The 144,179-nt window shown below is 38.4% G+C and overlaps 1 protein-coding gene and 1 pseudogene across 1 annotated transcript; both read left to right on the top strand.

The window, feature by feature from the left end:
• Positions 1-61,513: 61,513 nt before the first annotated feature.
• LOC124982763 (vomeronasal type-2 receptor 26-like) lies at positions 61,514-85,576 on the top strand. The gene is made up of 6 exons (XM_047549695.1): positions 61,514-61,728; positions 62,220-62,517; positions 66,041-66,853; positions 77,369-77,590; positions 78,201-78,324; positions 84,657-85,576. Exons 1-6 carry the CDS (start codon positions 61,514-61,516, stop codon positions 85,574-85,576), a joined length of 2,592 nt encoding a protein of 863 aa, XP_047405651.1.
• A 4,413-nt stretch (positions 85,577-89,989) lies between these two features.
• LOC124982762 (vomeronasal type-2 receptor 26-like) lies at positions 89,990-98,162 on the top strand (annotated as a pseudogene).
• Positions 98,163-144,179: the final 46,017 nt, after the last annotated feature.

The raw sequence follows: 144,179 nt of genomic DNA, 5'->3' as shown, positions 1-144,179 counted from the left end.
AAGTAACTCTGGTTGGCTGTTGTACATGAGGCGATCCTGGTATCTGCCTGGAGACTGTTCCTTGATAGGCTGACTTTCCTGGTAGTCTACTCTCTGATAGGCTGATGTTCTCAATATAAGTCGGAGACTTGTGGAATAAACCCCTTTTGGTTCCTGTGATCAAGAAGAGCGTATGCGTTGTGATTGTCCCCGCGGGCGGTGGGCGATCATACACCAGGCTCCCTGAACTGCCACCAGGGGTGCTCGCCACAACTGGCAATAGGCGACCCACAGCCTGGAGGCAGGTCTGAGCTGCCCGCGGAGAAGGGGCGGCTTGGGGTGACTGAGAGGGCGGTGGTCACCTTCAGGGAGGGTGAGACTTCTACCTTTGCCAGCGTCCTTTTGTGCAGCACAGAACTACAATGAGCAGGGAGGAAACAGTGCCGGCGGGCCGCAGCTCTGCTGCTTGAGCTGTTGACTGGAAACTTAACCTGGACTTTCGCTGGGGTCCAGAATCACTACCTCATTGAGCACCCTTCAAGCCTAGAGTCCCGTTATTACTTCTGGAGGGAAGTTCTTGTCCTGGTCCCCGAGGATCTGTCCAAAAGTTAGCACATGCCCACAAAACCATTTATGGCTCTCGCTTGGGTATCCTGCCACCGCAAGCAAAGAAGCTATCTCACTTGTTTGGAAATGGTTATTTACTGTTCTCCTTTCCATTTCTTTGTGATTGTTTCAAAGCAAAGGAATTTTTTTCTACGTGGGAAACAAAAGCCTCTAAAAATTCATTTTAAGATATGATGTTTTGGGTAGATGTTGTGAGCCTATAATACATCTCTGTAAGTTGTACTATTCTTAATCAACTAATAAATTTTTGCCAGACTAGTAATTGAGCCTGGAATCTATGCTAATTAAGGTTTCTTACACAGGTCTGTAGCCCTTCCTTTTTCTCTCTCAGTCTCACTCTCTCACTCTCTCTCCCTTTCTTTCTCTATTTTTCTCTCTCCTTGGCTAATCTCCTCTCTTTGTGTGGGTCTGGAATCCACGTGTGCTCTACCACTTGTTCCATTCCCTTTCCTACTGGTGTTTACATATGTATGTTTTCTTTTTAAACTTTGAAGTAGGTATCCCTTAATTTGCCCTGCTTGCCCTGAACTTTCTATTTTCTTCCCTCAGTGCCCCAGAGTCACAGTACAGCTGGATGCCACCTTACCCTAAGCACACACTCTAAAGCTGAGCCCAGCAACATGCAATTAGTTGTTTTTACAGTACTTACTGAGTGTCTGCATTGTGCATGCTGGTTATTGGATATTCAACCAAAGAGAATAGATATCATTTGTTTGCCTCACAGGGGGATACCTGTCCCTTATGCTCATGACCCAGTTACCTGTGGCAGAAGGATCAGAATAACCAAACCATCCTTTGCAAATAAACAGGCTGGGTGTCAATATAAAATGAAAAATTCTCAGGAATATAGACCATTGCTTACTTATCATATGTGACTGCTTGGGATCAATCATCAATAACATGAACAACAGAAATCAATGAAATAATATAAAATGAAATAAAATCAATAAAGTAAAAAGTGAGTCTTAAAGATACAACAGAGACACAGTACTGGAGTGATTTGTCGAATTTAGAAGACTATATGCTGTAGGAGTGTTGGCCAAATCATGAAAACATATACTAAGTGTGGAGGCAGACAAGCAAGGAGAGAACTGAGACACAAAAGAAAACTTGAGAAAGTCACCTTTCTGATGGGATGAGGGGCAGTGAAGAAGAAGAGCACCACACAGTGAGATCAGAGAGGCTGAAGAGGGAGGGTGAAGCTCAAGAAACCAGAGTCCCTCTCAGGAGGGTGTGGCATATCATATACAGCCTACTATGCTAGAGAATTCCAGTAGAGGTCTACTGAATAAAAGGGACAAGAGAGGAGGTAGGGGAGAATGTTTCTTGGCTAGAAAGTGAAAGAGTATTTACTCACACCTGTTGTCACTGCAGAGCCTGTTTTCAGAAGTTGCTAAGACTGACAAAGTTAGATGGTACAGGTGCTTCTTCACGTGGCAGCCATCAAGGATGCTGTCTGGTTCATTTCTTGGTGGCCCACAGTGAGACATGCCACAGCATGGCTGACCCTTTGGGGGGAAGCAGTGAAATCTGTGTGAAGGAGAGGGCTGCTCCTGGAGCCAACCTGCTACTCACTCAGGCCATTCATGGCCCCTACATGAGAGTTAGTCCCAAACTATTTGCACTAGGGCTACACATGAGTGGACCCAATACTCAAGGTCATTACCAAGGCATATTGCAATGACAGCAAGAGACCTTGTTCAAAAGAAAAATCCAATCTGGTTCCTAGGCCACACAGCAAGGGAATGAAGGTATCCAACCATGGCATTTTCTGATTCCACTTTGATTTTGATGCTGAATGTCATTGCTAAGTCCTCCACATCCTGCCAGGTATCTTGCCACCTCTGGGTTGGGATGAATTTCAGCATCTGGACAGGACTGGTCAAACACCTCTGATCACATTCCTGAGCACTCCCCTGTCTTTCACAAGAAAGGATTTAGGGAATACTCCTGGGTGAGCTGAGAAATGTGTCAACTTTTCCAAAGTTCATGGTCAATAGAACCAAGGTCAGCCCTGATCTCTCCTCTGACAGAAAACTGTGCCTTGAGATACCCCCATTCCTCACAACAGAATTGGTGATGGAGGCAGGAAATGGTTGTATCTCAGAGGAATTTGGATGAGATTAAGGAAACCAGAACCTGAACTCCAAGTTCACAGCTTAGGGATCAACGTGTTCAGATCATCATTTCTTTCAGAATCTGCAGAGTCTTTGTTCTGTTTTGGAGCACTATGTAAAGATCAGAGTGGAGCAATTAGGAGTCACTTGCCCAGGAGTGGCCCAAAGAGAGAAAATATGTTCAACTGTCCCTTTTAACTTCAGGTTTGAAATTAGTGATATGGATACTGACTGAACTTCTGCCTATTGCATGTTCCATGTGGTATGCAGAGGCTGCTCCAGGGCTCTCTCTCCTGATTGAAGAAAAGTAGTGGGATAGGGAATGTTATTACCTAAGGCTGTGAAATGTATGCCTGTCTGTAGGTGTAGGACATAAGAGGACAGAATTTTCCATTCCTTCGAGCTCTAGCAGCTTAGAACAGGAGGACCATTTCCCTTTTGCAAATGGAATGCAACATCAGGGTGCATAAGCCCATCACCATTCTGAGTTGCTGGTCTTCCTTCTGCTGATCCCTCCCTAGCTGCCATTCTCCTGCACATTCCAAAGAACCATCTTGCAGACAGCTTTGCCCTGTGCTGGCAGTCCTCCCACATGGGTCATTTTGCATGTGAGTATTGTTCTTCAAGTCTTTCCTGTCCACTGGCCTCTCATGTGCTTCTCACTTTTGCGGTAATGACACGAGCAGACACTTTGCTGTCTGTGCTCTGTGAGTCTCCTTGGAAGGTTAGCAAATTCTTGAAGTTGCACAGGAGGAAGGATAATCATCAGCTCCTTGTGTCCCATTAATCAGTGAGCACAGGGTATTCAGTAAACATGCTTTCGGTTCATGAGTACCTCTGCCAAGAGTGGCCTCCTGTTCCCACACCATTTCTCAAAATTGAATAGTCTCTTCTTCCTGCTCAGTTCCTCAGATATTAAATCAAGAAGGTCTTCTGAGATGATGCTTTGTTCATACTGCTGGAGTATGTTTCTTTGATTTGGAAGAATAAGAGGAAACTCTGCCTTAAACTGTACCCAAACTGTACCCAAAACAAATGGAAGTGACTTGCTTCCACTCTGAAAGAAGCAATGTTGCCTTCCCCTAAAGACATGGAGAATGGGAACTCCACCCACTAGGTGATGACCATGCTCTGGGACAGATGTTTGGCCAGTTCCCACACTCCTTGCATCTTGGTATGCTTTGTGCACCTGTGGATTTTAAAACCCTAATATTTTCACCTAAGTGAGGCACTTAGAACTGGAAGCAGAGAAATGTGGTATCTCTGAGAGTTCGTGGGGGACAGGAGCGCTGTCTGCTCCCACACCAACTTGTCCAACAAAGTTCTATAATCTCAGCAGTGATCCTGCTGGGGGGCTATGGAGCCAGACAGAAAGGAGACCTCTCATAACTGCAAGTTGTAAGTGATAAGCCATGACCTTGCTGCTTTCTGCTCCTTAGACACCAGATGCTGATGTGATACCACTCAGTGGGCAGGGAGCAACAGGTGTGGGGTTCAAGGCTGCTGTAGTGTTTGGGATCCCTTGTACTGTAGTCACATCCTACGATGGGAAGGGACATTGGAACCATTCAAAATGTCAAAAGAAGCCATTGGCAGGTCTAAGGCAAAGGGAGGCTCTCTCTGAAAATCAGACCCTACTCTCTTCCAGTGGAGCACATTGGGATTCAGTGCCAAGAGGGGTTGACTTACCCTCTCACACCGTGGAATTCAGATCATGGTAGAGTTGCATGTCATCCTTTGTCCCTCGCCTTCCTAAGTTGTGTCATCTGTACGAATGTGCATTACAAAATAAGGATTCCCGCATCAGCATTTCTCAGGCAGACATGTATGAATGCATGGCCACATACACCTGCTGACAACCTGAAAAGCAGATGGTGCAAGGATCTTAGGGAACATGTTGGGAAGCTCTGGGGGCCCTGTGACGCACCATGACTTCTTCAGGGTCACACATGTGCTAAAAAGAGGAGATGTGTCTGAAAAGGCTCTGTCTGCCCAAACCAGGACAGCTGGCTATGCCTGGGTCCTTCTGAGCCCAGATGCAAAGAGTTTTGGTAGAGCTGTGTCCACTTGGGCATAGTTCATGGAAGATGGGAGCAGCCAGAACCCCAGGGGGCCTTTGGAACCATGTTGTGTGAGAAAGAGACTCAGGGAAAAAGTCCCCCAGGAAGTGACCTCACTTCCTTGGCCATGGAATGTATGGAACTTGGAACCCTAGTAGCTAGGCACCAACAGTCCTCATACAGTCCCAGTCCACTCACTTCTGCTGAGACGGCAAGCACAGACTTCTCATTGAAAAGTCTCAGTGAGACATGGCTTCTCATTGTTTCCCCATTTTTCCATGCTCAGGCCTCAGGAAAGCCCTGAGTAGGGGCCTTTCAAGAGTCCGGAGGTGCTGGGTTAGTGCTAGGTCACCAAGACTCTGGCGATCATGTCCAAAGCGACCAGAGATGAGACAGGACAGACCATTGCAGGTGAGCAAAGGCAAGCCTGCCTCTGGGATTCCTCTGTGGAGAGTCCCTGACCCTCACTGTGTGTGTGTGTGTGTGTGTGTGTGTGTGTGTGTGTGTGTGTTTGATGTTGACTGAGAAGATGGAGTGAAAAACATTTGTTCTGTGTACACATGACTATCTGGCAGGGAGTCGTTTTGGTGATGACTACTGTTTTCATGTTGAAATGTTGCTCTTTCACCCGGAAAACTAGGGAGGACACAAAGCATCGAGAGTGGACGTGTCTGGTCTAGTGGACACCTTCGTAGGTCTTGTACAACAGCAGCTCAAGATTGAGCTGGAGACTTCCCGGCAGAGGGGGAACCCCTCCTGGCTCCTTGAGTTTTTGTGTACACACGAAAATGTGACCAGTTCCCAGAAAGTGCTGAAGTTGCTGAGTCAAAGGTGTGTGCCACCTCTAAGCCCTGGAACATGGCCATCGTGTGGCATGGTGTTGGCCATGCTGGGTATCTCTCTGAACCTCAGACAGGTCTGTGGAAAGTAGTGTTTTGAGAGGAGAACCCTGCTGGTCTATTTAGAAGTCCACGTAGGAGGAGCCTTTGGAGTGTTTGCCTCAGACCCAATTCTGTGGCACAGGCTGCCAAGGACTCTCGGCTTCTACTGTGGGCCTGTCCCTTCCTCTGTGAGGAAGTTTTCTGCCTTGGACCAAACAGCACTGAGGCCTCAGGGAAGCAGCTTTCACATTTGGGAAAGAGTAAGGGGATTGTATCTGGGTGGGCCCCTGACCAAATGGAACCCAAACAGGGATGGTTAGGGTGAAGTGGGGGGCCCTGACCTGGAGATAGATAGGAAGGGTGCATGGGTTCAATCAAGATTCGATGTATGTATATGAAGACCCTATATTGCAAGCATTAACCTATCATTGAGGATGCAGTGCAGAGAAACCTGCCAGACTTGAGAGCTTTCTATATTGTCAGGAAGTTAGTCAAGCCCACCAGGCATGTAGGTAGATGAGGGGCACAGGTTGTTACAGGTGAAACCCACTTTTCCCTTTATAGCTATGACAATTTCCAGCCAGACCTGGTGGAGGAGAACCTTGGAGGACAGCAGTGAGTGGATTTGGGTTTAGAGGGTGGCCTCCTGACTCCACAGGGATACACCTGGGTGACCTTTGTTGAGGAGGGCTGGGCCAAATCCAGGTCCCAACTTTGTGTGACTTCCAGCAGAAGGCTGAGGTCTGGTGCTTCCCTGTAGAAAGAAAGAAGAGAGCTGTGGTGGGATTCTGGGTATCCAAGGAATGGTGGAGGGACTGGGGACTCAAGCCGGGCCCTGTGTGGATCAATGCCCACATAGCCCACCCCAGCCATGATCGTCCATGCTTTTCCATATTGAGGTGAGACTGCAGGTGTGGGGAGCAGGTTACACACACGCAGGCCTCACAGGTTTCCTCTACTTGCCCTTCTGCATGTGACCTACTCAGTCACCCTTTGGGAATCCCATCATTCACGGGTCCTTGGCAGGTTCCAATTAAGAGAGAGGTCCAACCCCTCACGGCTCCCTGCCTCACTCTAAACTCCCCAGGGCCTTGTGTTCCATCATTGAGACATGGTTACACCTATACCCACAAGATTTTGTGGGGTCTCCGGACAACCTGAATATTCTCAGGAGCTTCCTGCATCTCATCAAGTGGAAGGCAGAGGTGACCTCCCATGTCCAAGGCCTGCACACACAGCTGGAGAACACAGAAGCCAGTGAGTCTGAGGCCTCCGATGAGGGGCCTGGGATGGATCACTGAATGTGTGCGCCAAGGAAACCATGCTTGTCGACTGGCAGCTGGCCTGTGGTCTCCGCCAGACAAGTGTGACCTCTTGGAGCTGGGGATGCCTACTCTGGGAAGACATTCTGCTGTGGGGATAGGGGTTAGGCTACTCTCAGAGAGAGGACTCATCTGGGAATTGGACCAGATTCAGGGAAAGGCAGCCACCTTGCGGGTGTTTTCTCCTTCAGCCGCCTCTGCTGGCAGCAAGATCAATCTCATGCAGCAGTATGCCAGAGACTCCAGGTAGAAAAGCACTCAGGACAGCACCACTCCACCTCTGCTGGAGGTTGGCACTACCCTGTGGCAACCACGCCCTGGCCCCTGTGGCACCCTCCCATTTTGAGCTCCTGAAGAGTTCACAGCACCACATCCCCCACCATGTCTCTTTCCCCTCCTCTCTCAATTTGCCCCATTTTGGTTTTAGCACTATTATGTTGTTTCATGATAGAGGATGGCACTGTAAGTTTGTAAGTAATAAAATTTGATGTTGAGTGATGTGAAGTTGCATGCTCCATCTGTTCACCTGACTGTTTCACCTCCAACACTGTGGGGCTGTTGATGGAGCTTCCAGTATTGCACATGGTTTCTCTGGGGGAGGATACAAACAGACCATCCTGGAGGAGGTAGAGAGAGGCCCCTCAGTATTGGGCAGAGGTGACTGCCAGAAGGAAGGAGAATTCCAAGTCACCGGAAGGTGCTGCCTTCCCTGGTGCAAGGCCCCTGATGACCATGGACTTGGAAACCAGAATCAGACACCACACTTTGATTAATAAATTGGGTCTCACGTAGGCCTCCTGTTCTCACATGTTCAGTAGGACTGCAGCCCCTATCTGGGTGGCATGAATCCCAAATGATTGCGATGGCATGTGGAATTCCCCAGCCAACACTGTCTCTAAGGCTCTGTGCACACATTATTGATACCATGAAAAGAAACGATATGCAAATTGAAGAGCTCACAAGGTCATGATGATTGGAGACACTACCTTCTCCTCTAGGCATTTACACCATCATGGTTACTTTTTCAAAAGTAAATTTTCCTTTTTCTTGCAGTCGTGTGGAAGGAACCCAGCGTGCAGTACCACAGCGCTCCTTCCACAACACGTTTTGTTTGTTTATTTTGAGAGGAACCTGCTACATTGCCAAAACTGACTTGCAAACATAGACCCTCCTGCCTGGATCATTCAGGATGCTGACATGAAGGGTGTGTGCCCCCAGTCCCAACTACATTGCTCTACTGACAGGACTGCAGCCGATTTCCACAGAGTTGGAGGGTAGAATCTCAGTGTTGAAGTCCGAATCTAAAGAATTTGCATGCATTTGATCTTGGTAATGTCCTGGACACAAACCCACAGAGGGCACCATGTGCAAGAGACCCTCTTAGGAGTAGGCCTTGGGTAGCCACCATTCAAAGACCCTGGAACTTCAGAAACCTAGGTTATGTGTACCTGAATCAGGGTGAGCTGCTGTCAGTAGAGCCCTCTCCTGCTATAGTGCAGTTCTGTTTACATGCTTAGGAAGGGAGGCGCCCCAGCAGAGCTCACCCTGACACGGGTTCTGCAAGAAGGTAACGTCCTTCATACTGCCCTAGAAACAGGTGCCAGCACTCAGGACACTGGATATCACAGGAATCAGGAGGGGGTTTTCAGATGGTTTGCAGTCACACAGGGAGGTGATCTGAATGTGGGACCTCAACTGAGGGAAATGAAAACCCACTCCTAAAACTCAGAGGATGTATTGGCTTTTGCTTTATCGCTAAGCACTGTCTTTTAAACAGACCGTCATTGATTTACTTGACATTGTGGAGGGTCAGCAATATAGAGTCAATGGCACTGGCTATTGTGCTTTGTGCTAGATTTGCTGCAACTCAGTAGGCCTCACCTGTGTGTGAGCAGTGAACTGGTGGGATGTCTGGGGCCCTCCAACCTCAAGGGCCTTGTAGAGGGTGACTGTGTTGAGGATGTTGTCTCATCACACAAGTTCACCGTCATCCACTAGTGAGATAGTCTGGACTCATTTACATGGTGCCACAAGGATTGCAGAGTAGCAAAGAGTCAAAACCCAGGGTTCCCGTGCTTTCCAAACACTATGATCAAGAAAACAGGTGTGGCAGTGCTCACCTGGAAGGCCCCCCACTGGAGAAACTGGGAGGTCAGGATTGCACACTGAAGGCCACGCTCTTCAGTTAGTGAGACCTGGTCCCACTAATTTCAACAACACATGAACTGTAGATGTAGCTCAGGGAGACAGCATCCTGGGTTCAATCATCAGTACTGGAAAAACAGAACACACCCCCTATGCTTCCAAAGGCCAAACTACTTGGGAACCTAAGGCTTCATGGAGCATCACCAGTTCCAGGCCAGTCTTGACAATTTTCATAACTCTTGCTAAAAAAGGTAAAGAAACAGTGTGGAAGATGAACCTCACCACTAGAGTAAACTTGGGTCAGAACATTTCCAGTTCTTCAAAACTAGAACATTAAAATACATTTCTTCTCCTTTAGTAAAATCTTCATATTCATGCCAAATTTAAGAAGTTGAGCAGTAAACACAGATACCTTTGATAAATAACACCTGATTCTTTACTTCTGAATATCCAATGTTGGAAAAGAGTCCATCTCATGATTTCTTGGCATTCCCTGTGCCCGCCTCCCCACCACCCCTGACTTGGGCCCACTCATCTGGAGAAATAATTTTCAGAAAGAAAGTTCAAATGACTAACACTGTGTAAGGCTCTCCCTAGGTTAGGTCTACCTTTATCCTCAGGTTCACGCCCTGGTCTTGATCCCGCTGATTTTAATTAATAAATAAAGGAAATACCACGAGATCCCTTGCACCTTCTGTCCTCCACAGGCAAAGATGCACGCTTGCCACTTCTTGTAGTTTTCCACCAGGTGATGGCTATGGTGCCTCCTTCACCAACTGGCCACACCCAGGCCTGGTCTTGCACACCAGCACCTGCCAGAAGGAAAACTATGCAGATGGAAGAGAGGAAGGCAGGCTGAGATTATCTATGTGCATTTGAACCTATTTACATATGGACTCACTTTACACCCTCAGCCTAGAGTTAATCCTGGTAGCTCTACCCTGCTTATCAGTCTCGAGAATAAGATTCTTTTTTTTTTTAAATATTTAAAGGACATATAAAAAATGCGTCCGGTATTGCAATCAAAAGAGAAACTGACAGTCGTGAGGCTGCTGCCCAGGCATGAGGAGAGATAGATCATCCTGCAGAGGTCACAGCGACTGCAGCATCCCCTGAGCAGTCCAGGCCAGGTCTAGCCACTGGTGGAGCCCAGGGTCAGGGGCCCTAAGCTTCAGGGCCTCGCCACAAGGCCCACTGAACCGCCGCCAGGGGCGCTCGCCGCAACCCGCAGTAGGCGGCCCACAGCCCAGAGGCGGGTCTGAGCTGCCAGCTGAGAAGACTCGGCTTGGGGTGACTGACAGGGCGGGGGCCGCCTCCGAGGAGGGCGAGACTCGCACCTTCCCCCGCGCCCTTTGGCGCAGCACAGGACTGCAGGCGGCCCCGAGGCCCCGGTGCCGGCCGCCAGCAGCACTGCAGCTCGAGCTGTTGATGGGCAACGGACTCGGACTCTGAGCTGGGGCCGAGCATCCTGCGTCACTGAGCACGCGCCCAGCCTGGACTCCTGGAGGGACCTCCTTCTCCTGCTCGCGGGGGTCTGTCCAGCACTGAGCACATGCCCACACCGCCAATCAGGGGTCCCGCTTGGGTTTCCGGCCACAGCACAAGAGGATGCTCTCTCACCTGCCTGAAAAGGCTTTCGTGCTCCTTTGCTCTTCATTTCCTTGCGATTGCTTCAAGGCAATGGGATAGTTTTCTGTGTGGAAACCAAGAGCCTGTGAAAGTTTATCTGAAAATATGATATTTGGGAGAGATGTTGTGAGCCTCTCCACTACCTCTGTAAGTTGTTCTCTTCTTATTTAATGAATTAATATATTTTTGCCATGCTAGTAATTGAACCGAGGGCCTGATGCTCCTATCCTGGTTAAGGTTTCTTACACTGACCTGTATCTCTTTCCTTCCCTCTCTCTCTCTGTGTCTCTGACTCTCTCTTTCTCTGTATGTTTTGCTGTCTCTCTGTCTGTACTCCTCTCTCTGTGTGGGTCTGGAATCCAAGTGTGCTCTACCACTTTGCTCCATTCCCCTTCTTAGTGATATCTACATATATATCATTTGTCTTAAATTTTGTAGTAGGTTTCTCTTAGTGTGGCTGCCTCGCCCTGAACTTTCCATTTCCTTCCCTCAGCTTCCCATAGTCACAGTAAGGTTTGATGCTACCTCACCCTGAACACACACTCTAAAGCTGAGCCCAGCAACATGAAGTTAGTTGTTTTTACAGTACTTAGTGTGTGTCTGCATTGTGCATGCTGGTTATTGGATATTGAATCAAAGAGATTGGCTATCATTCCTTTGCCCTGCAGGGTGATACCTGTCTCTCTCTTATGCTATGACCTTGTTAGCTGTGGCAGTAGGGCCATAAGACCCAGGCCATCCTTGACAAATGAACAGGCTGGCTATCAATATAAAAATGAAAAATCCTTGGGACTATAGACTGTGGCTGACCTATCTTATGTGACGACTTGGGATCAATCCTCAATAACATGAACAACAGAAATCAATGAAATCATAGAAAATAAAATGAAATGAAATAAAGTAAAAAAAAAAACAAGGAATAAAGATACAGCAGAGACACAGTATTGGAATGATTTTCCAATTTTAGAAGCCTGTATTCTGGGGGTGGGTCGGCCAAATCATGAAAACATATACTAAGTGTGGAGGCAGACAAGCAAGGAGAGAACTGAGACACAAAAGAAAACTTGAGAAAGTCACCTTTCTGACGGGATGAGTGGCACTGAAGAAGAAGAGCACCACACAGTGAGATCAGAGAGGCTGAAAAGGGAGGGTGAAGGGCAAGAAAGCAGAGTCCCTCTCAGCAGGATGTGCCCTATCACACAGCCTGCTATGTGCTAGAGAATTCCAGTAGAGGTCTACTGAATAAAAAGGACAAGAGAGGAGGAAGAGAAGGATTCTTTGTGGCTAGGAAGTGGCAGAGTATTTACTCATACCTGTTGTCACTGCAGAGCCTGTTTTCAGAAGTTGCTAAAATTGACAGAGTTAGATGGTACAGGGGCTTCTTCACATGGCAGCCATCAAGGATGCTGTCTGGTTCATTTCTCAGTGGCCCACAGTGAGACATGCCACAGCATGGCTGATCCTTTAGGTGGAAGCTATGCAATCTCTATGAAAGAGAGGGCTGCTTCTGAGCCAACCTGCTACTCACTCAGGCCATTCATGGCCCCTACGTGAGAGTTAGTCCCAAACTCTCTGCCCTAAACTGTACCCAAAACAAATGGGAGTGGCTAGCTGCCACCCTGAAAGAAGTAATGTTATCTTTCCCTGAAGACTTGGAGAATGGGACCTCCACTCATTAGGTGACGATCATGCTCTTGGAAAAACTCTTGGCCAGTTCCCATCCTTCTTGCATCTTGCTGTTTTGTGCATTGTGAATTTTAAAACCCAAATGTTTACACCTAAGTGAGGCACTTAGAAATGGAACCAGAGAAATGCATGGGTCCTGGCTCTCTGCCCACTACTACAACAAATTTTCCCACAAAACTCTAGAATCCAGTCATGCCACCCTGCTATGGGGCTATGGGGCCAGACAGAAAGGAGACTTCCCATGACTCCAAGTTGCAGGTGATAGGCCATGACCCTTGCTGATTTCTGTTTGTTAGAAACCAGGTACTGATGTGAAATCACTTAGTGGGCAGGGAGCAACAGGTGTGGGGATCAAGGCTGCTGTGGTGTTTGGGATCCCTTGTAGTGTAGCCACATTCTACAATGGGAATGGACATTGGGACAATTCAAAATGTCTCAGAAAGTCATTGGCAGGTGTAAGAAAAAAGAAGGCTCTCTCTGAAAATCAGCCCCTACACACTGAGAATCATGGCCAAGAGAGCAGTTGACTTACCCCCTCTCACTGTGGGACTCAGATCATGGCAGAGTTGCATGTCATCCTTTGTCCCTCACCTTCCTATGTTGTAGCTTGTGTATGTTTGTGCATTAGAAACACATGACTCCAGCATAAGTGTTTCCCAGGGAACCCATGTAGGTATATATGGGAACATACACCTGAAGACAACCTCAAAGGCAGATGGTACAAGGATTCCTAGGCAACATGTTGGGAAGCTCTGGAGAGCATGTGAGGCACCATCTTTTTTCAGAGTCAAACACATGTTCAGAGGAGGAGATGGGTCTGAACAGATTCTGCCTCTCCAAGCCAGGAGAGGTGGCTATACTGAGTCTTTCTGAGGACCAGATCCACCTTGTGTTGGTAGAACTGTGTCCACTTGTGCATGTGTCACAGGAAGAAGGGAGCAGCCAGAACCCCAGAGGATCTTTGGAACCATCTTGTATGAGAAAGGGACTCAGGGAAGGTGTCCCCCAGGAAGTGACCTCACTTCTTTGGCTATGAAACATTCAGAGCTTGGAACCCTAGTAGCTAGGCACCAACAGTCCTCATACAGTGCCAGTCTGCCCACTTGTGTTGAGCCAGCAAGGGCAAAGCCATGACTTCAAGATATCTACCCATCTGTGGATGCACAGACCTCAAGAAAGCCCTGAGTAACTACCTTTCAAGAGTCTGGAGGCACTGGGTCAGAGCTACGTCCACAAGACTCAGGTATTATTCCCAAGGAGACCAGAGGTGAGACAGAAAAGACCATTGCAAGTGAGCACAGCCTAGCCCACCTCTGGACTTTGCCATTGGAGAGCCCCAGACCCTCACCAGGGTGTGTGTTTATGTGTGTGTGTGTGTGTGTGTGTGTGTGTGTGTGTGTGTGTGTGTGACGGGGGGGAGTTGTGTGTTTCTGTGAGGTCGACTGAGAAGATGGAATGAGAGTCTTTTGTTTACATGTAACTTTCTGTCAGTTATCCGTTTTGCTGATGACTAGTGTTTTCATGTTGAACTGTCCCTCTTGTTCCTGGAACCTAGGGATGTAACAAAGAGTCAACTGTGAATGTGTCCAATGTAATGACCACCTTCTGTAGCACTTGTCCAAGAGCAGCTCAAATGACTTGGTGACTGCCCTGCAGAGGAGAGACACCTCCTGGCACCTTGAGATTTTGTGTATACACCAAATTGTGGCAAATTCCCAGAAGTTCCTGGAGCTGCTGAGTCAAAGGTGTGTACCACCTCCAAGCCCTGGGACATGGCCATCATGTGGCATTGTGTTGGGAATGCCAGGCATCTCTCTTAACATCAGACTGCTTGCACTGTGGAAAGTCATATTTTCAGGGGAGAACCCTGCTGATCTATTTAGAAATTTAAGTAAAAGAAGATATTAGAGTGTTTGCCTCAGGCCTGATCCTGGGGCACAGGCTGCCAAGGACACTGGACTTCCCCTTGGGCCTTTCCCATCTTCTGTGAGGAAGTTTTCTGCCTCAGGCCAAACTGCTGTGAGGCCTCAGGGAAGCATTTGTACATTTGGGAAGGAGTGCGTGTGTGGCATCTAGCTGGCACCTGACCTGAATGGAGCCAAAACAGGGATGACTGGGGTGAACTGAGGAGACTCTGGACCTGAAATAGCTAGGCAAGCGTGCACAGGCTCAATTATGATGTGATTATAAGTATATGAAGACCTTACATTGCAAGCATTAGGCCTATCATTTTGGACACAATGCAGCAAAAAAAAAAAAAACCCGCCACCCTTCAGAACTTTCTATATTGTCAGGAAGTTAGGCAAGCCCACCAGGCATCTAGGCAGATGAGGGGCACAGGATGTTAGAGGTGGCATGCTCTTTTTCTTTTCTAGGTATGAAAAACAGCATCCTGACCTTATGGAGGCATAATTTCCAGAACAGCAATGAGTGGATTCTGGACCAAGAGGGAGGCATCCTGACTCCACAGGGATTCATTTGGGCACTTGTGTGATTTCTAGTCAAGGACTGTAGTCTGGCGCTTCCCTGTAGAATGAACACAGAGAGCTGTGGTGGGATTCTAGGTATCCAAGGAATGGTGGAGTGACTGGGGCCTCAGAGCCGGGTCCTTTGGTGATCCCTCTTTAAGACAGTCAAACCCAGTCATCATTACCTACACTCTTCTGTATTGAGGTGAGACTGCTGGTTTAGGGAGATCCTTACCCACACATGTGTCTCACAGGATTCCTTGCTTGTCCTGCTGCTTGTGACCTACTCAGTCACATTTGGGGAATCTCATCATTCAGGGGGCCTTAGTAGGTTCCAGCTGAAGGAGAAGCCCAGCTCCCTCATGGCTCCCTGCCTCACTCCAATCTCTCCAGAGCCTTGTGTTCCATCCTTGAAATGTCTATACCTGTACCCACAAGATTTTCTGGGGTCCCTGGACAACCTGAATATTCTCAGGAACTTCTTGCATCTCACCATGTGGAAGGCAGAGGTGACCTCCCATGTCCAGGGCCTGCACACAGAGCTGCAGAACACAGAAGCCAGTGAGTCTGAGGCCTCTGATGAGGGGCCTGGGATGGATCACTGAATGTGTGCACCAAGGAAACCAGGTTTGTCCCACTGGCAACTGGCCTGTGGTGTCCGTCAGACAAGCCTGAGAACTCAGAGCTGATGATCTCTACTCTGGGAAGATATTCTGTTGTGGAGATAGGGGCTGGGCTACTCTCAGAGGGAAGACTTTTCTGCAAATTGAGAAAGATCCAGCGAAAGGCAGTCACCTTGCCGGTGTATTCAGTCACTTCTGGCAACAAGATCAGGTGCATGCAGCAATAAACCAGAGGCTCCAGGGACACAAGTGCTCAAGACAGCACCCACTCCACCTCTGCTGGGATGTTCCCAATGCCCTATGGCAACTCTGCCTTGTCCACTATGGCACCTCTTTCATTTTGAACTCCTAGGTTGGGGAGATAGCTCAGCTGGTAGAGTGCTGCACTCCTGAAGAATACACAGTGCCCGATCTCCCACCATAGCTCTTTCCCCTCCTCTGAATTTCTCCCATTTTGATTTTAGTAGTATTATGTCATTTTCTGGTGGAGAATGGCACTGTAAGTATGTCAGTAATAAAATTTTATGTTGACTGATGTAAAGATGCATGCTCAATCCATTTGCTAGGCTGTTCCACCATGAGTACTGTGAGGCTGTAGATGGAGCCCCCAGTAGAGCACATGGGTACTATGGGTGAGGACACCAACAGGCCATCCTGGAGAAGGCGAGAGAGATGCCCCTGTGTATGGGGCAGAGGTGACTGTCCAAACAGAGGGAGAATTCCAAGCCACTGGAAGGTGCTGCCTTCCCTAGTGCAAGGTCCCTGATGACCATGGATGTGGGACCTAATATCAGACACCACACTTTGGTTTGGAAGTTGGGTCTCACATATGCCGCCTCTTCTCACCTGTGGAGTGGAACTGCAGTCCCCTACCTGGGTGGCATGAATCCAAAAATATTGCATGTGGAACTCCCAGCCAACACTGGCCCATGAAAAGACACATTATGGAATTTGAAAAGCACAGAAAGTCATGATTTGGTTCTCTTCAAGGTATTTACACCATCATGGTTACTACATTTTCCTTTTGTTTCCCATCATGTTGAATGAACCCAGGGGACTTTACCACAGAGCTTCTTCCAAAACACATTTTGTTTGTTTATTTTGAGAGCATCTGGCTAAATTGCCAAAACTTCCTTTCAACTTGAGACCCTTTTGCCTCAATCATTCAGGATGCTAAAATGACAGGTGTGTGCCACCAATCCCAGTTATGTGGATCTACTTACAGGACTGCCACAGATTCCAACAGCATTTGAAGTTACACTGTAAATGTTGAAACCCGAGTCCACAGAAATTACCTGCATTTGATCTTGAAAAATGTCCTGGATACAGATTCACTGAAGTCACCATGTACAATGGAGTAGGTCTCTGAAGTCACAATTAAAATCCCCTGGAACTTCAGAGCCCAAGGTGCTCTGAAGTTTCTCAAGCCCAGGGAAAACTTCTCTCAGTGGAGCCCTCTCCAGGTAGAGTGCAGCTCTGTTTAGATGCTCAGGAAGGAGAGTAGCCTAGTGGAGACCACCCTGACATGTGGTCTGCAAGAAGGTAAAATACTTCATATTGCTCTAGAGACAGTTGCCAGCACTCAGGACACTGGATGTCACAGGAATACGGAGGTGGTTTTCAGATGGTGTGCACTCACGTAGGGAGGTGGTCTGAATGTGGAATCTCTTTTGAGGGAACTGAAAACACACCCCTAAAACTCAGAGTGTACATTGGCTTTTGATTCTCACTAAGTACTGTCTTTTAAACTGACCATCATTGATGTAGTGGACATTATGGAGAATCAGCTCTATGGAGTCAACAGCACTGGATGATTCTGATTGTGCTAGGTTTGCTGCAGGGCTCACTCATGTGTGAGCAGTGAGCTGGTGGGATGTCTGGGGCACACCTGTCTCAAGGGCCTTGTAGAGGTGACTGTGTTGATGAGGTTGTCTCATCACACAAGGTCACAGTCATCCTCTAGTGAGCTAACCTGGACTCATTTACATGGTGGCATGAGGGTTCCAGTAGGAGCAAGGGGTCAATACCCAGAGTTCACACACTTTCCAAATACTATGGGCCAGGATCCAGGTGAGGCAGTGCACACCTGGAAGGTCATGCACTGGAGAGTCTGGAAGGTCAGGATTGCAGATTGAAGGCCAAGCTGTGCAATTCATGAGACCTGGTGTCAAATGTCAACACCAAATGGGTTGTGGAAGTAGCTCAGAAGTATAGTATCCTGGGTTCTCAATCATCAGTACTGGAAAAACAGAGAACATCCTGTGCTTTAGAAGGCAAACTACTTGGGAACCTAAGGCTTCATGGAGCATCATGAGGTCCAGGCCAGCCTTGACCGTTTTAATGACTTGGGTTCAAAAAGGACAAGAAACAGTGTGGAGGATGTACCTCACTGCTACAGTAACCTTGGCTCAGAATATTTCCACTTCTTCAAAATTATAACCTTAAAATACATTTCTTCTCCTTTAGCAAAATCCTCATATGTATGCCAAATTTAAGAAATTGAGCTGTATATGAAGATACCTTTGATAACTTACAGCCTAATTCTTTAATTCAGAAAATCTGATGTTGGAAAAGACTCAATCTCATTATCTCCTGGAATTCCTGGTGCACCCCTATTGGGCCCACTTAACTGGAGAAATAATTTTCAGAAAGAAAGTGGGAAAGACTAACACTGTGTAAGGCTCTCCCTAGCTAAAGCCTACCCTTATACTTAGGTTTACACCCTGGTTTTGATCCTGCTGATTTGAAACAAAAGGTAGGGCAAAGAGAATACAAAGTTTCCTTTCACTTCTGTCCTCCACAGGGAAAGTTCAAGGCTTCCCACTGCTTGCAGGTTTTCACCAGGTGCTGGCTCTGCTGCCTCCTTCTCTCACTGTCTACACCCAGGCCTGGTCTTGCACACCAGCACGTGCAAAATTAAAAAGAACAATAGCCAGAAGGAAATGTATCTAGGTGGAAGACAGGAAGGCAGAGTGTTAGCTATTTGCATTTGAAATCATTTGCTTTACACTGCCAGCCTAGAGTTCATCCTGGAAGCTCTGCCCTGCATATCAGTTTTGACCCTCAGATTTTTTTTTTTTTTTTTTTTTTCATTTTTTAAGGCCATGTGAAAACATGTCACATGTGTGGAATCAAAAGAGTAAGGGGCAGTGGCGAAGCCGCAGCCCGAGTAGGAAGAGAGAGAATTTCTAAGAGTCCTCAGCGACTGCAGCATTCCCTGAGCAATCCTGGCCAAGGTCTAGCCACAGGTGGAGCTCATCCCTTTCAAAAAGGCCTGGGTTGACCCCGGCATCAGGGACCCTGAACCTCTGTGCTGAGCCACAATGCCCACCAGCCACCGCCAGGGACGCTGGCCGCAGCCTGCCTTAGGCAGACGCAGCTGGGAGGCGGGTCTGAGCTGGCGGTGAAGAGGCAACCTGGGGGTACGGACACGGAGGTGTCCGCCCTCGGGGAGGGCGCGACTTGCAACTTCCCCAGCTTTCTTTAGTGCAGCACAGGCCTCCAGGGAGCAGGGAGGCACCGATGCCGGCCCCAGCACTGGAGCTCGAGCTCCCGGCGGGAATGGACTCTGGGTTCGGGGTCCTGTCTTTGCTCCTAGAGGAGAGTTTTTCTCCTGGTCCCCCGGCATCTGTCCAGAAGATACCACATGCCCACACCACCACTCATGGCTCTCCCTTGGGTGTCCTGCCACACCCCGCAAGGATGCTGTCTCACCTGTTCGGAAATACTTTAGTACTGTTTGCCTTTTCCCATCCTTGCGGTTGCTTCAAGGCAAAGGGATTGTTTTCTATGTAGGAAACAAAAGTCTCTAAAAAGTCATTTTAAGTTATAATGTTCAGAAAGAAGTTGTGAGCCTTTCCACTACCTCTGTAAGTTGTTCTATTCTTAATTAATTAATTTTTGCCTACACCCCTTTCCCTTTCTCTCTCTCTTTCTCTCTCTCTCTGGGTCTGGAACCCACCTGGTGCTCTACCTCTTAGCTGCATTTCATTTCTTGCTCTGTTTTGGAGCGTCAAGTAAAGTTCAGAGCAGAGCAATTTGGAGTCATTTCCCCAGGAGTGAATCGTGCATTAATGATATAATAATGAAAATGAAAATATTAATACAAAATTAATCCTATAATAAAAACGATCACCCAGAAATGCTTGTATTATACTGTGTACAATTGAGAATATTCCGAGTGAAGTTTGCAAGTAATTCTGTTGATCTCTCACAAAGTATGTACTAGGAAATGTAGTAAACCTTAGAAAGTTTCATTGGACTTTGATGCAGAATATTATTATTCAGAGCTTTCATTCTGCCCCATAGGAAAATGGAATTATAAGGGAAACAAAGTGAGAAATGAGCAAAATGAACACAGAAAAATTGATGAGAAGTCAAAGAAAATGTAATTGTAAGTGAAAATTGGCAGTCCTGAACTGTTTGTGTATGTTTATAAATTGTTATCAAAATATGAATTAATATTTCTAGAGAGTCTGTTTTCATTTTTAAAACTAAATATATGTCACAGTTTCTACAAGAGTGTCACTATTTCTGCCATTACACAGATTTTTAATTGATGAAATGGCAAATATATAAAGTAGCTGAACCATTAATTGTTCTTATACAATAATTTAGAGTATTAGTAAAAATGACTACAACTTAACAATCTTTTATATTGCCAATGATAAATGCTTGTGTTATTTGGGTTTTCCATATCTATTTTTAATTTTATGTTTTTAATACAAACACAAACATGGATATATCTATCATATGTGAATACCAACTAATCTAAATTTTGATGTGCAATGAGGAAATTTATAATTCAAGTCTACATTTATTAAGAAGTGAAAATCTGAACAAAGGAAGTGGTTGTAAAAGAGAAAAGCCAAAAGTTAGAATTCCTTCAGATGTAGAAGAAAGAAAGCTTAATAATTGATTGGGTGTGATGGAAAGTGATTAGGGAAACTCGGGATTGACTTACAGGTTTTGAGTCTATGTTGTAGTGTTTCCATAGATAGAAGAAAAAGAATGGGTCTGGGGTGAAAAATTATGAGTTTACTTTTAGACAAACTGAGTTTGATATAGCTTTGAACATTTAAAATGAAGTAGTCTTCAGGGAGTTGGGAATGTGAATAGAATATCAGGGATATATTCTTTTATGAAGATGGATATTTGTGAGCTAAAACCGTATAAGAAACAATATGAATTGAGACTTTCTGTTTCATAGTACAGATGGGTTTTTTTAAGGCAAAAAAAAAAAAAAAAAAAAAAACAAGGACAAAATAACCACTAACATTTTTAATTAAAAAGAAGGAGAGAAAAATAAGCATAAAATACTACCCACAGGCATAAAAGGAGAGGTAGTATCGTAGAAAAGATTTAAGACAGGGGAGTTTCAAGATGGCGGACTAGGGGGCGGCTGCATTTCACGTTGCTCCAGGATGCAAGATTCAAAAGAGGAGATAGTGAGAGACTTGGGACCAACTCAAAGCCGCCGGGTGAGTCTCTCCCGTTGGGGAGGCGTCCCGGATGGGGAGGTAGCCCCGGAACGCAGGGAATTTGTGAAGTGGAGTTGCTCGGGGAGACACCCCTCCCCCCGCTGGAGCGGTAAACTCGGACAACTGGGATCATTGTAGAGGAGGCGGCTCAGCACACTGCTTGGACTCGGAGCAACCACTGGGGCTCCAGGCGACTGCCTGAGGAGGAGCTGCGTGGTGAGCTGTTTAGACTCAGAGTAATCGCTTCTGAACACCGGGGGGTTGCCCGGAGGAAGAGGAGAAGCGCGGTGGGTCGCTTGGTCTAGGAGTGACTGCATCAGAGCCACAGGCGATTGCCAGAGGAGGAGCTGCGTGGCGAGCTGTTTGAACTCAGAACGGCTGCTCCTGAACACCGGGGGTTGCCCGGAGGAAGAGGAGAAGTGCGGCGGGTCGCTTGGTCTAGGAGTGACTGCATCAGAGCTACAGGCGGTTGCCAGAGGAGGAGGCGAGTGGTGAGTTGATTGCACTCAAAGCGACCGCTCCTGAACACCGGTGGCCTGCCTGGAGGAGGAGCACAGTGGGTCACTAGGTCTCGGAGCCACCGCCCCTGAACACACGGGGGGCTACCCCGAGGGGGAGGAGGAGGAACAGGGCGGGTCACTTGGGCTTGGAGTGACTGCCTAGGGCTACGGGAGGTGGCGGGAGTAGGAGACACGAAGTGAGTTGCTTGGACTCCTAGTGACTGTGTCGGAAACCGGGTTGCTGTCTGGTGGAGGAGGTGTGTGGCGGGTCTCTGGGTATCGGAGCTATTGTACAGGGCTCCAGGTGGCGGTTCAGAGAAGGGGTCGCATAGCCAGGCGATTAGGTGCAGAGTAGGGTCCCAGGAGCTAGGTGGCTTCTTGTTGGAAGAGCCGCACAGAGACACACCTAGGAGCGGAGCGAAGTTTCCAGGACTACAGGCAGATTCTCTGGGAGAGGCAGCCTAAGGAGACTCGCCTGCAGAGGGTGAGGCTCCCAGGCCCAGGAGGTAGGTCTGGGCCCCTGGGAACGTTGCAGAGGAAGACAGCCCAGCCCAGGCAGTAGTTGTAGATTGAGGGGAACCTTTAGGAGGGGAACTGACTAGCGAGACGTTCCCACTGAGTGAGTCTTCCCTACCGGGAGAGGTTTTCCCACAGGGATGGTTAAACCAGAGACACAGGCACAAATAGGCCTTGCCTCAGCCCGCAGCCTAGTTCCCCGTTGGATGACCATTGGTCAACAAGTGGAGACACCTCTGACCACTAGCAGGGAATATATGCCACCTGAGGGTCACCACCCTAGAGAGGAAGCTTCCTTGTGGAGCACCGCATTATCAACTTCCTCCAAGACTGCAGGCTACTGAAGGATAAGAGGGGATATACTAGCAATCTTCAGGGACATCATAAGTCGATAGAGGAAATCTGCAATATCTTAATGACCGACTGATTCCTGAAAATATGAGAAAACAAGGGAAGAAAATGCCCCAAACAAATCTAGATGTTACATCAATAGAATCCAACGACAGCATGGCAGAAGAAATGACAGAAAGGGAGTTCAGAATGTACATAATTAAAATGATTAGGGAAGCAAACGATGAGATGAAAGAGCAAATGCAGGCATTGAATGATGAGATGAAAGACCAAATGCAGGCATTGAATGATCGCACCAATCGAGGGTTAACAGAGCAAATTCAGGAAGCAAAAGATCATTTCAATAAAGAGTTAGAGATATTGAAAAACAAACAAACAGAAATCCTTGAAATGAAGGAAACAATAAACCAAATTAAGAACTCCATAGAAAGTATAACCAATAGGATAGAACACCTGGAAGACAGAATCTCAGACATTGAAAACAAAATATTTAATCTTGAAAACAAAGTTGACCAAAAACAGAAGAGGGTAAGAAATCATGACCATAAACTACAAGAATTATGGGATATCATGAAAAGGCCAAATTTAAGAATTATTGGGATTGAGGAAGGCTTAGAGAAACAAACCAAAGGAATGAACAATCTATTCAATGAAATCATATCAGAAAATTTCCCAAATCTGAAGAATGAAATGGAAAATCAAGTTCAAGAGGCTTATAGGACTCCAAATACACAAAATTACAACAGACCCACACCAAGGCACATTATAATGAAAATACCTAACATACAAAATAAAGACAGAATTTTAAAGGCTGTGAGAGAAAAGAACCAAATTACATTCAGGGGGAAACCAATACGGATATCAGCAGATTTTTCAATCCAGACCCTAAAAGCTAGAAGGGCATGGAACAACTTTTTTCAAGCTCTGAAAGAAAATGGATGCCAACCAAGAATCTTATACCCAGCAAAGCTTACCTTCAAATTTGACGATGAAATAAAATCTTTCCATGATAAACAAAAGCTAAAAGAATTTACAAAAGGAAAGCCAGCATTACAGAACATTCTCGGCAAAATATTTCATGAGGAAAAAATAAAAAATAAAGAAGCAAATCAACAAAGGGAGGAATTATCCTAAAGGAACTGTCAAATAAAGGAGGAACCAAGATGTGTCAAGAAATAAATAAATAAATAAATAAAATTTTAAATATGAACCAAATGACCGGGAATACAAATCATATCTCAATAATAACCCTGAATGTTAATGGCCTGAATTCATCAATCAAAAGACATAGACTGGCGGATAGGATTAAAAAGAAAGATCCAACAATATGTTGCCTGCAAGAGACTCACCTCATAGAGAGAGATACCCATAGACTAAAGGTGAAAGGATGGGGAAAAACATACCATGCACATGGACTCAGCAAAAAAGCTGGAGTATCCATCCTCATTTCAGATAATGTGGACTTCAAGCCAATGTTAGTCAGAAGGGATAAAGAAGGACATTTCATACTGCTTAAGGGAAGCATAAATCAGCAAGATATAACAATCATAAACATCTATGCCCCAAACAGTGGCTCATCCATGTATATTAAACAAATCCTTCTCAATTTTAGAAACCAAATAGACCATAACACAATAATACTAGGTGATTTTAACACGCCTCTCTCACCACTGGACAGATCTTCCAAACCAAAATTGAACAAAGAAACCATAGATCTCAATAACACAATCAATAATTTAGACTTAACAGACATTTATAGAATATACCATCCAACCAAGAGCGAATACACTTTCTTCTCAGCAGCACATGGATCCTTCTCTAAAATAGACCATATATTATGCCACAAAGCTAATGTCAGCAAATACAAGAAGATAGAGACACTACCTTGTATTCTATCAGATCATAATGGATTGAAGTTACAAATTAATGAAAGAGTAAAAAACAGAAACTACTCCAACACCTGGAGATTAAACAATATGCTATTATATGATGAATGGATAACAGAAGAATTGGGAAGGAAATTAAAAAATTCTTAGAGGTAAATGAGAACAAAGAAACATCATATCAAAATCTCTGGGACACTATGAAAGCAGTACTTAGAGGAAGATTTATTTCATGGAGTGTATTTAATAAAAGAAGTAAAACTCAAAAAATAAACGACCTAACACTACAGCTCAAAGCCCTAGAAAAAGAAGCACAGACCAACACCAAAAGTAGTAGAAGACAGGAAATAGTTAAACTGAGAACTGAAATCAACGAAATTGAAACAAAAGAAACAATACAAAAAATTGACAAAATAAGTAGCTGGTACTTTGAAAAAATAAAAAAAATTGATAAACCTTTAGCCACACTAACAAAGAGAAGATGAGAGAAAACCCAAATCATTAAAATTCAGAATGAATAAGGAAATATCACAACAGACACGACTGAAATACAAAACATAATTAGAAGCTATTTTGAAAATCTATACTCCAACAAAATAGAAAATTTCGAAGACATCAACAGGTTTCTAGAGACATATGAATTGTCTAAACCAAACGAGGAGGACATACACTATTTAAATAGACCAATTTCAAGTAATGAAATAGATGAAGTCATCAAAAGCCTACCAACAAAGAAAAGTCCAGGACAAGATGGGTTCTCAGCCGAGTTCTACAAAACTTTTAACGAAGAGCTCATTCCAATACTTCTCAAAGTATTCCATAAAATAGAAGAGGAGTGAACCCTCCCAAACTCGTTCTATGAAGCCAATATTACCCTGATACCTAAACCAGACAGAGACACATCGAGGAAAGAAAATTTCAGACCAATATCCTAAATGAACTTCGACGCAAAAATTCTCAACAAAATTTTAGCAAATCGCATACAAACACATATTAAAAAGATAGTGCACCATGATCAAGTGAGTTTCATCCCAGGGATGCAAGGTTGGTTCAACATCAGGAAATCAATAAATGTAATTCACCATATCAATAGACTTAAAGTCAAGAATCACATGATTATTTCGATAGATGCAGAAAAAGCATTTGATAAAATACAGCATCCCTTCATGCTCAAAACACTAGAAAAAATAGGGATAGTGGGAACATTCCTTAACATTGTAAAGGCCATCTATGCTAAGCCCATGGCTAATATTTTTCTAAATGGTGAAAAACTGAAAGCATTCCCTCTAAAAACTGGAACAAAGCAGGGATGCCCTCTTTCACCACTTCTATTCAATATCGTCTTTGACTCTAGCCAGAGCAATTAGACAGACCAAAGAAATTAAAGGGGTATGAATAGGAAAAGAAGAACTCAAACTATCCCTATTTGCTGATGATATGATTGTATACTTAGAGGAACCAGGAAATTCCACCAGAAAACTTTTAGATCTCATAAGTGAATTCAGTAAAGTAGCGAGATATAAGATCAATGCACATAAATCTAAGGCATTTTTATACATAAGTGATGAATCTTCAGAAAGAGAAATTAGGAAAACTACCCCATTCACAATAGCATCGAAAAAAATAAAATACTTGGGAATCAATCTCACAAAAGAGGTGAAAGACCTCCACAATGAGAACTACAGAACACTAAAGAAAGAAATTAAAGAAAACCTTAGAAGATGGAAAGATCTCCCATGTTCTTGGATAGGAAGAATTAATATTGTCAAAATGGCCATACTACCAAAAGTGCTATACAGAATTAATGCAATTCCAATTAAAATCCCAATGATGTACCTTACAGAAATAGAGCAAGAAATTATGAAATTCATCTGGAAGAATAAAAAACCCAGAATAGCTAAAGCAATCCTTGGCAGATAGAGTGAAGCAGAGGGTATCGCAATACCAGATCTTCAACTCTACTACAAAGCAATAGTAACAAAAACGGCATGGTATTGGTACCAAAATAGAAAGGTGGATCAATGGTACAGAATAGAGGACACGGACACAAACTCAAATAAATACAATTTTCTCATACTAGACAAAGGAGCCAAAAATATGCAATGGAGAAAAGATAGCCTATTCAACAAATGGTGCTGGGAGAATTGGAAATCCATATGCAACAGAATGAAACTAAACCCATATCTCTCACCATGCACGAAACTAAACTCAAAATGGATTAAGGACCTCGGAATCAGACCAGAGACCTTTCATCTTATAGAAGTAAAAGTAGGTCCAGAGCTTCAACATGTCGGCTTAGGACCAGACTTCCTCTACAGAACTCCAATAGCACAAGAAATAAAAGCAAGAATTAATAACTGGGATAGATTCAAACTAAAAAGCTTTCTCTCAGCAAAGGAAACTATTAACAATGCGAAGAAAGAGCCTACAGAATGGGAGAAAATCTTTGCCAATCATACTTCAGATAGAGCGCTAATCTCTAGAATCTATAAAGAACTCAAAAAACTCTACACCAAGAATGCAAGTAATCCAGTCGACAAATGGGCTAAGGAAATGAATAGACACTTCACAGAAGAAGATCTACAAGCAATCAACAAACATATGGAAAAATGTTCAACATCTCTAGTAATAAGAGAAATGCAAATCAAAACCACCCTAAGATTCCATCTCACCCCAATTAGAATGGTGATTATCAAGAATACAAGCAACAACAGGTGTTGGTGAGGATGTGGGGAGAAAGGTACACTCATACATTGCTGTTGGGGCTGCAAATTAGTGCAGCCACTCTGGAAAGCAGTATGGAGAGTCCTTAGAAAACTTGGAATGGAACCACCATTTGACCCAGCTATCCCACTCCTTGGCCTATACCCAAAGGATTTAAAATCAGCATATTACAGAGATATAGCCACATCAATGTTCATAGCTGCTCAGTTCACAATAGCCAGATTGTGGAACCAACCTAGATGTCCTTCAATTGATGAATGGATAAAGAAAATGTGGTATATATATACAATGGAATATTACTCTGCCATAAAGAATGATAAAATTATGGCATTTGCAGGCAAATGGATGAAACTGGAGAATATCATGCTAAGTGAGATAAGCCAATGTCAAAAAAACAAAGGAAGAATGATATCACTAATAAGTGGATGAGGACACATAATGTGGGTTGGGAAGAGTTAGTATTAGGTTTAGAGTTAGGTTTAGGGAGGGGGGCAAGAATGGAGGAAGGAAGGACTCTATAGAGGGAAAAGAGGGGTGGGAGGGTTGGGGGTAAGGGAAAAAAATAACAGAATGAATCAAACATTACCCTATGTAAATTTATGATTACAAAAATGGTATGCCTTTACGCCATGTACAAATAGAGAAACAACATGTATCCCATTTGTGTACAATAATAAAAAAAATAAGTAAATAATAAAAAAAAAGATTTAACACAGGAAGGTCAATAGTCTCAAAAGATGTTCAAATTTAAGCAAGTCAGTTCTAAAATCATTGGGATTTTTAACATGTAATTCATTGTAGACTTTCAGGATATTATAAATAGAATTTTTAAGGACAAATTGTCAAGGTGAAATAAGTAATTGGATATTGGTTACATTTGGATGAGTTGAAAATATCAGCATAACAACTATTTTTAGATTTGCAGAAAGCATGTTGAAAATCTTCATAATGATATAAAGTAGGTAAAATATTAAATGTCCAAAAATGTATTAATGAAACCTAAGGACATTAGTCATTCAGAACTACAGTATAGTCACTTCCTACTTTACACACACAACATGACAGCATAACTGTCATATTGTCCAGGAACTTAAATGATTATCATATAATAGTTTTTAAAAAAACTACTCTGGCAAGTCATCCTTCATTAGTTTGTCTCTAATTTTACTGTTTGTCTTATACAATTACACAATATTTCCAATTTTAAATTTTCTGAAATATATAAATTAGTAAATCTATTACCTACTTCATAGGGAACTTCTGAGGATAAACGGAGATCCTCTTACTAAATAAATTAGTATAATTATTGGGCATACCATTACCTCAAAATTGATTTTCTTATTTTTTACACTAAAAACGTAAAAATAACAAGAGCACAATTTATATCTAAGAATTCTTACCAGAGGGGTGGGAGGGGTGGGAGGGGTGGGGGGAAGGGAAAAAAAATAACAGAATGAATCAAACAACATTGCCCTATGTAAATTTATGATTACACAAATGGTATACCTTGACTCCATGTACAAATAGAGAAAAAATACATGTATCCCATTTGTTTACAATAATAAAAAAAAATTGTAAGACAGATTCTTACTAAATTGCTTAGGGTCTCACTAAATTGCAGAGTTATTCATATGGGTTAATGGCAACTCCAACCTTCCAGTTGTTCAGATTAAAAGCTTAAGAGTCATTCATCTTTGATGCCTCATTTTCCTTTGCATTCTGTATCAAATCCATCATCAAGTCTTTCCAGCTCTATTTTCAAAATATATCCTAAATCTTAAAAAAAAAAAAAAGAATTCTTACCAATATTCACTTGAGATAAGGAAAAACAAAAAAAAAATAGTAAATTAGAATAGTATTACTTGACCTTAGAATACTGAACGTTTGTTTTTTTACTCATTCTATTTTCTTTGTCCCACTGTACTTTTAAAATTGGGATATCCCCTCCATGTTAATTTGTATTTCCCTGTTCTTGGTGATCTTTTTTTTTTTTTTTCCCTTTGCATTTGTCATGAATTCACTCTTCCTAGTTAGTTAAGCCCTGCCATTACTGCAAAACAAATCTCTAATATTCAATCTGTACCAAAATTTCAAACACAACTTTTATCTCCTCAAACATCTGCTTTCCCTCTCCTATGCATGTTTTGCACTCAAATATATCAAATATATAAGATTTACCCAGAATCTTTGGTGCCATAATGCTGAAGGGTTTTTCACATGGCATTTTACCATGCCATCTTGATTGTAGACTCACACTTACCTCCATATAGCTGACATGTTTTCCTGGATAACTGCTCTTCCACATTTTCGGAAAAACTATATAGTGTCAAGGCTTTTATAAATCAGACAAAGGGGTTATATATATCTTCTGTGATTTCCTTAACAGTTTTGCGGTTTTATTTCACAAAGGATTTATGCATATCACTCCTTCCTTGTTCACAGAATCCACAAGAATGCAGGCTTATGTTGGAGGAAAACAAACACAGAAGCATTGTTCATGGGGCTCTTAATAGTAGTGTCTCTGCTTCCTACATTCCAGTACAATAGAAACCATTGTCCTAGATGATATGAAATTATTTACATAATATTACAGTAAATTTTATAGGTGTGGGTGTATATGTATACTTATGTGTATATAAAGATGTACTGGTTATTTTAATTCTTTGTCATTTTTGCTTTGGGCACAAAACAGATAATCCTTGTTGTATAAGATTAGGTCCAATGCATGAAATATTCTGAAACATCAGATCTTAGGACAATGAGGGAGCCTCAGAGATATTATCTTTGTGATAGGATTAGGAAATATATGAAAATAAACAGAAGGCCTAATATGCAGTTCTGGAAATAGTTGGTAGACTGCAAATATAATGCCTCTGGTTATTGTCTTGGTGATGGGAAAGAGTTTGAGAATTAGATAGAACTCTTATTCTATCAGGAATCTGTAGCGATCAAGGCAAGATCTCAGTTTTGTATGCCAGACTGATTTGGATGGATAAAAAGAAAAGGTAATAAGTGCAACTGCTCAGAGTTCTCATATATACTCAATTCCATGAGTTATTTCCCAGCTGCCATGGGAATTCTATTGGTAAAAAAAAAAGTTCCCTAGAAGTTGTTCCTACTTTTGGCTAATGCATTGTTTATTAGAAATACTATCTGAGAAACATGCATGGCCAACCACATGCCTGAAATTAATCACATGTCAAGCAAATGAAAGAATGAAACCAAAATCTGTGTGTATATGGGTTTAACTACTAATGTTTTATAGTAAATAGTTCCATCTAACAAACATATTTTAGAATTAAAAGAATTGTGTCCATTAGTTTTGATTCAGTACTATGTTCAATTCTTTACAATTTACTTACTTATTCTGAGAGTTTCACATACATGATCCGAATTAACAATACAGACTTAGAAGTTTTTGAACACTAAATAGAATAATGAACAGAATGTGCCTAAAATAATGTCTGGTATACTGTATGTACTTGTGTTAAGGGTATGAAAGACCAACATGCACATTTGAGAATCACTATAAAGACTCATAGCACTCAGCACACATAGTTACACTCAGAGCTAAGATACATTTGGGGAAAATTATGGGTCAACTTCCAAGAGTCAGTATACACACACAGGACACATTCAAATCCTCTGGCAAAAAGTTGTGACAATTTGTAGGAGGTGTCTACCAGGGCAGCTCATTAGAGACTTACTTATAAGAATTTAATACTCTGCTTACCAAAATTCTATAGTCCCCAAAGAAAACCAGTGCTTGGCAAAAACCTTGTTTGTGTATATAATTTAGGCCTAGTGAACCACTGTTATCAAGGGTCTCAGAATGCCAGTCAAGGAAAACTCTTGCAAGCAGATAGCAATCTTAGGCCTCCTGTGTTTATAGTTTTTCTGCACTATGCTCAATATTGTCATTACTGTCCACAACGTTTTTACATTCTAAATAATGGAATATGTAAATATGTAAATAATTATATATTAAAGAAAAGCCTATCCTCCACTCAAAATAAGGAAAATTGAAGAAAATTTTCTGTGAAAGATTACTGGAAGCCAGTTATGGTGGCACATGCCTATAATCCCAGTGGCTTGGGAGTGTGAGGCAGGAGGATCACAAGTTTAAAGCTAGCCTCAGCAAAAGCGAGGCACTGAGCAACTCAGTGAGACCCTGTCTCTAATAAAATACAAGACAGGGCTGGGGTTGTGGCTCAGTAGTCAAGTGCCCCTGAGTTCAATCCCTAGTACATCTCCCCCTAAAAAACCATTACTGGATATTTGTGAAATTTATACTTGTTAAAAATATATAACTTCTTCTATTGCTGGTAGACCATTGAACAAAGATCTTCAACCATTGGATTAAAGATGACTATATACCTTTTATTTTCTTTTGCCAGTAATAATGGCAATACTCAAAGAATAAAATTACCTGATAATTGTTCTGCAGCTACAAAAGGAAACCAAGTCGTCTTATGGTTTAATATTTCATTTCCACTTGGTATACTATAACATACTGCATTACATTCACCACCTAAACAGAGGTGAGAGATTGTGTTCAGTCGTTTAGAGAATATTTGTCTCTCTTTAAGCATAAATAGCACATTGAATTTTAACAATTATTTTTATAAAACCCTCTCATGATGACATACAATAATATTTCATTTTAGATATACTCATTTCAAAATAGTTTTCATGTTTTATGAGAAAATGAGCTGGATTTTTCCATGACTTTTTCTACTACACTTCCCAAGCAAGACCCAAAAAGGTAACCATGTTAATTTTTATGATATTCTGATTACTACATAATATCTCCAAGTATCCAGGAAAATTTCTAAAGTTAATCTACCCAGAAGAAATACTTTATCATTGTAAAAAAGAACTTTATCTCCATATGATACAATTTTAAAAATAAAGATCTATGTGTTTTCTAAGACACCAATTTTTTCATGATTAAAAATGTTTCTTATAAAGAGAATTACCATTGTTTCAAGATATAAACACTACAGTTTTACTCACAGATTTACTATATATGGCACCATGCTTAATATGATGAAATAAATACTTTATTTCATCAATTATAAGACAATATTTTTATGAGACTCATTTTTAACTTGTAAAATTAAGGAAAAAATTAGAACTCCCAAGAAGTAGAACTCCCTTTTCACAGGGAATTTTAATTCTACACTTATGAAAACGTTGTGTTCAGATACATTTAGCTACACATATTTATTTTATTATGCTGGAGTGCAAGCATAAATTGAAAATATAAGTAAAATTAATTGGTAATGCATGCCTAATGATTCTCTGCACTCTGGGTCTGATGCAACTGAATTAATTTTTGACTAAGATTCTTTGAAGTCCATGATTTAAAAATAGTATCTTGAAAACATCAACAAAGCAACAATTATTCAAGTAGTGATCCACTTTTGATCTTGGATATTTTATCTAATACAATGACAAAACAAAAAAATAAAAATAAAACAATGAAAAAACAACTAAGATTTGGGGAGAGTAATGTCAGCAAGATGGCTGAACAGGAAACTTTGGAAACTCCTTCCTCCTATGAACACCCTGAATGATTTTTCAATACTATACCAACAAATTACTTTTATGAGAAATATAGATACTAATTGACACGTTCATGTACACTAGATGTGCCTCAAGTCAGCCAAACTAAGGCTGATTTATGGTAAGGATATTCTGGACACCCTCTCACCATAATCCCTACCCTTTTCAGAGCTTCTTATGATCAGGTAGAAATCTACCTGGCACTGAGGTTTTCTTTAGGGAGGGAAAGAGTTGGGCCATGTGTACAAGACCCCAACTTTTCTAAGAGATGCACAGAATAGATGTATCCTGCCTGACTCAGTGTGCTGGAAGAACCTCATGCTCTGCTTGCTGGAAGGTAAGTGAGAATAAGTACAGATACTTGAACTAAAAGATCCCATAGCCCTTCTGGAATCTGTACAGAACCAAGAGAACAAATACTCCATTTCCCAAGTTCTCCCTGGAGAAGAAAAAAATCAGACAATGCATCCAATGCCCCAACATTTCTGGGTGCTACCCAAGGGAATGTCTTTTCTCTTACACATCTAAGAGGAACAATAGGATGTGCCATACTCTAGACCCTTAGGGACCAGTGAGAACAACAAAAAATGTTTTGACTTGGCATGTAACTAATTACCACAGCCCTTCTCAAAGCTTTAGTGCAAAGTGAGTTGGAAATCCGCTATGCTCTCTTCTCCCTGAGGAGAAAAACAGTTAAGTAGGTAATCCAATATTTCCAGAGACTGCCCAAAGAAATGGCTTCAGATTCACTTGAACCATGATGGCACCCAAGATATTCTAGATAGTTGAGGCCTACAAAGTACAAAGACTATTAGGGATGCTAAAGAGGTCACCAGAATCTCTAGTTGGACTGATATATATAATAATGAAAGTCAGTTTGCCAAGAAAATAGTTATACATATATATCCTCCTGACATCAGAGCACTTAATATATAAATTATATATTTTCAGAGCTAAAGAGAGGCATAGATGGCAATACAATGGAATGACAATTACCCCCCTTTCAAAACTGAATAGAAAATCAAACAGAAAATTAACAAAAAATCAGCAGACATAAAAAGATGTATATATACACCAAATAGACCTTGGAGACATATGCAAAACATTCATTCTAATAGACACAGAATGTGTTTTTTAAGCCAATCCCAAAAAATCAGAGGCCAAATGTTTTCTCTGATAAGTGGATGATGATACATGATGGGAGGTAGGGGACAGGTGGTGGGGGTAAGAGAAGAATGGAGGAAGTTTGGGGGGTAGTATGGGGGGGAGGGGTGGGGGAAGGAAAGACAGTGGAATGAGACAAACATCATCACCTTATGTACCTGTATGATTACACGAATTGTGTGAATCTATATCATGTAACCATAGAAATGGAAAGTTGCACCCCTTTTGTGTACAATGAATCAAAATGCAATCTGTAAAAATAAAAATAAATAAATTTTTAAAACAGAATGTATGTATTTCTCAAGTATATAAAGCATTCTCTAGTACTGATTAATCTTATTCATATATGTGAGATTGTACATTTGAATTTCTACAACGTTCGTACTGTTATTGAAAGCTTTCTTTCTTTTGAAGACCAAATGCTATTCTATTGCTTTTACATACCTCATCCATCAACATATCTATATAAGATATCTTCAATAGCGAAACTTTCAGAAGCAGGTAGAATGATGGTTGCCAGAGCCTCGAGGGAGGGGAAGATGGAGTGTTGCTATTCAAATGTATAAAGTTTATGTTATGCAAGATGAATAAGTTCCAGAGATCTGTACAACTAAATGCCTATACTTAACCATACTCATTTAAACAATACTACATTTAAAATTTTTAAATTGCACTCTTAAAATTTTTTTAAGAGTAAATCTCATATTTAATGTTCTTACTACAATAAAAACCTAAGCTTAAAATCATCACAAATATGCTGGGCATGATTGTGCACACCTGTAATTCCAGAAGCTCTGGAGGCTGAGGGAGGAAGATCATGAATTCAAAGCCAGCTCCAGCAAAAGCAAGGCACTAAGCAACTCGGTGAGACCCAGTTGCTAAATAAAATACAAAACAGGGTTGGGGATGTGTCTCAGTGGTCGAGTGCCCTGAGTTCAATTCCCGGTACCAAAAAAAATCACAAATATATACCACTGATTAAAAAATCACAAAATTCACAAAATAAAATAAAAATTATTAAGATAATACCAGAAAAGAGATTTGATGATAAATTGCTTCTTATTCAATCCATTCTAGTAAAAATAAAAAAGAGCCAATAACCAATAAATTATTGTCAAGTTATTTCTAGGCCTCTTAAAACTTATTTCACGTGGTAGGTTAAATATATCAAATCCCTTAGAAAATCAGATTGGCAGAAATGAGATAATTGTCCTAATGATTCGGTTTCACACATTCTTAAAAGTTTGAAACTTCAATAGTTGTTTAGTTTTCAGAAAAGCACTATCTCTAGAGATGAATCCATAATTGTACCCCTCTTCATCAGCAATTGTCAGCCTAGGGCTGTGGATAATCTGATGTAGCCTTACAAGATGTTCTAAGATCACATTAGAACAAATCTGAAAAACACCAACACTCAAGGTTTCCCTTTTCTCCAGGCCATAAATGATATATTTTTGGAAGATAGAGAAATCATGGTTAAATAAATAATGATGAAGAAGGTTATTGATGTCAGAAGCACACATATGTATAATTCTATCTTCGTCATCATTATTTAATTATTAAAGGCATAATTTTGGAGATAGTGAGAGACTTGGAACCAACTCAAAGCTGCCAGGTGAGTCTTTCCCATTGGGGAGGCGTCGAGGATGGGGTGGTAGCCCCGAAATGCAGGGAACTTTGTGAAGTAGAGTTGCTCGGCGAGACGCCCCTCCCCACTGCTGGAGCGGTAAACACAGACAACTGGGATCTTCGTAGAGAAGGTGGCTCAGCACAGTGCTTGGACTCGGAGCAACCACTGGGGCTCTGGGCGGCTGCCTGAGGAGGAGCTGTGTGGCGAGCTGTTTGGACTCAGAGTAATTGCTTCTGAACACGGGGGGTTGCCCGGAGGAAGAGGAGAAGCGCAGCGGGTCACTTGGTCTAGGAGTGACTGCATCAGAGCTACAGGCAGTTGCCAGAGGAGGAGCTGCGTGGCGAGCTGTTTGGACTCAGAATGACCGCCTCTGAACACCAGGGGATTTCCCGAAGGAAGAGGAGAAGCGCAGCGGGTCACTGGTCTAGGAGTGACTGCATCAGAGCTACAGGCAGTTGCCAGAGGAGGAGCTGCGTGGCGAGCTGTTTGGACTCAGAATGACCGCCTCTGAACACCAGGGGTTTTCCCGAAGGAAGAGGAGAAGCACGGCAGGTTGCTTGGTCTAGGAGTGACTGCATCAGAGCCACAGGCGGTTGCCAGAGGAGGAGGCGAGTGGTGAGTTGTTTGGACTCAAAACGACAGCTCCTGAACACTGGTGGCCTGCCTGGAGGAGGAGCGCGGTGGGTCGCTTGGTCTCCGAGCGATGGCTCCTGAACACCCGGGGGGCTACCCCGAGGAGGAGGATGATCAGGGCGGGTTACTTGGGCTTGAAGTGACTGCCTAGGACCACGGGCAGTTGGCGGGAGGAGGAGACATGAAGTGAGTTGTTTGGATTCCTAGTGGCTGCGTCGGAACACCGGGCAGCTGTCCGGAGGAAGAGGTGTGTGGCGGGTCTCTGGGTCTTGGAGCTATTGTACGGGGCTCCAGGTTGCGGCTCAGAGGAGGGGCCGCATAGCCAGGCGATTAGGTGCAGAGCAGGGTCCCAGGACTGGCTTCTTGGTGGAAGAGTCACACAGAGACACGCCTAGGGGCAGAGCGAGGTTTCCAGGACTGCGGGTAGATTCTCTGAGGAGAGGCAGCCTAAGGAGACTTGTCTGCGAAGGGTGAGGCTCCCAGGCCCAGGAGGTAGGTCCGGGCCCCTGGGAACATTGCAGAGGAAGACAACCCAGCCCAGGTGGTAGTTGTAGATTGAGGGGAACCTCTAGGAGGGGAACTGACCAGCAAGACATCCCCACTGGGTGAGTCTTCCCTGCCGGGTGAGGTTTTCCCACAAGGATGGTAAAACCAGAGAAACAGGTTCAAACAGGCCTTGCCTCAGCCTGCAGCCTAGTCCCCTTTCGATGAACATTGGTCAACAAGTGGAGACACCTCTGACCACTATACCCCACCTGAGGGTCACCAACCCTAGAGAGGCAGCTTCCTTGTGGAGCACCGCATTATCAACTTCCTCCAAGACTGCAGGCTACTGAAGGATAAGAGGGGATATACTAACAATCTTCAGGGACATTATAAGTCAATAGAGGAAATCTGCAATATCTTAATGACCCACTGTTTCCTGAACAATATGAGAAAACAAGGGAAGGAAATGCCCCAAACAAATTTAGATGTTACATCAATAAAATCCAATGACAGCATGGCAGAAGAAATGACAGACAGGGAGTTCAGAATGTACATAATTAAAATGATCAGAGAAGCAAACGATGAGATGAAAGAGCAAATGCAGGCATTGAATGGTGAGATGAAAGAGCAAATGCAGGCATTGAATGATCGCACCAATCGACAGTTAAAAGAGAAAATATGGGAAGCAAAAGATGATTTCAATAAAGAGTTAGAGATATTGAAAAACAAACAAACAGAAATCCTTGAAATTAAGGAAACAATAAACCAAATTAAGAACTCCATAGAAAGCATAACCAATAGGATAGAACACCTGGAACACAGAACCTCAGATATTGAAGACAAAATATTTAACCTTGAAAACAAAGTTGAACAAACAGAGAAGATGGTAAGAAATCATGAACAGAATCTCCAAGAACTATGGGATATCATGAAAAGGCCAAATTTGAAAATTATTGGAATTGAGGAAGGCTTAGGGAAACAAACCAAAGGAATGAACAATCTATTCAATGAAATCATATCAGAAAATTTCCCAAATCTGAAGAATGAAATGGAAAATCAAGTTCAAGAGGCTTATAGGACTCCAAATACACAAAATTATAACAGATCCACACCAAGGCACATTGTAATGAAAATACCTAACATACAAAATAAAGACAGAATTTTAAAGGCTGTGAGAGAAAAGAACCAAATTACATTCAGGGGGAAACCAACACGGATATCAGCAGATTTTTCAATCCAGACCCTAAAAGCTAGAAGGGCCTGGAACAACATTTTTCAAGCTCTGAAAGAAAATGGATGCCAACCAAGAATCTTGTACCCAGCAAAACTTACCTTCAAATTTGACGATGAAATAAAATCATTCCATGATAAACAAAAGCTAAAAGAATTTACAAAAAGAAAGCCAGCATTACAGAACATTCTCAGCAAAATATTCCATGAGGAACAGATAAAAAACAAAGAACCAAATCAGCAAAGGGAGGAATTATCCTAAAGGAACTGTCAAATAAAGGAGGAACCAAGGTGTGTCAAAAAATAAATAAATAAATAAATAAAATTTAAAAATGAACCAAATGACCGGGAGTACAAATCATATCTCAATAATATCCTTGAATGTTAATGGCCTGAATTCATCAATCAAAAGACATAGACTGGCAGATTGGATTAAAAAGAAAGATCCAACAATATGTTGCCTGCAAGAGACTCATCTCATAGAAAGAAATACCCATAGACTAAAGGTGAAAGGATGGGGTAAAACATACCATGCACATGGACTCAGCAAAAAAGCTGGAGTATCCATCCTCATTTCAGATAATGTGGACTTCAAGCCAAAGTTAGTCAGAAGGGATAAAGAAGGACATTTCATACTGCTTAAGGGAAGCATAAATCAGCAAGATATAACAATCATAAACATCTATGCCCCAAACAGTGCATGTATGTCAAACAAATCCTTCTCAATTTTAGAAACCAAATAGACCATAACACAATAATACTAGGTGATTTTAACATGCCTCTCTCACCACTAGACAGAACTTCCAAACAAAAATTGAACAAAGAAACCATAGAACTCAATAACACAATCAATAATTTAGACTTAAAAGACATTTATAGAATATACCATCCAATCAAGAGCGAATACACTTTCTTCTCAGCAGCACATGGATCCTTCTCTAAAATAACCATATTTTATGCCACAAGCTACTGTTAGCAAATACAAGAAGATAGAAACACTACCTTGTACTCTATCAGATCATAATGGATTGAAGTTAGAAATAAATGAAAGAGTAAAAAACAGAAACTACTCCAACACCTGGAGATTAAACAATATGCTATTATATGATGAATGGATAACAGAAGATATTAGGAAGGAAATTAAAAAATTCTTAGAGGTAAATGAGAACAAAGAAACATCATATCAAAATCTCTGGGACACTATGAAAACAGTACTTAGAGGAATTTTATTTCATGGAGCGCATTTAATAAAAGAAGTAAAACTCAACAAATAAATGACCTAACAATAGAGCTCAAAGCCCTAGAGAAAGAAGAACAGACCAATACCAAAAGTAGTAGAAGACAGGAAATAGTTAAACTCAGAGCTGAAATCAATGAAATTGAAACAAAAGAAACAATACAAAAAATTGACAAAATAAATAGTTGGTTCTTCAAAAAAATAAAATCGATAAACCTTTAGCCACACTAACAAAGAGAAGACGAGAGAAAATCCAAATCACTAAAATTCGGAATGAACAAGGAAATATCACAACAGACACGACTGAAATACAAAACATAATTAGAAGCTATTTTGAAAATCTATACTGCAACAAAATAGAAAATTTCGAAGACATCAACAGGTTTTTAGAGACATATGAATTGTCTAACTGAACGAGGAGGACATACACTATTTGAATAGATCAATTTCAAGTAATGAAATAGAAGAAGTCATCAAAAGCCTACCAACAAAGAAAAGTTCAGGACCTGATGGGTTCTCAGCCGAGTTCTACAAAACCTTTAAAAAGAGCTCATTCCAATACTTCTCAAAGTATTCCATAAAATAGAAGAGGAGGGAACCCTCCCAAACTAATTCTATGAAACCAATATTACCCTGATACCTAAACCAGACAGAGACACATCGAGGAAAGAAAATTTCAGACCATTATCCTTAATGAACATCAATGCAAAAATTCTCAACAAAATTTTAACAAATCGCATACAAACACATATTAAAAAGATAGTGCACCATGATCAAGTGAGTTTCATCCCAGGGATGCAAGGTTGGTTCAACATCAGGAAATCAATAAATGTAATTCACCATATCAATAGACAAAGTCAAGAATCACATGATTATTTCAATAGATGTAGAAAAAGCATTTGATAAAATACAGCATCCCTTCATGCTCAAAACACTAGAAAAAATAGGGATAGTGGGAATATTCCTTAACATTGTAAAGGCCATCTACACTAAGCCCATGGTTAATATCATTCTAAATGGTGAAAAACTGAAAGCATTCCCCCTAAAAACTGGAAAAAGGCAGGGATGCCCTCTTTCACCACTTCTTTTCGATATCGTCCTTGAAACTCTAACCAGAGCAATCAGACAGACCAAAGAAATTAAAGGAATACAAATAGGAAAAGAAGAACTCAAACTATCCCTATTTGCTGATGATATGATTATATACTTAGAGGAACCAGGAAATTCCACCAGAAAACTTTTAGATCTCATAAGTGAATTCAGTAAAGTAGCGAGATATAAGATCAATGCACATAAATCTAAGGCATTTTTATACATAAGTGATGAATCTTCAGAAAGAGAAATTAGGAAAACTACCCCATTCACAATAGCATCGAAAAAAATAAAATACTTGGGAATTAATCTCACAAAAGAGGTGAAAGACCTCCACAATGAGAACTACACAACACTAAAGAAAGAAATTAAAGAAAACCTTAGAAGATGGAAAGATCTCCCATGTTCTTGGATAGGAAGAATTAATATTGTCAAAATGGTCATACTACCAAAAGTGCTAAACAGATTCAATGCGATTCCAATTAAAATCCCAATGATGTACCTTGCAGAAATAGAGCAAGCAATTTTGAAATTCATCTGGAAGAATAAAAAACCCAGAATAGCTAAAGCAGTCCACGGCAGATAGAGTGAAGCAGGGGGTATCGCAATACCAGATCTTCAACTCTACTACAAAGCAATAGTAACAAAAACCGCATGGTATTGGTACCAAAATAGATAGGTAGATCAATGGTACAGAAGAGAGGACACGGACACAAACCCAAATAAATACAATTTTCTCATATTAGACAAAGGGGCCAAAAATATGCAATGGAGAAAAGACAGCCTCTTCAACAAATGGTGCTGGGAGGATTGGAAATCCATATGCAACAGAATGAAACTAAACCCATATCTCTCACCATGCACGAAACTAAACTCAAAATGGATTAAGGACCTCGGAATCAGACCAGAGACCTTGCATCTTATAGAAGAAAAAGTAGGTCCAGAGCTTCAACATTTCGGCTTAGGACCAGACTTCCTCAACAGGACTCCCATAGCACAAGAAATAAAAGCAAGAATCAATAACTGGGATAGATTTAAACTAAAAAGCTTTCTCTCAGCAAAGGAAACTATCAGCAATGCAAAGAAAGAGCCTACAGAATGGGAGAAAATCTTTGCCAATCATACTTCAGATAGAGCGCTAATCTCTAGAATCTATAAAGAACTCAAAAAACTCTACACCAAGAATGCAAATAATCCAGTCGACAAATGGGCTAAGGAAATGAATAGACACTTCACAGAAGAAGATCTACAAGCAATCAACAAACATATGGAAAAATGTTCAACATCTCTAGTAATAAGAGAAATGCAAATCAAAACCACCCTAATATTCCATCTCTCCCCAATTAGAATGGCGATTATCAAGAATACAAGCAACAACAGGTGTTGGTGAGGATGTGGGGAGAAAGGTACACTCATACATTGCTGTTGGGGCTGCAAATTAGTGCAGCCACTCTGGAAAGCAGTGTGGACACTCCTTAGAAAACTTGGAATGGAACCACCGTTTGACCCAGCTATCCCACTCCTTGGCCTATACCCAAAGGACTTAAAATCAGCATATGACAGAGATACAGCCACATCAATGTTCATAGCTGCTCAGTTCACAATAGCCAGATTGTGCAACCAACCTTCAATTGATGAATGGATAAAGAAAATGTGGTATATATATACAATGGAATATTACTCAGCCATAAAGAATGATAAAATTATGGCATTTGCAGGCAAATGGATGAAATTGGAGAATATCATGCTGAGATAAGCCAATCTCAAAAAACCAAAGGACGAATGGTATTGCTAATAAGTAAATGATGACACATAATGGGGGGAGGGAGGGGTTAGTGTTAGGGTTAGAGTTAGGGTTAGGGAGGGGGGCAAGAGTGGAGGAAGGAAGGACTGTATAGAGGGAAAAGAGGAATGGGAGGGGTGGGGGGAAGGGAAAAAATAACAGAATGAATCAAACAACATTACCCTATGTAAATTTATGATTACACAAATGGTATGCCTTTACGCCATGTAGAAACAGAAACAACATGTATCCCATTTGTTTACAATAAAAAAAAGAAAAAAAAATAATAGAAGTTACACTTTTATTAGGCACTAATGGATAACAGTTAAAGTTTACAAGAAAAATACAAAATAAAATTAACAATAGCAAAAACTTTCAGTTTGTGTAATAGATGTGGTTCAAGAAACATAATTTTTTGTAATGTCAAACCTCAGTTATATTATATCTTCTGTTTATTTTGAGATCAGAGTAATCTTTAGAAGAAAAATTAATCTTTTGAACACAACTTTAAATGAGTTAAAGTCTAGTCTATTTTGGAGCCATTCTAACAGGGTGTAAGGTGGGAGGGAGACCCCTACCTCAGGTAAGGAGGGGCTCTTCACAAATAACAATATGACATCACATGTGAAACATGAATCAAAGAAAATCTTAAAGATCTTTAAACCCTTTTTCTGGGAAGGGGAGCGCAAAATGTTTTCATGTTTTACAATATCCACCTTTAAACAGATCAGTCTCTCATCTTTTAACAATACATTTATATTTCTACCCCAGTATAAAAAGTAACATAAAATTTTGCATACATCCTATTGATAACAAATCCAGTTACAGAATATTAAGTGATACAAATTTCTAATTAAATTTATTATTTCTATAAGTTTCAAAATTATCATTTTAGAAAACTTTAGTTTGGAGAACATCAGCTTGGTAAAGTGCTTTTCCAAGCTTTATATTCTAAAATATGTATACTAGAAGAACATGAGTATACTTAATATACACAAAACTAATAGTTAGCATCACTATTACACAGATGTCCTTCTATTAACTAGGTTTAATTTTTATAGAATTCAGAAACCACAGATATTTATAGGCTTGCAGAGTTTAGCAGTACTAGCAAAGAGCAAGAATAGCTTTAAATCTCTTATATATTTAGGGAACAGAATTAATAACATTATTAATATTTAGATTTAGTATTAATTATAGTATTAGTATTAATCAATAACAGTATTAAAATATTAATTAATAACAGAATTAATAACATTAATTAATTAATATTTAGAATTAGACTTAAAGCAGATGTCAGTTTTTTAAATAGTAACATTGTCCTTTTTATGCCAGATGCAATGTATAAAATACACCACTCTGCTTAAACTGAAATGAACTTTCATTTTATAAACTTTTACAGAAAAACACATTTAGTTATAATCAAGCCTAGTCAAAATCTTAAGTCATCTGTTTCTCTGACGAAGAAAAATCCTAAAAGCAGTAGACGTAACACTTTAATATTTTATAGTTGTCAAGTCTTTCACAAATTGGTACTCATCAGTGTGAGGTTTTTTAACAGGCAGAAGAGGCAGAATAGAATATCTGGCAAGGCTGACTCATTTTATAATTTAAACAACTGACCAGAAGAGAATGAATGTCTCTTTCTTAAGGGGTTACCCACAACACCATTTATTTCCTCCGTAAAACAAATATTGACTAAGATAATATTGATCACTTTTCTCAGGGTCCCTTTGGCCTAAAAGGCCTTACTCACTTCTAGTAGATCTCCAGCAGAGCAGGTTCTGTTTTCTTTTCCTGAGAGGCACTTGCAAATAGAGTTGTTATTTTTGGGTGAGCATGCTATCTATACATTTATTTTACAGAACAAAACTTATCCCAGGAGAGGGATCAGACAGTCTGTCATATTTAAAAAAACTGTGCCTTAAAACTTTTTTCCTTCTTGTTTGCATTCAAGGGGTAGAAACACAGGTTACTGTTGTTTGACCATCTCCCTTTTCATCATCATAACGCCATCAACTTTAAGGGAGTTCCCCTCTGTCAATTGCACTCAGAGACTCTCTCTTTATATACCTATGTAACTAGGGCACTCTGTCTAATGAAGGTCACACTGACCATACAGAGATTATTAGGGACCTTTCTTCAGAAATCAGTAGGGCCATTACACAAGTGCTTGAGTTCATGGGGATTCAGGGTGGCCTTTGTATTTTAGCTCTGTGGCAACAGGCAGAGCAGTACCCAGAAGTGTCACCTGGCCAAATAAGACAGATCTTAAAAAGGGGAAACTCTTTTGTCTCCAGATTATAATTTAAAATACTGGAATCCATTGATCCATTCCTTGTGACTGACAGCTTTCATCTTCCATCCCTACTAAAATAGGCTAGTTAACCATCAGACAAGGAGTGTAATGGGCCCCAGATAAGGTTTTCTCAAATGTAAAGGCAACCCTCTGAGGTTCAGAATTCCAATCCACTCTTTTGTCCCAGAGTGGCAGGAAAATGGAAATGTGGGTGGACCCAAATGGAGGTTACAAAAAATTCAGACTCCTTAGGTCCTTACTAAAAGCACACAGTCAAATAGAAAGTCACAAGCCAAGTCAACAACTTTGGTACCTTCCCAACATCTGTACAGCATAGATTCCAACAATTAGCCTAAATGCTTTAATGTCTGTTCATCATGGACTCTGATGCCTTTATCCAGAAGCCTAAGTCCCTGAACTAGTATACTCAAGTGGAAAAGCTTTCTGTCAATTTTCTCCCATATAACATGGAATTCCACCTCTTTTCCTCTCATTTAAAACTAATTTTATTTCTTTTATTTTTGTCCTCTGTCACCATCAGGCAGTGGATTTCATTCTTTGAACCCATAAGACTCATAAGGAAAATCAGTGAGGCCTGTAGCTCACATATATTTCATTTATCTGGAGAAGTGGCAAACTGAGCCCTGTTCTCAAACTCCAATTTTGTTCCCATGGGCAAAGAGTGGTTGGAAAGTCAGGGAGAGGTCAGGTCCTCTTTGCCCATTTCTTTACAGACCAGACAGCTTTTCTGGGATTCTCTTTTTCCTCCTTTATCTCAGAATTGGTGTCCCTGGCCCATGGCAGGATGATTTGCAGCTGCCTGGGGCCAGGCTGAGAAGTAGGACTCAGATTGTCAGCACAGGTTGAAAAGAAAAAAAAAAAAAATTAAATTCTCCTTTGTTGTCCTGCTATACTCACTCATTAGAGGCAGCACCTTTTGGCATCCAACTTAGTTTTTGCCTGTTAGACTCCTTATTATTTAGTTGCATACATGCCTGTACATACAGAATCTTTTACTTATTTTATCTCTGACATACCAACTCCCAACTGCAAGACTGTACAGTAATTCAGAAAATCAGTCAAAGACCAGATTGTTACAGTAAAACATCATTTTTCCTTAGAAAGATTTGTACCTATAGGTGACTCATTCAGCCAAGATTTTTACCAAGAAACAATCTATAGGATCAACACAGTATTGCCCATGTCTTAAAGGGTCAGAAACAAATGCAAACAAAAACAGAGACAGGCAAACAAAAACATAGAGACAGACAAACAGAGAGGATCTCCAAACCATGGCCAACAGAATGGAACCTTTAAAACAGACAGACCAGATGGGGGAAATTGCCCCAAGTTCCCAACTCACACTTAACTGTGACTTCTACATCAGCCAGCACCACAGTTGTTCTCACAAAAAGGGATCAGATATTCCCACAAAGGGGAACCAGATGCATAGAATCAAGAGTCTCAGTGTGCACACCAAGGGAGTATACTGAATAGCCAACGTGTCATGACTTTACTGCATTTAGTTTCCTTTTTCTCAAAGTAGACTAAGATGGAGCAATTCTTACATTGCAGGGAAGGAAGGTGGGAGTTCCCCAAAGCAAACTGGGCTTCTGCAGCTGCTGGGAGTTCCTCAGTCCCTCCCTTTTCTTACAGAAAAATGCCCTCTGGTTTCACCCCAGGGCACACTCTCCTGTCTCCTAACTTTCCAGTAGTCAGCTCTCAAAAAGTTTGCCTTCATCTTCAGCATGGAAGTGCTGTTGTGTGGAGTGCCAGGCCTGCCCAAAAAAGCTTGAGTGGGGGCTGCTCTCGAGTCTCACCTGGGGTGCCAAACTTTTAACTGAAAACCCAATCCTTTTCCTTGATACCTATTTAATCATGAGGACATGGTTTTGAGAAAAAGGAAAAAGAAGTTTTATTGTTTTGCTAGCAAAGGAGAAGTACAGTGGACTCCTGTCTCAGAGACTGTGATTCTAAGAATATATATTTTTTTAATCTCCTATCTGATGTCTTCTGCTATTCATGCATCATTCATTAGTGTACTATTTAATCTCCAGGTGTTGGAGTAATTTCTATTTTAAGGTTTGCCATTGATTTCTAATTGCATTAGAAATCTAATGCAAGATTTGATCTGGTAGAATCTGATCTGATAGAATGCAGGGTAGTATCTGTATTTTTTTGTATTTGCTAAGAGTTGTTTTGTGGAATAACATATGGTCTATTTTAGAGAAGAATGCATGTGCAGCTGAAAAAAAGTGTATTCACTTGTTAATGGATGAAATATTCTATATATGTCTGTTAAGTCTAAATTATTTATTGTATTATTGAGTTATAATATTTCTTTGTTCAGAAGGAAGATATATCTAGTGGTAAGAGACGTGTGTTAAAGTTATCCACTCTTATTGTGTTGTCCTCTATTTGACTCCTGAAATTGAAAAGGATTTGTTTGAGGTGCATAGATGCTCCATTGTTTGGGGCATAAATATTTATGATTGTTCTATCTTGTTGATTTATGATTCCCTTAAGCAGTATGAAATGTCCTCTTTTATCCCTTCTAACTTTGGTCTGAAATCCCCTTTATCTCATATGAGGATAGAAACCCCTGCTTTTTTGCTGAGTCCCTGTACATGATATGTTTTTTACCATCCTTTCACCTTCAGTCTGTGGATGTCTTTTCCTATGATATGAGTTTTTGGAAGGCAGCATATTGTTGGGTCTTTTTTAAAAAATCCAATCTGCCAGTCTATGTCTTTTGATTAGTGAGTTTAAGTCATTAACATTCAGGGTTATTATTGAGACATGATTTGTATTCCCAGTCATTTTTACTTATTTCTGGTTTTAAACTTGTCTTGGTTTCTCCTTTGATTGGTTTTACCTTTAATGTAGTTCCTCCCTTTGCTGACTTTCGCTGTTGTTTTTCATTTCATCCTCATGGAATATTTTGCTGAGAATGTTCTGTAGTGCAGGCTTTCTATTTTTAAATTCTTTTAAAGTTTGTTTATTATGTAAGGTTTCTATTTCATCATCAAATCTGAAGCTAACTTTTGCTGGGTATAAGATTCTTGGTTGGCATATATTTTATTTTAGAGCTTGGTGTATATTGTTTCAGGACCTTCTAGTTTTTTGGGTCTGGTTTGACAAACCTGATGATATCCAAATTGATTTCCTCCTATATGTAATCTGATACTTTTCTCTCCTGGCCTTTAAAATTCGATCTTTATTTTGTATGCTGTGCATTTTCATTATAATGTGCCTTGGTATAGATACATTGTAATTCTGTACATTTGGTGTCCAGAGAGCATATTACATTTGATTTTCCATTTCATTCCTCAGGTTTGAGAAGTTTTCTGATATTATTTTGTTGAATAGATAGTTCATTCCTTTCATTTGTGTCCCAGTGACTTTCTCAATCCAGTAACTCTAAATTTGGTCTCTTCATGTTATCCCCAAATTCTTGGAGTTTCTGTTCATGATTTCCTACCATCATCTCTGTGTGGTCAATTTTATTTTCAAGATTAAATATTTTGACTTCCCCAAGCAGCCCTGCTCCCTCCGGTGCAGGCGCCTTTCAAGGCTAGCTTCTCGGAGCAGACAGCCCAGTGAGAGTCTTTCTACACAGAGCCAGCCACAAGTCCCAGAGCCAGCGGAGAGCTCCGGCTTACAGGCAGCCTCTGGAACCAGGGCAAGGCAGCCAGAGACTTCTCCAGGCGGCCTTGACCCTCCGGCCGCAGGCTCTTTCCACGGGGTGATCCAAGATGGCGGTCTAGAGGGTGACTGCATCTCCTGTCACGCCAGAACCAAGGATTCAAGAAGGGGAGGCATTGAGAGACTCGGACTAAAATAGAGCCATGGGGTGAGTCTCCCCCACCGGGTGAAGCTTGACCCGAGCGGCAGGCCCGGATAGGGGCGGCTTCTCAGAGCAGGCCAAGGCAGCTAGAGTCTTCCTCAGGTGGCCCTGCTCCCTCTGGCGGCAGGCTCCTTTCACGGCCAGCTTCTCGGAGCAGACTGCCCAGTGAGAGCCTTTCCACACAGAGCCAGCTCCAAGCCCTGGAACCAGTAGTGGGGTAGGGACAGCTTTCTTCAGAAGCACTGCATTATCAAGTTCCTCCAAGACTTCAGGCTACTGAAGGCTAGGAGGTGATACACTGGAAATCTACCGGGACACTACAAGCCAAAGAGGAAATCTGCAATATCTCAGAGTCCCACTGATATCTGACCAATATGAGAAAACAAGGGAAGAAAATGTCCCAAACAAATCTAGATAAAAGAAATGCAAATCAAAACTACCCTAAGATTTCATCTCACCCCAATTAGAATGGCGATTATCAAGAACACAAGCAACAATAGTTGTTGGTGAGGATGTGGGGAAAAAGGTACACTCATACATTGCTGGTGAGGTTGCAAATTAGTGCAGCCACTCTGGAAAGCAGTGTGGAGACTCCCTAGAAAACTTGGAATGGAACCACCATTTGACCCAGCTATCCCACTCCTTGGCCTATACCCAAAGGACTTAAAATCAGCATACTACAGAGATGCAGCCACATCAATGTTCATTGCTGCTCAATTCACCATAGCCAGATTGTGGAACCAACCTAGATGTTCTTCAATTGATGAATGGATAAAGAAACTGTGGTATATATATACAATGGAATATTACTCAGCCATAAAGAATGATAAAATTATGGCATTTGCTGGCAAATGGATGAATTGGAGAATATCATGGTAAATGAGATAAGCCAATCTCAAAAAACTAAAGGACTAATGATCTCACTGATAAGCAGATGATGACACATAATGGGAGGTGGGAGGGGTTAGTGTTAGGGTTAGGGTTAGGTTTAGGATTAGGGTTAAGGAGGGTGGTAAGAATGGAGGAAGGAAGGACTGTATAGAGGGAAAAGAGGGGTGGGAGGGGTGGGAGGGGTGGGGGGAAGGGAAAAGATAACAATGAATCAAACAACATTACCCTATGTAAATTTATGATTACACAAATGGTACGCCTTTACTCCATGTACAGAGAAACAACATGTATCCCATTTGTTTACAATAAAAAAAAAAGAAAAAGAAGGAAATTATAATATTTGTGGAGAGAGAATGCTAATTACACTGATTTGCTCAAGAAAAAAAATAATAAAATAAATTTAAAAAAAGATTAAATATTTTGTCTTTGTTGTTTTAGGTTCTGTCTTCCAATTGATCTAGTTTTTTTTTTTTTTAATTATTGTAAACAAATGGGATACATGTTGTTTCTCTGTTTGTACATGGCGTAAAGGCATACCATTTGTGTAATCATAAATTTACATAGGGTAATGTTGTTTGATTCATTCTGTTATTTTTTTCCCTTCCCCCCTACCCCTCCCACCCCTCTTTTCCCTCTATACAGTCCTTCCTTCCTCCATTCTTGCCCCCCTCCCTAACCCTAACTCTAACCCTAACACTAACCCCTCCCACCCCCCATTATGTGTCATCATCCACTTATTAGTGATATCATTCTTCCTTTGGTTTTTTGAGATTGGCTTATCTCACTTAGCATGATATTCTCTAGTTTCATCCATTTGCCTGCAAATGCCATAATTTTATCATTCTTTATGGCTGAGTAATATTCCATTTTATATATATATATATATACCACAGTTTCTTTATCCATTCATCAATTGAAGGACATCTAGGTTGGTTCCACAATCTGGCTATTGTGAACTGAGCAGCTATGAACATTGATGTGGCTGTATCTCTGTAATATGCTGATTTTAAGACCTTTGGGTGTAGGCCAAGGAGTGGGATAGCTGGGTCAAATGGTGGTTCCATTCCAAGTTTTCTAGGGAGTCTCCATACTGCTTTCCAGAGTGGCTGCACTAATTTGCAGCCCCACCAGCAATGTATGAGTGTACCTTTTTCCCCACATCCTCGCCAACACCTGTTGTTGCTTGTATTCTTGGTAATCGCCATTCTAATTGGGGTGAGATGGAATCTCAGGGTGGTTTTGATTTGCATTTCTCTTATTACTAGAGATGTTGAACATTTTTCCATATGTTTGTTGATTGCTTGTAGATCTTCTTCTGTGAAGTGTCTATTCATTTTCTTAGCCCATTTGTCAATTGGATTATTTGCATTCTTGGTGTAGAAAGTTTTTTGAGTTTTTTATAGATTCTGGAGATTAGTGCTCTATCTGATGTATGATTGGTAAAGATTTTCTCCCACTCTGTAGGCTCTTTCTTCACCTTGCTGATAGTTTCCTTTGCTGAGAGAAAGATTTTTAGTTTGAATCTATCCCAGTTATTGATTCTTGCTTTTATTTCTTGTGCCATGGGAGTCCTGTTGAGGAAGTCTGGTCCTAAGCCGACATGTTGAACATCTGGACCTACTTTTTTCTTCTATAATCTGCAGGTTCTCTGGTCTGATTCCGAGGTCCTTAATCCATTTTGAGTTTAGTTTCGTGCATGGTGAGAGATATGGGTTTAGTTTCATTCTGTTGCATATGGTTTTCCAGTTTTCCCAGCACCATTTGTTGAAGAGGCTATCTTTTCTCCATTGCATATTTTTGGCCCCTTTGTCTAGTATGAGAAAATTGTATTTATTTGGGTTTGTGTCCGTGTCCTCTATTCTGTACCATTGATCCACCTTTCTATTTTGGTACCAATTACATGCCGTTTTTGTTACTAGTTTTTTTTTTTTTTTTTTTTTTTTTTTTTTTTTTGGTGATGCTTTCTATTGAGTTTTTAATTTGGTTTATTGTTTCCTTCATTTTAAGGATTTCTGTTTGGTTTTACTTTCAGAATCTCTGTCTTTTTATTGAAATATCTTTTGCTTCCTGCATTTTCTCCTTTAACTCTTTATGGAAATGATCTTTTTTGGCATGCATTTTCTCTCTTATATCATCCTTTACTTTGTGGATCATTTTAATGATCCCTTTCTGACATTTTTCTACCATGCTGTCAGTCGATTTTAGTGATACTGCATCTTGGTTGGTTTGGAGCACGTTCTTCCCTTGTATTTTATGCTGTTTGTGTGTCTTCCCCTCTAGCAGTGCAAATCTGAGTTATTAGAGTTACATCCCTATAGATTTGTAGTTTCCCTACAAGTTTCCAATACCTCACCTTTTAGGGGGAGATCAATATTAATAAAACTCAATGCAAACAATATGCAGTCTTAAAGCAAGTAGACTTTATTAAGATGTTAACAGTATTGTCATAATAAACAGAGATGATGTGTTTGATTATTATCTATAATATTAACAATAGGTTTACAATAAGGCCTACAAAATCTAATGGTGGACAAAGAAAGAATAGGGGACGAGTATAGGATATGAGGTTAAAGAGGTATGAAATGAAAAATATAGAGGTACTAGGTCTTAGGAAGAATGAAAAAGGAATAAACAGAAGTTGGTTCTTAACATGAGAAAAGGGAGAAAGAGACTCTGAGGAAACAGATGTATAAGAGGGCGATAGAGCAAGTCATAAAAAAAATATCTATAACGAAACTGTAATATAGTATTCAAACCTCCCAGTCCTCAGCAGCCTGATGCATGAAAAGTACTTGATTTCAAGATAATGAGGATGTGAGAGAAGGAAATAAAAAAAAAATCAAAACAAAAAGAAAAAAATAGGGGGAGGAAGACAAAGTCTGGAAGGGAAATTGAACACTTGTTTCTGTTGGAGTTTAATATATTCTTTGCTTCCCTTCTCTTCTGATAGGTGGGGTTGTCTGGAGTTTGCTGATAACACTACCCTCAGGATGATGAAAGTTACTAAGTTGGGAGGAATAGACTTGGAGGCAGGACTCCTGGAGCCATGGTAAAACAACTGCGAGTTCCTCTGGAAGGCTCTCCTTTGGGATCCACTCATGCGATGCAGGAGCCTGGTTCCTTCCCTCACTTGTGGACCCCACAATTTCTGGTCTATAATTTATCCTCTAAATTGTATCTCTCCTGCCTCTGCTTTTTCAACTTCCCAATCAGGAACCTCTCTCCCCAGAGGTCCCGAGGGTTGAAAAACAAGGACCAGTGTGCCTGTCTCAGAAACTTGTTCTGTATTAGGCAAATCAGGACCAGGGTTGTGCTGTGGGCCAGCCAAGTTGTTGCAAACACTGGGTTGTGCTGGTGGCTTGGGGGTGGTTGGGACATTGGGAATTGAGGAGCCAGAAGTCCTTGTTGATTGCCAAACTGGTGGGATCAGGTGATTGGTGAATGATGTATTGGGTAGGGAGTAGGAGAGCAGGCTGATTTCAGGTCCCAACAAGTGCTCCTGAGTTGTTTCTAGGAACCTGGTGGGTGCTGGGCTGGTTGGCTGGATGAGCCAGGATCAAGATACCCTCACACCACTTTCCCACATACCAATCTCTTGCAAGCCTCTCTCCTGCCTCTGCAGCAAGATGGTGGCTATTAGCACACTGAGCAGGGATATTTCAAATGTAACCAAGCCTTCAGGGTCCTTGGTGATAATCTTTCAGGTCCTGACTTATTCCTAGATGAAAGTGACCACATCCCTAATTGGTGGCAGTAGCAGTGGCTAACCTGTAGGTACCTTGAGAATGAGCTTCTAGTCTCTGGCCAGTGTCCCAAGATGGAAGCTGTTCCATCTAACAATGGCAGTGGTGTTGGAAGTAATCCAAGATGGTGGTAGAGATGTCCCAGGATGGAGGCTGCCACCCATTGGTAGATGGGAGATGCAGTGTGGTGCTAGGCCACACAGGGATATGGCACAGGGTCTGCGTGGAGCAGGCAGGCACTGGGCTGGATCCATGCAGGGTTGGTGGGCCCAGGGTTATTATTGAGAAATGATTTTTAATCCCTGTTATTTTTTATTTATTTGTTTTTTTAATTTAAATAAGTTTGTCCTTTGACTATTCTAGTGTAGTTCCTCCCTTTGCTGGCTTTCAATTTTATTTTTTCATAACTTCATTGAATATTTTAGAGAATATGATTTGTAGTGCAGACTTTCTAGTTGTGAATTCTTTTGACCTGTTTATAATAGAGGGTTTTTAGTTCACTGTCAAATCTAAAGCTTGATTTTACTGGGTATAGTATTCTTGGTTGGCATCCATTTTTCTTTCAGAGCCTGGTATATATTGTGTTAAGACCTCCTAGATGTTAGCATCTATGTTGAGAAATCAGTTGAGATTTGGATTGATTTCCCCCTATATGAGACTTATTTTTCTCTGGAAGTCTTTAAAATTCTATCCTAATTCTGTATGTTAGGCATTTTCATAATTATGTGACTTGGTGTGAGTCTGTTTCACTTTTGTATATTTGAGGTTCTGTATACATCCTGTATTTGATTTTCCCTTTCATTCTTTAGGTTTGGAAATTTTTCTGATATTAATTCTTTGAAAAGATTGTGCATTCCTTTGGGTTGTATCTCTGAGCTTTCACCTATTTTGATAAATCTTAAATTTGGTCTTTTCAGGTTATTCCATATTTCTTAGAAATTCTTTTCATGGTCTCTTTACAACTTTTCTCCATGGTCAACTTTATTTTCAAGATTATATATTTTGTCTTCATTGTCTGAAACTCTGTCTTCTAAGTGGTCTAGTCTTTTGGTGACACTTTCCATTGAATATTTTTTGGGAGGTTATTGGGAAGACTGGACCCTAGGGATCTCCCCTGGGTTCCACTTGTGTAGTGGAGGAGCCAGTTCTTAGTCCCCTCTGCCTCCTGCAGACCCCATGTTCTCGTATGTTGGATTTAGTCTCCAAACTCAATCTGTTCAGTTACTACCCTTTTGAATTCTTGACCAGGTGAGTTTCTCCCGGTTGGTCTGGTAAGTGACTGAATTGGAGGGGTGGGGAGAAGCCAGGTGATTTCCATAACCAGTATTCTCCTGTGAAAATCCCTGTCTATGTTTGATTTTCTCCTGGTTGCTTAGGCACATTCTATGTTGTGCAGTGTCAGTTTTCCAGGCCTGTATTTCAGGTCAAACTCAGGTTTCCCAGGAATTGGCTCCTCTGGCTTCCAGATCCTGTGTCACAACTGGAAAATGATTCCTTCCTCTATCCTCTACAGGCAGCTGGAAGAGATGTGGTTTCTTTCCCACACAAGGATATTGTGCAGCATGCCTTTCAGCTTAGTTGGGCAGTGTCCTTGATCTCTGATCTCTCCATACTCACACATGCCTCAGGTCTCCTAAAAATGTGGTTCCTTTAATTCCCTTGTTCCTCTACTTTGCTCATGGAGAGAAAGTTCTGGCTAATATCTCTGGCCACAGTGGCAGCAGCAGGCAGCGCTTGGGATTTCTTTCTTATTTTATTATATCCAACTGTCTGAGTCCCCAATCTGCTCTAAATGTCCAGTATTAAATCCCAGTAAAGTACCCCACCCCCTTTTTCTACCTACCTTGCTGAGAAGCTGCCTATCTGCTTTCTCAGTTTCAGACCATGGAGCAGTCAGGAAAGTGACCTCTGTTCTGCCATCTTGAAAAACTCCCCAAACAGAATACTAGGACCAGGAGTTTTAGATATTTCCTTTTACACAGAATATGAGGACCAGGAGTTTTAGATATTTCCTTTTACACAGGTACCTTGTTTGTGGAGTAAACTTACAAAAAAAAATTTTATTCAGTTAAGAGGGTGGACCTTGAGGGGACACACAGATCACAGTTGTTCTGGAGTTGGCCTCCTCCCTACACGCTGGTCTCAGAAAGATTTCCTCCCTGTCCTTGTTGTCAGTAGAGCTGCAGCTGACTGTGGCATTACTTCATCATATCCCAGACACCCAGCCCCCACCCAGTCCTCTTGGCTGTCGCAGAGTATCTTTGAACCAAGATTCCTTTTGCATCATCATTTATACTATTTCCTCCCTGAATGCTGCCCTTCCATTACCTTTCCCAACTCACAAATCTGTTAACATTAAGAACTCAAAAAACTCTACACGAAGAATACAAATAATCCAATCAACAAATGGGCTAAGGAAATGAACAGACACTTCACAGAAGAAGATGTACAAGTAATCAACAGATATATGAAAAAATGTTCAACATCCCTAGTAACTAGGGAAATGCAAATCAAAACTACCCTAAGATTTCATCTCACCCCAATTAGAATGGCGATTATCAAGAATACAAGCAACAATAGGTGTTGGCGAGGATGTGGTGAAAAAGGAACACTCATACATTGCTGGTGGGGTTGCAAATTAGTGCAGCCACTCTGGAAAGCAGTGTGGAGATTCCTCAGAAAGCTTGGAATGGAAACACCATTTGACCCAGCTATCCCACTCCTTGGTCTATACCCAAAGGACTTAAAATCAGCATACTACAGAGATACAGCCACATCAATGTTCATTGCTGCTCAATTCACCATAGCCAGATTGTGGAACCAACCTAGATGCCCTTCAGTTGATGAATGGATAAAGAAACTGTGGCATATTTATACAATGGAATATTACTCCGCAATGAAGAATGATAAAATTATGGCATTTGTAGGCAAATGGTCGAAATTGGAGAATATCATGCTAAGTGAGATAAGCCAATCTCAAAAAACTAAAGGACGAATGATCTCGCTGATAAGCGGATGAGGACATATAATGAGGGTGGGAGGGGTTAGCATTAGGTTTAGGGTTAGGTTTAGAGTTAGGCTAAGGAGAGCGGTAAGAATGAAGGAAAGAAGGACTGTATAAAGGGAAAAGGGTGGGAGGGGTGGGGGGGAAGGGAAAAAAAAATAAACATCATTACCCTATGTAAACGTAAAAAAATAAAAAAAAATCAATATTCAACTAATAAATCTATTTGTATTCTAAGAAAAGAGAAATTATTCTGTTAAAATGATATATATGCCATAATTTTCAAACATGAAGTATCAGTTTATCTTCCTTCAGTTTATGAGTATGCACAATCTTCATTGTCTTTTGTAGTCCTGGCAGTTTTTATTCATTTTACACATTCCAAGCCCAGTAGAAAATAAATGCCAATTTATGTATAGATTAATTCACACTGACCTCTTTACTAGTGAGAAGAATATATTTCCCATATAATTATGGAACATTTGTACTTTTATTTGTCTATTCTCAGATTTATTTTAGTAACTCATAAAACTTTTCAGACAATGCATTTTACTAACTTTTCAAGAAAACCAAAGGCCAAATGTTTTCCCTGATAAGTGGATGATGATACATAATGGGGGTGTGGGTGTGGGGGTGAGAGATGAATGGAAGAGCTTTGGATTATGTAGAGGGAAATGAGAGGGAGGAGTATAAAGGATGGTGGAATGAGACAGACATCGTTGCACTACGTACATGTATAATTACATGAATGGTATGAAACTACAGCATGCATAACCATAGAAATGAAAAGTTGTACCCATTTGTGTACAATAAATCAAAATGCAGTCTGTAAAAATAAAAAAAATAAAAAGGTGATTAGCCCCTGCCAAAAAAAGATATTTTAATTTAAAAATAGGAGATATGTTATTTCTTTTTTTAAATAATATTATTGTATTTTTAGGCCTTTATTTTATTTATTTGTTTATTTATTTTGTGGTGCTGATGATCAAAACCAGTGCCTCACACATGCTAGTCAAGTGCTCTACCACAACCAGAGCCTGATATGTTATTTCTTTTACCATATTTTTCTCTTCAAACATTTTCTCTCCATTTGGAATTGATGAGATCAAGACTTTCTAATTCCATATTCCATATTATTATTATTATGACTGTATAGTTTCTATGAATGGAAACTGAGCACTTCTCCAAGGACAAAGTTCTCATCAGATATTAGCCCAAAACTAGTAGTAAGGGGGAAAGCTATATACTTTATTTATTTATGTGTTGAAGAGTAGTCTTACTATGTACCACTTCTGACTTTTGACAGTAAAAATAAAATTTAAAACTTTATCTTCCCTCTTTCTTCTCTGGTCTTCTTTCTTTTTTTATATAAATTTAAGCTTCTGGCCTACTCATTTTGTTTCTGACTATAGAACTTCTTTTAACATTTCTTTTAAGGCAAGTCATAGTCCATAAGTATGCTTGATGGCGAATTCTCTATAGAAAGACAGACTCAAATATTGTCAATCTTCCTGAGGCATCATACAAAATAGATTTGAGAATCTTATTTGTCCTTACAGTTTTCTACTCACATTGTCTGTGTTGAGTAATTCCCAAACTTTGGCATGCATCCAAAAGAATCAATTGGTGGGTTTGTTGCAACAAATTTTGGGGGCCCTACCCCCAGATATAACAATTAAGAGGAGTTCTTTTGGAGCAAACAAGTTTCCAGGTTCTGCTAAAGTTGCTAGTCTGAACCACTAGTGAATCCATTACTCATTTTAAGACTGACTCATAAATTCAGGTATACAATTTTTCCTTTCTATGTCTCCTAGTTAAAAAAATATTTCCCTCTCTTCTTTCATCTCTTTTGATCTCCCTCTCCTTTTATTCATCTGCCACTTCCTTGATATTATTGTCTCTCTCCTATTCTCTGCAGTGTCTCATTTTTTTCAGGTTCTATGTAAATTAATCAGATAAAACACTGACAGTCTTGTGGTAATTCTTTCCTCTTCACAACACACATTTTACAATGAAGATGAGTAAGTTCCACAGAAGTGAAGTGACTCAGGGCATAACAGAAAGAAACAGCAGTCTGCTAGCTCTCCCTGAACTCAAGTCAACAAGTTTTCCAGAACTCCAGTTTGGCATAGTCCCCAAATTTCCCGCCCAGTCTCTCCTCTTCAGACTCCTTCTGTCTTCATTTTTTACTTCACTAAGTACTTTTATATTGTCCTGCCCCCTCACCATATTTATCTCCTGTTCTAATAAAATATCAATGGAAGAAAAGGGAGAATTTTACCTGTGCATTGCGAGGGAGATGATATGGATGAATTCATTCTCTCTTTTTCCCTCTCTTTTTCATCCCTCTCTCTCTTTTCAGTTTTTGTTTCCAGGAGTGTTTGAGTTGTAAGATTCCAGGAAATATTAATCTTTTTAAATTTTTTTTGTTTTGGTACAGAGATTGAAACCAGGAGCATTTCACCACACACCACATCACAAGTCCTTTTTATTTTTTATTTTGATACAGGGTCTCACTAAGTTGCTTAGGTTTTCACTAAGTTTCTGAGGCTGGCTTGTGAACTCCCGAACCTCTTGCCCCAACCTCCTGAGCCACTGGGATTCAAGGTGTGTATCAGTTGTGACCATTAGAAAATAAATCTTGAAATATGGACAGTTTATCTGTTTTCAGAAAAATCCAACACCAGTGGGAATGAAATATTAGCTTATTTGGTGACTGTGGTACTTAAGCTAGAATTTCCTTTCTTGCATAAGGTCAAGGGAATTTACTGGGCAACATGTGCCTTCTCCTTACTCCAGGAAACAAGGAAATAATGAAACACTAAGCAGCAACACATGTAAGCTGACCTTAGGGCAATAAGGGAAACCTAAAAAAGTTTTGTTCTTTTGGTGAATAAATATGTCATTTTCTTTAAAAAAATTTTTTTTAGATGTTGATAGACCTTTATTTTATTAATTTATATGTGGACCTGAGGATTGAACCCAGTGCCTTACACATGCCAGGCAAGCACTCCACCACTGAGTCACAACCCCAGACCTAAATGTCTCAATTTTTTAAAGACTAATTCATTGCTAATTTTTTCTTGTCACCACAGACCTGACTGCATTCCCAGAGGTTGATATATAAAGACTTGGTCTCTAGGTTATTGCTATAGAGGGGTGATTTGGATCTTTAAGAGGGGAATTCTCATGGGAGATCCTAAGGTCATTGCTGGTGTGTCCTTGATGGAGATTGTGGCTGTTGCCATAATGTATCACCCACACCTGAGACCCAAAACATAGGACTGCCCAATATTGAACTTGAGCCTCCAAAAACATGAGCCAAAGTAACTCTGCCTTTACTTCATAAATTATGTGCACTAGGCATTTTGTTATAGTGCTGGAAAACTGACTAAAATATATCTACATCATTAGAGATATACACAATAGAATATTCACATATTTAATTTGTGATTACTAACAAAGAGTTTTTGACCAGTGAAAAAAGAGAAATTGTCTACTGGGTGAATTATATCATTTATTATGATGAATCATAATTATTGGTGCAAATTTTTTGGTATTTATGATTAATTAGACATATTTTCACTTATAAAAGCAATAGAAACTATCAAAAAGGGCATGATCTCTAAGGTTGATTTCTTGAGATTTAACACATTATAACCTGTAATGTTATTTTTAAAATTCTCTTCATCCATATGTGAAGGAAGGCCAAGGTCAAATAAAACTTAATTTTTATAGGCTTAGATAAAGATAAGTGAATGATTTGTTTGGAAAAAATTAAAAATATTTGTCAAAAATTGGTTAGATGAGACCACAAAAGTGAATGTTTCTGTAAAGTACATTGGAAAATAATAACCTCATTTTTCTCTGCATAAAAAATAAAATTTATCTATGAATAGCGTAAAATAATATTGTATAATCAATGAAAGTAATTCTATGTACTCTTGATAGAAAATTGCATAATCTGTAAGAAATTTTCCTATTCATTATGTATTATATGACCTATCATTAAGAAGTTAAAACATATCCAATGAAAGTAAAATGAGAACACAGACATAGGATAGAGAAATTAAGTATGGTTCTGGAAGATCATTTGAACTGTCTTTGTGAGTGAATTAGAGAAAATATGGCTAAATTTCAGATACAAAGAGTATACAAAGAGGATTGGGATGTATGTTGTTATAAGGATCTCTCAATAGGATGTATGTTATTACAAGGTTCTCTTAAGATTTCTTGTCAGCTGATTCTAGAACAGAAAGATGATTTGGTGGCAACATTGGAGGTATACATCTGCAGTATTAGAAGGAGCATTTGATATCCTCAAGCAATTTAGAAACTATTTCAATAATACCTACAAAATCAATTATTATATAATTGGTAGTTTTGTACAGTAAATTTACACACAAGAGTACATGTATTTCACACAATTTCACACTAGCCAAAAGATACTTTATCACTGTATAGCTGCCAGAACTTAGAGAAGCTGGATTTTGAGTATTAGGACTATTAACAACAGTAGTTGCCCTTACTTGACTTTGGCTTAGAGTCATCAGAGTCATCCTTCAGAGATCAGCAGGCACCTTGATTAGATGGTGATCAGTAGAAACCCAGATAGGCTTAGGATAAGGTGGGCTTTTCTTTATGTTCCAAGCAACAAAATGTGTGTGTGTAATTCTAGAGAAGCTATTACCTCTTCTTGGAAGTAGATGAAATGGAATTTCTGGATAACAGGGTTGGATAGGATGTACGAATGGATTTAATTTGTTTGGAAAAAAACAGAGGTGAAATCTCATACATTTTTGCTTGTGGTTAGATGCGTGTACATTAGATCTAAGGCTGTAAACACAGATTCTCATATATAATATGCACTTCTTAATTGTGAACATTCCCTTGATTTCTTCTTCATGGAGGAAACAAATTCAAATTTCACTGTTCCAGAAAAGACTATATGGGAATGAAAATGTTAATTATATCATGATATATATATACATCTGAAAACATCCTAAACTGGGCACAGTGGTGCATGCCTAAGAATCAGCATCTTTGAGGCTCAGGCAGGACGTTTGCAGTCAATGCCAGTTTGGGCAACTTAGAAAGCTCTGCTCTCAAAATAAAGAGTGCTGGGGACGTCACTTGGTGGCACACACACACATGCACACACACACACACACACACACAAATCCTATTATATGCCATATGTATATATGATTTAAAATAGTAGAAATATATCACTAAATGACTCTGTGAAATAATCAGAAGTGATTTTGTCTAATGAAAATATTTTGGCCTGTTTTATAGACCTATGTACTGGGTAATTCCTCTTTGATGGAATTATAAAAGTAGTAAATGATAGAGTCAAGTGAATGACCTGTACTTGACTGTACACTTTGAGACCCTTTTTACTGATCTCTGTGACTTCCTACCTCATTAAATGTTTGATAATTATGAAGAACTCATTTAGATGAAGCTTCATGACTCATGACAATCTCATTCCAACGTATAGTCTGTTGTACTTATCCTGGCATTTCTAGTTACCCTAAATTCACTTAAGATATAAAATTGATTTTTTTTATTATTTAGAATTTGTTTTTAATTTGTTTTTCTTATGAGACTCCAGATGCTAAGTGCAAAATTAGAGATTTTTGATTCCTTGGAGACATACACTAACTAGAAATGGGACATGAATTGAGGGCTGAGCAGGTGTAAGTCAAACCCAACCCCAGAAAACAAAGGTGTTTACGTATTAGCACATTAGCTTCAGGCCAAGGCAAAACCTTTATAACCTGACATCACACTGATTGGAGAGGTATTTGTTTTAAACACAGACTGTTCAAGTACTCTTAGCATTGATTCATTTTTGATAAGATTTTCATTTTGAGGTTTTGAAAATTACATTAATATTTATCAATGTTAATATGAAATCACCTGTTGTTTTTCCTCTGCTGGTTGTTCTTTCCTTTGTATCCCAGGAAGAAAATTCTATTCTTTCGCTAAATGTACCGGTTTCTCCTGGCTACTATCAAGATGGGGATTTCATTATCGGTGGACTCTTTTCCCTAAGAGTGACTTCAGGTGACGGAAACGGTTTTGGCTTTGGAAATAAATTTTATATACCAGATCATGTTCATGTGTAAGTGTATGACTTTTCTTAAGTGCATAAGAAGGTATAAAAAGCACTTTTCAATTGAGAATTACTTTTCTTTGTATAAAGGTGTAAGATATGGTGTTGAGAATTTTTATTTATATCCTTTCAATTGTTTAATAAGACTCTACTTTTGTGTATTTTCATGGTTAACGTAGTAAAACAGTTTTTTCCCTGAAATGTGTCCTATTATACAAGACGGGAAAATGTGAAATTCTTAATCTAATGTCTGCCATTTTCCATTTACTTTATTCCCTGACCTTACTTGCTCAGTTTCAAGCTGTAAACAGAAAGCCAAAATTGTAAGTTTGACTGTAAATCAGACTGTCAGGCTCATATTTTTAGACATCAAATTTCTAACTACTTTCAAAACAAAGTATTTTATTTAATTTTAAATTTTCAGGTGTGTTCCTTGTATGACACTTATGTTTGTTTGAAATAAAAATCCAGAAAACTATCTTTGCCCCTCTGCTTTCTAGGGATCTTACTAAGCATTATCAGCACCTGCTGGCTATGGTTTTTGCTATAGAGAAAATCAACAAGGATCAGAATATGTTGTTCAATATGTCTCTGGGATTCCATCTCTTCAATGTTGACTTTATTGAGATGAAGGCTGTGGAGAGTTCCATGTCTCTGCTTTCAGGAAAGAGTCCTCCAGTTCCTAATTATGACTGTAGGTCTAAGAAGAGAAATAAGCTGGTGGCTGTGGTAGGAGGCATTTCAACAGGAATAACAGCTCAGAGTTCTCAGGTGCTAAGTCTCTACAATGTCCCCCAGGTAAATGAAGAATTCTGTGTTTTTAAATTAACAATAATAATACAGTAATATAAATCCAAATATAATTTATATTTATGGAAAATGTATGGGATTTCTTAATGTACTGATTAATTATCTCTTTTTGTATAAAGTATATTTATTTATAATATAAAATTGTGTTTGTATAATAACATTTCCTTTTGAAAACTTAAAATGAAGAAAAGCATGTGGTAACCTGCAATCTTGCTAATAAGAGAAATTTTTGTCACCATATATTGATATTCCCATCTAGTCTGTTTATTTTCATATGCAATTTTATAGTTTCATAAGTTTATTGTGAACAGTGCAATTCTATCCAATATTTTTATTCTTTTTCAATGTGCAAATATTATGAACAATTTTCACTCATGATAAGTTGTTTTCTTCAATATCTGTTTGCATTGCAACATATTTCTTTCTTTCTCAGAAGTTATTTAGCTTATTATGGTCATTTAAATTTTTTTCACTTCTTTTCTATTGTGAAGAGTGTTTTAATTTATGTTCCTGTTTTTTTTAATTTGTTGATTAGTTTTAATTTTATTCAAATGTTTTTCTAATAGTATTTCAGCATCAAATGTATTCATGTTTGTGAAATTCATGATGAGTAAAAATAACAATTTAGAAATTAATTACTTTACTAGGAATAGTGCATAAGAATCAATTACTTTACTCTTCATGTTGCTGGAATTATTTTTAAAATCATTTTCAATATTATGGTTTGGATATGAGGTGTCCCCCAAAAGCTCACATGTGAGACAATGCAGGAAGGTTCAGAGGAGAAATGATTGGGTTTATGAATCTTAACCCAAACAATGAATTAATGGCCTGAGACAGATTAATTGAAGTGGTAGGGTGTAGCTGGAGGAGGTGGGAATTGGGGCATGGCTATGGGGTATATATTTTTTATCTGGAGAGTGGAGTCTCTCTCTCTGCTTCCTGATCACCATGATGAGAGCTGCTTCCCTCTGCCACCCTCGCCAGCCATGATGTTCAGCCTCACCTTAAGCCCCAAGGACTGGAGCCAGCCTTCTGTGGACTAAGACCTCTGAAACTGTAAGCTCCCAAATAAACCTTTCCTCCTCTATAATGGTGTTGGTTGGGTCTTTTAGTTGTAGCAGCAAAAAAAAAAAACTGACTAAAACAAATTGGATTAAGCTATTAGTGGTTTTTTTTCTGTTGTAATTTTAGTTTTCATATGTTTGAGTAAATTTTATTTTTTTCTTTTATGAATTTTAAATCTTATCATTTGATTATGTAATAGTGAGGCTCAAATTCTATTATTTTCTTATATGTTTTAAAAATTCATTGTTTTTGGTCCTTTCCCTATAAACAGATGCTATCTTTCAAACTATGGAAGAAAGTAAACTTTTTTCTTATCATATGAATTTTAAATACATGCCTAAAAAATTAATACCTTAAAAGTTTTTCACTAAATTTTGGAGGAAAATTTTAAACAAACACAAAAAATATATTGTTGTGCTTCATATACCCATCATCAAACTTCAACAAATAGATTTCCTAAATGTTTTAGTATATATTTTTTAAACCTAGAATATCTTTGATAAAATCAGTACAATTATCAGAAATCAAAAGTGAATGTTGCTTATGTTGCATTTGATGTTCAAATAAGGTTCAAGAAATAGTTTCACATTGCTTCACTGCAAGATATGCTAATTTTATTTTTAGAAAGAATTTTTATTTTGACAACAATATAAATAATGTTACCATGTTTTATGTAAAACATGTTATTGGTTCACTATTAAAACTGAATTGTCAGTTTTTAATTGTTTCAAGAATTACATAATTTAATCATTTGTATTGCTCCTCTTTAGTGTTAAATATGTCATTCTTTGGATGATAAACTGCATGATGTACTTAATGGTTAGGACCAAGCACTTCAGTCCACTATGAACTAAGGCTACTCTCTGTCTCTTTCCCCTCTGTCAGATTCAGGTGTGATCTTGGGAATGCATTATATGAGGTAACCTGGTGTAAGAGCCCATGCCCTCATACTAGGCCAGTTCTTGGAGGTGACTAGAGAGAAGCCCCTAAAACTATCTATTGCCATTGAATCAAAGTGGCAAATTGTAGTTTTAACTGTAAATAAAGAATGTTCTGAAGGGGAATAAAACAATGTGTTATCACATAAATGAAAAAAATGGGATGATTTTATTATCCTGTTGCAGCTATTAAATTGGCTTATTTTGTGCATTTATTAAATATTGAGATTTAAAAAATACTTTGTGCTTTCTTCCATATAGTAGATGTTCATTTTTCTTTTATGCTTTCGTGAGTTTTCTTTTTCTCTTCTTTTTAAAAAATATTTTAAAAAGACATTAAAACATCCATCATCCATCTGGTTAGTTGACAAGCATTTACTGATCATCTGTGCCCTAATACTATCGTTTTGAAATTGATAAGTTTGAGTTCTCTGTTGAAAATTTGAGTTTAGGTGACTGGTTAGTAGAGGATATATGAATCTGTGATTTTGGTAGAGATATAAATTTGAGAGAAATTTAGGGAAATTGTGTTTGTGGAAAAAGGAAAGATTAAAATCTGAGCCAAGGGGCCCTCTATTTTAAGTTTGGGGTGATGTTGAAAGATTCAGTCAAGTTGAATGATGATGTATATCTCATCCTGGAAATTAATTATGGAAGGGAATCCTGGAAACTAATTAAGGACCATGTTTAAAGAAAAAGAGTATGATCGGCAGTTCTAAACAAATTATAGATTAAATAAAATAAATCCTGATAAATGGTCACATGATTAGGCAGACTAGGTAATTAGTGACCTACCTTTTAAATGGTGGCAAGTGGATACCAGATAGAGTAGGTTCAAGAGAAAAGTCAAGACTCATACTGGAACAGTAATATAGATAACTAAATTGAAGAGTTTTCTTTCAAAAAGAGTAGCAACATGGGGAGAAGTTGTAAGGTAGTGGATAAAGAGAGATTTTATGTGACATTATAGGAAAATAATCAGGCTTTTAACCTTTATTTTGGAATAGTTGATCCTGTATAGTAAGTATAACAGGGAGGCACAGGGACACCTAGAGAAATGCAGATCTTTCGCTAGTGAACTTTAAGATAGTTAATGCATTCCTCTTTCTCGATTTGACTATACATTGATGGCTTCAAGGGAAAATTTAGTGTTAACATTTAATTACTTCAGTGATCCATAAAGCCTGGAGCTCTATATGGGAAATTCTTGATTTACAAATAAAATTTGCAGATTTGTTTTAAAATTAGTGGTACTAGAAGATGAAAACATTTGTGATTTTCTTTGGATATATTTTTTTAATTAGAGACATGCATGTGCATACACACACACTATGTTAAGCAGTACAAATTGAGTGATAGGTAATATATGGTAAATTGGTATTTTTTTAAATCAAGTTCGTTACCTAATTGCTTTGTTTCTTCCACAGTGAATGTAAGAGAGATGATAAATTATTTGTGAATAAACATCATACTTTTGTGTTAGAGTAATATTGTGTTCTTTTTAGATCAGCTATGGTCCATTTGACCACAACCTCAGGAACAGAATCCAATTCAAGTCTCTTTACCAGTTTCCCATGAATCCTACAGCTCTGTATCAGGGAATCATTCAACTATTGCTGCACTTTGGTTGGACCTGGGTTGGCCTTGTGTTTCCTGATGACATCAGGGGAGAAATGTTCCTCAGGGACATGACACAAGAAATGGCCAGCAATGGACTCTGTGTTGCATTTGCAGAAAGGATTCCAGAGTTTCCTGTTGAAGCTACTATTAACAACCAACATTTTGTGGAAAGATACACATTTACAAATGTCAGTGTTGTATTTGGAGACACATATTCTCTTCTGAGATTTGTATATAAATTATTTTGCAATATGCCATTTGGTAATATCTGGGTCACAACTTCTGAATGGGATATAACTCTACTACCCTTTGGACAAAAGCAAAGCTACACATATTTTGGTGGAGGATTATCATTTTCTGTACACATGGAAGGGATTCCTGGTTTTAACGGTTTTCTCAAAAATGTTCAGCCTGCAAAATATCCCCATGACATCTTTATCCAGGATGTGTGGTCTATATTATTTGAATGTCCATATCTGTATCAACATAGGATCAGGTTATTGAGCCAGTGTGCACAAAATGGTAGCCTGGCAACTCGAGCTCTGCATGTTTGGGATATGAATGCCTCACACCAGAGTTACAAAGTCTATTCTGCTGTAAATGCCATTGCCCAGGCTCTTCATGAAGAACTTTCATTAAGAGTGGGAGAAGAATCACTTGAGAGAGATGCTAGCATTGCTTCTCATTTTCCATGGCAGGTAACAACAGTTCAATCTCATATCTTCCTAGGGAGATGGGTCATGGCTTATCATTTTTTTCTTGATTAATGATGTTTTCACAGTTATACATTTAAGCAAAATATGCTTTTTTATTTTTCTTTCTTTCTTTTTTTTGTGGTACTTGGGATTGTAGCTTGGTATACTCTACCACTGAGCAACATCTTCAACCCCTTTTTTTAAAAAATATTAAGACAGGATGTTTCTAAGTTGTTGAGATTGGCCTCAAAATTGCTAACCTCCTTCCTTAGCCTCTGAATCTCTGGAATTACAGGTGTGTACCACTGTGTCTCACTGTGAAAAGATGCTTTATAAAACGCAATGAATTTAAGAAGATTCTTTATTCCCACCTTGATAACTTAATATTTCCATTACACAGTAAATCAAAATGTCTGAGAAAATGCTAATCAGATCCAAAGCATCTTTAAAAAAATAATATATAGACACTTTTTCATTATTATTATTGTTATTTTGGTATAAAATAAAACATTTAATTCAAAGAATTTTTAGAAGCATAAATATGAAGGACCTTTAGTGTGACCCAAATAATTCATTTTAGAATTTTTTTAATTTTCCTTTTTGTTAAATGAGTCCTAGGACAAATTTTATTTAGGGTTGCACAGGACATATATAGGCATATTATCCAATCAGGTTAACACACTTGTTAAAGTATAACAGTCAGCCTATAGGTGAACTATACGTTGAGGGTCAAGGTGGTGTAAACAAACCAAGCATGCCTAAGCAATTCTGCCCAGCAACAGGTTTGAGACAAAGGATTGGGGGAATGGCAAGCTCCAGCACTCAGCATGAGGCAAGGCAGCGCAGGGGCTCACATCGCAGCTTGCTGGGATGCAGGACAGAAGGAGGCAATCCCTCAGCTCAAACAGCTTCAACAGCTGCAAAGACCTTCATTCCATGGCGAGTCTTTACCATTACCTCAGATTCTCTGTTCAGACTGTTTGGCTTACTTAGACCATGGTGTCAGTGACTGCTGTCAGAGAAGCTTGAGGAATGTTCCCTACATTCCTCAACTCCATTGTTCTCCCTTCTGTTTCCATGGGGTCCTCACCACTCCTTTTTTCCCCTTTATTTTTCTCTAGCTACTGCATATGGGAGAAAACATCTGACCTTTGAATTTCTGAGTCTGCTTATTTCACTTAGCATGATGTTTCCAATTCCATCCATATTCCAGCAAACACAATTTCACTCTTCTTTGTGGTTAAGCAAAACTCCAGTGCATATGGATACCACATTTTTTTTTTTTATCCATTTATCTGTTGATGGGCACTTAGGCTATATCATCAACTTGACTACTGTGAATTGTGCTGCTATAACCATTCATGTCTGTGTCAGTATAGTGTACTCAGATTAGTGTTTTAGGGTAAATACCAAGGACTGTGATAACTGAGTCATATGGTGGTTTTATTCCTAGTCTTCTGAGCAATTTCCATATTGCTTTCCAAAGTGGTTGTCATAATTTCCAGTCCTATAAAGAATATATTAGTGTACCTTTCCCCATATTCATCTGCATTTATTTTTCATATTCTTGATGATTGATATTCTAACTGGAGTGAGATGAAATCTTAATGTATCTTTGATTTTCATTTTCCTAATTGCAGTGTATGAGTTTCTCACGTATTTTTCATATAAAGAGTTTTTCTTAAACGTTGTGGCCACTTATTTATATTTCTTTTTTTGAGAAATGCCTGTTTATTCCTTTGTTAATTAATTAATTGATTTGTATTATGGTGTTTCTTGAGTTCTTTATGTATTTTGAATATTAATCCATTGCAAAGGAGTAACAAAGATTTTTGCCCATTCTGTAGACTTTCTCTTCTCACTCTTGTTCCCTTTGTTCTGAAGAAGATTTTTAAATTCAAGACTTCCTACTTATTGTTTCTGGTTTTATTTCTTAAGGTTTAGGGGTCTTGTTAATGAAGACGGTGCCTGCACCAATATGTTGGAATTTGAGCCTGTGTTGTTTTCAAGTAGATGTAAATTTATTGTCTAACTCCTAAGTCTTTGATCCAACTTGAGTTAACTTTTGTGCATGGTTAGAGACAGTGATCCAGTTTAATTCTTCTACATGTGGATATCCAGTTTTCTCAGCATCATTTGTAAAAACTGATATCTTTTCTTCACTATCAGTTTTGGCATCCTTGTCAATTATCAGATGACTATCTACGTGGGTATGTCTCTGTTTCTTCTATTCTATTCCATTGGTTTTCATGTGTGTTTTAATGCCAATCCCATTCTCTTTTTGTTACCATATCTCTGCAGTATAATTTGATATCAAGTTTTGTGATGCCTCCACCATTGCTTTTCTTGCTCGTATTGCTTTGTTTATGCTGGGTCTTTTAATCTTCCATAAGAATTTTAGGGTTTTTTTTCTTGTTCTGTTAAAAATGTCATTGGTATTTTTATTGGGTTTTCATTCAATCTGTACATTGTTCTTGGTAATATGGACATTTTGGCAATACCAATTCTGCTTTTCTATGAACCTAGGAGATATTTCCATTTTTGAAGCTCTTTTTTATAGGAAGGAGGCTTCAGTGTTCTGTAGTTTTTATTGTAGAGGTCTTTCACTTCCTTGGTTTGATTTATTGCTATATTTTCTTTTGAGGTTATTGTAAGTGAAATAATCTTCCTGATTTTTCTCTTGGCAGATTCATTATTGAAGTATAAGAAAGCTGTTGATTTTTGTCTGATGATGTATCCTGCTCCTTTGCTGAATTAGTTTATCAGTGCTAGAAATCTTGTGGAATTTTGGGGTATTCTGCATACAAGATGTCATTAGCAAAACAGATAATTTGACTTCTTTTCCTATTTTATCCCTTTCATTTCCCTCTTACCGGATTACTCTGGTTAGAATTTCAAGAATAATATTGATAAAAATGGTGAATGCATATCCTTGTCTTGTTTCTAATTTTAGAGAAAAAGCATTCAGATTTTTCTCTCTTTAGAATGATGTTGGTTTTGGGTTTTTCACTAGTAGCCTTTATAATATTGAGGTAAATTCTTTCCACTCCTAGTTTTTCCAGTGTTTGCTACGTGAATGGGGCCTCGATTCTGCTGAAGGCTTTTCCTTGCATCTGTTGAGATTAACATGTAATTCTTATCCTTAATTCTATTTTTGCATCGAATTACATTTACTGACTTGCATATGTTGACCCAAACTAGCATCCCTGGAATGAAACCCACTGATCAAGGTGTATAATCTTTTTAATGTGTTTTTATGTGTAGTCTATAAATATTCCATTAAGAATATTTGTGTCTATATGCATCAGAGATATTGGTCTGTAATTTTCTTCCCTTCATGTGACTCTGTTTTTGGTATCAGGGTGATATTTCATAGAATGAGTTTGGGAATGTTCCCTCACTTTTCATGTCATGGAATAATGTGAGAAAGCTTGGCATTATTAGTTCTTCTTTAACTGTGTTTTGGAAATTGATTGCAAATCCATCCAGTCTTAGACTTTTCTTTGTTGCAAGGCTTTTAATTGCTACTTCAAACTAATTGTTTGATATTGGACACTATTTTTTTCTACATCATCTTGGCTCAATTTGTTTAGGTAATATATATCTCTCTTCACCTTTTTGATTGTATCCTTTGCTCAGAAAAAGCTTTTTAGTTTCAGTCCATCCCATTTATTTATTCTTGCTTTGATTTCTTGTGCTTTGGGAACCTTGTTGAGGAAGTCTGATCCTAAACCAACTTGATGAACAATTTGGGCCTACTTATTCTTCTGTTTGGTGCAGGGTCTCTGGTCTAATTCCTATGTTCTTGATCCATTTTGAGTTGAGTTTTGTGCAGGGTGAGAGATAGAGGTTTAATTTCATTTTACTGCATATGGATTTCCCGTTTTGCCAGCACCATTTGTTGAAGAGGCTATCTTTTCTCCATTGTATATTTTTGGCTCCTTTGTCTAACATGAGGTGACTGTATTTATGTGGTTTTGTCTCTGTGTCTTCTATTCTGTAGCGTTGGTCTGCCCGTCTTTTTTGGTGCCAGCACCATGCCGTTTCTGTTACTATTGCTCTGTAGTATAATATCTGGTATTGTGATACCTCCTGTTTCACTTTTTCTACTCAGGATTGTATTGGCTATTTGAGGTCTCTTAATCTTCCAGTTGAAGTTCATGATTGCTTTCTCTATTTCTATTAGGATAGTCATTGGGATTTTAGTAGCAATTGCTTTGAATTTGAATAGCACCTTTGATAGAATGGCTATTTTGACGGTGTTAATTCTGCCTATCCAAGAACATGGGAAATCTTTCCATCTTCTAAGGTTTTCTTCAATTTCTTTCTTTAGTATTCTGTAGTTTTCATTGTAGAGATCTTTCACCTCTTTTGTTTGATTGATGACCAAGTTTTTTTTTTTTGAGGCTATTGTGAATGTAATAATGTGATATCCTAATTTCTCTTTCAGAGGATCATCACTTATAAATAGAAATGCATTAGATTTATGAGTATTGATTTTATATCCTGCTACTTTGCTGGATTCATTTATGAGTTCTAGAAGTTTTCTAGTGGAGTTTTTTGGATCCTCTAAATATAGGATCATGTAATCAGCAAATAGTGACAGCTTAAGTTCTTCTTTTCCTATTTATATCCCTGTAATTTCTTTGGTCTCTCTAATTGCTCTGGCAAGTGTTTCAAGAACGATGTTGAATAAAAGTGGTGAAAGAGAGCATCCCTGTCTTGTTCCAGTTTTTAGAGGAAATGAATGCTTTCATTTTTTTCTCCTTTAAGAATGATATTGCTATGGGCTTAGCATAGATAGTCTTTACAATGTTGAGGTATGTTCCTACTATTCCTATTTTTTCTAGTGTTTTAAGCATGAAGGGGTGCTGTATTTTTATCAAACACTTTCTCAGCATCTATTGAAATAATCATGTGATTCTTAACTTTAAGTCTACTGATGTGATGAATGACATTTATTGATTTCTGGATGTTGAGCCAAACTTGCATCCTTGGGATAAACCCCACTTAATCATGGTGCACTATCTTTTTAAAATATTTTAGTATATGATTTGCCAATATTTTGTTAAGGATTTTTGCTTCTATGTTCGTCAGGGATATTGGTCTAAAGTTTTCTTTCCTTTATGAGTCTTTCTCTGGTTTTGGTATCAGAGTGATATTAGCCTTATAGAATGAATTTGGAAGTGTTTCCTCCTTTTCTATTTCCTGGAATACTTTGAGGAGTATTGGTATTAGTTCTTCTTTAAAGGTCTTGTAGAATTCGGCTGAGAATCCATCTGGTCCTGGGCTTTTCTTGGTTGGTAGGCTTTTGATGGCTTCTATTTCGGTGCTTGAAATTGATCTGTTTAAATCGTGTACATCTCCCTGATTCAGTTTGGGAGGATCATATGTCTCTAAAAATTTGTCAAGATCTTTGATATTTTCTATTTTTTGGAGTATAGATTTTTCAAAGTAGTTTATATTACGCATTTCAATGGTGTCTGTCGTGATCTTTACTTTATCATCACGAATTCTAGTAATTTGAGTTTTCTCTCTCCTCTTTGTTAGTGTGGCTCAGGATTTATCAATTTTGTTTACTTTTTTAAAGAACCAACTTTTTGTTTTGTCAATTTTTTGAATTCTCTTATTTCAATTTCATTGATTTTAGCTCTGATTTTAATTATTTTCTGTCTTCTACTATTTTTGGTGTTGATCTATTCTTCTTTTTCTAGGGTTTTGAGATGTAATGTTAGGTCATTTAGATATTGACTTTTTATTTTTTTAATGTATGAACTCAATGCAATGAACTTTCCTCTTAGTACTGCTTAGTACTGCTATTATAGTATCCCGGAGATTTTGATATGTTGTGTCATTGTTCTCATTTACCTCTAAGAATCATTTTATTTCTTCCCTGATGTCTTCTGTTATCATTGCATCATTCAATAGCATATTATTTAGTCTTCAGGTGTATGAGTAGATTTTTTTGTTATTTTATCATTGATTTCTAATTGCATTCCATTATGGTCTGATAGGATACAAGGTAGCATCTCTATTTTTTGTATTTACTAATGACTTATTTGTGGCATAGCATATGGTCTATTTTGGAGAAGGATCCATGAGCTGCTGAGAAGAAAGTATATTTGCTCAATGATAGATGAAATACTCTGTAAATGTCCAATAAGTCTATATCATTGTATTATTTAGTTCTATAGTTTCTTTGTTCAGTTTTTGTTTGGAGGATCTATCCAGTGGTGAGAGCAGTGTGTTAAAGTCCCACACTATTATTGTGTTTTCATCTATTTGACTCTTAAAATTGAGAAAGGTTTGTTTGATGGACATCAATGCTTCATTGTTTGGGGCATAGATATTTATGATTGTTATGTCTTGCTGTTTTATGCTTCCCTTAAGCAGTATGAACTGTCCTTCTTTATCCCTTCTGACTAACTTAGGTTTGAAGTCCACTTTATCTGATATGAGGATGGAGACCCCTCCTTTTTTTTGGGGGGGGTCCATGTGCATGGTATGTTTTTCCCCATCCTTTCACCTTTAATCTGTGAATGTCTTTTTCTATGAAATGAGTCTCTTGAAGGCAAAATATTGTTGGGTCTTTCTTTTTAATTCAATCTGCCAGTCTATGTCTTTTGATTATTGAGTTTAGGCCATTAACATTCAGGGTTATTATTGTGATATGATTTGTATTCCTGGTCATTTTGGTTTATTTTTGGTTTTTAACTTGAGTTGGTTTCTCCTTTGATTGACTTTTCCTTTAGGCTAGTTCCTCCCTTTGCTGACTTGTGTTATTGTTTTTCATTTTCTCCTCATGGAATATTTTGTTGAGAATATTCTGTACCACAGGCTTTCTATTTGTAAATTCTTTTAACTTTTGTTTATTGTGGAAAGATTTTATTTCATCATCACATCTGAAGGTTAGTTTTGTGGGGTATTGGATTCTTGGTTGGCATTCGTGTTCTTTCAGAGCTTGATATATATTGTTCCAGGTCCTTCTTACTTTTAGAGTCTGGGCTGAGAAATCTGCTGATATCCATATTGGTTTCCCCTTATGTAAGCTGATGCTTTTCTCTCTCAGCCTTTAAAATCATATCTTTATCTTTTATGTGAGGTATTTTCATTATAATGTGTCTTGGTGTGGATCTGTTGTGATGTTGTGCACCTGGTGTTCTATAAGCCTCTCGTATTTGATTTTCCATTTCATTCTTCAGGTTTGGAAAATTTTCTGATATTATTTCATTGAACAGGTTGTTCATTCTTTTGGTTTGTAACTCTGTGCCTTCCTCAATCCCAATAATTCTTAAAGTTGGTCTTTTCATGATATCCCATAATTCTTGGAGGTTCCATTCATGACTTCTTAACAACTTCTCAGTTTGTTCAACTTTATTTTCAAGGTTAAATATTTTGTCTTCATTTTCTAAGATTCTGTCTTCCACTAGATCTATTCTGTTGGTGATACTTTCTATTGCATTTTTAATTTGGTTTATCATTTCTTTCATTTCAAGTATTTCTGTTGTTCTTTTTTTCAGAATCTCTATCTCTTTATTGAAATGTTCTTTTGCTTCCTGCATTTGTTCTTTTAACTGTTTACTGGAATGATCATGCATTGCCTGCATTTGCTCTCTTATCTAGTCTTGCTTCAAGGATCATTTTAATTATGCAGATTCTAAACTCTTTTTCTGTCATTTCTACTGCCATGCTGGCATTGGATTCTATCACAATAGCATCTTGGTTTGTTAGGGACACTTTCTTCCCTTGTTTTTTCTTATTGTTTCTATATATTCCCCTGTAGCAGTGAAGATCAAAGGTACTGAAGTTTTTCCCCTGCAGGCTTATTATGAATCTACAATTTTCCAATATCTCTCCTTTGAAGGGGAGAGCAATACCAGTAGCACCTAATACAGAGAAAATGCAGACCTGAACCAAATAGCCCCTATAAAGATTTTAACATTATTGTAATAAACAGGATGAGTTTGATTGATATTTACAGTGTTTCTAGTTGTGAACAAGAAGATGAGGAAGGGTGTAGGATGTATGTGATTAAATAGGGGTACCTGTCAAAGGGTCACCAGTCTCCTGTATGTGTCTCACAAAGGGAGCTGCCCTACCAATGATGATGGTCATGTCCTCAGGAATAATTCAAAATGCCTGCACCAGCCTCCAAAGAAGCTGGGGAGTCCTAGTGAGGGTATGCTGAGTCAGCAGAGGCTGCAGTGGGTGTTGATTTCTAATTTCATCCCACTATGATCTGATAGAATGCAAGGTATTATCTCTTTTTTTGTATTTCTTGAGAGTTGATTTGTTTCTTAAAATATGATCTATTTTAGAAAATGATCACTGTGTTGCTGAGAGAAAAGTGTACTCGGTCATTGATGGATTAAATATTCTATACGTGTCTGTTAAGTCTAAAGTATCAATTGTATTTTTTAGTTCTATAGCTTTTGAAGTTGAGAAGGTTTTTTTTTTTTGACATATGCAGATGCTCCTTTGTTTGGGACATAAATATTTATGATTATTTATTGTTGTTGTATAATCAGTTAAATGATGTTTTGGATTTCTGTTTTTTCTGTATCAGGATACACCAGAGTTCCACCTAAAACATGGGTTCTCTTAGGCCCCCATTCAATTTGCCCATGGTGGACCCATCCTGGCTGCCGTCAGTGCCAGTGGGGTTTTCTTTTTGCTTTCTTTCTTTATTTTCTTCTATCCAAGTTTGTGAGTTTCTAAGCTAGTCTGAGTGTCTGGTATTAAATCCAAGTAAAATCCCTCTTTTTGACCTACCTCACTTAGAAGCTCTTTCTCTTCAGATTTGGAAGCTGTCTGCCTCTATTTCTTTAAATATTTTCTTCACTTTGTTGTACATAGTGTTGAGATTCATTTACTTTACTAATTTTCCTTCAATTTTCATAAGATAACTCCATTTTTATTTTCCAGGTTTATAGTCATTTTGTTTTATTTCCTTAAAGTTTTTAGTTTGTTCTTTTGAGCATTATTAATATACATAATAAAATGATTTTGTTTTAGTAGATGCACAAAAAATCAACATTATTTTTCTTCAACATATTTGTATATTTATACACATGGACTATTGTTCATTTTTAAAACTACATGTATCTTCTAGAGTTTATTCAGTCTTTTCAGTTGATCAATAACTACATCCTACTGTCACATAATTATCAATCTATATTTAGTTTGCAATTTTTCTTACTTCCACAGACATTAATCTACATGTTAATTTTAGAGTCTTTCTTGTGAAATTTGAAATCCTGTCTTTTTGATATAAATTTTCTGTGGAATGAGATGTCATACTGTCCTGAAAACTCAGTCCTGATGTCAAGCCAATAATAGCACATGGTTTTGAGAAAAAGGAAAAGTATGTTTTATCGATTTGCTAGGAAAGGAGAAATTCAGGAGCTTCTGTCTTATGACTCTGCTCATCAGAAAGAAGAGAGGGTTTTTAAAAAGTTTAAAGACTACATGCCAAATGTGCCTTCTCAGGGGTCTTAATTCACTTACAGACTTGGACAATAACTTTTTCTTGAGTTTTCTGTTATAATGCCTGAATTCTGAATTCATATTTGTGTGTGTTTGCTAAAGGACCAATATGTCAACCTAGGATGGGAGAAAGGGTAATCTTGCCTGCCCCAGGATGGTGATGTGGAGGTAGAGGGAGAAGAGAAAGAAAAAAAAATCCAGTTTTAAACTTAGTGGCAAAACAGAAAATGTTATGTTTGAAGAATGAAATGAACCCTTGCTACAATATAATTACAATAAATGATTAAGTGAATTCATAAGCAAGCTATCAATCAACAAGTACTTCTTAGGCATCCCTTCAAAACTTTTTCTAGTTGGAAATTTTGACACTTTTAGCTTAGTATAGAAAAACTTACTTTTTTTCTGCAATATGATAGAATTATTATTTTCCATCAACAAATACATAACTTTAAAACAAAATTTTCTATAAAATATCCCAATTATTTGTCATCAATTAACTATATAAAACTGACAAAATTATAAAAGTATGTTTACTCATGGAAATGTAGCTTATTTTCATAAAAAGTTTAAAATATCATATTTTATTGACTTCATTTTTTAAATTTTAGAATGTTTTATTTTATACCTGTGAAAGAATAAGAATATATTTTATGAGGACCATTAAGTGTATATTTTAAAATCCCTGATCTCAATTTCTATTTTTTGCTTTAAAGTTATGACCTAGAGATTGAAGTGTCCTGGTTTCTTCACTGAGTAGATGTATAACCTTAGCAAAATGTTTTTTGATTTGTAAAATGAATATTATATAGAAAAGTAACAGAGATTTTTAAGAATTATATGTTAATATACATAAAGCATGTAGGCCCACATCTGGCGCATATTAATCTTTACATGAATCTTCACTAGACCAACCAATAAAAGAAGTCTATTATAACACATGGCTAGAGGAAAGGGGGCGCTTGATCTAATAATGTTTACTTCTATTTCTATGCTTTGCTAAGACAAGTTCTGAAAAGTAATTTTAACTTTCAGCTCCACCCATTTTTGCAAAAACGCCATCTTGTAAAAAGTACTGGTAAGGAGAAAATTGTGAATGAAAAAATTACAACCAAGTTTAACATTTTCAATTATCAGTCTTTATTGAATGATATTAAAGCCCACGTGGAAGTTGGAGAGTTCATATTTGAATCAGGCGGTGTTCAGCACCTTTCCTTAAAAGATGAACTGATAATGTGGGGTGAGCACTACAATGAGGTAAGCAGCCTCTTAAGAGGGCACCATAGTGTTATTCTGCAGAACAAAGTACTCTCAGAGTAGGATTTAAGTAATCTTCTGGATTCATTTAGGTAGAGACATTTTATTCAGTGTTTTTCTGTAACACCAAATATGTGAACTTTCTTGCCTCAGAATCATTGTGAAAATTTATTTTAATTAATTAAATGGATTGCTGTAATGATGAAATAGACCTGTTGCCTATATGGTAAGAAAATATCAATTTAGCCATGTTGTAGGAAAGATTCTAGAAAGTTCACAGCATGGTGGTCTTGAAAATGACTGACTCAGATGAGAGAGGCTAAATGTCTGATTTCAGATTAAAATAGTCTTCATATTGAAATAATAAATTGTGATTTGATTTGTTATATGCTCACTTATTTTTATTTTCATTGTTTATTTGTCCTGAATATTTCAGTGATATTATAAAGAAAAGAGAGATGAGGCATAGCTATGAGGAATATTACAACCAGTTAACATTTTATAAAAGTTAAGTTGTGTTTTGCACGCAGTTCTACAATCTTCTACTTCCATGCTATTACGGAATATTGTATATTGATTTCTTTTCCTTTTTCTCATGTCTCTGACACAGACTCCCTCTGCTGGTTGTAGTAAGAGTTGTACAGTTGGATTCAGAAAAACTGCTCTTGAAGGAAAACCATTTTGCTGTTTTGATTGTATTCCGTGCCCAGAAGGCGAGATTGCCAATGAAACAGGTAGGCAGTCTGAAAATTATTCTAACCGTGGAAATGGTATATGATGTTGAATGAATCAACAGTAAATGAAATAAGAATTTCAGAGGCATAAACCTGGAGCATTTATTTTCATTGTTCCAGGAAATTCTGTAAAATGTGATGGCTCCGTGTAGAAGTAGGGTTTTAGAGTTACTACTTACTTACTTACTTACTTACTTATTTATTGTGGGAAAGGGAGAGAATAGACAAGTGAGTCCATGTGAGTTTCCCCATGTCTCTGAATGACTTCCTCTGAAAACACTGCTGATAATTTTCCAAATGTCTTGACTTCCACATTGAGGGAGCATTGTCTCATTCTTTGACCTGAATTATCCTACATTGAGGGGATTTAACAGTGGAGTCAGCATCAGAAGACCTCATTTTTTACTCAATTCTAAGTGACAGAAGATTTTTGAAAAGTTAGTTCTCAGTTAAAAAAAAAACTAGAAGTCATTAATAAAAGCAAAATAATATAGTCTGTGTAAAAGACTTAAAATAGTAATCACAGTCTCTTGAGTTTTGTTATCTTTTCCACAGAAAAGCAACTTTTCTGTTAAACGCAACCTGTCAGATTTGCTTTAGAGATTCCTGTCAGCTAGAGTCCTTCTTATGAAAATCAAAGTTAATCACCATCTGGGTAGAAAGTTTAACTTTGTATAGCATCCTCAGAATTTAGGTACATTTTACAGTCAGTAAAAATCTTGAACCCAGATTATAAGAATTAATATCACTTCATTAAGAATAAGTATATATATATATTTATAAATGTAGTTTGTAAAGTCACAATGCAGACAGTAGAATTGAGAGATAGTCTTTTATAAAATAGCCAGTATTTACACCTGTTATATGTTAAAATCTTTAACTTTGTCTTGAGAGAGAGGAAAATAAAACAGGATTTTCTATTCCAGGTATCTTATTGTTCCAAATGAATTTAAGAATTTTTTTTTTTTTCTAAATTCAATGTCATTGGTATTTTATGGGAATTACATTTTTGGTAGTATGACCATTTTGACAATATTAATTCTGCTTGTCCAAGAACATGGAATACCCTTCCATCTTCTAAGGTCCTCTTCTATTTTTTCCTTCAGTGTTCTATAATATTAATTGTAGAGCTCTTTTACCTTCTTGGTTAGATTTATTCCCTCTTATTCAATTCTTTTTGGTCATTGTGAATGGGATGATTTTCCTGATTTCCTCAGATGAATTACTGATGGAGTATAGGAAAGATTTTGATTTATGGAGTTGATCTTGTATCCTGCTGCTTTCATGAATTCATTTAAGTGTTCTAGAAGTCTTCTCATGGAGTTTTTGGATCTTCTAGGTGTAGGATCATATTGTTAGTAAACAGAGATCTTTTGACTTCTTTTTTTATTTGAATCCCTTTGATTTCCTTTTCTGGCCTAATCACTCTGGCTAATGTTTTGGGGATCATATTAAAAAGAAGTTTTGAGAATGGAAAACCTTGTCTTATTTCTGATTTTAAAAGAAATGCTTTGATTTGTCAACATTCAGTCTAATGTTGTTGGCTCTGGGTTTGTCATAAGTGACCTTTACAACATTGAGGTAATTTCCTTTGATTCCTAGCTTCTCCAGTGTTTTTTACATGAACAGGTGATGGATTTTCTCAAAATCCTTTTCTGCATATTTTGAGCTGATCAAGTGCTTCTTGTTCTTAATTCTGTTTAAGTGGTGAATTACTTTTATTGATTTGAATATTCTGAACAAACCTTGCATTGTTGGAATAAAACCCATTTGATCATGGTGTATTATCTTCTTGATGTGCTTTTGATTGTGGTTTGCTATATTTAAAATTTTTTTTTTGTTGTGCAAGGACACAATAACTTTATTTTATTTATTTATTTTTATGCAGTACTGAGGATTAAACCCAGTGCTTCACACACGCTAGGCAAGTGTGCTACACTGAGCTACAACCCCAGCTTATTGCTAATATTTTTTAAATGGATTTTTGTCTATGTTCATCAGGTATATAAGTCTGTAGTATTCCTTTTTTGAAGCATCTTTTTCTGGTTTTGATATGGAGATTAGACTGGTTTCCTAGAATGTATTTGGGAGTGTTCCCTCCCTTTCAATTTCATGGAGTAATTGGAGAATTTCTTTTGTTAGTCTTCTGAAAGGATCTAGTAGAATTCAATTAAGAATCCATCTGGTCCTGGGGTTTGTTGGAAGGCTTTTAATTGCTCTTTCAATTTCATTATTTGATATTGATGTGGTTAGTTTTTCTGTGTCTTCCTGATTCAAATTGGGCAGGTCATATATGTCTGGAAATTTATCAATGTTTTCCACATTTTCCAATTTATTGTAGTATAAATTTTTAAAGTAGGTTTTAATAGTCCTTTGGATTCCAGAATGGTTTCTGATGAGATTTCCTTTTTCATCTCTGGTTTTGTTGATTTGAGTCTTTTCCTTCAGTCAGTTTGGCTATTGATCCTATTTATCTTTTCAAAGAATCAACTTTGTTGCATTAATCTTGTATAATATTTCTTATTCTCTATTTTAATAACTTAGGTTCAGATCTTGATTGTTTTCTGTTTTCTCTTTGTTTCGGGGTTAGTGTGTTCTTTTTCTAAGACCTTGAGGTAGAGTATAAGTCGATTTATTTGGAGCCTCCCTAATTTTGTAATGTAGGCACTCAGTGTTATAAATTTTCCTCTTAGAACTGCTTTCATACTGTCCCAGAGATTTTGATATGTTGTCTTTGTTCTCATTCACTTGTAAAAATTTCTTGATGTCTATTCTCATTTTTTGATCCATTCTTTGTTGAAGAGAGTATTGTTCAATCTCCATGGGTTTTTGTGGTTTCTATTATTTTTCTGTTGATATTTAGTTTCATTCCATTATGATCTGATAGTATACATGGTATCATATCAATTTATTTTGCATTTGCTAAGATTTGATTTGTGGTCTAGTATATGGTCTGTTTTGGAAAAAGTTCTATGCTCAGCTGAGAAGAAGGTAAATTCATTGGGGTGAAATTTTCTGTAGATATTTTTTAGGTCCATTTGATTCATAGTGTTATTTAAATTGGAGATATCCTTATTGATTTTATGTTTTGATGATCTCCTCCCTATTGGTGATAAGGATGTGTTAAAATCACCCAGTATTATTGTGTTGCAGTCTATCTAGAATTTATCATGGATTATTTCTTTATGTAATCAGTTTGGGCATACATGTTTACTATGGTTATATCTTCTTATTGAATATGTTACCTTTACTACGTTATAATGGTCTTCTTTTTCTTTTCTTATTTATTTTTGCTTAAAATCTTCTTTGGCTGGTACCAGAATACCTGGTTTTATAATCGGTTTTATAATCTTTCTCTAGGTTTTCATCCTCCTCCTCAACAGTGGGATCCTTTCTGGGGAGACGGTAGATTTGGGGGAGAGATTTGTTTGCCTGTTTCCTGTTTTCTCATGTTTTCAGAGGTCTTGGTATTACGCATCAATTGAGGTGCACTCCTCTAAGTCTGGGAATTTTCTGTTTTTGGTGTATGGTTAAATGCCAAGAGGTGGGAACTGAGCTTCTTCTCTGGTTGTTACTCTTTGGTTTCTTGTTGATAGTTTTGGGGTTTATTTCCTCACTTCTTTCATTTGGAGTAATATAAAAAAATATTTAGTTTAGCAGCTCTAACCTGTGAACTTTTAGTGTTCTTCTAGGGTCTCAGCACTTCACTGAATGGGGGCAAAATAAATTGCAACAACTGTTGCAAAGAAGAAACAATAAACAGTGTTTAAGTAAATACACAGATCCTATTGTGATATACTCAACATTAATTGCCACCAATAAAGAGGAATGGTGGATTCAGCAATTTTCAACAGTGAAAGCAATAACCATGAACAAGTTCTTTCTTGAAAATAATTTGTGGGTGTCAACTATTTCAACCACAGAAATAATGATTGTATTAGCATTAATGGTGGGGCAGAAGTTATATAAATCAATTAGTTCTGAATGATGATAAAAATACAGTTATTTAGGGGAAATAACTGAAGGAAGTTATTAAAAAAACTTTTACAATTTCAGAAAGTGAACAGAGAGAATGCAGAAGAGATGTAGTGGGTAAGTTTATATAGATGGAGGGGAAAATAAAAGAGTAAGTTATTGGGAGAGAGGGTGAGAGAACAAATAGACTTTGGCCATTAGGAAGAGAAGACAAGAGAGAAAGAGAAACAAGAAAAATGGGCAAATGAAAATAATATAAAATAAAATCAAGACATACAACCAAAAACAAAAAAACAAAAAGAACCCAAAACCCTCATAAGACAATGCTAGGATAAGAGAATTGGATTTAAAAAATGCTAACTGTGAGAGAAAATGAGAGAAATAAGTGTATGTATATTTCTCTGAACCAATCAGCACAGTCAGAATTCACATATTTTCTCCCTTCCCTGCCCCCCCCTCTCTCTCTCTCTCACACACACACACACACACAAGAAATAAGTAAAAATATTAAAATTAAATAAAAATAACTAAAAAATCAAATCTTGGTGAATACTGAATAAACCTTCTCTACTGAGTAGAATAGGTATATGTACTGATAGAGGATATTAACTCCTTCCTGTTTTTTTTTTTTTTTTTTGATCTCTGGGTTACCAGAGCAGCCTAAGATTGAAGCTGTTTAATGTAAGACTCAGTTTCACTTCTTGCCACTTTGAGATGGAATGGGTGAATACATACACTCCATTTGTGTTTTCACCTGTCCGACCACTTCAGTACACTCTCTGGGTACTACTTTTGCAACATTTTGTGAGGGGAGTTCCAGCAGGTGGTGCTGAGGTGTAGTCAGGCCTCAGGTCTAATCAGACTTTGTTGGGTGGGGTTTTCTTTGGAAAGACTAGATTGATCTGCCCATAGATCAGCTAGAGAATAGCTGATCTCTTTGGTGGATTTGGTTCCCAAGTGCCTCACAAGACATCAAATTTTGGGGCATAGGGGCCTGATCTTCTGCTCACTGCTGCCCAGGAGTACAGCCTTCCCAGGTTTAACCCCTCAATGAATTCACCTCTTCTCACTCAGACTCACGGCCAGAAACAAAGTCTCCCCTTTGCCCTTCCCACTCTGAATCCCCTTGGTTATAGTCTACTCCAAGCCTGTTTCTCTCATGTTCCATTAGGCATAGCCTAGGTCCTTTGATAGGCACCTGTGTGATATTGTGGTTGGAGTGTGTGTGTGGATGTGTGTGTTTTGTGATCTCTGGGTCTTACAGACCCTACAACAGCTTGCTCACCTCAAAATAGTTGCTGCCTCAGCTCTCTGAGACCAGGTGAGATACAGAGTACCCTTTCTAAGCACCAAGCAAAACTTTCAAGGGCTAGATTTCTCCATACCAAGACACACATTAGTAGAGGTTGGAATGCAGCTTCCTTTACTGCCATTTCCTTTGGGGTGAGTCTTTTCTAGTGGCCAGTGGTGGTGATCTTTCCTCTTTGTTTATTGTACCAAAATTTCTGAATCCCTCAGCTGCTTTGAGCATGTGATATTAAATTTTAATATAATCCCTCTTTTACCCCCAGGGCTAACAAGCTATACACTCACTGCTTTATTTCCACACTGCAGCACAGCTTGGAATGCAGATTTCTCTACACCACCATCTTACCTGTACATCTACTTTTAAGTGAAGAGAATATGTGGAGAATGCTGCTAGGTTTTCTTTAAAAAGAAGGATGAAACATAAAGTTGTATCATAAATATGCATGGAAAATTACATGTAAAATAATTTTGCATTTTAATAGAATTTTTTCAAATTGCAATGAAGTTTTGAAGAGCTAACCAAAATAAATATATTTCATTATAAGATTTTAAAAACCTCTAAAATTTATTCTTTTCAGTACTATTCTGTACTGTGAGTAGTAAAATAATGATACATCACTTGTAACAATATTATTGAAATCAGCATAGAACTTAAAATTCTTACATGGTTTCTAATAAAAATATTTGATAATGTTAGAATCATTAATTTTCTAAATCCTCCATAATCAGAATGTCTGCTTTTCAGATAATATCAAATATATTTTTCATATAATGTGTGGTTTTCCATCATCATCAATTTCAAAATTCTTAATAGTTTGACTCATCTCACTCTCTTTATGTTTTCTGGATTCATTTGTAATGAATAATTTTTACCAGTATATGAAAGCATTTATTTCTTTATGAATTTGTTTAATGGTATTGTCCCATGAAGGTAACTGAGCAAATGTTCATCAAATTCAATTACAACTCTATTCAAGATATGCTACTTTTATACATATATTTGGCAAATGATTGATAGAACATCATAAATTCACCTCTATTTCTTTTAGATATGAACCAATGTGTCAAGTGTCTTGAAGACCAGTATCCAAATGACCAGAGAAATCAGTGTCTCCCTAAAATTATGACATTTTTGTCCCATGAAGATCCACTTGGGGCTGTTTTGATCTCGATGGCCATTGGTCTTTCTGTCCTCACTGCTCTGATTTTAGAACTGTTTATTGAATATCGAGACACACCCATCGTCAGAGCCAATAACAGAAACCTCAGTTACCTCCTCCTGGTTTCCTTAATGCTCTGCTTCTTTTGCTCCTTGATGTTTATTGGTCAACCTAGCCCAGTCACCTGTATCCTGAGACAAACATTCTTTGGAGTTGTATTTTCTGTAGCTGTTTCTGCTATTTTGGCAAAGACCTTCATTGTGGTTGTGGCCTTCAAAACTGTCAAACCAGGAAGCAAAATTCAAATGTGGATGGTGACCCGATTCTCCAACGCCATAGTCGTCACTGGCTCCCTCATTCAAGTGTGCATCTGCACAGTCTGGCTGGGAACTTCTCCCCCTTTCCCTGACATGGACACACAGTCAGAGTTTGGTCAAATCATCCTTCAGTGTAATGAAGGCTCCCCGGCTGCCTTCTACTGTGTACTGGGTTACTTGGGGTTTCTGGCACTTCTCAGCTTGATTATTGCTTTTCTGGCCAGGAGGTTACCAGACAGATTCAATGAGGCAAAACTGATCACATTCAGCATGCTGGTCTTCTGTAGTGTGTGGATTTGTTTCATACCTACCTACCTGAGCATCAAGGGCAAAAACATGGTAGCTTTGGAAATTTTTTCAATCTTGACTTCTGGTGCTGGCTTGTTGTGTTGTATATTTCTTCCCAAGTGCTATGTGATCTTACTGAGAGCAGATGACAAACCAAGAAAAAAGTTACTGGAACAAATTCCTGCAATTAGGCAAATAAAATGATTTTTAGGTGACCTATCAATGTGAAATAAATTGTAGTGTGGAAATAAAAATTCTAAAGTGTGGCATGAAAGAATTCATCTTATTAAAATAATGACAATTTCCTTTTGTTAATGTGTACCATTATTGGAGGCAACAAGTTATAGCGAACAAAACTCTGGGATCAGATAGACAAATATTTAAATTCAACCATCCTGATGAATAATTGTGATGTTCACAGTGATTACTAAACCTTTCTTTGAATCACAATCTTCCCATCTTTGTATATTAGCAAATGTAACAAGGGATTAGGGTGAAAATTGAAATGATTCATGTAAAAGTCATTTAATTTATTTTTTTAATTTAGTTATTTATTTTTTATTGTAAACGAATGGGGTACAACTTGTTTCTCTGTTTGTACATGAAGTAGAGGCACACCATTTGTGTAATCATACCTTTACATAGGGTAATGGTGAAATCAGCAAAGGGGGGAACTACCCTAAAGGAACAGCCATTTTATTTTTAAAATTATTTTTGGTGCATTGTAGTTAGACATAATACTGCAGTTCATTTTGACATATTCATAAATGTATATAACATTCTTCATTTCAATCCCCAGTACTATCCCCTTCCATTTCTTCTTCACTATCCCTAAGCCCCTTTTACTACTCCATTGGTCTTCCATTTATTTATTTTTCAATTGATTCATGATAGTCACATATAAAATTGGAATGTACTGTGATATATTTATACATGTACAACTTTAAATTTTACTCCCCTCTTTTCTTGCTCGTATGCTTTGTGGAAAAGTCAGATTTAACTCTTATATTTCCTCCTGTATAGGTAAGGTGTTTTCTCCTCTTTGTCTTTTCTCAAAATTACTCTTTTTCTCAATTTTCTCTAATTATTATGTTTTGCCTAAGTGTGTGTGTACCTGTGGGTCTCTATGTGTGTGCCTGTTTCTGTATTTTCTTCTCTACTTTTAGCATTTGAAGATTTAATTAACACATAAGATGAATGTTGAAAATATTAATAGACACTGGTTTACATGGTAGTTTGTTAAACTTCTGAGGAAAATCATGTTAGAGATTCAATGGGGCAATGATTTGCATATTACCAAGAAGTTATATTAGAGGATTTTATAAAGTTCATTCTCCTTATCAGTGTGTTTATGAATATTCAGATCCCTTAAAAACCTTTTGTCTTTTGTCTTTAAATATACCATTATATCAGTCACACAAAATTTCTCTTCCTTCCCTCTTTCCGCCTTTCAAAGGCATTTTCCCCTGGAAATTGCAGGGTAGTGCACTGTTCTGTATCTTGAATCCATTGCGGAAATATTTACACATACAGTATTGTGGTTTGCTCCTAGTTCTCCTTAAAGAGGATAAGGAGGGCACTTTGATCTCCTATGAACCCTTGGATCTTCCCTTCTCCATGAATTTTAATTAAACTGGAAAAATTTTTTCCAGTCAGGATGTCTACTCCTTTGTATGGACCCACTTAGAAGGAGCATTAAGAATTGCAATATATACAATCAGGAGAATGAGAATGTTTTTCCATTTATGTATGATTTATCGAAATGCATAAATGTATTCTACTGTCATGTAGAACTAATTAGAACAAATTAAAAAAATTTAAAAAAGAATTGCAGGTCACTAGGATAGCACTCATTCCATTCTGTACAGCAAATGATTCCATTGCCCTGAAACACTAATTTACCCAAGAATAGCCTGCATTTACTTTTACATAAAGGTAACTTATGACATTTTACTGAGAAAGTAATTTTCTAAATGGTATTACATTTAGTGTGAAAAAGCTATTACAGCCCCCAGGCCACCTAACTTGCTTTAAAGACATGAACTAGCAGAAAACCTATCTGGCTCCATAATTTAATTCAATTTGATGGGCTTCATCAAAACTCTCCAGTGTGCTCTTCCCCCTAAAGTGCTGGGTTGGCAGCCTGAATTGGGGAAACTCATTATAAGGGTCAGAAGCAAAAGCAGAAGGGCCTTGGCACTCATCTGTTATACCAGAGGCCAGGGTGGAGGACAACCCAAGCAGCAACCTTTTGCGCATTAGAAAATGCAAAAGGGACAAGCACAGGCCAGAGTTCTTGGCTTGGTGGATGGAGGCAAGTTAGATACCACCCTGTTCACCTTGCCACTAAATATGACTACATGTATTTCACAGTCTATGAGCCAGAAGATGTCAACTTTCTAGAAATTATGAAGAACATGAATACACAGAACTTTGTGTGCAGTCCTTCAACATCCTGATAAAATTTGTCAATGTTATATTTAGGCATCTATTTTATAATATATCCATGGAAAGAGATAGAAGTGAATGTGAAGAACTGAACCTTTAATACAGGGAATGTCATATTCAGTAGATACTTTTACTCAAGTTTGGATCAGACTCAGCAGAGTCATCCTTTGGAGATTAGCAAGTACCCAGATTAGTTGGTGATCATCAGAAGTCACACATGTTTATTAGATCAAAAGCAACGAACACAGATTATCACACATAATAGATGTGTCTTAGCTATTAACAGTCTCATGATTCCTTCTCAATGTGATATAGTCTTCCTGCTTGTTAAAAGACAATGTAGGAATTGAAAATAATAATTCCATGATGTATATGTATATAAAGACATCTAAACTGGATGTGGTATCACATGCCTGTACTTGGGAGGCTGACTTGGGAGGCTGACTTGGGAGGCTGAGGCAGGAGGAACACAAGTTCAAGACCAACCTGAGAAAATTAGTGAGACCCTGCCTTAAAAAAAAAAAAATACAGGTACTGGGAATGTAGCTCAGTGACAGTGCACCCTTGAATTAAATACCCAGTTTCATGAACAAAACAAACTGAAAAAATCCTATTTTACTACATAAGTTTATACCATAAAAATGTTAGAAATCCATCACATAAATACATGGTTCTCTGAAATGATCAGAAATGATTTTGTATAATGAAGATATTTGGCTTGATTTTGCAGAAATATACACTGGGTAATTTCTCTTTTGCCTGAGATTATACAAGCGCTTAATGTAAGAGTTAAATGAAGAATCTGTACTTGTCTTTGATACCTTCTTCCTGATATCTGACTTTCTGCCTCATTTAATGTTTAATAATAATTAAAACATCATTTGGATGAAGCTTCATGATTTGTGGCAACATAATTCCAGCCTGTAACCTGTTATAGTTGGCATCTCTGAACCTTGAATCCATTGAGGATACAAAATTCCTAAAACTTTATTATTAAATGGTTGCTTAACACTTATATTGAATTAAATATTTTTCTTATGAGACTCTGTATACAAAGTGCTAAGTTAGAGCCTCTGTGACTGCTTGGGACTTGCACTAACTCTAGGAATGGGACATGAATTGAGGCTGAGCAGGCACAAGTTGAAAATACTCCCAGGAAAGAAGGAATGTTTAAATATTACCATATTTGTATCAGACCAAGGTAAATGCTTTGTAATTTTGCCCCACACTGATTGGAGAGTAATATGTTTGGAATAGACTGTTCAAGTACTCTTTACATTAATTAGTTCTTGAAAGATTCTCATGTGTATTTCTGAAGTTAAATCAATTATATTTATCAGTGTTAATATGAAATTGCCAGTTTCTTTTCTTCTGCTGGGTTTTATCCTCTTGGTATCCCAGGAAGAAAAATTCTATTCTTCACTAAATGTACCTGCTTCTCCTTCCTATCTCCTTCCTATCTCTATCAAAATGAAGGTTTCATTATTGGTGAACTTTTTTTTCCCTAAGAATGACTGATGGTGACACCAGAAGCATATTTGGCTTTAACAATAAATTCTACATACCAGATTATGTTCATGTGTAAGTGTTTGACTTCTCTGAAATGCCCAAGAAAGTTTAGATATCACCCTATGTTGAGAATTATTGTTTTTTCTTTTGTATAAAGGGGCAGGACATGACATTGAGAACATTTTTATTGTCTCCATTTGAATTGGTTTATTTGATTCTACTTTTGTGTATTAACTTGAGTAATCTAGAAAAAAATACTTTCCATGAAATTGTCTTCTTATCCAAGGAAAGGAAATTAAATTGCAAATTTAATGTCTGCCATTTTCCATTTACTTCATCTCTGACCTTACTTGTTCAGCCTTCACCTGCACATCAAAAACCAAAATTATAAATTTGACTGTAAATCATCAGATTATCATTCTGATTTCTTTTAGGCGCCAAATTTCTCAACATTTTCAACCTCAAATATTTTATTTACTTCTTATATTATCATGCACATTCTTTGTATGAATCTTACCTTTTTTTAGAAATAAAAATCCAAAAAACAAAGGAGTCTTTGCACCTTTGTTTTCTACGGATCTTACTAAGCATTATCAGCAGCTGCTGGCCATGCTGTTTGCTGTAGAGAAAATTAACAAGGATCAGAATATGTTGTTCAATATGTCTCTGGGATTCCATCTCTTCAATGTTGACTTTATTGAGATGAAGGCTGTGGAGAGTTCCATGTCTCTGCTTTCAGGAAAGAGTCCTCCAGTTCCTAATTATGACTGTAGGTCTGAGAAGAGAAACAAGCTGGTGGCTGTGGTAGGAGGTGTTTCAACAGGAATAACAGTTTAAAGTTCTCAGGTGCTAAGTCTCTACAACGTCCCCCAGGTAAATGAAGAATTTCTGTTTTTATATTAAACATAATAATATAAATCAAATTTAATTTATGCTTGTAGAAACAATATGGCACTTCATAGTAATGTAGTTTCTTGTAGGTAGCATCTGGTTGGATCTTCTTGTTTTTAAAGTTCATTTAACCACTTTATTCTTTTGATTGGAGAATTCAGTCCATTTAAATATAGTGACATGCCAAATAGTAGTGATTCAGTCAGTAATGAACCTCATAGACAAGGTTCTCCCATAAATTATATTTTCTAGTGATGTTGTAGTCACCTTACTTTGTTCAGGTACACTCTATAAGGTTTTCCTAATAATGAATTTTTCTACTGACACATTTTTTGCAGATTGTATCTCTATCATTAGTCAACAAATGATTGCAATTACATTTAAAGCAATTATTGACAGTGAAGGTTTGTCATTTTGTTATTGCTTTCTGATTCTTTTGTAGTTTTTTAAGGAGAATAAGGTTCTTTTGTTTTCTTCATTTATAATTTCTTGTCATGGTGTGTTTGGATCCCACTTTCTCTTTTTCTTTTGTATCTACCATAGATTTTTGTTTTGTGGTTATCATGAAGTTTACATAAGACATCTTAAAATTATTATATATAATATAAAATATTATATAAAAGTGTATGTTAATATATATGAAGTAAGAATGCCCATGTCTTAAGCATATTAATTTCTATAAAGGTATTTGATAGACCAACTAATGAAAGAAAATCATTGGAATAATTAGCTAGGAGAAATGATGGTGGTAGAAGTAATAAGGTCTCCTATTTCTGTGGTTTGCATATTCATGTTCTAAAACTTATTTTTCACTTTCAGCTCCATTCATTTTTGCAAAAAGGTCAACTTGAAATAAGTTTTGGTAATAAGAGAGTTGTGAATGAGAAAATTTCAACAACCACACTTGACATATTCAATTATCAGTCTTTGCCAGATGGTACTAAAAAACAAGTAAAAGTTGGACAGTTCATATTTGAATCACATAGCATTCAGCATCTTTCCTTAAATGATAGCTTGATAATGTGGGGTGAGCAATACAATGAGGTAACCATCATTCAAGTAGGAAAGATATCAAGTAGGAAAGATAATAATATTCCATAGAACAAAGTGCTCTCATGAGAGCATGATTTAGGCAAGCTCCCGAATTCCACTAGGCAGAAACTCAAAGCTAGTTCTTGCTTTGCTGGAACACCAAATATGAACTTTCTGGCCTCAGAATCATTGTGTAAACTAGATTTATTTTGAATTAATTGAACAGGCTGACTGTGTCTATAATGATCAGATACACATGCTTACTACATGGTAAGAAAATGTCCACATAGAACTTTTCTAGGATAGATAGATTCTAGAAAGTCCTTGACTTTGATAATGAAAATGACTGGATCAGATGAGAAACATGAAATGGATATTTGAGCAGAAAATATTCTCTTCACTTGGACATAATGTGTCACTTGATTTACTACTATATTCACATATATTTTAATTGCCACTAAGACTATATTCTCCCTAGCATCTCAGCATATTATCATGGAAAGAGAGGTAAGGCATAGTAATGAGGAACATTACAGTCATTGAACATTTTCTAAAATTTCAGTAGTTCTTGGTTAAATTGTTACACAACACAGAAGTTCTAAAATCTTTCCCCTATATGCTGTTACTGAATGGTGTTTATTGACCAATTTTCTCTTACCATTCTTCCACACAGATTCCCTCTACTGCTTGCAGTTAAAGTTGTCCATCTGGATTCAGAAAAAGAGCTATTGATGGAAAACGATTTTGTTGTTTTGATTGTATTCCCTCCCAGATGGGGAGATTGCCAATAAAATAGGTAAGCATTTCTGAAAATTATTCTAATTGTGGAAATTCTACACTGATATATGAATCAAAAATACATTAAATAAGAATTCCAGAGGTTTGAATCTTGAATTCTGTGAAAGAGAACATCTTACCCTTTCACTGCCCTAGGTCACAGGCAAAATTAGAAGGAAGGTAAGTGGTTCAGGTTGGTGGCAGCCCCTGGCTATCTTCTTGAACATATGTCAATTTTCTATGTAATAAACTATCCTGTAATCGAACTCTCAGGATTCTTAGGTTGTGAAATAACCAAATGCAAAATATAAAAATTACTATGTAGTATACCTTAAACCTGAGCAAGATATATCAGATTACAAAAACCATCAAAAGTAAGAAAAAATCAGAGAGCAGTAAGAAAACACTATCTTTGAAAAAGTTTTTTTTAAACTTCTTTAAAAATGAAGAGTAAAATATTAGATTAAAAAGTCATTGAATTGGGAAGTAGTAGCTTGGACAAAACTGAAGTGAGAATTAGTGTAAGAAAAGTACCTTTGAAGAAATTTCCCAGAATGCAGCCGAGGTAGGCAAACTTAAAGATAACCAGGATAGAATAAGAAGATCTGGATTCCTAGAAGAGTAATAAAAAATATGGAAGATAGAAAGTATTTGAACTGATATTAGAATATTTTTAAAAACTTATAAATACTAAAATATATTTATCTATATAGATATGAATAAACTATTTAGACTATTAGAAATAAGTAAAAGTTTAAAAAGAATGAAATGATGTTCACTGATATGTGGATGTTAACAATAAGGGGGGCAGGGAAGAATAGATACTAAGTATATCAGACAAAGGGGAATAAAGGGAAGGAGAGATAGAAAAGGAAAAACGTAGAATGAATCCAAAATAATTTTCCTATGTACATATATGAATGCAACATAATGAATCCACCATCATGTCTATTCATAAGAATGGGGTCCTAATTAGAATAAGATATATTCCATGTTACATAATCATATCAAAATGAATTCTATTGTCATGTACAACTAACAAGAATTAATAAAAAGACAAATAAATAAATACAGAATCCCCAAATATGACAAAAAAGGCTTTAAAGGCAGCCAGAGGGAAAAAAGCACATGAAAAGAATAATTATTAGAATGACTATAAGATATAAGTGGAAGTCAAGTTTTTATAAAATGATATCATCAATATGTTGAGTGAAAATACAAGGGCATATATATATATAAATAGATTAGAAAAATATAGTTCCTTTTTTGTACTCCTTAACCCATGGTAAAGAACCAGGTCTCCTAATGGTATAAAAGGAATGTCCACTTCAAGATGAAGTTGGAGGTATTATGTTGAAGTCATTTCATAATCTAGGACAGAGTCAACAGTGAACTTGACCCAGTTAGGATCTTGACATTGTGTCTTTTAACTCCCAGCCCTGGGTACGCAGTAAATTCTGATCTCATTCACTTCTTTCTTTACACATTTATCATGTAAATTCTTTTAGGCTTAGTCACCTTACACTGGTCACTTGTCTGGTCAATGCTTGGCAGTGTTTAGACCGTACAGTAAGTCTATGACTTTTCTCATTTAGTGCTTTGTATTTATTTTTGTTTCTGGAAATGCTAATATTTGAATGGGAGCCTGTATGTCTCTGGTTTATTTTTGATTTTAATATTTTATTTATTTATTTTTATTTTTATTTTTTTCATTTAACCTGTTTATTCATGCTTTCTTTGGGATAGGGACTAGATCATTCAGTAAAAACATAACAGTAAAAACAAAAAATGTCTTATCATGTACAACTTTTAAACTACAATAATGATGTACCTTATTACCCTGCAAACAAGTCTAACATTATAGTATTTTAAAAATATAAGCACAATTAAGACTTCTAGGAGCATTTAATAATAAAGTAATTTCTAATATTTCTTTGTAGATATATCAAGCACCTCCAAAATACAAATTCTTATAAACAATGAGTACTTCACTTAAAATGAACACTTAAGACTAATTGTTTATAAATGTTCTGGTATTCTTTATAGCGAAGTGTTAATACATCACATCTTATTTATTTTAGCTAATCAGTATATTTTCTGTATTTAATTATAAAATTTACTTAGTTTTAAAATTTTATTTGCAACTACACTTTTTCCACTTGGTACTATGACTTGTTGCCTACCTAGCTGAATATATATCAGCTTATCCTAAGGTTGTCCATTTACTTAATTTACTTAAGTGTTCATTTTAAGTAAAGTACTCACTGTGTATATTGTGTATATTTTTTATTATTTTTTATTTCTTTGTGTATATTTCTTTGTGTATTTTTTTTAATTCTTTGTGCAATGGTGATGTTATATTGATTAAGAATTGTACTATAAAAGCTTCTTTATTTTTTGAATCTTCAGGGTATGTCTTATATAAAATGTTGGATTTGCAAAAATGCCAGTGGTTTTAAAAATTAGATTACTGATGTTTTTGAACCAATTTCCATAATTTTAGTTTGCATTTTCCATCATGACTTACTTTTGGCAACATAAATTTACTGCCTAGAACACAAAATTTCAGGTGTCAGCAGATCATGTTTCCTCTGAAACTTGTGGATTAGGCCCCTGCCTGTGCTTTCATAGTTTCTGCTCATGGTCACTGATCCTTTGGGCTCCTTGTCCTTCAGACATATCACTCCACTCCTTGCCCCTTCTTCACATAAGTTCTTCCCATTTGTTTGTCTTTACCAAATGTTTTTCTTTCTTACAAGGATATCATATATATTGAATTAGGGCCCACTCCAATGATTTCATCTTAAATTGAGTATACCTCCAAAGACTCTATTTCCACATAATTTCATATTCACAGGTATTAGGTGTTAGTGCTCAGCATATCTTTATATGGACAAGATTCAACCAATAGTATACATCTACCTATTGACAAATATTCATCATTCACTTCCTAGCTATAGTGTCTTATAAATTCTGGGTCCAGAGTTCTTTGCAAAAGATTCCTTTGTCTTCCAAAATGACCTGACCTTTTTAGCTGCATTGTAATGGTCAATTCATGTGGGCCGCTATAATAAGAGTACACTTTTTAACAAGATGACTCTACAGTTGAGTTAATTCCTCAAGTGTGGACAGTTTATGGACAGCACTCCCATTGGTGAGATAACCAGGTTTTCCTTGAAGGAATATCTGTTTGTCAAATCTCCATGTCCACTACATGGACTATGGAGGTTTGAGGATACTAATGAAATACATGTTTATGGACCTGAGCCTAATGAGATAAAGAAAGATGGGAAATTAAAATAGAATACATGCTTTACACCAAAAAAGTCATATCAAATAATATCTTTGATATTTTATCAAATGAGTTTTTTAATTTGTAAAAAAAAAAAAACAATGGACTGATACATCACAACCTTGGTGATAGGCTCTATATACAAAATAAAGTGAGCTGGAGACATGGCAGAAATTCCTTTTACAGTAATTTTTAAAAAAAATTTTATGTGTTTTTAGATATATATGGCAGCAGAGTGTATACTGACATATTATGTGTTCATGGAGTATAACTTACTCTATTTAGGATCCCATTCTTGCAGTCACACATGATATGGAGTTTCACTGGTCGTGTATTCATATATGAACATAGGAAAGTTATGCCCAATTCATTCTACTCTCTTTCCTATCTCATCCCCTTCTGTTCCCTTAATTCCCCTTTGTCTAATCCACTGAACTTATTTTTCTATTATCATTTTTTATTTGTTCCTTTTTGTTATACATGACAGTAGAATGTATTTTGTCATATCATTCATACATGGAGTATAACTTCCTATTCTTATGGTTGTATGTGATGTAGAGTTCCATTGGTTGTGTATTCATATATGAACATAGGAAGGTTATGTCAATTCACTTTACTATCTTTCCTGTTTTCAATCCTCCTCACCCACTCCTTTGCCTTCATTTTCCTTTGTTTAAAAAATGAACTTCTATTCTCCCCAAACCCCTTATTATGTGTTCACATCTGCATATCAGAGAGAACATTTTTGCCTTTGTTATTTTGGGATTGGCTTATTTTGCTTGAAATAATAGTCTCCAGTTCCATCCATTTACCTGCAAATGCTATAGTTTCATTCTTCTTTATGGCTGAGTAACATTCCATTGAGTATATGTACCACATTTTTTACCTGTTCATCTGTTGAAGGGCACCTAGGTTGTTTCCATAGCTTTGATACTGTGAATTGTGGTGCTATAAACATTGATGTGGTTATATTATTCTAGTATGCTGATTTGAAATCCTTTAGCTATTTACTGAGGAGTGGAATAACTCAGTCAAATAGTGGTTCTATTCCTAGTTTTTTGAGAAATCTTTATACTGCTTTCCAGAGGGGTTGTACCAATTTGCAGACCCACCAGCAAACTATGAGCATTCCCTTTGCCCCACAGCCTTACCAGCATTTGTTCTTACTTGTATTCTTGATAATTGTCATTTTGACTAGAATGAGATTAAATGTCAGTGTAGTTTTAATTTTCATTTCTCTAATTTCTAAAGAGGGTGAACATTTTTTCATATATTTGTTGACTATTCATATAAAGAAAGTTTAAAGAAGGGTTTTGTCATAAATACATATAAAACAAAGTGAAAATTTTTCTGCTTTAATAGAGTTCTAATTAAAATTATAATGAAAATTTTGAGGCACTCACCAAAATAAATATATTTCATCAGAAAAAAACTCTAAAGTTTATTCCTTTAAGTATGATTTATAATTGGAATTAGCAAAATAATGGTATATTCCTTGTATATTGTTATTGATATCAAAGTATAACTTAGAAAAAATTTACCCCTGTTCCTATACCAAAAATATACGGAAAATTACATCACTGTTCGCTTCCTTCCATAATTAAAACTGAAAACTTCTAAATATGTTCTCTGTTCCTTTCAGATATTATCACAAATATTTTTCACATACTGTTTGGTTTTCCCAAAAAAACATTTTCCAAATGCTTGGTGCTGTCTTTCACTGTGCAATTCAACTCACATTCTGAATTTTTCATGGATTCAAATACTTAATGGATGATTTGTCACACATGAAGGAAAGCATTTATTTATTCATTATTTTTTAATGTTATGATTCAGTGAATGAAACTGCACATATTTCCCTCAGAATTCAAAAAGGTTCTTTTCAAGAAGTATTTCTTTCATGCACATATTTGGGAAATGAAGCATGGCACATCATAAATCACCAGTATCCCTCGCAGATATGGATCAATACATCCAGTGTTCTGAAGATCAGTATCCAAACAAGCAAATAAGTCATTGTCTCCCCAAAATCAAGACTTTTTTGTCCTATGAAGACACATTAGGAGTTGTTTTTGTCTCCATGACCCTTGGTCTATTTGTCTTCACTGCTCTGATTTAGGGCTATTTATATAATATCAAGACATAGCCATCGTCAGAGCAAATAAGAGAAACCTCAGTTACTTTCTCCTTGTTTCCTTAATGCTCTGCTTCTTTTGCTCCTTGCTGTTTATTGATCAGCCCAGCCCAGTCACCTGTATCCTGAGACAAACATTCTTTGGAGTTGTATTTTCTGTAGCTGTTTCTGCTATTTAGGCTAAGACCTTCATTGTGGTTGTGACCTTCAAAGCTGTCACACCAGGGAGCAAATTTCAAATGTGGATGGTGACCCGATTCTCCAATGCCATAGTCATCACTGGTTCCCTCATTCAAGTGTGCATCTGCACAATTTGACTGGGAACTTCTCTCCCTTTCCCTGACATGGACACTCAATCAGAATTTGGCCAAATCATCCTTCAGTGTAATGAAGGCTCTCCGGCTGCCTTCTACTGCATTTTGGGTTACTTGGGGTTACTTGGCACTTTTCAGCTTGATTATTGCTTTTCTGGTCAGGAGGCTACCAGACAGATTCAATGAGGCAAAACTGATCACATTTAGCATGCTAGTCTTCTGTACTGCGTGGATTTGTTTCATACCCTCCTCCCTGAGTACCAAGGGCAAAACCATGGTGGTTTTGGAAATTTTTTAAGTCTTGACTTCCTGCGCTGGCTATTGGTTTGCATATTTCTTCCAAAATGCAATGTAATCCTACTGAGACCAGATAAGAAATTGAGGAAAAATTAGTCGAAAAAGTTCCTTCCATAAGGCAAAGGAATTAATGTACAGGTGACATAATTGATAAAAATTAACAATGTGGTATGAACAAATATGCTGAATATGGCATAAAATAAAGGTATTTCATTAAAATAAAAAGAAAATTGATCTTTAATTCACTGTAAACATTGGAAGCAGCAAGTTATGGTGATCAAAGTTCTGGGTCATACACAGAAACAACTAAATTCTACTCACTTGATGATTAATCTTACGTATGGTGTGTGTCCTAAATATTTATTTGTGTCTCAGTTTTCTCATCTTCAAGCAATGATACAGGTATAACACCTATGCTTCGGTGAAACAATATGGTTCAAAGTTTAGGTGAAGGCTTAAGAGAAACTCAAGGAGCATCTCAGAGAAGTCACAATGCTTTTTCACATAGGATCTCTAAGACATCAGTGAAGAAACTTGATGTATTGAGAAGGAACCGTTCTTTATGGAAGAGTGTTGTTTTATGTACAGGCCAAACTTTCAGTTATTTTCCCTTCTACCTTATCCCCTAACAATGCCTGATATCATTTGCAATTTATTAAACTATATTTTTCATCAGAGAAATGTATCAGAACATAGAAGTAGGTCAAGAAATGAGGTCTAAATTCAGGGATATATGATAATATTTGCAATTAAATTTGTATAACTATTTAACAATTCTTCCTGGGATATGTAATATTTTTTTTCTGGCAAAGAAATTCCTTTCCACACATCACTATCAGCTTATTATGGGAAGGTGCACATAGGCAAACTCCCCACACATTTTTAGGCTCTTTCTTTGAAATGTGCTATAGTGGGATATATGAAGTATGGGAGCTATGCCCAAAATAATAAAAATGTTGAAAAAAACTACTGCTCAGGAATTGCCACACTTGGTTAATGGATTTTTGAAATAGGGTTTTTATGTCTTTCAAAGTTCTATATGTTGAGAGGAATTCTTTGCACATGATATTGGATATAACACAATTGTAATACTAAGGAATATTGAATTGAAGATATTCTTAGCCTATCTGAATTTTTAATTATGGCCTGTTTTTCTTGTTTTCTTAACAAACAGATTTCTAATTAAAGTTAATCTCTAGTTAAACCCTTTTTTATATTAGATTGAGTTTCTTACATTTAACCATAAAATTAATAGAAAATGGAACAAACATTTCATCAGAGTATGTATTTTAGTCAGCTTTTTTCACTGCTGTGACTAAATGACCTGACCAGAACAATTGCAGAGGGGAAAAGTTTATTTGGGGGCTCACGGATTCAGATGTCTTAGTCCATAGACAGTAGGCTCTGTTCCTTAGGATTTGAGGTGAGGTAGAACAACGAGGCAGAACAACACAGCAGAAGAATATGGCAGAAGGAAGCAGCTCACATGATGATCAAGAAGCAGAGAGAGACTCCATTCACCAGATACAAAATATATACCCTAATGTTATGTCCCCAGTGACCCTCCTCTTCCAGCCACACCCTGCTTACCTCCAGTTATCACTCAGTTAATCCTATCAGGGGGATTAATTTGCTGTTGGGGTTAAGACTCTCAGAAACCAATCATTTCTCTTTCAAGTCTTGCATTGTTTCACACATGAGCTTTTGAGGGAACATCACATTCATAACAGTATACTTTGATAGGAATAAAGTGAAGAATGTTCACAGTTTATTTAGAATGTGAGAAAAATTGCAGAAATTGTGCTGAAAAGTTTCTGCAACTACATTATTAATTCATTTTTGAGAACTTACTACTTAAAGGGGAGAGAAATTTAGTTTTAAAAACTGGAAGAAAGTTTAGAACAAGTGTTTCAATGAAACAACAACTTTTCTACAGCAAATCCTTTTGGGTAAATATTGAGCTGTTGGAAAATGTGGTATCATGTTCCCATTCCTAGCTTTTTGAGGAATCTCCATATTGCTTTCCAGAGTGGTTGTACTAATTTGCAGTCATACAAACAATGTTAGTTATCTATTGCCCCACATCCTCATCAGCATTTATTATTGTGTCTAGATGATTGCCATTCAAGCTAGAGTGAGGTGAAATTTCAATGTGGTTTGGGTGTGCATTACCCTGATTGGAGGGATTTTGAACATTTTTTCATAAATTTATTGGCCATTTTTATTTCTTCTTTTGAGAAGTATCTGTTTATTTCTTTTGCCCATTTATTAACTAGAATATTTGGGGAGGTTGGTCTTAAATTTTTTGAGTTCTTCATGTAGTCTGGATGTTAATCCCCAGTTAGAGGAATAGCTGGTAAAATTTTTCTCTTATTCTCTAGACTTTTTATTATATTATATTATTTTATTATATTATTATATTAGTTTTTTTAAATTTAATATTGTTTCTCTTATTTATTCTTGGTTTTATTTTGAACTTCAGTAGCCTTGTTAATGAAGTCAATGATTGTCAGTATGCTAGAGTGTTGAGCCTGTTTTTATCCAGCAGTTGCAAAGCTTTTGGTCTAGTTATAGCTCTATGATCCTCTTTGACTAGACTTTTGTGCTGGATCAGGAAAGTTTTTGATATGATTTCTTCAAAGTTTTCTTCTCTTTAGAATCCGTATCTTATATTTGTGTATGTAATTACATATAGTATTATTCTATCCTCAAGGTCTCTTAAATTCCATTATATAGTTTTCATTGGAGGGAAATGAAATTTAAAATCAGTATTTTTTCCTAATAAAAATGCACAATAAAATATGAACTGACCATTCCTCCAGTCAGCATATAACATAATTTGGAAGCACTAAGGACTTCACATCAGGATCAAGAGCTAAGCAAGAATGCTGTTTTCTTTACTACTTACCACTGTACAGGTCAATTAAGTTTTTGATGAATGAAGAAACCTTGAAACATGTATTAGTTAGGATACTCTAGAGGAACAGAATAAACAGGAAGTATTACTATAAAAAGGGGATTTATTAGATTGTCTTATATGACCAGAAGCTGGATTGTTCACATAGACTCTCTGCCGACTTGAGAGCTGGAGGAACCAGTAGCTGCACAGTCCAAAATGCTGATGCCTCAGAAAAAGAGGGATCAATGATGTTACTCCAGTTGGAGATTTAAGGCTTCTGGAAACTCCCTGGAGAAACACTGGCAGAGTCTGCTTTGGAAGAGAGAAGGAGTGAGAGTCTGATATCCCCAAACAATTGCAGCAGCAATCAAGAACCTATACAAGAAGAATTGAGTTTGCATCTGCTGCTGATTCCTTGTCCTTCCAACTTTTATTCCATCCAAGCCTCCAGCCTATTTGATGGTGCTGCCCACATTTAGGGAGGGTCTCCACTTCAATTCCCTACCCCACATGCCCATCATTCCTAGATACACCTTCACTGATAGACTCAGAAGCCTCTTAATGGTCAGCATCTCTTAATCCACTCAAGTTAATAATTCAAATTAACCATTACAAAGCATAACAACTGGAAATAAGGATTCAGAAATATTTCTATTAGCAGATTACATAATATATCGGGAAAATCTATGTGAATCAGTGGTTAAACTAGTGAAAAAAAGTTTGTCAAGTGAGTTGAATAGAAATTGATATTCAAAGCCAATGTGTACATGTGTAGTAAGCACTTAGACTACATAATGGAAGAGAGTATTTTATTTACAATAGCCACATATATGATACAATTTCTGGGGGGGAAAGCATAAAGAAATATGTAAAAAACAATGTGTGAAAAACTTTAGCACACTCCTTCAAGTCACCATTAACAGAAAGAAAACCATCACTGTATATGTCAATTTTTTCCAAGTTAATGGAGAAAGTTAGTGTAATCCTAACACAAATAGAATAAATATTTTTATTTGAATAAAAAAACAAGTTGATTTTAAAGTTCATAAAGAAGACATACTGCAATATATATGCATAGCATGGGAAAATGACATGTATAGGAAATAGTCCTTCCAGATATTAAAGCACATTACAAAGCCATTGTATGTAAAACATGTGGAGAAAAGAATACTATGATCTCCCATGAAAAACATCTCATAATTTCAAACACATAGATAAAGAGTAGGAAGTTGGCTGTCAGATGTTGAGAGGGAATGAGTACAGGTTGGCTAAGTGGTATAAATTTGAAGTTATATAATGAGTAAGTTTAGAGATCTAATGTATATCATGGTACTTATGCTTGATTCATTGTATAGTTGAAATACTCAGTAGATCTTTATTCTCACCATTCACACACGCTGTTTTAGTAGGCTTTTTCACTGCTGTGACTGAAAGATCTGATCGGAACAACTGTAGAGGAAGAAAAGTTTATTTAGGTGCTCACAGTTTCAGAGGTCTTAGTCCATAGAAGGCCGGTTCCATTTCTCAGGGTTCAAGATGAGGCTGAACATCATAGCAGAATAATGTGGCAGAGGGAAGCAGCTCACATGGAGATCAGAAAGCAGAGAGAGAGGAAATTCAGATACAAATGTATACACCATAGCCACGCCTCCAAAGAACTACTTCCTCCAGCCACAACCACCTGCTTCAAGTTACCACAAAATTAATCCCATCAGGGATTAATTCATTGATTATGTTAAGGCTATAACCCAATCATTTCTCTGCCAAACCTTCTTGTATTGTTTCACACATCAGCTTTTGGGGGGCGTCTCATCTAAACAATAATACACACACAATCTATATGATGACCATCTCTATTCTCCCTCTCCTATGACCAGGTTGCTCTGCTACTGTTGATACTGAAAGATCCCTAGGGAAAACACTTAAACTCTGAAAGGTAGGAAAAACTTCCTTTGTGATATGAGCTATGTTATATGCCTTGAAGAGTCATTCACTCTTTGCTTTAGTCTACTTATAAATTATACCTTAAGAGATATTTTGTTCTAAGCAGAGTGGGTGTGAAATGGGCTGAGAAAATAATCACTTCTGGGGAACCTTAACTCAGTGTACCCCACAGCCTCTGCTGGAGCTGAGGTGAAAACAGGCGAACTGATACCCTATCCATGTCAGACTGATGTGTCAATCCAGTAATTTAATGCAGTCAGGATCTAAGTTTCTGTGCCATAGATTGTCCACAGATAGCCTGCATGTATTGGCTCCACAGTTTCAGAGAGCCACCATGTGATCAGATAGCATCCTACATGGAAATCCCAGTGGAGAGAGTAGGTGCTAAACATACCACTGAGGCACAGAAGAAGGTAAGCAAACAGGTACTCTGCCCCATTCTTGAGAATGGTACTCTTATGGTCCGGGGCATGATCTACATCAGACAGGGTAGTTGCAAACAGCCACCAAGCTTTATGCTGATATAAGGAAGTCCCTGAAATGGGAAGTGGGAGCTTAGCATCCCATAGCACTTACAGATAGCCTTCAGCTCTGCACCCTGAGCCTCTGCACTGTACCATAGGAACCAGCAGACGCAGCACCTTTCTAGTATGCAGACTTGAGACTCTGAATTGACCAACAATCATGGATGGGTGAGAAAACAATATCAATCAGGAAAGTACCTCCCGTGCCCCACCATCTCCAGAATGAACCTGATGAGCAGAGTCTCTCTGCTTCCTAGTGGCCATGTCCTGGGCTGTTTTCCTCCATCATGCTCTTCTGCCATGAAGTTCTGCCACATCTGGGTGAAGAGCAATGGAGTTTGTCATCTATGGACTGAGATCTCTGAAACTGTGAGCTCTAACATATGCTTTTCCATCTTTAAAGTATTTTGGTCAGGTCTTTTGGTCACAGTGGAAAAAGGGAAATGATTAAAACACCTGTCTTTAAGAGATAGTGAGAAAGTGAGAAAACTTACATTATGAAGAATTATAATTCTTCAAGAGGAAACCACAGATGTGGATAGGAAGCATCCATAAAATTTCAATCACAGAATTGCAAACAAGGCTGACAAATGAAAGTGTTTCTTTGCGAACAGTCAGAAAAGACTGGAGGATGTGACCCCCATTCTTCGAATGCACAGATTGTAATGCAAAACTTTGAGAATAAGAAAAATCAAGGAAGCATGATAACACATGAAAATAATCCACAGTAAGTATGCACTTACTGACCATAAATGCATTGGAATCTAGAAGGTGACAGATAAATTAATAAAAATAATTGCTTTATGGAATTTCAGTAAGTCATAAGAGAACACCATGGTATCAGGACAGAAAAACATGAACAGAATGGAAATTTCAATGAAGTAATGAAAACTATAAAATTTAGCTATGCAGAATTTCTGGAGGTAAAGAATATAACGAGTGGAGTAAAATGAAAAGTACAATTATGTCACCTAACTTGAAAATCAGAAGAAAGCATCAGTGAACAACGGAAAAAAAAAGAGAGAAAGAAACAGTGAAAAGGAATGAAGAGAAACAATACAATACAATTTATCGGACACCATCATGAGAAATTATTTATAAACTATAGGAATTATAGAAGAGGATGAAAAAAGTGGGAAAAACTTATTTAAAGAAATAATAGCTAATTTCATTTTTAGTCTTTTGAGAAATCTCTCCATACTGCATTCCAAAGTGGTTCAATCAATTTGAAAACTTACCAAAAATGTATAAAGATATTTTACCCCTCACCAACAATCATTGTTATTTATATTCTTTATTACTGTTATTCCAATTGGAGTGAGATAAAACCTAATCCCACACCTTGGCATGTATCCAAAAGATAAGGATACTACAGCAATATAAGCATACAAATGTATATTTCTGTGCAATTCAGAATAGTCAAAGTATGGAACCATCCTAGGTGATCATAAAAAAACAATAGAGAAAAATGTGGTAAATGTGCACTAAGGAGTTTCATTTAGCCATAAAGAAAACTGATATTATGTCTTTGCCAATATTATGTCTGCGATGTAACTGGAAAACACATACTAGATAAATGTTAGAATTTGTAAGTTTTTTCTTGTATGTGAAAGCCAGAGACAAAAAAAAAAATGGAATAAAAAAGGAAATCTCACAAGAATAGAAGATAAACCAATAGAATAGTGGAAAAGGATAGAAGACAAGGGAAAAGGAAGCGCATGGGGAAGTACTGGGGAGTGAAATCTACCAAATTATGCTATGCCCACAGCAGGCAGAATGACCACAAGAAAGCTCGGCATATGTTATGGTTTAGATCTGGTGTACCCAAAAGCTCAGGTGTGAGACAATGCAAAAAGGTTTGGAGGAAATGTTTGGATTATATCATTAACCTAATCAGTGAATTAATACATGATGGTATTAACTGAGTGGTTACTGGAGGCAGGTGGGGTGTCTCTGGAGGAAGTGGTCCATTGTGGGTGGGACTGTGGGGTATGCATTTTGTATCTGAAAAGTGGAGTCTCTCTCTCTTCATCCTGATCATCATGTGCAGCCCTTCCCCCTGCCACACTCTTCCACCTTGATGTTCTGCCTCATCTCTAGCCCTGAGGAATGGAGCCGGCCTTCTATGGACTAAGACCTCTGAAACTGTGAGCAATCAATAAACTCTTCCTCCTCTACAGTTGTGCTAGGCAGGTCTTTTAGTCATAGCAACGAAAAAGCTGACTAAAACAGCACATTTATTATATAAGATTAGGCATCAAAAGGATTTATTGTGACAAATCTTCTTCAAGATAAACAAAACCAAAGTTGTGGGTAAAACAGCCCCCTTAAGACTTATCAGCTTGTACCTGTAACTCTTTACCTCCAGGCAGCTGTTTGAACTCGAGGCTATCAACTAATAAATTCTGTGGCTTGCACAGACTCTTGAGCAGTGCATCACCATCAGCTGGGGGGTTTTCCCTCTGCTGCTTCCCACAGAGAAACTCCCAAGGGAGGTGTTGCCTCTGTCTTTGGGCAGTTCAAGCAATAATTCATTCACTGCTCCTGACACCCAATATCATCTTACCAACATTCATAAATCAAGTCATTGGAACCTCGAAAAAAAAAAAGAAAGAAAAGTAAGTGAGGCCTCATGGGAACTTCTTTGGTCCTCGAAGTGTGTTCTTCACGGGGATTGTGACAATCTCAGTCTCTTTTCTTCCTGGCTGATGTCATGATGCATCACTCCCAGCAGAAGACCAAACTATGGGGCTAACTATGGGGTTTCCCAATTTTGGACTTGAACTTACAGAATCATGGGCCAAAATATCTCTGTCTTCATTAATGTCAAGTTTCAGAAATTTTGCTGTACTGATGGAAAGCTCACTAACACTCACACACTTAATCCTCCATACAAACATAACAAATAGAATATATGTACATTTAATATGTGCATTGTTACAAAAATGCTTTAAACTTTAATTATCTAGTGCATGAGCCATGGGAATTACAAATGATAATTCAAAATTCTCATAGGCAATATTTTTAGCATTTATGATCTGACATCATCAATATTAATTAAAATCCTGTTAATTACTTTTAATCAGTATGCAATTTAATTAGATTTTAATAAAATATTTTCTAGTAAATCATATATATGTTTATATTTTTTATTATTTGTAATATCAGAGCACTCATACCTTCCCTGTTGATCCTCCTTTCTTTATGTAATCTAGCTTCAGACCTATATAATTTTATTTTTGTGTAAATAACTTATTTTTGAATGTTTCTTGTAAGGCAGGTCTACTGGAATTAATTTCCCCTCATATTTGTAAGATAAAGTCTTGATTTCTTCTTCATTTTGAAGGGTAATTTGCCAGGTCTAGTAGTGTCAGTTGTTAGGCTCTTTCTGGCAATATTTTCAACCTCATTTCACACTCTTCTAGCTTCAATGGCTTCATGGAACAGTCAGATATATTTGCTTCTCTACAGGTAAGGTGATTTATCTCCTCTTTGTTTTCTTTCAGAATTTCATTTACCTGTGATTTTCTGTAGTTCATATATGTTATGACTAAATGTGAGTCTGTATGTGTGCATATGCACATGTGTGTATTGAATAATCTTGTTTGGTGCTTCCTGAAACATGAGGATCTGTATTTTATTTTGTTTTGTTCTGTTTTTTTGACATTAATTTGGGGAAAATCTTCAGTCATTACTGCTTCAAGTTTTCTTCTCCTTCTTTACAGTGATTTGACCTGTGTCTCATTTCTCCTGTTGATTTAAGAAGTAGCTGATTTCTCATTTTGTTCTTTTTTTACCTGTTGTCATGATGGAGCAGTTACTTTCAACTTCCTTACAAGGCAAATCAGAAATCAGAATTCTTCGTAGTACGCTTTTGGAAAATCATTTAGTGTTTTGCTATGATGTAAAATAATGTTTCACTAAACAAAAGTGTCACTCATACATAAAAAAGAAGCTGACACAAAAAAACAAAGGACAAATGATATCACTAATAAGTGGATGATGACACATAATGGGGGGGTGAGGGATTAGTGTTAGGGTTAGAGTTAGGGTTAGGGAGGGGGGCAAGAATGGAGGAAGGAAGGACAGTATAGAGGGAAAAGAGGGGTGGGAGGGGTGGGGGGAAGGGAAAAAATAACAGAATGAATCAAACAACATTACCCTGTGTAAATTTATGATTACACAAATGGTATGCCTTTACGCCATGTACAAACAGAGTAACAACATGTATCCCATTTGTTTACAATAAAAAAAAGACATGACAATAGAGCTGTGAATTAAAGGGGTGATATTAATTAATTATAAATAATAATGGAATGCAACCAAATATATGGGTAATATGTCTCTGCTGTGAGAAATCATAAGAAAGCAATAAAAATTCTTCTTATGATGAAATCAACAAAAACTCTTAAGAGGAAAGAGTAAGTGCAGAACACATTGAGTCCCAAGTCTAGGCACATACACAGCTTTTTAAATTGCTAAGAAGCAAGTGCCATAGTTAGCAAACAAAACAAAACAAAAACAATTTCTGATCTTTTTAAAACTATTATCCAGTTAAACTTCTATTTCTTTGTTTCTATTAAAAAGAAAACAAACTAATTTTTAGATGATGATGAGAAGAAGCACTGTGCTCCATTTAATTTATTTTTCTTTATGGAGAAAAGTAAAGCAAAAAGTCCTTTGATGTAGAAAGACATTAAAATATGATGACTACATTGCACATATGAATGAAGTTACTTAAAACTAAAATAAGAATAAAATTAAAATCTAATACCCTGAAGACATGTAACTAACTTACAGATAATAAAGCAATGCAAGTAATCAGAAAGGGAACAAAATGTGAGTTTAAATTCCCAAGATTAAATATTTTCTATACTGTGATGTGATTTTTAAAAAAAAAATTGTTACTGTTCTTCACCAACAAGTGAGGCTATCCATAATACAATTAACACTCATTTAATTATCAGTTGAGGTAAAGAAAAGTCAATGATTTGGTGTGGAATTAAAGTTTGAAAATACACTTTTGAAAACTGCCTACCTGAGATGATACAATGTTTTCATTTCTGTACAGTACATTGGAAAATTTTCACCCAGTTCATCTCAGTTTCCACAGCATTTAAATAAGATTTAAGAATAGGCAAAAAGTTCACTTCATACTAGTTAAATATCATTCAGCAATAAGATATATCCATTATACTTATTATGCCTCAAACAATGCTATACCTACTTCCATAAAACAAGCCTTCTTAATATCAAGAATCAAATAAATCACCCAAATCAGTACAAGACAGGAAACTAATAAAATAAGTTTTGAAATCAATGAAATTTAGACTAAAAAATACAAAGGATCAATGAAACAGAGTTGGTTTTATTAATGGATGAAATAGATTGATAGACCTTAGTCAAATTAACCAATGGAAAAAAAAATGACCAACATTAGTGATGAAAAAAGATATATTATCAAAGACACTACTGAAATCTAGAGAATCATCAGAAACTATTTTGAAAATTTTAACTCCAGTAAGCTAGACAATCTTGGGAATATGGACAAATTCCTAGAGACATTTGACCTACCCAAATTGAATCATGAGGATATAGAAAACCTAAATAGATAATTATCATGTAACAAAATTTAAGCATAGATCAAAAGCTTTCTAATAAAGAAAAGCCCAGGACTGAATGTATTTTAAAAAAAAATCAATTCTTCTCAAATTATTCCAAGAAATATAAAAGAAGAAAACACTACCAAATTTGTTCCATGAGTCCAGTATCACCCTAATACCAAAACCAGACAAAGATACATCAAGGAAAGAAAACTTCAGGCCAATATTCTTCTAAACATAGGTGACCTGATATCTAGTCTCTATACAAAACCCATTAAATCATAATCTCCAGGGAGTAGATCCAGGCTTCCCTAGCTGTTCAACCCCCAGGTGATTCCAATGTGAGCTGGGTTGGTGCCACTGGTCCATTTTCAAAATAGGTCCTGAACCAGCAGAATTAGCCTCAGTGGGAAACTTGTTAGAAATGCAAAATTTGGGGCTCCACGTCAGACCTCCCAAATGATAAAATTTAATGTTGGGGCCCCATAATCTCCAGATGGTTTTGGTGCATGCTTAAATTTAAGAACTGCTGTCCTAGAACTGCTGTTCCTCATTCATCTTCTGTCTATACTTGCTCCCAATTATCCTTCTAGAATCAGCTTAGACCCTTTTCTGGACCCACCCCTGGGCCTACCTCACTGTCTTAGCATGCATCTCCGGGATTAGAAATGGTCTTGTTTACATGTTTGTCTCCCTGATGAGGATTGGTTCAAGTTTCATTCAAATAATTCCTGGCATAGAGTAGGCACCAATGTGTACTTGGTTAATTAATGCTTATCAAATGAATTGAGGGACCAACCATGATGTTTGGTTTTGTTCTCCTAAGCCACATTTGCTTTCATTTGAATATCCTTAAGAGGCATGCACTGATGTGTCTCAAGTTCATTTTTTGATGGGAATTTGATAAGCAGTTCAGTGGAGGCAGGGGAGATGACAAGCATTTGAAACCACAAGCTGAAGCACCCTACCTTTGTGGGAGCCAGTTCTGAAGCCTTTTCCTAAAAGGTGCCTATGAGCTGCTGGGCTTTCTGATTTAACCAGATGAACTGGATGATAACTGATTAGATTCCTGACTTACAGATCCTCCTTCTCTTTACTCACATAAATACGTTGATGAGCCAGACACTATTTCATTCAGGAAAAGCATCTTACTGCATATTTTTAGATAATTAAAGATGACCCAGTCTGTGAGCAGTTAAAATGCCAAGGTGGGTTTTCTATGGCACTTGGATAGCTGAGCTTTCAGCAGAGGAACCATGAATGAGTGTGTTTCTGCAAATGTGTGCCAAAACAATAGCAACAACAAATTACAGGCTATTAGTCATTTGGATGGAGAGAGGAGCATGTCATAATGATAGATATAACCAGGAACTTGAACACTTCTCTAACTGCCTGCTTGTCTTCTGGCTTCATTTACTGGGGTCACAACTCATTTTGTCCCTTGATTGGTAATATTTGGGGATAGGGTTGACAAAAAAGATGCATAAAAGAAGACATAATACATGAAAACATATATCTCCAAACACATGCATATAAATAAAACTACATCTGTTCATGCATAAATACATGTGTATATTTACATCAATAATTTTTTGTCATACTCTTATTTTTAAAAATCTCCCTACTCAGAAAATACTCAAAATTTAAGAATCATAAGTAGTAAGTGTCTCGAGAGATTCTTAATTTCAGGTTCTGCTATTACTTAGAATCCATATCCAGGTCCTGTTGAAGATGTGGAGTTAGTCTGAACTGGATACATGTATAATCATTTTATATAATGCATTGCTTTAGGGTATCTCCAGGACAATTCTACAAAGATGACATAAGAGTAGAATATCCTAAAGGTACAACATGGGAATTTATGACCCTGCCAATGCATCATGTGAGTCAAGTGTTCAAACCTCATGATACTTTCTTGATACTCACAATCTGTAAATGTTAAGTAAAGTAATCTTTAAACTTTGTGAAAGTAGAGTGACTATCGCTGGTGGAACATGCAGATTGACTGAAGAGGTAAGTTATAAGTTGCTCAGATTGGCTTTGAATGTGTAAACTGATGCTGAGTTGAGTTGGACTGACTTCCTTGGCTAAAGTAAATAATCAGAATTCTATTCAATCACATTCAAAGAGTATTTTTAACTGCCTGTTGGGTGGCTATTCTGTGGCTGATGCAACATATTTAGAACATATCAGGTTTACCAGAAATATGAATGCATTCCCTCAAGTGAAAGTAAGATCAGGTTTTCTTTAAAAGCAAGGCAGGGCTGGGGGTATAGTTTAGTCATAGAGTACTTGCCTAGCACAGGCAAGGCCCTGAGTTTGACCCCCCAGCACCATAAAAAGTTATTTTTTTTAAAAAATTTAAAAATATAAATAATATTTTTAAATTTAAAAGCTAAAAGCAAGGCAGGTCTTTGGAAGGTCAGAGGGATTGATGTGTAACTTTCTGTTTATTTGTTCATTGGTCTAGTATTTAATATATTCCTGCCATGTTCCAGGTACAGTTCTGCGGGGGTTTGTAACAGAGACATGATGCCTTCTTGACACTCATAATCTGGAGGTGTTAAGTAAAGTAATCTTTAAGCTTTGTGAAAGTGGAGTTACTATCATTGGTGAAACTTGCAAAATGACTGAAGAGATAAAGACTGATCTTCCAGAAATGTGATTCATAAAGCTATCACTGCAGAATATTGTTATGGGCTCAATTATGTCCTTCTCAAAAAAATTCACACATTGAAGTTCTAATCCCAGCACCTCAGAATGTGATCATATTTATAGTTAGGTCTTTAGAGAGGAAACATTGTAAAAATGAAGTGAGTAGGGTTTGCCCTAGTCCAACATGACCAATATTCTTATAAGAAGAGGAAATGTGGGCACAGTTGAGCAAAGAGGGAAGGCCATTTGAAGAGAAGGGAGAAGATTGCCATCTGCAAGACAAGGACAGGGGCTTGGACCAGATCCTTCTTCATAGTCCTCAGAAGAAACCAACTCTGCTAAAGCCTTGATGTTGGACTTCCAGGCTCCAGAACTATGAGGACTTAAAATTCTGTTGTTTAAACCTCCCAGTCTGGGAACTTTGACTTGGGAGCCCTAAAAACTAATACCTGTGTATTGAAAGGGAACTCATGGATGGTGACTGGGCTGGCCTGGGGAGGGTGGGTAGTAGGGACAAAGAGGTGGGTAGGATGTTTGGTCAGGTTTCAGATAGGGAGGGTGGTGTAATTAGTATATAAGAGAAAGAAAGGAAAAAGGAAGGGAAGGAGAAAAGGAAGAAAAAGGAAAGAAAGAGAGAGAAAGAGAGAGAGAAAGAAAAGGGAAACAATTCAGTGCTTAGGAGAAAAAAAAAAAAAAAAAAACCCTTACAGAAAAATCAAGAAGTAGCTCCCTTTGCATCTTAATAGCTTCATCAGTGCAAAAGAGGCTTCTGCCCTCTCCAAAGGACTCATTCCCTTTGATATTGTGTTTATTGAATTATCTTGTTTTACAAAGAAGCAAAATGGCTTCATGTTGAGCTAGTTCCTTCTTTCACTCAGAAATATTAAGTGCTTCCAGTGTAAGAGTCCCTTTGTCCCTTGTAATTATACACTCCGGAATTTCCTTATTTCTGGAATTTAGCATTTTAAACCTAGTGGGCAGAGACCATGACTAATTCTGTTTGTACATGTGCTTGGTCATAGACGGACCTTGGGACGACATCAAACTAGGTGCTGAGAGAGCAGGAAACTGAAAAGGTGATGTTTGCCATTCTTGTTCTATCATGGGATGCTCCATGACAGGGTGTTAAAAAATTAAGCTAGGAAGGAAGGGTGGTGCTTGAGGCATGAAGTGAAATACTTGCAGTGTGACCTGGTACTTCCTTCATTCTCAAAAAGCATAAAAATTGCTGTAGAGCTCAAGGCCTGTGGTATGCTAGTCCTGCTGACCTGGAAGGTTGTTCTCATCAAAGATCTGAAATACTCTGTAAAAGAGTCTTGTGACTTTCATTAGTTCAGAAGACCACTATTCCCAAACCCCAATAATACCATAGCTCCCAGTCCCTGCCTTGAGTCCTGGTCTTGGACCATAGGCCCGTTACTTTTCACTGGTGGTCAGCAGGACCTTCCCTGAAGTAAGAGGGGTTACTCAAGTACTCAGAAATGGATGAATGATAAGAGGAATCCCCTTCACCACTTTCTCTAGATAATACTCAGTGATTGTGAAAATTCTGTCTGCTGCAGGGATAGAGTGGGGAAGAGAAGCCTTTCTCTGTGGCTCAAGGAACATACCTGGGGCATTATTAATATGGCATAATTCAATGCAATTTTCAAAATTTAGGATTCCCAAGAATCTCAAAAAGGACCTCTTCCCAACCACAGCCCCTTCAAGACTGCTTCAGACAGCGGGTAACTGGCATGTGTCTAAAGCATCCACCATGTGCTCTGCTGCTGAGGCTTCAGGGTCTGGCCATATGGACAGTGTTCTCTACAATGCTCTTTGTTCCCTTGTGGGCTGGACTGGCCCACTGCCCACACTACTGTGTATTGGGCCAACCAGAGGCCACCTCCCAGCTCCCACTGACTGTCCTCACCTCCATTTGCCAACAGTAGTACTGCCTACTTTACACTCATAGATTCCAAAAATTTCTCCTGGCCCTTTCTTCCTCATATCCCTCCTAGGAAATAGAAAGGAATGAAATCTCAGAATGACTCTCTCCTGGACCCTGATCCTTGTCTTCCCACTGTGACTCTCCAGGCTTCTTCCCTTGGGATGGGGCTTTCTCAAGAAGCTCCCCTCAAATGGTCACCCCCATTCCACCAGTAATACCTGCATCCTAGAGTAAGAACCACTTAGACTCAAGTCGAGGTCCCCAATTCATAAAGAAGTAGGCTAGCCTATGGGGGTACTCTTTGATTATTGACCACAACTCTTCCAAGTGGGCATAGGAATGCGTAGATTACCTAAAACCACATAGCCCTAGGAAGGCTTCAGCAGAGTAGGAAGACCACGCAGGGATGGGAGTTAGGGGGACTCTCCTTGAGACCAAAGTGTACCACTTGCTAGCTGTGTAACTATGAGCAAATTTCTAAGACTTCCTGTGCTATGGTTTCCCAGTCTCAAATAAATGAGGTAATTCCATCACATAAGCCTACAGCAGGTGTATCTGAGTGAAAATATGAAATGAGGGTAGAGTGCTGCCTGCAAATAAGAGGTGCTAACTCTATCTTGGTTTGCTTTCCTCTGTGTTCCCTCAAGCAGGGAGCAAGGAATAATTTGACATTAAACCACCCACTGATGAATCTCCCCTTTAATATTCTGGTCAGAAAGCCCCATCAAGGGTTCTTGTTGCAACTGAGATGTGTAAGTCCCTGAGCCTCGTTTCTACTAACTAGGGAGGAAATCCACAACTGTCTGCCAGAGGCTCTCAGAATTTGATAGCATAATGGTCTAAGTGGGCTGTTCCTGCTGTGTTCTGTACCATTCAGTAGAGCATTTTCATCAAAATGTAGACAGTGCTCAGAAAAGGCTTCAGAGGAAGCTGAAGGAGGTGCTATAAGCATTCAACTGAGCAGAGAGTAGAGGAATGGAAGGGAAACCTCACAGATAAGAATCCCCTCCTTGCCAGTTGACCACCCCCCGCAGGTGACCAGGTGCCCAAATCTAGGTGATACCAGCTTCCTTGCCATCACCAGTCAGAAATGGCTAATTGGTATAGGTCCAAGGAAAGTCAACATAAACCTCTTCAGCTCCCCTGCAAACTTGGCTATTTTCAACTACCTACTTATACTACCCTACCCACCAACTGCCTCCATAATTCAACATGACTCCTGATGATGTATAAGAGCACTACTTAGTAGACAGCCCCTTACAACCCATGTCCCTTCTCCTGGCTCCGAAATGAACTCTTGTGTACCCTGAGCAACTAAGGCAGAGAAGTTATGGTCTATATTCTGACTTTCATGTCTTAGAGCAGTTTAAAAGCACAGACTTTAGAATCAGAGCTAGACTGACCTATTGATTATCCAACTTGCGGCAAGTCATTTATCCCCTGAAAACTTTCATTTCTTGTGTGAATGGAGATAATCAAATCTGCCTCATAGTTGGAGAATTAAATGAGTGCACACAGCCCATCTGAGTATCTGGCATGTGGTATGATTGCTATGTACAGGGGTCAGGAAGCAGGAACATGGTGGGGGTAGGATGCATTTACTCAACTGTTTCCCTTGATGGAATATGCTCTTCCCACCTTTTAAAACCTTGCCTATTTCTCATGACCACAAATGATGCCACCTCCATATTCTCTTCTCAAACTTTCTTAATCATTTAATTTCCTTTCATGCTTCACCTGCCTTCAACCATTCCCTTGGTCTTTGTCTCTTCCTATGAATACTTCTGGGAAAGTCTTATATTTTCCTGATTTGACCGTAACCCTTTCAGAGAGGACCATGCCACCCGTCTCACTCTTCTGATGAGAGTTGAGATCCAGGGATCCCGAGGGTTATAATTATCAGCAAATATGAACATTCATGTTTGGGCAGGTGTATATACTAAGGCTGCCAAGTGTTCATTTCATGGTGTTTAATACAGGGCACTAATGTGTCAAAGACAACTCAGAAACAGCTAATGTAAAGTGCAGGGGTTGAGAGAGTAGCTCAGCCTTAACCAGGGCTCTAAGCACCATGTTCAAGGGCTGCTCTCAGTAAAGAACAGTTCTTTTGGTCTGCACCTTCCCTTTGGGACCAGGTGAAGGCAGTTTAAGATGGGCCTGGGAGATTCCATGCTGCTCAAGGACCATCTGAGAACCTTCCCAGTTCTTGGTTGTGACAGCAAATGCTGAAGCAGGAAAAAATATTTCCCACTATCTGCACTAATCTCTTGTTTCTCCTGCAGTTAGGAAAGGAGGAGGGGACTGAATTAAAGGCTGCTGTAGGTGGAATAAAGGGATGAAGATCCAGGCTTATGCTGGTTCTGCCAGGTCATTTTCTAGTCAGGGTAGGAAATGCCAAATTTCTGTGACTCTTGGGTATAGGTGCGGGAAATATAATCATTTGAACTGTCATAATTGAAGACATTAAAGAAGAAAGACTACCTGAAAAACTTCCAGAAGAGCAAAGGTACTTGGAAGGCAAGGCAGCCCACTCATAGATGGAGAATTAAATGAGTGCATACAGCCCATCTCCAGCTACAGGAAAAAGAAAGCCACACTTGTTCAGGAGCAGACACTCTGTGCCAATAAAACCCAAGTCCCAGAACCTTCTACATATTTATTTGCAAACCTTCTATGTTTACAAGCTTTTATGCTTGTAAAAGTGTCGGTATGATACATGTATTGGTTATGGCTTTCAGGCAGGGACCCCAGGGAGCATAGATCTGATGAGAGCTTAGCACTCATCTTCAGTTACACAATCCAAGTCTTGTTTCTCTGCCCATCAGGTTAGCTTGTGCTTGTGTTGGCTCGAGCTGTCAGTTCTCAGTGCTCCTGGAGGTTGGCCAGGTTGACAACATATATCTGAAGATTAAGCCATTGAAGTCATAAAGGCTTCTTCCCCCTCCTCCTTTCCTTTGGCCCATTCTCAGCCAGAAAAGTCTCTTAAAGCACAAAAAAAAAAAAAAAAAAAAAAAAAAAAAAAAAAAAAAAAGAAGCCTCAATCCATGCCTGCCTGGGCCAGCATAGCATCTGAAACACCCTATGGCAGCACCAACCTGCTTGCTTCGGATGATCAGCCTGTGACTTTTAAGTCTGCGAGTGTATCATTGGGCTATAACCATTTTCTTCAACTTGTTTTTCTTTCCTTGTGGATCTTGACTTCAAGGACCAGGTGTGATTGTGTCTCCTGTGTGAGAAGATTGAGCCTGGCCTGTGTTTTCATTGGCCATCAGAGAACTCATCTGTGAAAAGGTTTCTATTGAGCATAATGGATCTTGTCCCTAATGTTAGGCAGGGCATTGTAACACAGAGAGATGTAATAGTTTGTCTGATCCCTGACTTCAGGTGGCTTACAGTTCAATCAGAACCTGCATACACAACATCAGCAGGATACAATATGGAAGATGAAATGGAGTGTGAAGGAGTGTGGCAAATTGGGGACAAAGGAAGGAGAAGAGTGCTAACTGTTCTGAGAACATGCTTTCTGAGGGAGGTGGAGTTGTATTCAACCTCCATGGACTGGTCAAATTTGGAGAAGAAGATGAATAAAGCCTCAATAAACTGGTAGTTAAGACTGAAGACTCTGCAGACAGATTCCCTTGGCTTAAATTCCAGTTCTACTTCTTCCTAACTGTGTTACATTGGGCAAATTACTTAACTTTTTGATCCTCAGTTTCCCCAGTTGCAAAATGGGAATGATATTGATAGTATCCGCTCACCTGCAGCTTTGAGGTTACTTGAAATTCTACTGAAAGTCCATAGTTAAGTAGCAATAAAGATGGTGGAGGGGCAGGGAGAACAAGCAGGACTCTCTCAAATGAGGAGGGTGCATCAAAATCCAGAGGGAGTCGTATGGCTGGCCTTCAGAGGGCCAGAGAAGTGATCCTGTGGAGTATGGACTTCGTGCAGTAGGAAATAGGGAACTATTTTTAGAAATTAAAAATAAAATATATGCTAGACTGCAATGTGGTGAAAGTGGATTTTAAGGGAAAACTGGTATGTCAGCAATTCATTCTTCCTGGTCATTTAAATCTCTAGCCCCTGCTTCCCTCCGCAGGTCAACTGAGCAAACTCCTACTCAACCATACCAGTGGGTCAAAGAATCACTTATTTTCTAACCAGGTTTTTATTTCTAATCAGATGGGAAAATGAGTGATCTATGTTGTTGCATACTTACAGTGTCATGGTGACTCTAATACCTCCTTCCAAAGAGGGTTACCCAACTCTGGGGTTTGTGTCAAGAGGAGAGGTAAAAATGGCTTGCTCATGTGTTCATGGTAGGTATCTTTGTCAGAGGAATTTTTTAAGAGCAACATGCTTGTTAAATGCCTCAGCTCTAAGCTAATGATTTTATGATAAAGTCAAAGAGTTTTTCTTAACATGTCTCTATGGAATCATGTATTTTGGAGTGGGAAGGAACTGCAGAACTGATCTAGTCTTTATAGCAATGAGAGGGAGAGGAAACTGGGTGGCTCTACAAATTGGGAAGAATTGTCCAGAACCTCAAATCCTACTTTCAGGCAGGTTTCCTCCTTTCACAGAAATATCTGTTTCCATTGACTTCAGGGACTTTGGGGGAAAAGGGTATGGTTCCTACTGGTTGCTGGAAAGTATGGAGGGAAACTCCACTCAGATGGTAAATCCATGAACTCGTGCCAAGCCCAGCAAAGGAAGATAAGGAGATCATCAGGTTGACTGGCAAAGGAATTAAGATTTCAGGGTCATCTGGCCCAGTGTTTCTTAAAGTATGCTGTACCTGCTTCCTGAAACATTTAAAGGTCTTACCTTCCATGGTTCACTAAATGTGGAAAAGATGGCTTGAAAGACACTAGCAGGTTCATAATGGCAGTCTTAAATGCTACCAATTAGCATTGTGATGACTTCAAGAAAGGAATGAAAACATGAGTCATATTTATGGGATTTTTATAGACTTGTTTTTCAGTTTTGCAAAGAGCCCTTGTATGTTAAGGTTCTTGGCAATTTTTGTGTTTTTTGGAGTTCTAGGACACACTGATTTTTTCTAATACATTAGTTTACAGATAAGGAAGTTGTGACAGTCACTGTCAAGTTCATGGTTGAACTAGGACTTCAGTCTGGATCTCATGAGCCTTTCTTTCAGAGTTTCAGAATTCAAATTAGGCAGATCACAGTGCCACTTAATTGCAATTGTCTGCATGTTTCATGGAACTGAGGTTTGGGAGAAAAAACATATAAATAAATAAATTTTTTCTCCTCTTTGGATCAGTATTTCTATTGTCTCTCCATTGGCTATACCAAGGCCTATGGCCATAGAATATCTGATATACCTAAAATATGCCCTCTGTTCCATAAGCCTAAATAAAAAGAAAAGGAATACTTAATTTATTTTCCTCCTGCACTAAAGTGGCCCAATAGGAATGTACTAAGCAAGCTGGTAAACCCAGTTTTTGAAATTTCCAAAATTCTGCGTATAATCAACCTTGCAACTTATCTACAGGATCTAATAGCAGGTGCAACTTGAAGATGTATGCCAATTTACAGACTCACATGGTGTGTGAAGAGTTTCAGTGAACTCCTTTGTTGGGAGAGAGTCAGGAAATTTGGACCAGGGTCCATATGAACCAGGGTTCCTGTGTCTCTAGATCAGTAACCAAGCAATCAACTAAGGATGGGCCTGAGGAAATATGCCATGCAAATCCAGTGTGTGGACAGCTCAGATTGTGTCATCACCTGACCAACAATCAGGAACCTTCTTCCCACAGTACATTTTTTAAATAATATATTTTGTGGACACTAAATTTTCCTTAGCAATAATGACTGCCATTATTGCATAGCTATCAGTCACTATACTCTAGGCATTTTACCTCTATGCATTTTATCTCATTTACTACTTACAAGTATTACAAGTTTTAATTACTTGACCTTCAGTAAGATGGTCAATCCCTCTGTGCCTCAGTTTCCTCATCTGTAAAAAGAACATGAGACTTATATTCTCCCAACATGGTTGGGAAAATTGAGTATCATTGAATGAGCATCTATCTTCATGATTGACATCTGCTAGGCAATTAATACGCAATCATTCACTTTTGGAGCAGAATTTTTATTATGGGGGATATTAGAAAATCCCACTTTTCTCCCCTGCTGTATAAAGGGCAATTAGTTCATAAATAATAAAAGTATTTTATACAGTTTTATGGTTTGGTAAGGAGGCAGTGGACACTATTAGCCTTCTAAATTCAGAATGAAGAATCTCTAGGGCAACTTCTTTTGAAGATTAAATGGAATTTGATTTTTTGTGCACATGAAGGCTCAGTCAATTTGAATCTGGTGTTTAATCCACTATCAACATCTTTGTATGAAAACTCTGCAATCTCCATTTAGGAAAATTAATATTTATATCAAATATCTTCTACAATGAGATATGAACATTTGCCCACCAAAATTCTAGCTCAGATTTTAGATTTGCATGTTCCCATAATCAGGTTGCTGAATAATTTATTTTTTCCAACTGGGGAAATAAAGCAGATGCATGATTTCAAAAGAGACATTGAATCAAAGCAGATTATTAATTTTTCCCTTTTTAAGGTATTCTGGGTTAGGAGGACAAGAAATTATTCTAAGCTCTTCAGAGTAATTTCTCCTTTTTTGTGTTCTTGTCTCTTCTGTCATACCCACCATCTTTCTTTTCTCATGTAACTAGCTTTTACCCTTTAAGAGTAAGATCAGGTATGATCTCTTCCAGGAAACCTTCTCTGGAGTCCAGGTGGGCTAAGGGTTCTTTCTCCATTTTAACACCGAGCCCTTTGATTAACTGCAGCTCCACCCTGAGCACCTTGTTCTGGAATTATTAGCATATGAATCCATCTGCCTCACTCAACTGCAACCCTTCAGCACCTGTGCAGAGTGTCCTTTTTCTCTTTGTTTATCAGGTACAAAGACTGTCCCATCCTGGGTCTTCAATAAGTGTCTACTTAAAGGAATGAAAATAAATCCTGGACATTGAGCTCCACAATTATATTGTATAGCCAGAGGGATACATAGAGTGATAGAATGGGTGGAAACATAGTTAAAAAGGCCTCTTGCATTTGCGAGTTCTTCCATACAGAAGATGACAGGCACAATGGAGTTCTCACCTGCCTTTCTTGGCAAAGTGCCTAACTGTGGATATTGAGAGGATATTAGTCTTCTCCATGGTGGATCCTGGGCCTTGTTCACATTTCTAAAGCACTCTTGTAGCCTCACAGTGTCTATTTAAGAAACAGCACATTGTAATATTGCCTTACTTGAATTCATATCCTAGCATGGCCATTTTTCATTCTATACGTCTGTCCCCCATGCCCCAGGTACAGGTTTGAATCACCACTGTTTAGCACAGTGGCCAGCATTTAGGAGGCATGCTGCCAACAGGCTGTGAATGGATGCATGGATAGACTACATACTGCTTTTCCTTCAGATCTCTCTTGATTTACTGCAGACAGCAGCACTGTGAGGCTGATCAGACTAGTTATCCCATTTCACAGATGACAAAACTGGTCATCACAAAGATTGCTCATGATCTCTTAGTCGATAAAGGGCAGAACCAGGACTCATCCCCAGGACTTCCTAAGCTTGATCCATGCCCCTAACTCACAGCTTCCTCTAATATTTTCAGTATCCTATAACATATATAGTAATTGCAGGGATGGTGAGACCTATTAAGAACTTTCCCTAAGTCAGAAAGTGAGGTATCATAACAATAGCATCTCTTACTTATCGAATCCTTAAGATGCCAAACACTTTAAACAAGTCGTCCTAACTAACATACCAGGAGGTAGCTACTGTTATCATCTTCATCTCACTCAAAAGGAAACTGAGGCACAAATAGTTTATGTAATTTGAACATGGTCATGGAGCTGGTTCACAATAGAAACAGGATTTGAGCCCAGGCATTTTGAGTTCAAAGTCCTCTACTCTTAAATGTCTCCACTGTCTCCATGAAAGACTAGTTTTTTGTTTTCTTCCCCCCCCCCCCCAAATTGCCATTGTTTCCTAACAGATCAATGTTTTGTGAGCAGTTCTGACTCTGGACAAATTACCTATCATACCTGGGCCTCTGCTTCCTGATTTGTAAAATGAAGAACTTAATATCTACCTTTTGGTATTGTGATGAGAATTAAATGGTAATATATGAAGAATGTGCTCTGTAAGCTATTAGGCATTATACAAATGAAATTATTGTTTAGTGAGGAAAAAATACACAACTATTATAATAATAATCCAATTGAACAAGTGTTTTTGGAGTTTATACTGTGGGCAAGGCTTGATCAAAATAAGAGAAATCATCCTATTCACCACTAAACATAATGCTATTAAATTCAACAAGAGAATCTCCTTTCCCTTCTTCTTTTTGTTATAAACCTGTAGGTGAAATTGTCTAACAAGAAAAGAAACAAAACCAGGTAAAGCAATCTTGTTTAAAATGTGCCAGTGATTACAGTGCTGTTTATTATTTTTGGTTTTCAATATTTATTATTTTCGGTTTTCAATAATACACCATTCTGCTTAAGAGTTTTGTGGAACATTATGTAATTTCAGATGTTATCTGGCATCTTTGGGGAGTGTTTGGCTGTAAACTGTACTTTTCTTGGTGGAATAAACAACATGAATAAAGAGAACACATGCTAGAAAGCTGTGAAGAAGAGTTAGAGGGGCCACGGGACTGTAGGAACTGCAAGTCAGAATTCTTGGTTGGGTCTGAGTCTCCACAGTGATGCATCCTATCTCAAGTTGGGCACACATCCAGTTCTCCAGCAAAATACAGCAGTAGCAACTTTGTGAAAAAAACAGCTTGCAAAGTTTTCTGCAAGGTATAAATGAGAATTCCTGTTGTTATGTTGAATTCCCAAGAATACTGAGTATCTTTTTGAAAATACTTGTACTTGAGTTAGAACCAAGAATTTTAAAGTCATGAAGACAATGCCTGGGTAAACAGGTGTATGACAACAGACATTTATAGGACACCTACTGTCTAGCCAACAAGTGAGAGTTAGCTAGAGAAAAACTCCCAGTTTTGTCAACAATTACCTGCTGAATTAAAACCTGTCATTACTAGATGGCTGCAAAGAGGAAGGAAGAAAGTGCCTGCCCTCAAGCAGTTCGCCTTCCAACTCCAAATGCGATGACAACTGAGTGAGACACATGACAGGCATGAGTTGGTCAGGAGGAAGAACTGGGCCTGTCCCGGACTCAGCAGTGTGTGAAGAGATGGCATTTCACCTGCAACTTGAATGTTCAACAAGATTTCCCTTGACGTTTTTGGCAGTAAACTTTTCTCACTTTTGTTAAACCTCACACAAGTCAATAGGTAATAGATGTCAGATCTGTTGGGAATGAAACCAGGACCCTCCTCCCAAAACTTACCATCATAAAACAAAAGCTTTTGCCATCCACTTTTAAGAAAGATGTGAATGTCACCCTTGCATTTAGGGGCCTTCCTCTTTGAATATGTCCAGATTCAGCGCTGGCCTACAGAGCTTGACATATTTCTGAAAGTTTTGATAGTCTTAAAAGATCTTTCTCATTCCTTTTACAAAACTGGTGTTTGTGACACAAAACAGGTGGTATGAAATGAAGCTTTATCAGTTGATTTCACTTATAAACCAAATGCAGATAAAGATTTAACGAGGAGCAGAGTGGGAAACATAAAGTTAAAGATGTGTAGGAGTGTGTCAGCACCATTTGCAACATCCCACTGTGGGGTCTGTGGCAAGTGGAACAAGACACCAGTTAACAAGGCAAATGTTAAGAAGCAACCCCTCAATCCAAGCTCTGGGTCCCACATGGGGCATCTGGCTCCAGAGTTCAGAGTTGGCTATGACACACAGAGCAGAGGAGGTGGTCATGGTGTTGCTGGTTGGGTGCACCCTACTAGCCCATGCACTGGTGATGGCATCCATAGCTGCTGGAATTCTCATGCGTGCAGTAGTACTGGGTGCTGCATGGAAGAGGCCAGTTTAGTTTTAGCTGCTGAGTTCACCACCGCCCACACACACACACTTTAGCTCTATATTGAGAGAATTTATTCTGGAAAACAATACTGACGAACAATGTGACCTAATGAAGCCATGCAAGAGTTTGGATGGTAACTTCCTGTGTTTTTGTTGTGAACAGTAGGAGATGATCTCACTAGCCTGGGAGTCAGGTGGGGTTCAGCTGCCTCATCACCTCAGGCTGGGGACCTCACAGGGGAGGGACACCATCTTGGGTGTGTTGTGATCTTTCATGTAGTCAAGTTCCCAACATATTTGAGGGACTTTGAAGATGGCTGGAAAGAGGGACTGAATGACTGGACACCACCACTATACTGTATTCCTTCACTTCAGTTCAGCTAGGAAAGACAACTCACATATTTCTCCTCATTCACTGCTTAGTGGGCTTCAGCTCAACCCCTTCCTCTTTCCTATTGTCTTTTCAAGCCCTCCACTCTCCCCTTCTCTAGCACAACCCTCTCACTGCTCCAGCTTTCCCTGGTATTTCTCTTCTGCATCTGTTCTTTCAAACCAGAATGAAAATATAAACAGGTTATAGTTTCCAGTAATTTATTGGGTTTGGGTCTCATGGTTCCAGAGAGTAGGGACTATAACTTTGTACTCCAGCCCTTGTGTGGGATAGGAAATATCTGGAACTAGAATTGGAATCCAAGTGTGTGTCCTGGTTCTGTCCCTTAACATTTGTATTATCTTAGCCTCATCACGTAATGTGTCTAAGCTCATTTTTTTTAATCTTTAAAATAGATCTGAATGAAGAATGGCATTATAAGAGTATAATGATTAAATGAAGTTGCTTATGTAAAAGCATCTCACATAAATTGTGTATTGTTTGCTGTTGTCATTGTTACTTGTCCTTGACAGATGCAAGCATTAGCTGGTTTGTAGTTACCATTTGTTGAGTGACTGAGGAGGAAGTGAACCAGGAAGAATATTTTTGTTTCCCAGATGTGACTCCTATATCTCATTTGTAATGTTGGCATTTTGGAGTGGAAAGAAGAAATGGATTTGTCTCTTTTAAACACATGGTGCCTTGTATTTGAATCATAAGAAAAAGCAGAGACTTTATTCTTTCAGTTTTATTTTTCATCTCTAAACACCTGTGGTTTGTGTTTCTTGAATTATATTTGCCTGGGAATAAATATAAGAGGTTGATTTTCTGTAGACTCCTAAGGTAGCCTGAGCTCAGTCTGCCACCCTGCCACTGGACCATGCCCCAGTTTGGTCCAACCCACTCCCACTGTGCAAGCTGTATTTCACTAAGAGTCACTTCCCACACGTGTTTCTAGAAAGGCTCAGGACACTCTAAAGGGTTGGCTAAAAAGGTGGGGACTTGTAGGCAGGAAGTATTATTAATATATCATTTTAGGGCATTTTTGCTTCTACTATCTGGTTTTATCCATTCAGAAAGGAACATTATGATATTGCTATCATTTAACAAATGGGGAGGTGGAGGAACAGAAAATTTTAGTGGCTTGCTTGAGATAGTGTGAATCATATGGAACAAGTCCAGACTCACTGACACCATGTACACCCAGATCTCAACCTAGTAATGTTATGTATGTAGGAAAATGATATTTTCAGCTGATGTAACCCCACAGACCTGGAACCATGACTTTTAATATATTCCACAGTTTGCCTTTCAAAGGTGAGTCATTAAAAAAAAAGATATCAATGGAGTTATTCATCAGGGATTCATTTGCTTCATTCATTTAGTGCTTAACAAATAATTACACAGTTCCTGCCCAGTGAGGTGCTCAGAATGAGATGACACCACCCGTGTTCTGCAGATTTTACAGTCTTCAGCAGGAGACAGAGTTCATCAAATTGTCTTAAAAATAAAATAACAACAGTGACAAGCGTGATGGATGAAAACCCCCTGCAGATACATCATCCTCAACAGGGAGGGGAGGAATGCAACCCTGAGGAGACAGGAACAGGACTTCACCAGGCAGAGGGAGGGTTGTGTGCAAAGGCCCCATGGAAAGAGGAAGAGATTCATGTTGGGGAAACAAGGTAAAGGCTGTGGTGGCAGGAGCCCAGAAATCCAGGAAAGAGTCACGTATAGGGAAAGATGGACAGGAGCCTGACTTGAATTTCCAAGGCTAAAACACACCCAAAGTTTCTCTGTGATATACTTGGCACATAAATCTGTTGAATACAGTACATGGGATTGTCCTGGCAGTTATAACTCTCTTCATCTCTTTAGGCCTCATTTACCAGCAATTAAATTTAAACCCCTTCTCTATTTACCTATTCACTTATTTAAAATATTTATCATTGGGAATGGGAGACAGGCAGTTCCACTTCCTTTGTTTGCAGTGGTAACCTCAGGAAGAAAGCTCAGAGGTTTCCCACTGGATCCTGTGGTAGACCATGGAGGGTGTGGTCGGACCTGCTAGATAGATGCTTTCTGCTGTTTACTTTTCTAATGCATGAAACCAGACACTAAAACTGTTCATTAAAAATTCCTGTGTTCAAGCAGACCAAGAAAAATCATTTCAGAAGCTCTGTAATGACTGTTCAAGTGGGTACAGGTTTTCTTGTCAAACACAATAATCATGAGTAAATACAAACAGATGTTGCTTATATTGGATTTTTGTCTTTAATTGAAGCATGCTGACAGCTGCCTCTGGCCTTCCACTTCTTAAGATTGGGTGTCTGGCCTTTCCTTGGTGGACCCCTCCGGGAAGGGTGAAATGTGTAGATAGGTGAAGCATCCCAGTCCAGGAATAAGATGGAGAAATTTGGAAGTGGTGAACACACATACAGGTTCTTCCACATGATCTGTCACACAATGGTACAGCCAGGATCTAGTGGAGGGCACAGGAAGTAGTTCTACTTTATGGAAGTTAGGACAGGTTTGTACTTTATACATAATGAAAGCACCCAGAAACCACTCTGGATGCAGGAACTCACACAAGAGATTTTATTAAGCAGACAGGCAGAGTGTCTCCCTGTAGGGTGAGAGAGAGAAAATGAGAGAGAGAGAGGAGAGAGAGAGAGAGAGAGAGAGAGAGAGAGAGAGAGAGAGAGAGAACACGTGTGCACAAGAGAGAGAGTGAAAGCCAGGAAGAAAGAGCATGAAAGTGAGGAGGAGAAAGAGAGAAAAAGGTGGGGGAGCTATTCTTAAGTAGTTCTGTGAACTAATAACAGACCAATGACTGACGAGAATGTTCTCAGGTTGATGAGTGGACCAATGACTGGCTAGAATGTTTGCAGCTGACAATCTGGACCAATGACTGCCGAGAATGTTCTCAGGCTGACGATCGGACCAATAGCTGACTGGGATGTTCACAGACTGACAATCTGGATCACAAAATGGTGTGGGAGAGGGAGAATAATGGTGGCAGCAAAATAGCAGATCTGATGCCAACACATAGGAAATTAGAAGGGTGAGGATAACTGTTCATATCACACTGTTATTAGGTGATGGAACAGGGATGATAATCTGACCTTCAGAACCTATGTGGAAAGAGTCTCCTTGATTCCACAGGTGTTCCTCAATTTCACCTTCATTGCATATCCAACTGCAGGACACAGTCTAGCAACAGCACACTCAATGCTGTGTTGGCCATCAGTGCCTGAAGAAGAGCAAGGCCTGGGCAAAGATGCTTCCAAACAGAGGGGTAGATAAGTACAGTGATGGAAGCGAAGATCTGTTGTGATTGTACAGCACCTTTTGAAGTTCTAAAGGGAGCAGAATGTTCTTCCAAACTGCTGTGACTCAGTAGGAATGTGCAGTGTCCATCACCCTATTGAACTGTGACCCCTGGCTAATGTGATTAACAAAGCACTGTCATTTAAGTAACACTGGAGGAGGGAGGGGCAAAGGGTTTCTTCATTTTGCCGCAAAGGAATGAACAAATAATAGTCTATTTTTACCATCTTTTCCCAAAAGAATGAAACTTTAGCCAAAGTAGTGAAAAGGATATTCTCTTTTTTAAAAAGTTTTAAAAAATATTTTTAGTTGCTTATGGACAGAATACCTTTATTTTTTCTTTTTCAATGTGCTGCTGAGGATTGATCAAGTGCTTCATACATGCTAGGTAAATGCTCTACCACACTGAGCAATGACCCTAGCTCACAAAAATATTATCTTAAAGAAACATTTCTTGGGGAGATCCAAGATGGCGGCCTAGAGGGAGACTGCACCCCCGGTCGCTCCAGAACCCAGGAGCTAAGAGGGGGAGGCATAGAGAGACTCGGACTGAAATAGAGCCACGGGTGAGTCTGCCCACTGGGTAAAGCTCGGCCCGGGTGGCAGGCCCAGATAGAGGTGGCTTATCGGAGCCGGGCAGGGCAGCTAGAGTCATCCACAGGCAGTCCTGCGCACTCCGGAGGTGGGCCCCGCCCACACAGCCAGCTTCTCCAGGTTCTCGGAACGGAACTGGCCCGCTAGTGAGAGCCTTTCTGACCAGAGCAGGCTCCGAGTCCCGGAGCCGCTGCAGCGCAGTGTACTCCTGCAAAGAACCAGCGGAGAGCCTCGATCTGCAAGCAGCCTCAGGCATAAGGGCAGGGCAGCCGGAGACCTCTTCAGGCGGCTCTGCCCACTCCGGCTGCAGGCTCTCTTCACGGGGCGATCCAAGATGGCGGCCTAGAGGGAGACTGCACCCCCAGTCGCTCCAGAACCCAGGAGTTAAGAAGGGGAGGCATTGAGAGACTCGGACTGAAGTGGAGCCACGGGTGAGTCTGCCCACTGGGTAAAGCTCGGCCCGGGTGGCAGGCCCAGATAGAGGTGGCTTATCGGAGCCGGGCAGGGCAGCTAGAGTCATCCACAGGCAGCCCTGCGCACTCCGGCAGTGGGCTCTTCCCACACGGCCAGCTGCACGGTGCAGGCCCACAGTGAGAGCATTTCCGCACAGAGCCAGTTCCAAACCGTGGAACCAGTAGGGGGATAGGGGCAGTTTTCTTCGAATGAGCTGCTTTATCAGATTCCTCCAAGAAATCAGGCTACTGAAGGCTGGGAGGTGATACACTGGAAATCTACAGGGACACTATAAGCCAATAGTGGAAAACTGCAATATCTCAGGGTCCCACTGACAACTGACAATTATGAGAAAACAAGGGAAGAAAATGTCCCAAACAAACCTAGATACTACATCAATAAAACCCAATGACAGCACAGCAGAAGAAATGTCAGAAAGGGAGTTCAGAATGTACGTAATTAAAATGATCAGGGAAGCTAATGAGGAGATGAAAGAGCAAATGCAGGCATTGAAGGAGGAGATGAAAGAGCAAATGCAGGCATTAAATGATCGCACCAATCAACAGTTAAAAGACCAAATACGGGAAGCAAGAGATCATTTCAATAAAGAGTTAGAGATACTGAAAAAAAACCAAACTGAAATCCTTGAAATGAAGGAAACAATAAACCAAGTTAAAAACTCCATAGAAAGCATAACCAATAGGATAGAACACCTGGAAGACAGAACCTCAGACATTGAAGACAAAATATTTAACCTTGAAAACAAAGTTGAACAAACAGAGAAGATGGTAAGAAATCATGAACAGAATCTCCAAGAACTATGGGATATCATGAAAAGGCCAAATTTGAGAATTATTGGGATTGAGGAAGGCTTAGAGAAACAAACCAAAGGAATGAACAATCTATTCAATGAAATAATAACAGAAAATTTCCCAAATCTGAAGAATGAAATGGAAAACCAAGTACAAGAGGCTTATAGAACTCCAAACATACAAAATTAAAACAGACCCACACCAAGGCACATTATTATGAAAATACCTAACATACAAAATAAAGACAGAATTTTAAAGGCTGCGAGAGAAAAGAACCAAATTACATTCAGGGGGAAACCAATAAGAATATCAGCAGATTTTTCAATCCAGACCCTAAAAGCTAGAAGGGCCTGGAACAACATATACCAAGCCCTGAAAGAAAATGGATGCCAACCAAGAATCTTATACCCAGCAAAACTTACCTTCAAATTTGACGATGAAATAAGATCCTTCCATGATAAACAAAAGCTAAAGGAATTTACAAAAAGAAAGCCAGCATTACAGAACATTCTCAGCAAAATATTCCATGAGGAAGAGATGAAAAACAACGATGCAAATCAGCAACAGGAGGCGCTAGCCTAAAGGAATAGTCAAATAAAGGAGAAACCAAATCATGTCAAAAACAAATATGAGTCAATTGACTGGGAATACAAATCATATCACAATAATAACCCTGAATGTTAATGGCCTGAATTCATCAATCAAAAGACACAGACTGGCAGATTGGATTAAAAAGAAAAATCCAACAATATGCTGCCTGCAAGAGACTCATCTCATAGAAAGAGACACCCATAGACTAAAGGTGAAAGGATGGGGAAAAACATACCATGCACACGGACACAGCAAAAAAGCTGGAGTATCCATCCTCATCTCAGATAATGTGGACTTCAAACCAAAACTAGTCAGAAGGGATAAAGAAGGACATTACATGCTGCTTAAGGGAAGCATAAATCAGCAAGACATAACAATCATAAATATCTATGCCCCGAACATTGGCTCATCCACGTACGTCAAACAAATCCTTCTCAATTCCAGAAATCAAATAGACCACAACACAATAATACTAGGTGATTTTAACACACCTCTCTCACCACTGGATAGATCGTCCAAACAAAAATTGAATAAAGAAACTATAGATCTCAACAACACAATCAGCAATTTAGACTTAACGGACATATATAGAATATACCATCCAACAAAGAACGAATACACTTTCTTCTCAGCAGCACATGGATCCTTCTCTAAAATAGACCATATTTTATGCCACAAAGCTACTGTTAGTAAATACAAGAAGATAGAGATACTACCTTGTACTCTATCAGATCATAATGGATTGAAATTAGAAATAAATGACAGAATAAAAAACAGAAACTTCTCCAATACCTGGAGACTAAATAATACACTATTATATGATGAATGGATAACAGAAGACATCAGGAGGGAAATTAAAAAATTCTTAGAAGTAAACGAGAACAAAGACACATCATATCAAAATCTCTGGGACACTATGAAAGCAGTACTTAGAGGAAGATTTATTTCATGGGGTGCATTCAAAAAAAGAAGTAGAAATCAACAAATAAACGACTTAACACTACAGCTCAAAGCACTAGAAAAAGAAGAGCAGACCAATACCAAAAGTAGTAGAAGACAGGAAATAGTTAAAATCAGAGCCGAAATCAACGAAATCGAAACAAAAGAAACAATCGGAAAAATTAACAAAATAAATAGTTGGTTCTTTGAAAAAATAAATAAAATTGATAAACCCTTAGCCACACTAACAAAGAGAAAGAGGGAGAAAACTCAAATTACTAAAATTCGGAATGAACAAGGAAACATCACAACAGACACAAGTGAAATACAAAACATAATTAGAAGCTATTTCGAAAATCTATACTCCAACAAAACAGAAAACCTCGAAGACATCAACAAATTTCTAGAGACATATGAACTACCTAAACTGAACGAGGAGGACATACACAACTTAAATAACCCAATTTCAAGCAATGAAATAGAAGAGGTCATCAAAAGCCTACCAACAAAGAAAAGTCCAGGACCAGATGGGTTCTCAGCCGAGTTCTACAAAACCTTTAAAGAAGAGCTCATTCCAATACTCCTCAAACTATTCCATGAAATAGAAGAGGAGGGAACCCTCCCAAACTCGTTCTATGAAGCCAATATCACCCTGATACCTGAACCAGACAGAGACACATCGAGGAAAGAAAATTTCAGACCAATATCCTTAATGAACATCGATGCAAAAATTCTCAACAAAATTTTAGCAAATCGCATACAAATATATATTAAAAAGATAGTGCACCACGATCAAGTGGGTTTTATCCCAGGGATGCAAGGTTGGTTCAACATTCGGAAATCAATAAATGTCATTCACCATATCAACAGACTTAAAGTTAAGAATCACATGATTATTTCAATAGATGCAGAAAAAGCATTTGATAAAATACAGCATCACTTCATGCTCAAAACACTAGAAAAAATTGGGGTAGTGGGAACATTCCTAAACATTATAAAGGCCATCTACGCTAAGCCCATGGCTAATATCATTCTAAATGGTGAAAAACTGAAAGCGTTCCCCCTAAAAACTGGAACAAGGCAGGGATGCCCTCTTTCACCGCTTCTATTCAACATCGTCCTTGAGACTCTAGCCAGAGCAATCAGACAAACCAAAGAAATTAAAGGGATACGAATAGGAAAAGAAGAACTCAAACTATCCCTGTTCGCTGATGACATGATTATATATTTAGAGGAACCTGGAAATTCCACCAGAAAACTTTTAGAACTCATAAGTGAATTCAGTAAAGTAGCAGGTTACAAGATCAATGCTCATAAATCCAATGCATTTTTATACATAAGTGATGAATCTTCAGAAAGAGAAATTAGGTAAACTACCCCATTCACAATAGCATCGAAAAAAATAAAATACTTGGGAATCAATCTCACAAAAGAGGTGAAAGACCTCTACAATGAGAACTACAGAACACTAAAGAAAGAAATTCAAGAAAACCTTAGAAGATGGAAAGATCTCCCATGTTCCTGGATAGGCAGAATTAATATTGTCAAAATGGCTATACTACCTAAAGTGCTATACAGATTCAATGCAATTCCAATTAAAATCCCAATGATGTACCTTGCAGAAATAGAGCAAGAAATTATGAAATTCATCTGGAAGAATAAAAAACCTAGAATAGCTAAAGCAATCCTCAGTAGCAAGAGCGAAGCAGGGGGTATTGCAATACCAGATCTTCAACTCTACTACAAAGCAATAGTAACAAAAATGGCATGGTATTGGTACCAAAATAGACAGGTAGATCAATGGTACAGAAGAGAGGACATGGACACAAACCCAAATAAATACAATTTTCTCATACTAGACAAAGGTTCCAAAAATATGCAATGGAGAAAAGATAGCCTCTTCAACAAATGGTGCTGGGAAAACTGGAAAACTATATGCAATAGAATGAAATTAAACCCCTATCTCTCACCCTACACAAAACTCAACTCAAAATGGATCAAGGACCTCGGAATCAGACCAGAGACCCTGCATCTTATAGAAGAAAAAGTAGGTCCAAATCTTCAACTTGTTGGCTTAGGATCAGACTTCCTTAACAGGACTCCCATAGCACAAGAAATAAAAGCAAGAATCAACAACTGGGATAGATTCAAACTAAAAAGCTTTCTCTCAGCAAAGGAAACTATCAGAAATGTGAAGAGAGAGCCTACAGAGTGGGAGAATATCTTTGCCAACCATACCTCAGATAGAGCGCTAATTTCCAGAATCTATAAAGAACTCAAAAAACTCTACACGAAGAATACAAATAATCCAATCAACAAATGGGCTAAGGAAATGAACAGACACTTCACAGAAGAAGATGTACAAGTAATCACCAGATATATGAAAAAATGTTCAACATCCCTAGTAATAAGGGAAATGCAAATCAAAACTACCCTAAGATTTCATCTCACCCCAATTAGAATGGCGATTATCAAGAATACAAGCAACAATAGGTGTTGGTGAGGATGTGGTGAAAAAGGAACACTCATACATTGCTGGTGGGGTTGCAAATTAGTGCAGCCACTCTGGAAAGCAGTGTGGAGATTCCTCAGAAAGCTTGGAATGGAAACACCATTTGACCCAGCTATCCCACTCCTTGGCCTATACCCAAAGGACTTAAAATCAGCATACTACAGAGATACAGCCACATCAATGTTCATTGCTGCTCAATTCACCATAGCCAGATTGTGGAACCAACCTAGATGCCCTTCAGTTGATGAATGGATAAAGAAACTGTGGCATATTTATACAATGGAATATTACTCCGCAATGAAGAATGATAAAATTATGGCATTTGTAGGCAAATGGTCGAAATTGGAGAATATCATGCTAAGTGAGATAAGCCAATCTCAAAAAACTAAAGGACGAATGATCTCGCTGATAAGCAGATGAGGACATATAATGGGGGTGGGACGGGCTACCATTAGGTTTAGGGTTAGGTTTAGAGTTAGGCTAAGGAGAGCGGTAAGAATGAAGGAAAGAAGGACTGTGTAGAGGGAAAAGAGGGGTGGGGGGGAGGGGAAAAATAAAATAAACATCATTACCCTATGTAAACGTAAAAAAAAAAAAAAAACTTCCACAGGGAGACATGCTTAAGCATTCTCAGTAGTAATCAAATCTTTTCCAGTACTCCCTCTCGTTGCATGAAGGTACTTTTGGAAGGAACTTCTGTTTGAATTGGAAACATTTGCAAAGGTGAATCTGCATCTGCAGGTGAAAGTGTACCCCCTCCTTTGATCCTGGGTCAGGGGGGCAACCCATAATTGGGTTTAGTGTTATTTAATCTAATGGGACTGATAGTCAATGTATGAGTTTCTCCCTCAGCAGCTGTCTGAGACATTCAGATAAATGAGAAGAAACTGAGGGAGAAGAAGGAGGAGCAGGGGGAGGAGGAAAACTTCAGTCATAGAGTCATAGAGACTACCAGAGTGGTGCTGTCAAGGCTCTTTTTGAGATAGCATAATGACACAAATACCAAGCATGTAACACAGGTATAGGAGCCCATGGTTCCTCATGTAATTTTTTACCTATATCTTCCCAATATTTTGGTCTTAAGGACCTACTCTCTGGATACCATGAACAGCAAGAATCTATTTCAGACAACAAAGCAGAAAGATTAGCATTACTTACAGTATGTTTAGCCTTACTAAGCAAATAAGAAAGTTCAGTCAAATGAGGGCTTTGAGTATCAGAAAGGGAATCCTCCATAGCTTACCAGTGGGATGGGTATCAGCCAATGAGAGATGCATATAAAAGCCTGTTCCAGGCAGTAAGCTATCCCCTTCTCCCATCAACATGTCCAGAAAGGCACCTCCTCAGGGCACCAGCTGTAAATCTTAAGAGGGTCCAGCTATAAAGGTATGGGGAGAGCAAATAAAGAGGTAAGCACACAGAATGGCATACAGTAAGATGTGGATCTTGTGGGAAAGCCAGTTCAATTTTATTATCTACTTCAGGGTCATATCGGGTTACTTTACTATAGTTAGCTTTGCACATGTGCAGATCATATACTTGCTTGCTTCTCAGAGTCAACTACTACCAATGATTTTATAATAAGATAATGTCTCCAGGCCTCAAGGACAGAGGAGTTGCAGAATGTTTCTAAACCAGATAAACAGAAGATCTTTATTGTCCTGAGGAGTGTGCTCACTCAAAGGACTTATGCTCCTAGGTACTTTGTCATGACCTGAACCTCTACACACTTTATGCCCAACTGTATTTTCATTTCTTTCTGGACTATGTTCTCAGAGTGAGGACAAGGGTTAGTTGGATTGTTAATCCCTCCCTCTTTTTGTTTTGTCCACCATACTGCCTTTGAGTGGCCTAAGATTGAGGCTAATTTAGAAAATTCTCAGCTTAACTTTTACCCCAGTCTGAAGTAGAATGGGATGGGAAAAAGTGGCAATCGGAGTTTTGTTTTCACAGACCAAATCAATGCTTTCCCAGCGTGTGGCTGCTGCAGAGTTCTATGAGTGAAGGTGAAGCAGGTGGGGCTTAGTTCTCATCAGGCCAGAGGGGCCTTGTTGATCAAAACATTCCTAGGACCTGACACATGCTGATCTCTACTAGGAGTCTGGATCTCAGGAGCCTCTCAAGTATTCCACTTATGGGTTATGGGAGCCAATACTTTACTCCATCTGCTGCCCATTAACACAGCCTTTCTAGGCTACCCAGGTTTATGCCCTGAGTATATTCACAACCACCTGTTCAGATTCCTGACCCTCTTCAGCTGGTCTTATGAGCCAACAGACTCAAATGGGGAAATGGGACTGCCTTTCACTTTTCTGACTTGAATCCCCATGGGTAAAACATTCTTGTGCCTGTTTCACTCCCATTCTGCTGGTACACCGTTGGCTACATGGAAAGTGCTGGCCAGGATAGTGTTGCTGTGTTTGCTCAGATCTTTTGGCTCCTGCACCAGCAACTATGATGTGGTCACATCAAGATGGATTCACCTCAGCTCTGCACGGTCAGCTGGGTAACACAGGGCACTTTTCAAGCACTAGTGCACAGTGCTGCCTCTGGATCAACTAAGGGCAGTCTGCTTTTCTCATCTCAGATTTTTCCATATAAAATCTGTTCATTGAGTTTCTCAGTGTTCTCCCTCCCTATTTGCTGTACCAGTGTCACTACCACTGCTGCTGTTGGTGCCCCAACTAGCTTAGCTCCAATGTAGTCTTTCTCCTTTGTTTAATGTACCCAAATTTTAGAGTCTAAGACACACTGAGTGTCCAATATTGAGTTTTAGTAAAATCCCTCTTTTATCCACCTCACAAAGAAGCAGTACCCCTGCTATTTGAACCTGAACTATAGAGCAAATAGAAATGTAGCCTTTCTCTAACCCACCGTCTTGAATAGCCTCTGGCTAGGTGTTCTTTCCAGAACTTGCTTTCCATCACATTATAGTTTGTAGCATGATGTCCAATGTCTCCAAAAATATCTGCAAAGTACATATATAAAACTAATTGATAAAATGTAATTCTCAGAATGTGATTATATACACAATATTTAAGATAGTTTTGTTGTTGTAAATGGGTATTTGAGCAATGCTGTTCTGTTTTACAGAAGTTGATTGGTAATTGAAAAAGTATCATTGTTGTATTAAAGGGATACTGTAACTCAAAAAAAAAAAAAAAGAAACATTTCTTTACTTTTAACACAGTTAGCTTCATGAAAACACATTTTCCTTGTTTTCTCCAATTGAATTCAAACCAATGAAAACCAAGTCATGGACCTGCCCACAGTGTTTACTGACCAGTGTGTAGAAGCTGCTAATATATAAAGGAGAGATGGCTCTACTTGGCTGGACCACATCATAGCGTTAAACCAGTCAATGGGTCTGTTTTCAAGTTGTCAAGATCCTTTTCTTTGCTAGTCTTTTCAAGATAATTAGACATATGACCTTGAATTTCCTTAATTTCCATGTGGGTAATAGGTAGATCATCACTCTGCTTAAATTCTGGCATTGAGAATTGTGTCAGGACAGTCCTGGTGGTTCTTCCAGGACCTCAGTGACATGAACTAATGGGGCTGGTATGAAGGGAGCAGGCCTGTGGCCTTTCAGTAGCCCACTTGGGAAGCTGGAAGCAAAGCTCTGTGAAGGCAGACTCAGAGGCCACGGGCCTGACTAAAGAGACTAGATTAAGGAATCAGTGGTTTAATTCTGCCCACCCCAGCATCCAACCTGATCTTGATGACCCTGTGAATTTCATTCTTTCCATTTCCAAAATTCTACTTAAAAGTCCCCTCTGTGTTTTAAACATTCTCACCACAAAAATAAATATATGAATACATTAATAAGTATATGCATAGATGTTGGCGTGGATGTGGGGAAAAAGGCTTTTTAAATCCACTTTTACATTGCTGGTGGAGTTGCAAATTGGTGCAGCCACTCTGGAAAGCAGTATGGAGAATCCTCAGAAAACTTGGAATGGACCCACCTTTTCACCCAGTTATCCCACTCTTCAGTTTATACTCAAAGGACCTAAAATCAGCAAACTACAGTAACACAGCCACATCAATGTTCATAGCAGCTCAGTTTACAATAGCTAGATTGTGGAACCAACCTAGATGCCCTTCAACAGATGAATGGATAAAGAAACTGTGATATATATATACAATGGAATATTACTCAGCCATAAAGAATAATAATATCATGGCATTTGTAAATAAATGGATGGAATTGGAGAATATCATGCTAAGTGAAATAAGCAAAGCCCAAAAAACCAAAGGCCAAATATTTTCTCTGATAAGTGGGGAATGATATATAATGGGGGTGGAGGGGTAGGGAATGAGAGAAGAATGGGGGAACTTTAGAATATGTAGAACAAAATGAGAGGGAGGCGGGGTATGAAAAATGGTGGAATGAGATAGACATCATTACCCTATGTACATGTATAATTACACAGATGGTATGACTACATTGCGTACAACCATAGAAATGAAATGATGTACCCCATTTGTGTACAATGAATCAAAATGCAGTTTGTAAAAAATTAAAAGCTAAAAAAATAAAGTATATGCATATGTTAATGTGTCATAGTTACTTAGCTCAATTTAGCAATTCTACAATGTACACATATTTCAAGACAACATGTAGTACAAAATATATGTTATACAATTATTTTCCAATTAAAACAATAAGCTGATTTTTAAAAATAAAAAAAACCCTTTTACACAGATGGTGTAGACAGGAAAATAATCATCTGACAGGCTTCCTGGAACATTCTCTATAATGTCTCCATATCTTTTTACATAATTTTTATAAAAATCAAGAAAAACATTCAAGGAAATTCTTTAATTGAAGCGATATTAGATATTAAATTTTCCCAGTGTCTTTTGGAGTTTAATGACTGTGTAATATTCCATTGTCAGTACCATATAATCTAAGTCATTCCAAATTACTGAACATTAGGCTACTTCTGGCCTTTGTGTGTGGGTGTGTGCATGAGAGAGAGAGAGAGAAAGAGAGAGAGAGAGAGAGAGAGAGAGAGAGGGAGAGAGAGAGACATTAGATTTGATTATTAGCGACAGTGCTACAGTTTGTGTAGTGTTTTCCTTCTGGCAGATAATTTCTTTAGTATAAATTTCCAGAAGAAGGATTCCTGGGTTGTAGTAAGCACATCTTTATGATTCTTATTACAAATTGCCATGTTAGAGTTATGCTGATTTAACCCAATGCCTACAGCATTCTATCAGTTACAGTGCCATCTGACCAGCATTAGGGTATATTTTCTAAACAAAAATGCTACCTTTCCAAAGTTGCTTTAATTTGCATTTTTATTACTAGCAGCAATGAACATTTTGTCATATATTCATTTATCTAGGGCTATTAATAAAAAATGTTTTAGGGCCACATTTGGGAGGGGCAGAGGGCACTGTGGATTCTATGACCACAGCCTAAATTGTTGTGACAACGAGGGGTTGCATGTCACATGACTGCCTTTAAGTTAAAAGTAAATAGATGGTTGTAACTCTTGTGGCCAAAAAAGGTCCTCCAAATTAAAAGGGCCCCTTTGCTCACTCTGTCCTCCTTATTGAAAGGCTTCAAGGAACTCCTGGAAGGTACAATTCTAGGTCTTTCCAACTGTTCACATTAAGACTTGGAAGGAAAAAAATAGTTGCAAAATGTGTAAGTACATTTCCTCGGTTGTACTTGGATGTTAATTTCCACATTCGCTTAATCACTGAAAACAATTGTTCAAAATAACATATTTTAATACTAAACTCGGCCTGAAAGTCTGAACCCATTCATTCTGCCACCTCTCCCACCCACAGCTGACCAGATCTCCCGTGAGAATGTGAAGACTGTAGAACTAGATGGGAAACACAGGACTGCAAACTCACAAGACTCTGGAAAGTTTCCACTTCTGGTTTCTTATCAGCATGCTAATATTGACTTTCCTGCTCCCTCTCCCCCTCCCCTCCAGGGAGGCGTGCAGCCAAGGGTTACATAACTGTGACTTGACACCTTGGCCAAGTTGCGCTGGGCTCAGAGAACTGTGGCAGCGCGCTCTCCTTCCCACAGGTGCTTGTGGTTAGACGATAACTAGATGACTTCTCACTTAGCTCTGTGGGCCCCTCTGTGCTCGGGAAACGCTGGGCAGCAGGCCAGGATCTGAAATGAAGGGCTCTCAGGTACCAACTTCAGTCCTAGCACAGCATGCAGTCTCTGGGTTCCGGAGAAGGATATGGCCTCAAATGTGCTGCTGATCATCAAGCTGCCCAGGCTCCTGGGGTATGCAAAGTCACGGGAAAGCAGCACCAAACACTGCTGGGTTCCCTCTCATGTGGAACAGCACTGACATAACAAGAGAAAAGGATGTCCTCAAATCCCCCGCCCCACCCCAACACAATCATGCAAATGGTACCCAGCATATTCAAGCCTCCAAGTTACTTCTATGCACATATAAACATCAGAACAGGCATGGGGGTTTACGCTTGGTCCACTCAGTGCAAGAGACTCGCCTTTCCTTTTTACAGATTTTGTGAGCTTTGAGAAGTCACTTAAGGCCTCTAAGTCTGAGGAACCCCATTTGTGAAATAGGGATAATAACAGAACCATTCCAGGCACATGCCTCTAATCCCAGCAGCTCCAGAAGCTGAATAGGAAGTCACAAGTTCAAAGCCAGCCTCAGTAACTTAGCCATGCCTTAAGCAACTTAGTGAGACTGAGTCTGTAAGTTAAAAAAAACGGGTTGGGTATTTGGCTCAACGTTTAACTACACCCTGAGTTTAATCCCCAGTACCAAAAACAAAACAAAACAAAAACCCAAAAAATACTGGTAAGGATTTTTGTGATAATACAGTGAGGAATGGAACACATAGTCCTTGAAAGGCTGCATGACCCATGGTTAAAAATACATTAAAACCTGCTTTGGTCACAGCACTTTTTCTTGATTCTAATCCCCATTCTAGACTGAGAAGCCCTGGCACGTGGGGACCATGTCCACTTCATGGCAGTACCACTAGGATCGTGCACACTTCCCCAAACAAACCCCCAATAAATTTGGTGACTGCAATAAGTTTGGTGAATGTGGATCACAAATAGAGGAGTGTGGATTTTATTGTGTTGTATTTTAAGATTTTTTTTTAATTTCAGTTTTTTGGGGTAGAGATGTAATACCTCACTTTGTTCACCCATCTAGCAAATAGTTTTGAGTTCATTAAATTAAAATAAGGATGAAAGAGTTCTTGTTTTAAAATGGTTTCTCACATTCAACATCAATTAAAATCAAATTACTAATTGAACAATGATGCTGACTGGAAGTAATTACCTGAAGTGAACCATGCCTCAGAAGTTCTGCAGATGGTTCTGATAAAGAGCCAAGCTTGAGATCCACCAGGCTACACTTTTCCACTCCCAGCGTGGCAATACAATGAATTTTTTTCTCCTTTTATGTATCTTTAAATTCTCATATTCATTTTAGCTCAGTTAAAACTCCTCTCACCTAACACCTTTTCAAGGGTGTTCTGTGAAATATTTCTCCTCCATTTGTGAGATGAGTAACTGCTGGAAACCCTGGCGAGTCTGGGAAAACACATTTCAAACGTTTTCAATGAGGGAAAGCTGAATCCTGCTGAAATCCAAGTGTCACCACCCCTCAAACTGAGGCCATCCTCCTTGGCATTTAGGAATGGCAAAGATCATTCCTTCCTCCCAGGTCTCAGTTGATGATGCAGTTGACGTTTTAGTCAATGGAAAGGATGTCAGTGTGTATCAGTTTAAGGCAGTTTCTGGGGTAAAAGTAGAACCTTTTTGGAGGTCCTTGGAGGTTCCATTGCTAGGACTGTCTTGAGGAAAACCATGTATAGTTTGCTACAAAGGAACCATGTTGGTTTTTGAAAAGGAAATGTACTATCCTTACATCAGTCAATAGGGTTATATACTGAAAGGTTACAAAATATGTTAGCCTCTTATTTATTTTCCTGTGTCAAATAGCATTCACCCACTCCACAGCTCAGGTGTAGTCAGCAGCCTGAATTGCCAGTGAGGTCTTTGGAAGAACTAGGCTAGTAAACCCAAGCCTGTGCTCCTCTTAGAAGGAGGTGTGCTGAACTGGCCTGGGTATTTTCATGGCTCATCAGGGAGTCTGATCTGCACTCATTTGGGCTGTGCTGAAGGAAAACAATCCCTTGAGGTCAGAAAACCCAGGATGCAAAGAGGTGGTAGAGGGATTAAAGTGGAAGAGGTGGAGATGACAACACCAGGTTCAGCCCCCTGTCCCTGTGATAGGGTCTCTTCAATTTTTGTGAACAAGGAAAGTCAGATGACTTTCTCCTCATTGTGCACAGGAATTCAAATTGCTCATTTCTTCACTGACTACAATCCATCTAGGCTTGAAATGAGTCATTCTTGCTCCTCACCTGAATGTTCTCATGTATAAAATGGGATTAATTTCATACCTCACACAGTTTTGGAAAGGAGAATTGATTAATTAATGTCCACAATCTGCTTTGAACTTGAAAATCATTCCCTAGAAGTTGTTATTAAGTCTACATCATTTTTTTTTGTTTTTGTTTTTTTTTTTGTATTTTTTTTTTTATTTTTTTACGTTTACATAGGGTAATGATGTTTATTTTATTTTTCCCCTCCTCCCACCCCTCCCACCCCTCTTTTCCCTCTATACAGTCCTTCTTTCCTTCATTCTTACCACTCTCCTTAGCCTAACTCTAAACCTAACCCTAAACCTAATGCTAACCCCTCCCAACCCCCATTATATGTCCTCATCCGCTTATCAGCGAGATCATTCGTCCTTTAGTTTTTTGAGATTGGCTTATCTCACTTAGGCATGATATTCTCCAATTTTGTCCATTTGCCTGCAAATGCCATAATTTTATCATTCTTCATTGCGGAGTAATATTCCATTGTATAAATATGCCACAGTTTCTTTATCCATTCATCAACTGAAGGGCATCTAGGTTGGTTCCACAATCTGGCTATGGTGAATTGAGCAGCAATGAACATTGATGTGGCTGTATCTCTGTAGTATGCTGATTTTAAGTCCTTTGGGTATAGGCCAAGGAGTGGGATAGCTGGGTCAAATGGTGTTTCCATTCCAAGCTTTCTGAGGAATCTCCACACTGCTTTCCAGAGTGGCTGCACTAATTTGCAACCCCACCAGCAATGTATGAGTGTTCCTTTTTCACCACATCCTCGCCAACACCTATTGTTGCTTGTATTCTTGATAATCGCCATTCTAATTGGGGTGAGATGAAATCTTAGGGTAGTTTTGATTTGCATTTCCTTTATTACTAGGGATGTTGAACATTTTTTCATATATCTGTTGATTACTTGTACATCTTATTCTGTGAAGTGTCTGTTCATTTCCTTAGCCCATTTGTTGATTGGATTATTTGTATTCTTCATGTAGAGTTTTTGGAGTTCTTTATAGATTCTGGAAATTAGCGCTCTATCTGAGGTATGGTTGGCAAAAATATTCTCCCACTCTGTAGGCTCTCTCTTCACATTTCTGATAGTTTCCTTTGCTGAGAGAAAGCTTTTAAGTTTGAATCTATCCCAGTTGTTGATTCTTGCTTTTATTTCTTGTGCTATGGGAGTCCTGTTAAGGAAGTCTGATCCTAAGCCAACAAGTTGAAGATTTGGACCTACTTTTTCTTCTATAAGATGCAGGGTCTCTGGTCTGATTCCGAGGTCCTTGATCCATTTTGAGTTGAGTTTTGTGTAGGGTGAGAGATAGGGGTTTAATTTCGTTCTATTGCATATGGTTTTCCAGTTTTCCCAGCACCATTTGTTGAAGAGGCTATCTTTTCTCCATTGCATATTTTTGGAACCTTTGTCTAGTATGAGAAAATTGTATTTATTTGGGTTTGTGTCCATGTCCTCTATTCTGTACCATTGATCTACCTGTCTATTTTGGTACCAATATCATGCCGTTTTTGTTACTATTGCTTTGTAGTAGAGTTGAAGATCTGGTATTGCAATACCCCCTGCTTCGCTCTTGCTACTGAGGATTGCTTTAGCTATTCTAGGTTTTTTATTCTTCCAGATTGTGGGGTTTTCCGGGAACCCCAGCCTCGGGCGTGGTCAAGATGGCGCCTGACGCTGAGCCAGAGGCGGCCAGCTATACAGTAAACAACCAGCGAATTCCAATGATTGGCTAGTTAATGATGTGACTAGAGCATGCCCCCCCCTCGTGCACCCGTCCTGTGCCTGCAGCTGTCCGCGTTTATCTTGTGTACTCTCCCCTGATTGACTGAAGTGTATATAAGCCTGGTGGGTGGGAGAGTAGGGGGAGAAGCTGAGGAAGGGACGGAAGAAGCGGAAGAACCGGCGGCGACGACGGCGGCGGCGACGGCGGCCGCGGCAGCAGCGGGAGCCGAGCTGGAAGGAGGGAGTACGCGGGAGTGGAAGGAGCTGGGAAAAGGAAAGCTGAAAGTGCGAAGAAGCTAGGGGTAAGAGAAGCGTAGGAAAGAACCTGTGCACAATAAACTTCCAAAGCTTCAGACGTTTGCCGTGTCTCTCTCTGCGGGCAGAGGGGACGCGACACCAGATGAATTTCATAATTGCTTGCTCTATTTCTGCAAGGTACATCATTGGGATTTTAATTGGAATTGCATTGAATCTGTATAGCACTTTAGGTAGTATAGCCATTTTGACGATATTAATTCTGCCTATCCAGGAACATGGGAGATCTTTCCATCTTCTAAGGTTTTCTTGAATTTCTTTCTTTAGTGTTCTGTAGTTCTCATTGTAGAGGTCTTTCACCTCTTTTGTGAGATTGATTCCCAAGTATTTTATTTTTTTCGATGCTATTGTGAATGGGATAGTTTTCCTAATTTCTCTTTCTGAAGATTCATCACTTATGTATAAAAATGCATTGGATTTATGAGCATTGATCTTGTAACCTGCTACTTTACTGAATTCACTTATGAATTCTAAAAGTTTTCTGGTAGAATTTCCAG

Source organism: Sciurus carolinensis, chromosome 4 (genome assembly GCF_902686445.1).
Source record: "Sciurus carolinensis chromosome 4, mSciCar1.2, whole genome shotgun sequence".
Lineage (NCBI taxonomy): Eukaryota > Metazoa > Chordata > Mammalia > Rodentia > Sciuridae > Sciurus > Sciurus carolinensis.
The sequence above is the reverse complement of the archived record's forward strand: the minus strand, read 5'-3'. Positions and strand labels throughout refer to the sequence as shown.

Coding starts and splice junctions, on each gene's coding strand:
- LOC124982763 (XM_047549695.1), top strand. CDS start 61,514: ATGAAATCACCTGTTGTTTTTCCTCTGCTGGTTGTTCTTTCCTTTGTA. Junction 66,854..77,368: donor CTTCTCATTTTCCATGGCAG/GTAACAACAGTT, acceptor TTTAACTTTCAG/CTCCACCCATTTTTGCAAAA. Junction 77,591..78,200: donor GGGGTGAGCACTACAATGAG/GTAAGCAGCCTC, acceptor TCTCTGACACAG/ACTCCCTCTGCTGGTTGTAG.